Below are 144,179 nucleotides of genomic sequence, written 5' to 3' on the forward strand. Positions count from 1 at the left end.
AGTACACCCCCCCTCATAGTACACACCCCTCCGATCATAGTACACACCCCCTCCCCTCATAGTACACATCCCTTCATAGTACACGCCCCTCCTCTCATAGTACACCCCCCCCTCATAGTACACACCCCTCCGATCATAGTACACACCCCCTCATAGTACACGCCCCTCCCCATCATAGTACACACCCCTCCGATCATAGTACACACCCCCTCATAGTACACGCCCCTCCCCATCATAGTACACACCCCTTCATAGTACACGCCCCTCCCCATCATAGTACACACCCCCTCATAGTACACACCCCTCCCCTCATAGTACACACCCCCTCCCCTCATAGTACACATCCACTCATAGTACACGCCCCTCCCCTCATAGTACACACCCCTTCATAGTACACGCCCCTCCTCTCATAGTACACCCCCCCTCATAGTACACACCCCTCCCCTCATAGTACAAACCCCTCCCCTCATAGTACACGCCCCTCCCCATCATAGTACACACCCCTTCATAGTACACCCCCCTCCCCATCATAGTACACACTCCCTCATAGTACACGCCCCTCCCCTCATAGTACACACTCCCTCATAGTACACCCCCCTCCCCATCATAGTACACACTCCCTCATAGTACACCCCCCTCCCCTCATAGTACACACTCCCTCATAGTACACACCCCCCCTCATAGTACACGCCCCTCCCCTTATAGTACACATCCCTTCATAGTACACGCCCCCTCCTCTCATAGTACACACCCCTCCGATCATAGTACACACCCCCTCATAGTACACGCCCCTCCCCATCATAGTACACACCCCTTCATAGTACACGCCCCTCCCCCTCATAGTACACACCCCTCCCCTCATAGTACACACCCCCTCCCCTCATAGTACACATCCCTTCATAGTACACGCCCCTCCTCTCATAGTACACCCCCCCCTCATAGTACACACCCCTCCGATCATAGTACACACCCCCTCATAGTACACGCCCCTCCCCATCATAGTACACACCCCTCCGATCATAGTACACACCCCCTCATAGTACACGCCCCTCCCCATCATAGTACACACCCCTTCATAGTACACGCCCCTCCCCATCATAGTACACACCCCCTCATAGTACACACCCCTCCCCTCATAGTACACACCCCCTCCCCTCATAGTACACATCCACTCATAGTACACGCCCCTCCCCCATAGTACACACCTCCTCGTAGTACACGCCCCTCCCCCATAGTACACACCCCCTCATAGTACATGCCCCTCCCCTCATAGTACACATCCCTTCATAGTACACGCCCCTCACCCATAGTACACACCCCTCCCCCCTCATAGTACACACCCCTTCATAGTACACGACCCTCCCCCCTCACAGTACACGCCCCTCCCCCATAATAGTACACACCCCTCCCCCCATAATAGTACACACCCCTCCCCCCATAATAATACACACCCCCCCTCACAGTACGCATCCATCCAATCACCTCCCCCCATCTACAGGATAACTCACCGAGCTGCAGGAGGCCAGCAGAGAGAGGGCGCTGTGATCAAAGTGTGTCCTGTGATTGGAGACGTAGATCTTCACCGACCAATCAGAGCGTCCGGACTGAGCCACCACCAACCCCAGTACTGAGCCCATCCCCCGCAGGAGGAACCTACACAGGAGAGAGAGAGAGAGAGAGAGAACACCCCCAATGTGAGAGGACACGTCCCCATTCATCAACCTGAGTACCGAACCCATCCCCCACATCACCCTATTCATCTGACAGATGACTCCGCCCTCACCTGCGTATGAGGGACTCCGGGAGAACACAGCTCACCAAGAAGACATGAGCGCCGATAAAGAGGCGGAGCAAGAAGAGACACAGACCAATGGGAGTGTAGAGTAGGAGGAGAATACACGTCAGAGGGTCAGCCGGGAACCTATGAGACAAATGTGGGCGTTACCACCTGACTCCTCCCCCTTACATTTATCAATGACTAATACTCTCCACATCACACCACACCCCCTTCACATCACACCACACCCCCTCCACATCACACCACACCCCCTCCACACCACACCCCCTCCACACAAGACCACACCCCCTCCACAACCCCTCCAGATTACACCACACCCCCTCCACACAAGACCACACCCCCTCCACAACCCCTTCAGATTACACCACACCCCCTCCACACAAGACCACACCCCCCTCACATTACACCACACAAGACCACACCCCCTCCACATTACCCCACCCCCCCCGCACTCACCTGTGCAGGTCCAGCATGGCATCCAGGTTGGGTTGCTCCATCCTGACAGCGCTCTTCTCAGGACGGGGGATGGGATGATGAGCACAATGACTACAACACACCCGTTATCTGTCCTATAATAGAGAACAATGAGATTTGAGATCAACAAGACCACGCCCACTTCTCAACCTCCGCCCACTATGTCCCCATCTCTTGCCCTCCATACTATGACCCTACCACCACCTATACCTCCAGTCCCCGCCCACTATGACCCCACCATCTCCCATCATGTCCCTCCAGTCCCCGCCCACTATGACCCTACCATCTCCTATCATGTCCTTCCAGTCCCCGCCCACTATGACCCTACCACCACCTATACCTCCAATCATGTCCTTTCAGTCCCCGCCCACTATGACCCCACCACCTCCCATCATGTCCCTCCAGTCCCCGCCCACTATGACCCTACCATCTCCTATCATGTCCTTCCAGTCCCCGCCCACTATGACCCTACCACCACCTATACCTCCAATCATGTCCTTCCAGTCCCCACCCACTATGACCCTACCACCTCCCATCATGTCCCTCCAGTCCCAGCCCACTATGACCCTACCACCTCCCATCATGTCCCTCCAGTCCCCGCCCACTATGACCCTACCACCTCCCATCATGTCCCTCCAGTCCCCGCCCACTATGACCCTACCACCTCCCATCATGTCCCTCCAGTCCCCGCCCACTATGACCCTACCACCTCCCATCATGTCCCTCCAGTCCCCGCCCACTATAACCCTACCACCTCCTATCATGTCCCTCCAGTCACCGCCCACTATGACCCCCCCCCAAAAAAAAAATATGACGAGGAGTGCTTAAAGTGGAACTCCGCTTTAAAACAGCCGATATCAGGAGACCCCAGAATCAGGCTGCTTTGAGCCGATTAACATCTACTTGGAGTATCATAGTCTAAAGCAATCATTGCTGGTTTTGGGCATAGGGGCCCCAAATACGTATATGGAACCTCCAGTTCCTAGAGTCTGTGTGTTTTGGGGTGACATGCACTTGAATCAGAAACAAAACCACTCCAAGGGTCCCCCAGGCACACACCTTCCAAATTGTAGTGTTCCCTTAAAAGCCAGGGCCCATAGACAGAAGGCAAGAGGCCACCCTGCAGTCCTAAAAAGCCCTCCCTCCAAAAGGCCCTGTCCTGGTTGGGTCTATCACATTGCTTCCTCATCCAAAGTAGACTAACAAGGTCCCAGACCTCCACCTAGTCTGGACATGTGTTAGGCAGAGTGAACGTACATAGTCGGTCCACATGATCTCCATTCAGGGAAGAGTTGTCATCGGTAGGTGTGGGATAGAGGTCTTGAACCCTCTTGTCCAGTTGTTGCCGATGCTGGGCAGAGGTTGGTAGCACTCTGCCCTGATGCCAGCGCTTCTGCCGGGGAACCGCTCCGGCAAACTCCTGGGGAGGGAGAACGACCATCTCCTCTCCCTGGTCCTTGGCCTGCCGCTGGGGAGTGAGGGCGGCTTCCTCCTCTCCCTGCATCTCTGCCTGCCTCTGGGGAGATGAGCCAGTTGCCCCATCTCTTGGACTACCGCTGTGGAGCGAGGACAACATCATCCTCTCCCGAGTCCCTACACTACCGTTGGGGAGGGAGGATAACTACCTCTTCTCTCAGCCTGTGGATCTGTCGCTGGGGAGGAAGGATGACATCCCCTCCTCCCTGGTCCTTGAACTGCCACTGGGGAGATGGGCCAGCTGCTCCATCTCCCGTACCCTCATCTGGCTGCTGGGGCGACATTTCTCTGGTACTGTCTCCCAGGTGCATGGATCCTTCCTGGGGAGGGAAGACAGTTTCCTCCACTCTGGCTGACTGTTAGAGAGGGAGGACACCCCCCCCTCCTCTCCTGAACTGTGGATGAAGAACTGCCACCTTCTAACCCTGGGCCTTTGGAACTGCCATGGGTGTGGGGCAGAGCTCAGTGATGTTCTGCCCTGATGCCAGCTCTTCTGCGAAACAAAATGAAATTTCAGTGGCCTCACACAAATCCTTCAGGGCCACCGATTGTTGCAGGCAGGGGTCAACAGCACTCTGCCTTTGATGCCCCCTGCTGGAGGCTCACTGGGTTGTTGCTCCTCTATTAAATTCCCAGTCTCTGGAATTGCTGAAGACCCAGGGCACGGGCTGGCGGCACTTGGGCCCAGTGCCAGCGCTTTGGCAGGTGACTCATAATCCATATCACCCATGGGAGCTGGGCTATACTGTTGAGCTTTGTCGAACAATCTTGTTCCAGGTCCCACTCTTGTGTAACTATAAAGATCAAGTCCCTTCTCAAATCGGAGATCACCGGGAAGTTCCACCTCTCTAAAGTCTCAGATGTCCTCCCATCTCCACTACCGAAATGTGGATCCTCCTGAAGCGTTTCAAATATTAATCCGAGGCCGCCGTAGTCCTAGCCTTCTATGGGATTGCTGTTCTTCATCCATGGAGACACTTGGGTAGCATACAATTGCAGTGCCGATAACCATCATCCAGAACCATTTCCATCTGGACCAGCCTTTCCAGCTCTGTAAGCCATTCCTCCCGGTGATGCTCTCCTAGGAATGGTATACGCAAGTCCAACTGCAGCCAGTACCATTCCATGGACATAGGAAGGACCTTCCTATGATAGTCTTTGCTCCACTTGGAGAGCCTCCATCCAGAGATCCCGGCGCATCGCGTCTTTCCATTCCAGTACGTTCTGGGCAGAACCTGGCTCTCCGTACTGGGTGAACATCTTTTGCATTCACCACTGGAACTCCACTTCCATGGTGACCAAATCCTGGAACACGTCTTCGATATCACCCATCATTGGGTCTTGTTGGTAGTTTGGACTGCTTGTAAAGAGAGGAAGCAGATCCCACCGCTGCCAACCAAATGTGACGGAACCGTCCAGCACCCAGCTTGGGTGCTTCAGTCAAGATATATCTTCCTCCAGTCTGGACCCAGGAACCGGGATTGTAGCTGAATATTGCACCCAAGATCTAGACGACACTCGTTTAGGTGTTCTGGAACTGGGACTTTATTTTAAACTCACACAGAAAATATATATATATATGCCACACAAAGAGCATGAGGACGTTATGCAAACAGTGAGATCATTTTCATAGTGAGGGAACAGACAACATCCCACAATGGTTACATAACAAAGTAACACGATCACAATATGAATCACATCTCCAAGAGGTGATCAAACAGGCAGAATCAATAGAATGGGAATAATTCACACCTAGGAGGCACACAATGGGGGAGACACAACACCTCACCAGACGATATCAGGAGGCCCCGGAATCAGGGGAGGGCCCCGGAATCAGGAGACCCCCCAGAATCAGGAGAGGGCCCCGGAATCAGGAGAGGGCCCCAGAATCAGGAGACCCCCCGGAATCAGGAGAGGGCCCCGGAATCAGGAGAGGGCCCCGGAATCAGGAGAGGGCCCCAGAATCAGGAGAGGGCCCCCACAGAATCAGGAGAGATCCCCCCCAGAATCAGGAGACCCCCCAGAATCAGGTTGGTTTGAGCTGTTGATAGGCTCAGAGCAGATGTTACTCACAGTCTAAAGCAGTCATTGCTGGTTTGGGCCTAGAGACCCCAAATATCCTGGTCCTCCACTTCCCAGACTGTGTTTTGGGGTAACATGGACTTGAATCTGAAGCAAGACCACTCCAAGGGTCCCCCATGCACACACCTCCCAAACAGTAGTGTTCCCAATCCCTTATAAGTCAGGGCCCATACTCAGTAGGCGAGAAGCCACCCTGCAGTTCCCTCCAAAAGCCTCTGTCCTGGTTGGCTCTGTCATTGGTTCTCTCACCCATTCAAGTCCCTCCCACCACCTGCCATTGGTTCTCTGACCCCTCATGTCCCTCCCACCACCTGCCATTGGTTCTCTGACCCCTCATGTCCCTCCCACCTCCTGCCATTGGTTCTCTGACCCCTCATGTCCCTCCCACCTCCTACCATTGGTTCTCTGACCCCTCATGTCCCTCCCACCACCTGCCATTGGTTCTCTGACCCCTCATGTCCCTCCCACCTCCTGCCATTGGTTCTCTGACCCCTCATGTCCCTCCCACCTCCTGCCATTGGTTCTCTGACCCCTCATGTCCCTCCCACCTCCTGCCATTGGTTCTCTGACCCCTCATGTCCCTCCCACCTCCTGCCATTGGTTCTCTGACCCCTCATGTCCCTCCCACCTCCTACCATTGGTTCTCTGACCCCTCATGTCCCTCCCACCACCTGCCATTGGTTCTCTGACCCCTCATGTCCCTCCCACCACCTGCCATTGGTTCTCTGACCCCTCATGTCCCTCCCACCTCCTGCCATTGGTTCTCTGACCCCTCATGTCCCTCCCACCTCCTGCCATTGGTTCTCTGACCCATCATGTCCCTCCCACCTCCTGCCATTGGTTCTCTGACCCCTCATGTCCCTCCCACCTCCTGCCATTGGTTCTCTGACCCCTCATGTCCCTCCCACCTCCTGCCATTGGTTCTCTGACCCCTCGTATTATAATGTTTGGCCATAAGGGGCGGGGTATAGGGATAATTGTGAAATCAGAGCTCCACCCGGCAGTGGGAGGAGTCACGTGATCAGAGGACATCCTCCTACACCCGGCACTGGGAGGAGTCAGGTGATCAGAGGACATCCTCCTACACCCGGCACTGGGAGGAGTCAGGTGATCAGAGGACATCCTCCTACACCCCGGCACTGGGAGGAGTCAGGTGATCAGAGGACGTCCCCCTACACCCGGCACTGGGAGGAGTCAGGTGATCAGAGGACGTCCCCCTACACCCGGCACTGGGAGGAGTCAGGTGATCAGAGGACGTCCTCCTACACCCGGCACTGGGAGGAGAGTCAGGTGATCAGAGGACGTCCTCCTACACCCGGCACTGGGAGGAGTCAGGTGATCAGAGGACGTCCTCCTACACCCGGCACTGGGAGGAGAGTCAGGTGATCAGAGGACATCCTCCTACACCCGGCACTGGGAGGAGTCAGGTGATCAGAGGACGTCCTCCTACACCCGGCACTGGGAGGAGTCAGGTGATCAGAGGACGTCCTCCTACACCCGGCACTGGGAGGAGAGTCAGGTGATCAGAGGACGTCCTCCTACACCCGGCACTGGGAGGAGTCAGGTGATCAGAGGACATCCTCCTACACCCGGCACTGGGAGGAGTCAGGTGATCAGAGGACGTCCTCCTACACCCGGCACTGGGAGGAGTCAGGTGATCAGAGGACGTCCTCCTACACCCGGCACTGGGAGGAGAGTCAGGTGATCAGAGGACGTCCTCCTACACCCGGCACTGGGAGGAGTCAGGTGATCAGAGGACGTCCTCCTACACCCGGCACTGGGAGGAGTCAGGTGATCAGAGGACGTCCTCCTTCACCCGGCACTGGGAGGAGTCAGGTGATCAGAGGACGTCCCCCTACACCCGGCACTGGGAGGAGTCAGGTGATCAGAGGACGTCCTCCTACACCCGGCACTGGGAGGAGTCAGGTGATCAGAGGACGTCCCCCTACACCCGGCACTGGGAGGAGTCAGGAGATCAGAGGACGTCCTCCTACACCCGGCACTGGGAGGAGTCAGGTGATCAGAGGACGTCCTCCTACACCCGGCACTGGGAGGAGTCAGGTGATCAGAGGACGTCCCCCTACACCCGCCACTGGGAGGAGTCAGGTGATCAGAGGACGTCCCCCTACACCCGCCACTGGGAGGAGTCAGGTGATCAGAGGACGTCCTCCTACACCCGGCACTGGGAGGAGTCAGGTGATCAGAGGACGTCCTCCTACACCCGGCACTGGGAGGAGTCAGGTGATCAGAGGACGTCCCCCTACACCCGGCACTGGGAGGAGTCAGGAGATCAGAGGACGTCCCCCTACACCCGGCACTGGGAGGAGTCAGGAGATCAGAGGACGTCCTCCTACACCCGGCACTGGGAGGAGTCAGGAGATCAGAGGACGTCCTCCTACACCCGGCACTGGGAGGAGTCAGGAGATCAGAGGACGTCCCCCTACACCCGGCAGTGGGAGGAGTCGGGTGTTGTATAAGAGATGTGTATCCCCCTCCCTCTTCCATAGACGGGAGATCTCTCCTCTCCCCCGCACTCACCTCTCTCCGCTCCGCCATTCTTCACACTGACGAGCTGGCCGCTGATTGGTTCATACCACACCGCGCACAGCATCATGGAGGCGGAGATCCACTTCTGCCGCTAGAGGCCGAACTCTTCACAACGCCGCCATTTTCCTGGAGACTCACCCAGCTCCGCCTATCACCGTCATCTATGGGGCAAGCTGAGCTCCGCCCACCGCACCCCCTGCCATCTTCCCTGAGACACACCGAGCTCCGCCCACCACACCGCCGCCATTTTCCCGGAGTCTCAGCTGCTGGCAGCCAGGAGGAGGGTGTGAGTGTGTAGGGGGCGGGGCTTACATGCTATAGGAGGCGGTGTTAGTGAATATGAGAGGCGGGGCGTTGTGTTGGCGGGAGAGTGTGTTATGAGGGATGTGATGAGCTGATTGGCTGAGTTGGGTGTGTGATGGGCGTGTCATCCTCTCCTTTATAATCCCCCCTATAGTGAGGGATGCTCCTCCTCCTAGTCGGTGATTGGTGGGTGTGAGGCTGTGTTTTGCTGTCTCCTATTTCAGGTGGAGAGAGGCGGACATCTCTATCAGATGGGCGGTGGGGGGGATGGTAAATCTGGGGGTCTCCTCCTCGTAGTCAGTGATTGGTGGGTGTGAGGGGATCCCCGCCCTCCTCTGATTGTTGTGTTTTGCTGTCTCCTATTTCAGATGGAGGTAGGGAGGTCCTCTGGGGGGATGGGAAACCTGGGTGCCGTGGCAGCGACATTTTTTTGTGGGGGGGGGGGCAAAACTGCCAGCCCCCCTCCCCCATCGCTCGATTGTCATCCCACCTGCCCCGCACTTACCCCATCTAGGTTGTAGGCAGAGCTTCCTCCTCTTCCTCGGCTTCCTCCTCCTCGGCTCCTCCCCCACGGCTTCCTCCTCCTCGGCTTCCTCTTCCTCGGCTCCTCCCCCACAGCTTCCTCCTCCTTGGCTCCTCCCCCACAGCTTCCTCCTCCTTGGCTCCTCCCCCTCGGTTTCCTCCCCATTGGCTCCTTCCCCTTGGCTTCCTCGACTCCTCCCCCTTAGCTTCCTCCTCCTCGGCTCCTCCCCCTCGGCTTCCTCCTCGGCTCCTCCCCCTCGGCTTCCTCCCCCTCAACTTCTCCTCCTCTACTCCTCCTCGGCTTCCTTTTCTTCAGCTCCTCCTCAGCTTCCTTTTCTTCAGCTCTTCCTCCTCGGCTCCTCCCCCTTGGCTTCCTCCCCCTTGGCTCCTCCCCCTCGGCTTCCTCTTTCTCGACTCCTCCCCCTTAGCTTCCTCCCCCTCGGCTTACTCCTCGGCTCCTCCCCCTTGGCTTCCTCTTCGTCGGCTTCCTTTTCTTCAGCTCCTCCTCCTCGGCTCCTCCCCCTTGGCTTCCTCCCCCTTGGCTTCCTCTTTCTCGACTCCTCCCCCTTAGCTTCCTCCCCCTCGGCTTCCTCCTCCACGACTACTCCTCGGCTCCTCCTCCTCGGCTCCTCCTCCTCGGCTTCCTCCTCCTCGGCTTCCTCCTCCTCGGCTGCTCCCCCTCGATTTCCTCCTCCTCGGCTCCTCCTCCTCCACTCCTCGGCTTCCTTTTCTTCAGCTCCTCCTTGGCTTCCTCCTCCTCCGCTCCTCCCCCTCGGCTTCCTCCTCCTCGGCTTCCTTTTCTTCAGCTCCTTTTTCTCGGCTTCTCCCCCTCGGCTTCCTCCTCCTCGGCTCCTCCTTCTCGGCTTCCTCCTCCTCGGCTCCTCCTCCTCTACCTCGGCTTCCTCCTCCTCGGCTTCCTTTTCTTCAGCTCCTCCTCCTCGGCTCCTCCCGATCGGCTTCCTCCTCGGCTCCTCCTCCTCGGCTTCCATCTCCTCCTCCTCGGCTTCCTTTTCTTCAGCTGCCTCCTCCTCGGCTTCCTCCTTGGATTCTTTTTCCTCAGCTCCTCCTCCTCGGCTTCCTCCTCCTTGGCTTCCTTTTCCTCAGCTCCTCCTCCTCGGCTTCCTTTTCCTCAGCTCCTTCTCCTCAGCTTCCTCCTCCTCGGCTTCCTTTTCCTCAGCTCCTCCTCCTCTGTTCCTCCTCAGCTCCTCCTCCTCAGCTTCCTCCTCCTCGGCTCTGCCTGCGTCTTTTCTTCCTCCTCTTCTGCTCCCCCCTGCGTCTTTCCCTCCTCGGCTCCCCCTGCGTCTCCTCCTCCTCGGCTCCCCCTGCGTCTTTTCCTCCTCCTCCTCGGCTCCCCCTGCGTCTTTTCCTCCCCCTTTTCGCCCCCCCCCCCGCATCTTTTCCTCCTCCTTGGCTCCCCCTGTGTCTTTTCCTCCTCCTTGGCTCCCCCTGTGGTAGAAAAGTATCTGGAGGAGTCAATGGTGGAGAAGGATCTGGGGGAGTCAATGCTAGAGAAGGATCTGAGGGGGGGGGAGTCAGTAGTGGAGAAGGATCTGGGGGAGTCAGTAGTGGAGAAGGATCTGGGGAATCAATGGTGAAGGATCAGGGGGAGTCAATGGTAGAGAAAGATCTGAGGGCTAGTCAATGGTAGAGAAGGATCTGGGGGGGGTGTCAGTGGTAGAGAAGGATCTAGGGGGGAGAGTCAGTGGTGGAGAAGGATCTGGGGGAGTCAGTGGTAGAAAACGATCTGGGGGGGTAGCCTGTGGTGGAGAAGGATCTGGGGGAGTCAATGGTGGAGAAGGATCTGGAGAGGGAGTCAATGGTGGAGAAGGATCTGGGGGAGTCAGTGGTGGAGTAGGATCGGGGGGGAGTCAATGGTGGAGTAGGATCTGGGGGGAGTCAATGGTGGAGAAGGATCTGGGGGGAGTCAATGGTGGAGTAGGATCGGGGGGGAGTCAATGGTGGAGTAGGATCTGGGGGGAGTCAATTGTGGAGAAGGATCTGGGGGGAGTCAATGGTGGAGAAGGATCTGGGGGGGAGTCAATGGTGGAGAAGGATCTGGGGAGGAGTCAATGGTGGAGAAGGATCTGGGGGAGTCAATGGTAGCAAGGATCTGGGGGTGAGTCAGTGGTGGAGATGAATTGGGGCGAGTCAATGGTGGAGAAGGATCGGGGGGGAGCCAGTGGTGGAGAAGGTTCTGAGGGTGTCAGTGGTAGAGAAGGATCTGGGGGGGAGTCAATGGTAGAGAAGGATCTAGGGGGGAGAGTCAGTGGTGGAGAAGGATCTGGGGGGCAGTTGTGGAGAAGGATCTGGGGGAGTCAGTGGTAGAAAACGATCTGGGGGGGTAGCCTGTGGTGGAGAAGGATCTGGGGGAGTCAATGGTGGAGAAGGATCTGGAGGGGGAGTCAATGGTGGAGAAGGATCTGGGGGAGTCAATGGTGGAGTAGGATCTGGGGGGGAGTCAATGGTGGAGAAGGATCTGGGGGGGAGTCAATGGTGGAGAAGGATCTGGGGGAGTCAGTGGTAGCAAGGATCTGGGGGTGAGTCATTGGTGGAGATGAATTGGGGGGAGTCAATGGTGGGGAAGGATCTGGGGGGGAGCCAGTGGTGGAGAAGGTTCTGAGGGTGTCAGTGGTAGAGAAGGATCTGGGGGGAGCCAGTGTTAGAGAAGGATCTGGGGGAATCAATGGTGAAGGATCTGGGGGAGTCAGTGGTAGAGAAGGATCTGGGGGGGAATCAATGGTGGAGAAGGATCTGGGGGGAGTCAATGGTAGAGAAGGATCTGGGGGGGATTAATGGTGGAGAAGGATCTGGGGGGCAGTCAATGGTAGAGAAGGATCTGGTGGAGTCATTGGTAGAGAAGGATCTGGGGGGCGGAGTCAGTGGTGGAGAAGGATCTGGGGGTGTCAGTGGTAGAGAAGGATCTGGGGGAGTCAATGGTGGAGAAGGATCTGGGGGGAATCAGTGGTGGAGAAGGATCTGGGGAGGAATAAATGGTGGAGAAGGATCTGGGAGGAGTCAATGGTGGCAAAGGATCTGGGGGGGTCAATGGTAGAGAAGGATCTGGGGGGGAGGGGGAGCCTGTGGTGGAGAATGATCTGGGGGAGTCAATGGTGGAGGAGGATCTGGGGGAATCAATGGTGGAGAAGGATCTGGGGGAGTCAATGGTAGAGAAGGATCTGGGGGAGTCAATCGTAGAGAAGGATCTGGGGGGGAGTCAATGGTGGAGGATCTAAGGGAATCAGTGGTGGAGAAGGATCTGGGGGGGAGTCAATGGTGGAGAGGGATCTGGGGGGAGTTAGCGGTGGAGAAGGATCGGGGGGGAGCCAGTGGTGAAAAAGTATTTAGAGGGGATAGCCAGTGGTGGAGAAGGATCTGGGAGAGTCAGTGGTAGAGAAGGATCTGGGGGGGGGGGAGTCAGTGGTGAAGGATCTGGGGGAGTCAATGGTAGAAAAGAATCTGGGGGGGAATCAATGGTGGTGAAGGATCTGGGGATCTGGGGGGGGAGTAAATGGTGGAGAAGGATCTGGGGGGAGGGAGTCAATGGTGGAGAAGGATCTAAGGGGGGTCAATGGTGGAGAAGGATCTGGGGTGAGTCAATGGTAGAGAAGGATCTGGGGGGCAGAGTCAATGGTAGAGAAGGATCTTGGGGGGTAGTCAGTGGTGAAGGGTCTGGGGGGGAGTCAGTGGTGGAGACGGATCTGGGGGAGTCAGTGGTAGATAAGGGTCCTAGGGCAGTCAATAGTGGAGAAGGATATGGGGGAATCAATGGTGGAGACTGATCTGGGGGGGGAGTCAATGGTGGAGAAGGATCTGGGGGGGTCAATGGTAGAGAAGGATCTGGGGGAGTCAATGGTAGAGAAGGATCTGGGGGGGGAGTCAATGGTGGAGAAGGATCTAGGGGAGTCAATGGTGGAGAAGGATCTGGGATAGTCAATGGTGGATAAGGATCTGGGGGAGTCAATGGTAGAGAAGGATCTGGGGAAGTCAATGGTGAAGGATCTAAGGGAGTCAGTGGTGGAGAAGGATCTGGGGGAGTCAGTGGTAGAGAAGGATCTGGGGGGAATCAATGGTGGAGAAGGATCTCGGGGGGGAGTCAATGGTAGAGAAGGATCTGGTGGAGTCATTGGTAGAGAAGGATTTGGGGGGTGGAGTCAGTGGTGGAGAAGGATCTGGGGGAGTCAGTGGTAGAGAAGGATCTGGGGGAGTCAATGGTAGAGAAGGATCTGGGGAGAATCAATGGTGGAGAAGGATCTGGGGAGGAATCAATGGTGGAGAAGGATCTGGGGGGAGTCAATGGTGGCAAAGAATCTGGGGGGGTCAATGGTGGAGAAGGATCTAGGGGAGTCAATGGTAGAGAAGGATCTGGGGGGGAGGGGGAGCCTGTGGTGGAGAATGATCTGGGGGAGTCAATGGTGGAAAAGGATATGGGGGAATCAATGGTGGAGACGGATCTGGGGGGGGAGTCAATGGTAGAGAAGGATCTGGGGGAGTCAATGGTAGAGAAGGATCTGGGGGGGAGTCAATGGTGGAGAAGGATCTGGGGGAGTCAATGGTGGAGAAGGATCTGGGATAGTCAATGGTGGATAAGGATCTGGGGGAGTCAATGGTAGAGAAGGATCTGGGGAAGTCAATGGTGGAGAAGGATCTGGGGGGAGTTAGTGGTGGAGAAGGATCGGGGGGGAGCCAGTGGTGAAAAAGTATTTAGAGGGGATAGCCAGTGGTGGAGAAGGGTCTGGGAGAGTCAATGGTAGAAAAGGATCTGGGGGGGAATCAATGATGGTGAAGGATCTAGGGGGGGGGAGTAAATGGTGGAGAAGGATCTGGGGGGAGGGAATCAATGGTGGAGAAGGATCTAAGGGGGGTCAATGGTGGAGAAGGATCTGGGGTGAGTCAATGGTAGAGAAGGATCTGGGGGGGCAGAGTCAATGGTAGAGAAGGATCTTGGGGGGTAGTCAGTGGTGAAGGGTCTGGGGGGGAGTCAGTGGTGGAGACGGATCTGGGGGAGTCAGTGGTAGATAAGGGGACGGGGGGAGCCTGTGGTGGAGAAGGATCTAGGGCAGTCAATAGTGGAGAAGGATATGGGGGAATCAATGGTGGAGAAGGATCTGGGGGGGAGTCAATGGTGGAGAAGGATCTGGGGGGGTCAATGGTGAAAAGGATCTGGGGGAATCAATGGTGAAAAGGATCTGGGGGAATCAATGGTGGAGAAGGATCTGGGGGAATCAATGGTGGAGAAGGATCTGGGGGGAGTAAATGGTGGAAAAGGATCTGCGGGGGGGCAATGGTGGAGAAGGATCTGGGGGGGTCAATGGTGGAGAAGGATCTAGGGGAGTCAATGGTAGAAAAGGATCTGGGGGGAGGAGGAGCCTGTGGTCGAGAATGATCTGGGGGGGTCAATGGTGGAGAAGGATCTGGGGGAGTCAATGGTGGAGAAGGATCTGAGGGAATCAATGGTGGAGAAGGATCTGGGGGGAGTCAGAAGGATCTGGGGGAGATGCCAGTGGTAGAAAAGGATCTGGGGGGCTAGTGGTGAAGAAGTATCTGTGGGAGTCAATGGTGGTGCGCTGATTGTTCTGCTGTTTTCTAATGGTGGAGAAGGAAACGGGGGTGTCAATGGTGGAGAAGGATCTGGGGGAATCAATTGTGGAGAAGGATCTGGGGGGAGCCAGGGGTGGAAAAGGATCTGGAGTAGTCAATGGTAGAGAAGGATCTGGGGGGGAATCAATGGTGGAGAAGGATCTGGGGGGAGTAAATGGTGGAGAAGGATCTGCGGGGGGGCAATGGTGGAGAAGGATCTGGGGGGTCAATGGTGGAGAAGGATCTAGGGGAGTCAATAGTAGAGAAGGATCTGGGGGGAGGGGGAGCCTGTGGTCGAGAATGATCTGGGGGGGGTCAATGGTGGAGAAGGATCTGGGGGAGTCAATGGTGGAGAAGGATCTGGGGGAGTCAAGGGTAGAGAAGGATCTGGGGGTTAGTCAATGGTGGAGAAGGATCTGGGGGGAGTCAGTAGTAGAGATGGATCTGGGGGGGAGCCAATGGTGAAGAACCACCGGGGAGGGAGTCCGTGGTGGAGAAGGATCTGGAGGTGAGTCAATGGTGGAGAAGGATCTGGGGGGAGTCAATAGTGGAGAAGGATCTGGGGGGAGTCAGTGGTGGAGAAGGATCTGGGGGGGAGCCAATGGTGAAGAACGATCGGAGGGGGGGAGTCAATGGTGGAGAAGGATCTGGGTGGAGTTAGTGGTGGAGAAGGATCTGGGGGGGAGCCAATGGTGAAGAACGATCGGAGGGGGGGGAGTCAATGGTGGAGAAGGATCTGGGGGTTTTGGTAGATCATAAGCTTAATAATAACATGCAATGCTAAGCTGTGGTTTCCAAAGCGAGCAAAATCCTTTCTTGGATAAGAAAGGAGGGGCTGTACAGGGAAAGGTGAGGAGGCCGTACCAGGAGGAGAGGTCATATACAGGGAGAGGTGGGAGGCTGTACCGGGAGGAGAGGTGATATACAGGAGGGGTGAGGAGGCCATACCGAGAGGAGAGGTCATATATAGGGAGAGGTGGGGATGCCATACCGGGCAGAGAGGTCATATACAGGGAGAGGTGAGGAGGCCGTACCAGGAGGAGAGGTCATATACGGGGAGAGGTGAGGAGGCCATACCAGGAGGAGAGGTCATATACGGGGAGAGATGAGGAGACCATACCAGGAGGAGAGGTCATATACGGGGAGAGATGAGGAGGCCATACCAGGAGGAGAGGCCATATACGGGGAGAGATGAGGAGGCCATACCAGGAGGAGAGGTCATATATGGGGAGAGGTGGGGAGGCCGTACCAGGAGAAGAGGTCATATACGGGGAGAGGTGAGGAGGCCATACCAGGAGGAGAGGTCATATACAGGGAGAGGTGGGAGGCTGTACCGGGAGGAGAGGTCATATATGGGGAGAGGTGGGGAGGCCGTACCAGGAGAAGAGGTCATATACGGGGAGAGGTGAGGAGGCCATACCAGGAGGAGAGGTCATATACAGGGAGATGTGGGAGGCTGTACCGGGAGGAGAGGTCATATACAGGTGAGGGGAGGAGGCGGTACAGGGAGGAGAGGTCTTATACGAGGAGAGGTGGGGAGGCCATACCAGGAGGAGAGGTCCTATACAGGGAGAGGTGAGGAGGCCATACAGGTAGGAGAGGTCATATACAGGGAGAGGTGGGGAGGCCGTACCATAGTGGAGAGGTCGTATACAGGGAGAGGTGAGGAGGCCATACAGGGAGGAGAGGTCATATACAGGTAGAGGTGGGGAGGCCGTACCAGGGAGAAGAGGTCATACACAGGGAGAGGTGAGGAGGCCGTACCAGGAGGAGAGGTCATATACGGGTAGAGGATGAGGAGGCCGTACCGGGAGGAGAGGTCATATACAGGGACAGGTGAGGAGGCCGTAGAGGGAGGAGAGGTCATATACAGGGAGAGGTGGGGAGGCCGTACCAGGGAAAAGAGGTCATACCCAGGGAGAGGTGAGGAGGCCGTACCAGGAGGAGAGGCCATATATGGGGAGAGGTGAGGAGGTCATATACGGGGAGAGGTGGGGAGGCCGTACCAGGAGGAGAGGTCATATACGAGGAGAGGTGGGGAGGCCGTAGAGGGAGGAGAGGTCATATTCAGGGAGAGGTGGGAGGCTGTACCGGGAGGAGAGGTCATATATGGGGAGAGGTGGGGAGGCCGTACCAGGAGAAGAGGTCATATACGGGGAGAGGTGAGGAGGCCATACCAGGAGGAGAGGTCATATACAGGGAGATGTGGGAGGCTGTACCGGGAGGAGAGGTCATATACAGGTGAGGGGAGGAGGCGGTACAGGGAGGAGAGGTCTTATACGAGGAGAGGTGGGGAGGCCATACCAGGAGGAGAGGTCCTATACAGGGAGAGGTGAGGAGGCCATACAGGTAGGAGAGGTCATATATAGGGAGAGGTGGGGAGGCCGTACCATAGAGGAGAGGTCGTATACAGGGAGAGGTGAGGAGGCCATACAGGTAGGAGAGGTCATATACAGGGAGAGGTGGGGAGGCCGTACCATAGAGGAGAGGTCGTATACAGGGAGAGGTGAGGAGGCCATACAGGGAGGAGAGGTCATATACAGGTAGAGGTGGGGAGGCCGTACCAGGGAGAAGAGGTCATACACAGGGAGAAGTGAGGAGGCCATACCAGGAGGAGAGGTCATATACGGGTAGAGGTGGGGAGGCCGTAGAGGGAGGAGAGGTCATATTCAGGGAGAGGTGAGGAGGCTGTACAGGGAGGAGAGGTCATATACAGGGAGATGTGAGGAGGCCGTACAGGGAGGAGAGGTCCTATACGAAGAGAGGTGGGGAGGCCGTACCAGGAGGAGAGGTCATATACAGGGAGAGGTGGTGAGGCTGTACCAGGAGGAGAAGTCATATACGAGGAGGGGTGGGGAGGCCGTAGAGGGAGGAGAGGTCTTATACGAGGAGAGGTGGGGAGGCCGTACCAGGAGGAGAGGTCCTATACAGGGAGAGTTGAGGAGGCCATACAGGGAGGAGAGGTCATATACAGGGAGAGGTGGGGAGGCCGTACCATAGAGGAGAGGTCATATACAGGGAGAGGTGAGGAGGCCATATAGGGAGGAGAGGTCATATACAGGGAGAGGTGGGGAGGCCGTACCAGGAGGAGAGGTCATATATGGGGAGAGGTGGGGAGGCCATACCAGGAAGAGAGGTCATATACGAGGAGGGGTGGGGAGGCCGTAGAGGGAGGAGAGGTCTTATACGAGGAGAGGGTGGGGAGGCCGTACCAGGAGGAGAGGTCCTATACAGGGAGAGTTGAGGAGGCCATACAGGGAGGAGAGGTCATATACAGGGAGAGGTGGGGAGGCCGTAGAGGGAGGAGAGGTCATATACAGGGAGAGGTGAGGAGGCTGTACAGGGAGGAGAGGTCATATACAGGGAGAGGTGGGGAGGCCGTACCAGGAGGAGAGGTCATATATGGGGAGAGGTGAGGAGGTCATATACGGGGAGAGGTGGGGAGGCCGTACCAGGAGGAGAGGTCATATACGAGGAGAGGTGGGGAGGCCGTAGAGGGAGGAGAGGTCATATTCAGGGAGAGGTGAGGAGGCCGTACAATGAGGAGAGGTCATATACAGGGAGAGGTGAGGAGGCCGTACAGGGAGGAGAGGTCGTATACGAGGAGAGGTGGGGAGGCCATACCAGGAAGAGAGGTCATATACGAGGAGGGGTGGGGAGGCCGTAGAGGGAGGAGGGGTCTTATACCAGGAGAGGTGGGGAGGCCGTACCAGGAGGAGAGGTCCTATACAGGGAGAGTTGAGGAGGCCATACAGGGAGGAGAGGTCATATACAGGGAGAGGTGGGGAGGCCGTACCATAGAGGAGAGGTCATATACAGGGAGAGGTGAGGAGGCCATATAGGGAGGAGAGGTCATATACAGGGAGAGGTGGGGAGGCCGTACCAGGAGGAGAGGTCATATATGGGGAGAGGTGGGGAGGCCATACCAGGAAGAGAGGTCATATACGAGGAGGGGTGGGGAGGCCGTAGAGGGAGGAGAGGTCTTATACGAGGAGAGGGTGGGGAGGCCGTACCAGGAGGAGAGGTCCTATACAGGGAGAGTTGAGGAGGCCATACAGGGAGGAGAGGTCATATACAGGGAGAGGTGGGGAGGCCGTAGAGGGAGGAGAGGTCATATACAGGGAGAGGTGAGGAGGCTATACAGGGAGGAGAGGTCATATACAGGGAGAGGTGGGGAGGCCGTACCAGGAGGAGAGGTCATATATGGGGAGAGGTGAGGAGGTCATATACGGGGAGAGGTGGGGAGGCCGTACCAGGAGGAGAGGTCATATACGAGGAGAGGTGGGGAGGCCGTAGAGGGAGGAGAGGTCATATTCAGGGAGAGGTGAGGAGGCCGTACAATGAGGAGAGGTCATATACAGGGAGAGGTGAGGAGGCCGTACAGGGAGGAGAGGTCATATACGAGGAGAGGTGGGGAGGCCATACCAGGAAGAGAGGTCATATACGAGGAGGGGTGGGGAGGCCGTAGAGGGAGGAGGGGTCTTATACCAGGAGAGGTGGGGAGGCCGTACCAGGAGGAGAGGTCCTATACAGGGAGAGTTGAGGAGGCCATACAGGGAGGAGAGGTCATATACAGGGAGAGGTGGGGAGGCCGTACCAGGAGGAGAGGTCATATACGAGGAGAGGTGGGGAGGCCGTACCAGGAGGAGAGGCCATATACGGGGAGGGGTGGGGAGGCCATAGAGGGAGTAGAGGTCATATACAGGTGGGGAGGCCTTACAGGTGGAGAGGTCATATACGAGGAGAGGTGGAGAGGCCTTACCAGGAGGAGAGATCATATACGAGGAGGGGTGGGGAGGCCGTACCAGTAGGAGAGGTCATATACAGGTGGGGAGGCCTTACAGGAGGAGAGGTCATACACGAGGAGAGGTGGAGAGGCAATACCAGGAGGAGAGATCATATACGAGGAGGGGTGGGGAGGCCGTACCAGGAGGAGCGGTCATATACGAGGAGAGGTGAGGAGGCCGTACCAGGAGGAGAGGTCATGCAGGGAGAGGAGGGACCATATCAGGAAGAGGAGGAGAGACCGTACAGGGAGGAGAGGTGGGAAGGCCATACTAGGAGGAGAAGAGAGATGGCTAGAGCACAATTCGGGTGGTAGGGTTTGTTTGCAACCACAGCTGTAGAAGGAAAGCCCCGCCCACCACAATATGATGACTCCTTAGTCCGGGGCACCTGCCGCCATTTCTCTGCCCCCCCAGTTCCTGTGTTTTCCTACATAGTGGAGTGGCTTAGCCTTGTTTCCATGTCCTTTGCAGGAAAACAGGAACTGGAGGGCAGAAAAATGGCAGCAGTTGCTCTGGATTGAGGAGTAAAATTGTGAAATATTTGTCTGTAGCTGGAGGCAGTTTGTTGGGGGAAGGGCTGGAGAGCAATACAATAATGAGTGTCTGCAGCCAACTGTGAAGCATGGTGGAGGTTCCTTGCAAGTTTGGGGGCTGCATTTCTGCCAGTGGAGTTGGAGATTTGGTGTCCTCAATGCTGAGAAATCCAGGCGGATACTTCTCCATCATGCCATACCATCAGGGAGGCGTGTGACTGTCCCAAAATTTATTCTGCAGCAGGACAACCACCCCAAACATCCAGTCAATGTCATTTAGAACCATCTTCAGTGTATATGAGTCGTCTTGGAAGTGATGGCTTGGCCCCCACAGAGCCCTGATCTCACCATCATGGAGTCTGCCTGGGATGAAGGTTTGGAGGCAGCCGACATCCACAGGAGATCTGTACATAGAAACACCTACCTGCCATAGAACCACCTACCTGCCATAGAACAACCTACCCGTCATAGAACAACCTACCTGTCATAGAACCACCTATCTGTTATAGAACCACCTGCCTGTTATAGAATCACCTACCCATTATAGAACCACCTAACCGTTATAGAACCACCTACCTGCCATAGAACAACCTACCCATCATAGAACAACCTACCTGTCATAGAACCACCTATCCGTTATAGAACCACCTACCTGTTATAGAACCACCTAACCGTCATAGAACCACCTACCTGCCATAGAACAACCTACCTATTCTCTTATTTTCTACTCGCATTTCGAAAGATTGTTATATTCTTTATATTTTATTTTATTCTATTCAAATTTATTCTCTTCAAATTTCGGAAGACAGTTCTATTCTTTCTATTTTATTCTATTGTATTCTATTGTTTTTTTCTATTCTATTCTTTTATTTTATATTCTGTTCTGTTCTATTCTTGTTTTCAGATTCGTTTTTGAATTTCATGCGAATTTTGTTTCATTATTTCGGATTAATTAAAATTCGATACTATTGTAATTCGGATACATCCGAATAACGAAAAATTTGTCCGAATTCCGATGTGGACGGAAACGAACCACACATGTCTAGAGAGGCCCAGGCACTGCAAAACTCTGAAGGAGGTCATAGTGGCCCAGCAGGAGGCTACTCAGACCCAATCAGAGGCCTCCGTGGAAGCCCACTGCCGCCATGAGGAAGTTGAGGCACGCCAGGAGCAAACCTTTGAGGAAGCTAACCATGGCCACGAGGAGACCTGGGCTCTGTAGATGCGGTCTCCGCTGTCTCAGGCAGTGCAGCTGGAGGCTGAGCAGACCCAGGTGGCTAACTTAGTAGAATGGCTGAAGGTGGTTATCACCCTTAGCAACCCAGTGGCAGTGAGAGTCAGCCACTACTTGCAGAATCTTGCCCGCCCACCCCCGCATTCGAAAGTGGAAGCCTTCCTGAAAATCTTTCTAACATAGCAATGGCCAGGACCAGTGGGCCAGCCTTATTGCTGACGCAGAAGGTCTATTACGATGTACCAGTGGCTGATGCCAAAGATTAGATAAACTTAAAGAGGAGGTCCTGGCCTGCCTTGGAGTGAGTGTTGCTGTCCAGACAGATCGAATGTATGTTTGCGAGGTCCGAAAGGCATGACCTATTACAACTGGGCCACAGCCAGAAAAGTTAAGAGGACTGCAGATCGTTGAATGGGTTGTCATGGACCATTACTTAAGGGCAATACCCAATGAACGTTCGACTGGTGGAGCATTACAGGGTGGTGGAGGGGGATCTTCAGTACTTGGACTTAGGCTAGTCCAGTTCCAAGTAGGAACTGACTGAGAGGCAGTTTGAATGTCACATCTGGGTGAGCCCCTTCACATCTGGGCTCTGCTGGACTCCGGTAGTATGGAGACGCTTGTCCATACCAGGGTAGCTGGGAAAAGTTGGCCCCATACACAAGACCCTTAAGGTGGTATGCATCCATGGGGACACTAGGAAGTACCCAGTGGTGCCGGTGACAGTAACCACTGCCTGGAAAGGACTATCCTCTGTTTCTGGGCTATGTGAGTAGAGGGTTGCCTGAACAATGTGACATTTTGGTTTCTCTTGAAGGGCGGGGCGGTATGACTTAGAGAATACTGATGATGTTGCACCTCTGGTAGACAGTCTACAGACCAGGGAGACCCCTGTGAGGGATCTCCTACAGGCTGCGATCCAAGGAGGTTTCTCTAGTCCAGCGCATGATGACCTGATGTTGTCAGGGGGGTGAATTCATGGCTGCCCAAATACGGGACCTCACATTAAAAAGAAATACTAGAGAACAAGTCATAGTGGTTGATTCGGGGGTGTCACAGATGCCTGAGGCAGAAAGAAGGCTTTCACAATTTGCAGTTAATAGTGGTTTGCTATACCGAGTCACCAAAGTCCGGGTTAAGGTTACTGGTCTCCCAGACTTTTAGACGCATGGTACGTGACTCGGCTCACAATGACTTATTAGGAGGTCACCAGGGGGCCAGAAAACAGACCGGGGATCACTGCCGCAGTGAAAAGGTATTGTGCTTCCTGTCCCACTTGTCAGGTAACTGCCCCAAATGTCTCATTTTTTGAACCCCCTGGTATCCCCCCCCCCCATGGTACTGTTTGAACATATTGTGATGGATCTGACATTGGCCTGAGGACACCAATATATCCTTGTGGTACTCAGTTATGCAACAAGGTATCCAGAGGCGGTACCCCTGAGGAAGTGTTTATATTATTTAAAGTGTTCAGAACTGTTTTTCTTAATGAGATCCTGATGGACCAAGGCACTCCAATTATGTCAAATTTGATGACAGACCTGTGCAAGCTGTTCTATATTAAACGATTGCATATGTCTGTCTATCACCTGCAGACAGATGGGCTGGTCGAGAGGTCTATTAAAACCCTAAAGTCTATGCTCAACAGGGTGGTAGAAAAGGGTGAAAAGATTGGGGTGATCGACTCCCAGCACCAATGTCATCAGAGAGGTACCTCAAGCATCTACCTGGCTTTCCTTGGTTGGTGTGCGGGCGAAGATTTCAATGGTTGCTGGACCTGGTTAAAGAAACCTGGGAAAGTGAATCTTCTCCATATAGGACAGTGGTAGAGCATACCACCCACATGAGGGAGAGAATCACTAAGTTGTCTTTAAAAAGGGGCATTTACGGAAGGCCCAGGAAGCACACAGAAGGGTGTACAATCGGTCTGTCAGAATTAGTTGCATATTGGGGACTGAGTGGCTGTGCTTAGAGTCACCATAGGGAGCAAGTTCCTGGCCCAGTGGCAGGGGCTGTACGAGGTGGTAGAAAAGGATGGTGAGGTAAACTATAAGGTGCACCAACCTGGAAGGCGGAAAGCTTACTTAATCTACCAGGTGAATCTATGAAAACCTTAAAAATATAGGTAGCTGCCCTGGCTGAAGTAAATTCAGAGTCCCCTGTAAGGGTGGACTCAGTCCCAATTGCCGCCACCACCACCCTGTTCAAGCCTAAGACTCAACCAGACAAAAGAGTTTTTATAACAGAATAAGGGGATCTTTTCAGGACTGCCTGGTCTTACAAGTGTGGTCAAACATGATATTGTCACTGAGCCTAATGTAAAGGTCTAAGTAACACCCTACTTAATTCCAGGGGCACACATGGAAGCTGTGTCCGAGGAAAGTCGTAAAATGCTGGAACTTAATATTGTGGAATCGTAGAGAGAATGGTCAAGCCCAGTTGTGTTACTGAAGCCCAACAGGAATCAGCAGTTTTGGGACGACTTCAAAAAGCTCACTGAGGTTTCAAAAATCAATGCATATCCCCCGAGTAGACAAGTTGATCTAGAGGTTGGGACCAACCCAGTGTATTACCACCTTAGATCCCACCAAGGGGTACCAGCAGACACCTTAACCCAAGGAAGCCAGAGAAAAGATGGCATATTCCACACCATTCTGCCCCAGCTTCTTTCCAGGAGGAATGAATAAAACAGTACGTCCTCACTGGAAATACACATCCGTCTATCTGGATGAAACATCTTTCTATATAGATGGTATTGTTATATTGAGTACAGACTGAGTGAATCATCTTCCCTGAGTTCAGGCTGTGATGGACTCGTTAAAGAAGGAGCGGTTTACAGTCAACACTGAGAAATGTGGCATTGGAATGGAGGAGGCCAAATACCTAGGCTACATTGTGGGTAGGGGGTCTGGTGAAACCTCAGATGAACAAGGTAGAGGCTACTCAGGCCTGGCTCTGCCATATCTCAAACAAACGGGTCTGAGCCCTTCTGGACATTGTTGGGTACTACTACCATCAGGTTGTCCTCAACTTCACCACTATTGCTCCATACACCGTCATTCATAATTATAAATTCAAACAAACAGCATCTTCTGCAAGAGATCAAAAAGAACCAAAGCGTTTATTGTCATTATTATTATTATTGCGTTCATTTCCTGAGAATCAATTGTATGGCAGACAAAACATACTACTACTATCTATGCAATAAAGTGATGTCAGCGTGTCAGGTCTGTGGGTCCTGATCTCGGTGTGTTAGGAGGTTGTTGAGTCCTGATCTCGGTGTGTTAGGAGGTTGTTGAGTCCTGATCTTGGTGTATTAGGAGCAGAGGTTGGTGAGTCCTGATCTCGGTGTATAATGAGGTCGGTGAGTCTTGATCGCGGTGTGTTAGGAGGTCGTTGAGTCCTGATCTCGGTGTATAATGAGGTCGGTGACTCTTAATCTCTGTGTATTATGAAGTCTGTGGGTTCTGATCTCAGTGTATTAGGAGGAGAGGTCAGTGTGTCCTGATCTTGGTGTATTATGAAATACGTGGATGTAAGTATGGGTCACGGTGAGTTGTCTGTTGTCGCAGTTTGTTGTATAGAAATGATTTATTATAGCAGATGATGATGTGAACCGGAGATTGGTGGGTTGCGATTAGTTGGTCACCATCACTTTGCAGTGTTCTGGATCAGCCTGAAATGGAGAAACAGAATGTCAGAGACACCAGAGTACCACATGGTGAGACAGAGAGGCTGAGGGGAGTTTTACTCACATGATGGCAGGACACTTGGTGGAGAATCTAGAGAACAAAATGAGAATATTCAGCCATTGCATTAATCTTCCTGTGTATCGTGTTATTGGGTATATTCTGGGTTATAATGTCATATTATGATGTCACAGAGGCAGTACTGGGATGTATAAGACAGAAGTAGGTCAGACATGAAGATTGTCCTCCTGCGCTACTGTCGCTGGAGGCTTCTGGTAAAGGGTTGAACTGGGACCACCAGTACAACAGCCACATTTACTCAGAAATCGTTTCTGCTTTAGAGAAGCTTCTTTGGAATGATGAAGTGCAATGAGGGTAGTATGAGGGACAGTAATGTACAAGAGACTCTGAAAAGGTCACCACTCACAACCTCTTTGGGTGCCAAACTCCATTAGTGTGAATTTGGCTGTAATGCCTATGCATGGACATGGTATGGCCCTTACCTGATGTTGTACCTTTACAGTTCTTCTGAGCGAAACCGGACACAACTCCCGGTGCAGATTTTATGATCTGGGGTAACGGGATGGACAACAGACTCTTCAGATAGCATGTGTCCCTGCCAGGAAATCAGGACATGAGACATGAGAAGACATTTCCCCAAAGAAGAAGGATCGTTCAGTGTTTATTATAAACCCCTTCTGAGCTGACTAAATATTGAAATATGAAGAAAGATAGATCAAGAAGTCACCTGGGTCACACCTAGGGTCACCAGAGGAGTCAACTGGTTTAATTGGATTACAGAATTGGCATGGAGCTCATCCCCAATAATGCTTCCAAAATGGATCACCAAAGAAGTCACTTGGGTCCCACCCAGAGTCACCAGAGAAGTCACCTGGATTAATCAGATAACAGAACTGGCATTGAGCTCATCCCCAATAAAGTCACCATCATGGGTCACTAGAGAAGTCAACTGGGTCACACATAAGATCACCAGGATTGATTGGCGTGGAGCTCATCCCCAATAAATTCACCATTATGGATCACTAGAGAAGAAACTTGGGTCCCACCCAGGGTCCCCTTGATGAATCAGTAACAGAATTGACATGGCGCTCATCCCAATAAAACAACCATCATGGATCACTAGAGAGGTCACATGGTTCGCACATAAGATCACCAGGATTATTTTGATAACAGAATTCGCATTGAGCTCATATCCAATAAAGTCACCATCATGGATCACTAAGGAAGTCACATGGGTCACATCTAGAGTCACCAGAGAAGTCACCTAGATTAATCAAATAACAGAGTTGACATGGAACTCATCCCTCAGTAATGTTGCCAACATGGATCACCTGGGAAGTCACATGAGTTCCACCCAGTGTCACCAGGGGATCAGCCTGGAATCAGGTAACAGAATTGACGTGGAGCTCAATCCTGATGAAGTCCCTAACATCATAGATCACTAGAGAAGTCACTTAGGTCCCACGCAGGGTCGCCAACAAAGTCACCTGGATTATTCAGGTAACAGAATTTTCTTGGAACTCATTCATTCCCAATAAAGTTACCAGTATGGACCTGTTGCAGATTTGCTCCCTGAAATTCCAGGAGGGTTCATTCAATGAGAAATGCTTCCCTGTGATATTTACTTCCAGGCTGTTCTATGCTGTAAAACTATTATGAGGATGACGTTTTGAATGGATGAAAATTGGTGCGTGGACCTCTGTGGGGGGGGGACACACTGATGTGGTACTTACGTCTGGTCAGGCAGGATGTTTGGCTCGGTGAAAAAAGTAAAGAACTGGCAGAGGGGGTCCTTGGTGCACATTGATTGACAGTCTTTAAAAGAAGTGGCCTTCAGACTGCGTTCATCAGCCCCGGGGAAATTCAGACCATCATACTCATCAAGGATACATTCTGCAAAGAGAAATCACATGGAGTCATCTGCGTCCTGAGAGATTTCACCGTCTGTCTCACTCTGTCATTACAGCCTCTAAAGATACACTCAGGGAGAAGAACCTGTAACAAACCTGTGGAAAGTTCCTCCATCACTTGGATTTATTTATGAAAAATTCTATAGAAACCAAAGACTTTCTCCACCATGAAAATCACCCAAAGCCAACACATTAATACTAGAAGTGGAAGTTATGCCTCCAGCTCCAGGACATGTGCATTGGGTGTGATCCCTAAATTATCATTACATGGGAATTACACTAAGCCAAATTATAAACTCAGCACTTTTGTGTTTGCCCCTGTTTACCATGAGCTGAACGCAAAGATCTATGACTTTTTCTATGTACACGAAAGGTCTATTTCTCTCATATATTATTCACAAATCTATCTAAATCTGTGTTAGTGAGCACTTCTCCTTTGCTGAGATAATCCATCCACCTCACAGGTGTGGCATATCAAGATGCTGATTAGACAGCATGATTATTGCACAGGTGTGCCTTAGGCTGGCCACAATAAAAGGGCTGCTCTAAAATGTGCAGTTCCACTGTAATGGGGGGTCCAAAAACCAGTCAGTATCTGGTGTGACCACCATTTGCCTCACGCAGTGCAGCACATCTCCTTGGCATAGAGTTGATCAGGTTGTTGATTGTGGCCTGTGGAGTTTTGGTCCATTCCTCTTCAATGGCTGTGCCAAGTTGCTGGATATTGGCAGGAACTGGAACAAACTGTCGTATACGCCGATCCAGAGCATCCCAAGCATGCTCTATAGGTGACCTGTCCGGTAAGTATGCTGACCATGCATAAACTGGGATGTTTTCAGCTTCCAGGAATTGTGTACAGATCCTTGCCCCATGGGGTCGTTCATTATCATGCTGCAACATGAGGTGATGGTCATGGATGAATGGCACAACAATGGGCCTCAGGATCTTGTCATGGTATCTCCATCAATAAAATGCACCTGTGTTCATTGCCCATAGCATAGGCCTGCCCATACCATAACCCCGCCGCCACCATGGGCCACTCCATCCACAAAGTTGACATCAGCAAACCGCTCACCCACATGGCGCGTTGTGCCATTCATCCATGACCATCACCTCATGTTGCAGCATGATAATGCATGGCCCCATGGTGCAAGGATCTGTACACAATTCCTGGAAGCTGAAAACATCCCAGTTCTTGCATGGCTAGCATACTTACCGGACATGTCAACCATTGAGCATGTTTGGGATGCTCTGGATCGGCGTATATGACAGTCTGTTCCAGTTCCTTCCAATATCCTCCAACTTGGCACAGCCATTGAAGAGGAATGGACCAACATTCCACAGGCCACAACCAACAACCTGATCAACTCTATGCGAAGGGGATGTGCTGCACTGCGTGAGGCAAATGGTGGTCACACCAGATACTGGCTGGTTTTCAGACCCCCCCAATGCAGTAAAACTGCACATTTTAGAGCGGCCTTTTATTGTGGCCAGCCTAAGGCACACCTGTGCAATAATCATGCTGGATGGATTATCTTGGGAAAGGAGAAGTGCTCACTAACAGATTTACACAGATTTGTGAACAATATTTGAGAAAAATAGGCCTTTTATGTACATAGAAAAAGTCATAGATCTTTGCATTCAGCTCATGATAAATAGGGGCAAACACAAAAAAGTGTTGCGTTTACAATTTTGCTCAGTGTAGATATAGGTAAAGATTTGTACTGACAAAAGGCAGCAAATGACAGTTCTAGAGATTACACTTTATAGGATGTTAATCGGTTGTGATACTACTGAGTGTAGACCAATGTCAGGATAGGGAGAAATCTGAATGTAGACCAACGTTAGGATAGGGAGGAAGCTTGGTGTAGAGTAGACCAATGTCAGGATAAGGAGGATGCTGGGTGTAGACCAGTATTAGCATAGGAAGGATGCTGAGTGTAGACCAATGTCAGGATCAGGAGGAAGATGGGTGTAGGCAATGTCAGGATAAGGAGGAAGCTGGGTGTGGACCAATGTCAGGATCAGGAGGAAGATGGGTGTAGGCAATGTCAGGATAAGGAGGAAGCTGGGTGTGGACCAATGTCAGGATCAGGAGGAAGATGGGTGTAGGCAATGTCAGGATAAGGAGGAAGATGGGTGTGGACCAATGTCAGGATAGGGAGGAAGCTGGGTGTAGGCAATGTCAGGATAAGGAGGAAGATAGGTGTAGGCAATGTCAGGATAAGGAGGAAGATGGGTGTAGGCAATGTCAGGATAAGGAGGAAGATGGGTGTAGGCAATGTCAGGATAAGGAGGAAGCTGGGTGTGGACCAATGTCAGTATAGGGAAGATAGTGGGTGTGGACCATTGTCAGCATAGGGAGGATGCTGAGTGTAGACCAATGTCAGGATTGGGAGGATGCTGAGTGTATGGAAGGTCAGGATAGGAAACATGCTCGGTGTAGACCAATGTCAAGATAAAGAGGATACTGGGTGTAGACCAATGTTAGGATAGTGAGGAAGCTGGGTGTAGGCAATAACAGGATAAAGAGGATTCTGGGTGTGGACCAATGTCAGCATAGGGAGGAAGCTAAGGCAAGACCAACGTCAGGATAGAGAAGATGCTGTGGTGTTGACCAATGTCAGCATAGGGAGGATGCTGAGTGTAGACCAATGTCAGAATAGGGAGAATGCTGAGTGTAGACCAATGTCAGAATAGGGAGAATGCTGAGTGTAGACCAATGTCAGAATAGGGAGGATGCTGAGTGTAGATCAATGTCGGGATAAGGAGGAAGCTGGGTGTAGATCAATGTCAGCATAAGGAGGAAGCTGAAGAAAGACCAATGTCAGAATAGGGAGGATGCTGAGTGTAGACCAATGTCAGAATAGGGAGGATGCTGAGTGTAGATCAATGTCAGAATAGGGAGGATGCTGAGTGTAGACCAATGTTAGGATAGTGAGGAAGCTGGGTGTAGGCAATAACAGGATAAAGAGGATTCTGGGTGTGGACCAATGTCAGCATAGGGAGGAAGCTAAGGGAAGACCAATGTCGGGATAGAGAAGATGCTGTGGTGTTGACCAATGTCAGAAAAAGATGGAAATGTGTAGACAAAGTGTCACATAATTGTGAAGTGGAAGGAAAATGATAAATGATACAAATAAATATGTGAAAAGTGTGGGGGGGTACATTTGTATGGTGCTTCCCTGAGTCAATACTTTGTAGAACCCCCTTTCTCTACAATTACAGCTGCAAGTCTTTTTGGGGATGTCTCTACCAGCTTTGCACATCTAGAGAGAACATTTTTGCCCATTCTTCTTTGTAAAATATCTCAAGCTCTGTCAGATTGGATGGAGAGCGTCTGTGAACAGCAATTTTCAGGTCTTTCCACAGATTCTTAATGGGATTTAGGTCTGGACTGTGACTGGGCCATTCTAACACATGAATATGCTTTGATCTAAACCATTCCATTGTAGCTCTGGCTGTATGTTTAGGGTCGTTGTCCTAATGGAAGGTGAACCTCCGCCCCAGTCTCAAGTCTTTTGCAGACTCTAACAGGTTTTCTTCTAAGATTGTTCTGTATTTGTCTCCATCCATCTTCCCATCAACTCTGACCAGCTTCCCTGCCCCTGCTGAAGAAAAGCATCCCCACCACATGATGCTGCCACCACCATGTTTCACGGTGGGGATGGTGTATTCAGGGTGATGTGCAGTGTTAGTTTTCCCCCATACATAGCGTTTTTCTTTTAGGCCAAAAAGTTGAATTTTGGTCTCATCTGACCAGATCACCTTCTTCAACATGTTTGCTGTGTCCTCCACATGGCTTCTCACAACCTACAAACAGGACTTCTTATGACTTTCTTTCCCCAATGTCTTTCTTCTTGTCACTCTTCCATCAAGGGCAGATTTGTGGAAAGCACGACTAATAGTTGTCCAGTGGACAGATTTTCCCACCTGAGCTGTTAAGAGAAATAAAATCTCTTTTGCATTCAAGAAGTGTCTGGCGCTCAATGAATCTACTTGCATTGCACCCACCATGCCTCACAACCCACCATATACTGAAGGATGTCTTCTATCCCTGGCGCTGAAGGTACCCATTAGACCGAAGGAGGTCTGGGACCTTGCTACAATCATAAGAGATAAGCAGCTAAATTCTCGTGGTCACCTGTGTTCCACTCACAGTAATACATATCTGGAGGGAATATCACATCTGAACATTCAGTGACTGTACACCCCAGCTAACCTCTGTGTACCTCCAGACCACCCTCCTACCTACTAGACATTGCCTCCCATACCTCAATGTAAGACTTCTCACCTTACCTACCTCATGAGCCATCACTCACCTCTGTAAATACCGGAGAGAGGCTTGGAGAAGCCGGAGGTGCTGTTGGGAAGGTGGATAATATTGTTGGGTTGATCACCACTCTGGAGGAAACAGTAGAACCTAGAAGAGATGTAAACATTGTCACCAGCTAGCAGACAACCTCCCCATCAAAGCCTGATGGCTCCATGAAGAGCACGGGATAGTCAAGGAGGTGTAGGCCACAGCTGCTGGAGGACCCCTTGATCTAAACTCAGTAGTGGGTGATATACAGTATATGGGGTGAGGAGGGTAAGGTGGGCAGAAGTTGGTCTCAACCTTATTTTGAATGTGATTTTTTTTGCATTCATTTTTAATGGCAGCAACTGTCAGAGGACCATGAGATGGATTCTAATTGGTTGCTGTGGATTAAGAATTGGAACTCTTCTTTTGAATAAGGCCATTAGATGAGAAACCTAAGGATGGCAACCCAAAATCACATCACTAAAAATCAAGACCAACCATCCGTTCCCCTTATCTGTATTGGGGAAATTGTGGGAAAGGAAGAGGCGGAGTCCTGTACGAATTATTTTTGCTCATAGTTCATTTATCAGGATGAGCTTCAACAGAACGTTCATCGGTTTGAGCACAGGACTGATACACTATAGACAAAAAACTCCTGCCATTGAGATGATGAAATAAGGAGATCTGGGCAGCAGGAAGATGAGAAAGTCAGCACTCCTGCCTTAGAGCTCCGCTATGAAACTCATCTGGGTCCAAGACCTTCATGTCCTCCGCAGAACTCCTCCTAAAGCATAATGTCCCTCAAGTGTCTGCTGCTATCCTTGTAGCTGTGCCATTGATTATTTTTGCCCAGTCGCCTTCCTGGACAGCATATGAGAGATAGAGGCTTCTATCACCAGGACAAAGGCCCCTTCCACTAGGACAGGTCATATGTTAAAAAGAGGTCCTTCCAACAATCGCCTCAATTTTTGTGACTCCTCCATCAAGAGGCAATGCGTTGCGTAGAATGGGAGAGCTCTGTCTTTAGTTGCCAGCCATCCCTTTTACCCACAGTACCGCTATCGGTCTGTAGTCTACCCTACTATCTTGCCCCCAGCACACCTCCTCAGTATGGGTACTAGGAGGTATGGTTCCCCTCCTTCTTGGGTTCATGCTGAGGGCCATATCTGGAGGAGACTCACCCTTGACACGGACATCCATGGGACATGAAAAAAGCAGGAACAGACCATAGATTGTTCTGTGTTTTCTAAAGAGCGATAAGGAACCTCTACTGCCATTCTAACCTCTGCATCCCCCCAATCCTTAACTCGCCATTCATTCCCTGTTTTTCGGACCTTATTTTCAGCAATTTCACTTGACTTAATGTTTTAGGAATTGTAAATTAAACATGTGGGATTTTGTTTAATTACAAATCGATATTTGGATGAAATTTTTGTTATTCAGAAATTCGGATGTATCGGATTACAACAGTAATGAATTTCAACAAATCCAAAATAAATTTTAATGAAGCGAATTATCCGAATTCAAAAATAAATTCAAAATGGAAGCCTATTGCAATAAATACATTATGGTATAAAAGAGAAATAAGGTGATGATTCCTACTTAGGCTGCTTTATAGAATAGAAAAAATAGAAAGAATGAAAAATAAAGGAAAAGAATAAGAAGAATAGAATGGAATAAAACAGAATACAATAGAAGAGGAAGTAAAAGAATAGAATAAATTAGAAAAGAACAGAATAAAATAGAAGAGATATAGCTGTCTTCAAAAATTTTAATTTCGGAAGACGGCTATACTTGTTCTCTTCTATTCTATTCTTGTATTCTATTATTTTATTTTCTACTCTATTATCAAATTCATTTTTTAATTCAAATAATTTCGAATGCATTTGAAAATGACGAACATATGAAACTAATCCGAATATATAAAACCAATTCTGAAAACGTAACGAATATGTTGAAACAAAATGATTAACTAAATGAACGAACCTAAAACAAAATTTCCGTTTTGCACATCTCTATTGTAGATGTCCTGCTGATTGAGCCCCAACCCAACATGAATGTCACCATTTGGCTATGATACTAAAGAGTCACCAGTAGTAAAGGTGGCCCTATCACCCAGAAATACCATTCTAAGACTCTGTAACCGTCCATCATGTCAGTTGGTGGCGGTCACACCCCTCCCAGGAGCTGCACATGTGGGCAGAACCTCCACTGGCCTCACCTGTAAACAGGATTGTCCCACAAACGTTAGCCTCCTCACTGTTTACATGTGAGGAGGCTAAAGTTTGTGGCCTTCCTGGCAGACCACTTCAGGATCCCCTTCTGCTAACTTTGGATTTTATACACGTTCCCATCTATGGCTAGTTAAACATCCGTTCCTTACTGCTTGATCTATGGGATTGTATGGGCCAGTATAACTTCCTGCTGAGCAGCGCCTACTTCCCACTGTTCTCTAAGGAACCCTGCACACAAGAGGCAATCTGTCTTCAACCATCCTATGGATGTGACTTTAAGATCCTATTGATTCCATTCACCTTATCAGGAAATTTTTCCCTTTATCCCTCTCTGCGTGCCACTCCAGGAGACCAGTCTTGAAGGGCATTATGCACTGTGGATATTTTTGACCTTCTAAGTTTTCTCTACAGACCTTTTATGTCTTCACTAGACCGTTGATCAGATGCACACTATATATCTCCTGAAGAAGCTTAAAAAGCGAAACATGTCGAGAAAGTGGTATTAAGCTCTGTATCACATCTGTATAGATTTGTCTTGGAAACACATGATTTTTATCCTAACATTGGTTTACACCCAGTATCTTCCCTATCCTCACATTGGTCCACACCCAGTATCCTCCCTATATTCACATTGGTCTACACCCAGCATATTCCCTATCCTGACATTGGTCCACACCCAGTATCCTCCCGATCCTCACATTGGTCTACACCCAGCATCTTCCCTATCCTCACATTGGTCTACACCCAGCATCTTCCCTATCCTCACATTGGTCTACACCCAGCATCTTCCCTATCCTCACATTGGTCTACATCCAGCATCTTCCCTATCCTCACATTGGTCTACATCCAGCATCTTCCCTATCCTCACATTGGTCACACTCCTCCCAGGAGCGGCACATGTGGGCAGAACCTCCACTGGCCTCACCTGTGTTCATCCATGTCCCAATCTGCACCAAGATGAGTGAAGAACTATCCTGACATTGGTCCACACCCAGCATCTTCCCTATCCTGACATTGGTCCACACCCAGCATCTTCCCTATTCTCACATTGGTCCACACCCAGCATCTTCCCTATCCTGACATTGGTCCACACCTAGTATCCTCCCTATCTTCACATTGGTCTACACCCAGCATCTTCCCTATCCTTACATTGGTCCACACCCAGCATCTTCCCTATCCTCACATTGGTCCACACCCAGCATCTTCCCTATCCTGACATTGGTCCACACCCAGCATCTTCCCTATCCTGACATTGGTCCACACCTAGTATCCTCCCTATCTTCACATTGGTCTACACCCAGCATCTTCCCTATCCTCACATTGGTCCACACCCAGCATCTTCCCTATCCTGACATTGGTCCACACCCAGTATCCTCACTATCTTCACATTGGTCTACACCCAGCATCTTCCCTATCCTGACATTGGTCCACACCCAGTATCCTCCCAATCCTCACATTGATCTACACCCAGCATCTTCCCTATCCTGACATTGGTCTACACCCAGGATCTTCCCTATCCTGACATTGGTCCACACCCAGTACCCTCCCTATCTTCACATTGGTCTACGCCCAGGATCTTCCCTATCCTGACATTGGTCCACACCCAGTATCCTCCCTTTCTTCACATTGGTCTATACCCAGCATCTTCCCCATCCTGACATTGGTCCACACCCAGTATCCTCCCAATCCTCACATTGGTCTACACCCAGCATCTTCCCTATCCTGACATTGGTCCACACCCAGTACCCTCCCTATCTTCACATTGATCTACACCAGCATCTTCCCTATCCTCACATTGGTCACACCCCTCCCAGGAGCGGAACATGTGGGCAGAACCTCCGCTGGCCTAACCTGCATTCATCCATGTCCCAATCTGCACCAAGATGAGTGAAGAACTATCCTGACATTCATCCACACCCAGCATCTTCCCTATCCTGACATTGGTCCACAGCCAGTATCCTCCCTAACCTCACATTGGTCTACACCCAGTATCTTCCCTATCCTCACATTGGTCTACACCCAGTATCTTCCCTATCCTCACATTGGTCCACACCCAGTATCGTCCCTATCCTGACATTGGTCCACACCCAGCATCCTCCCTATCCTCACATTGGTCTACACCCAGCATCTTCCCTATCCTCACATTGGTCTACACCCAGCATCTTCCCTATCCTCACATTGGCCACACCCCTCCCAGGAGCAGCACATGTGGGCAGGACCTCCGCTGGCCTCACCTGTGTTCATCCATGTGCCAGTCTGCACCAAGATGAGTGAAGAACTGACAAGGAGGATTCTGGGTACACAGGCGCTGGCACTGGTATGCATCTGGTGCCATCATGTATCCAATGAGCGACCCGGAAAATGTGGTATTTGGGAGGAGGAGAGATGAGCAGTCCAAGGAACCTGAGGAGACACCAAGAATATGGAGGATAAGTGCTGAGGCTGGAGCCTGGGGTGTAAGAGATTAGGTGCCCTACAAATCAGCCCCCTGATGTCACCAAGTTCCATAGGTGTCCAGGTAAACAAACAACACCATACACACCTTTCTATTCTATAGGACTGTACAGTCATGAGTGGCAGCACAATACAAAGTGATTGGTGGGCCTGGAGTTAAAGCTGATGTTTAATCTGCTTATAGTTTGCCTTCCTTGGTCCACTCCCTACCTCCTTCCTCATCAACATGCCGATAACATTTTTAGAAAAGGCATTCAATAAAAGCAGAAAGGTTTTCTTTAAGGTTCTGGGTTTCTGTACTTCTCTATGCAGTGCAGGCAGATCATGGCTGTTGGGAGGGACCGACAGGGTGCTTTACATAGCTTCCTAAAAACATGACAGCACCCCGCCTCGGTACTCCTCTCTGATGGAAGCAGTGGGCTGGGTCTTTGGAGGAGTTATTTAAATGCCAATATGCCCTGATGGGTGGGTGTCGGGGTGGGGGGGGAGTGGGTGTTCCTAGGCAGGCTGTATTTGCGTGCAGACCTTCCCTGCTGCCCTTCTGGGGGCTGTTAGTGGTTCTCTATGCCGGGATATGCTCTCGGGTTGTAGTTTCTACCCCATATAAGCAGCTTTCTTCTGGATTCTTCTGTGTTCTGTATCCATATTACAAGCCTGTCTAAGGTCTGCCTGCTGTGACCTGCTCCTATATTGTACCACTTCTGTAGTAGGACTTGCCCTTCCCTCTACCTGCACTTAACTCTGCCTGCCCTGGTCACCACATGTTTATGGACCACTCCTGCTGATTGGCTAGATAGTTTGTGTTGGTCATCGGTGGTCAGGATGGGTTGTGTTGGTCATCGGTGGTCAGGATGGGTTGTGTTGGTCATCGGTGGTCAGGATGGGTTGTGTTGGTCATCGGTGGTCAGGATGGGTTGTCGGAGGCAGAAATACACCCACTATTGGAATTCCTCTGGTCTTCAGGGAGTCCCTGTCTACACGTCCCTGTGTGTGTAATGTCCCCAAACTTATCTGCAGTTCAGGAGGGCTCTCTCATACCTCCTACGTCCAGACTGAAGCCCGATGTAACACTTGGTGCTGAATATACGTCAATGGGGTTCCCGGAGGAGGCTGCCTGCATGGTGCAGATGAAGCTGTGAAGAGAAAGAAATGGATGGACATGAAATGTGACAGATGAACATTTCTCAGTTTATGGGTGACGGAAGCTCTGCGTTCCTCCTCTGACCTCCTTGGCTTGGTGAGAACACAGATGATGTTCAATATGAAGCTGTCTGTGTTCTTGTAGTATTCCAAAGCGGCCATTCCTAACCAGGGAGAAGTCAGAGGTTGCTCAGGGCTTCTTGCTGTATGGCAGATTGACCTTCCATCTGATGGAGTCTACATAGTTCTGTTGCTTGGGGTTCAGCTATGGCAGATTGCCCTCCCATCTATTGGGGTCTGCATAGTTTCAGGGGCTGACACCACTTGGCAGAGCCAGCAGTATGGCTCCAATCATTTTTATGGCTACCTTTAAGAGTTGTATCCTACCAACTGACCACCATTGTAAGGAACATATTTCCCATTGAAACCCCAATCTATTGGTTTTAGTAAGCGTTCCCCGAGACCTGAAACAGGTTTAGAGGGTTCCTACCTAGAAGAAAATGGAGGGTTCACCTGTTTTCTGTCCCATCCCAGGAGAAGGAGAAGTGCGAACATTCTGGGTTCTCAGTGCAGGAGGAGCGACAACTCTCGGCGTCCACAGCGGATATCTGTTTGAGGACCACTCCGGAAAATGCCAGATTGGGATAGAGGAGAAAGGTGCAGTTCTGTATGTCTGGAGGGGATAACAGAGCCATCAGTCAATGCTAGAGATCTTCAAATTCATCGTTCAGATACAGTATTCAGTGAGACAACCACCCCTCCCCCTCCATAGGAGTCATGGTAAAACCCTGAGTGAAGTCTGATTTGAAACCTTTCGAATGACTTGTAAGTCTGGAAAGGAGATCACAGATCTACAGAGCCAGGAGATAGCCCACCCTACCTGTATATATACCTGCACCAATGTAATCTATGGGTGGCATTCTGGCCCCCACTATTAGGGTTGTGTTCTTCCCACTGACCACCAATGTAGGAGGCATTTTCCCAGTTCACCCCAATGGATTTGTTTATTAAGGTTCCCTGAGACTTGAAAATGATTTGCGGGATGTTACATGCAGAGCTGGCCATGCAGTAGCCCATGCCGCAAAGCTTAGGGTTGGCAGCTGAAGGAAGGTGGAGAAGCAAAGAGAGGTTCTCATTGTAGATTGGCTTTAACAGACACAGGTGAGTATAAAATAAGTTTATGTTCATACAGGTTCTAGGTGTGTTTTAGAGTGGTCCTCTGGGAGGAGGGGGAGGGGTGGCACTCAGGAAATTCTGTGGACAGATTAATAGGCACCCACTTTTCTGCACGGTGTTATACTGCAGAGCGAATCCGGAGACAACGTCCTTTAGAGGAGTCACTGTGGTGGGAATATTGGCGGCAGCGTTCTTCAAGCGGCAAATGCTTCTGAAAATAGAAAATTGAGAGCCCGTGTCTGAGACCGCACAGCAATATATTTCGTCCGGTGGAGCACTGGAGCTGCATGTTGGTATGGCCCATTTATAGGAATGACGGGAGGAGTCTACACTGAAAACAGTGGTCTTTGGCCACCACAGACAGTCTCCTACCATCAGATGACCAATCCTATTGTACCCCACAGACCTCCCTACGAGGCATATACGGTGCATTGTATAAAGGAATGATGAGACCAGCCTGTGTTACTACAGAGAGAAGTCTACACTGAGGACAATCGTCTTCTTATGGTAGGAGATGGTTTTGGTGGCCAAAGACCATTGTCCTCAGTGTAGAATCTTCAATGAAACAAGAAAAGTCGCTACAGGTGAGTGAGTCTCTGGTTAATCCCCACACACTCTAGTCAGATGCTAACCCATCTCACATGCCGTGTAACAAGGAAATTATTCCGGACGGCGGCACTTCCAAAAATCCTTTTATTGAAGCTTCATATGACAAGTGGTGGACAGATGGAGCAGGGGACAAAGAGGTAGACGGGTTTCACACAAAAGTTCACGATTAGCCATTACCTATTGGAACTGGTCACCACAATCCCCTATATACTGCGCTAAGGTGTCACCATTAGGTGACAGGTGAACCAACCAATTAAAATGAGTACTCAGCTGGTTTTACAAAGAAAACCCGGCTAGGATACACGGAACTTACACTCAAATCTGATGTAAAGAGTTCCGTCCAAATCCACCACCAGAGAAAATCTGATCCACCGATTGGACTCGGACCAAACTCGACACATCAGTCACAATCATTGTATAGTTACAGCAACACACACAAAATATTATATATGTATACACACACACAATGATAGAGAACATGTATATATATGTATACACACAATGATAGAGAACATGTATATATATGTATACACGCAATGATAGAGAACATATATATATATATGTATATGTATACACACAATGATAGAGAACATGATCCAAAGCATACCACCTCATCAGTGAAGCATGGTGGTGGTAGTGTCATGGCGTGGGCATGTATGGCTGCCAATGGAACTGGTTCTCTTGTATTTATTGATGATGTGACTGCTGACAAAAGCAGCAGGATGAATTCTGAAGTGTTTCGGGCAATATTATCTGCTCATATTCAGCAAAATGCTTCAGAACTCATTGGACGGAGCTTCACAGTGCAGATGGACAATGACCCGAAGCATACTGCCAAAGCAACCAAAGAGTTTTTTAAGGGAAAGAAGTGGAATGTTATGCAATGGCCAAGTCAATCACCTGACCTGAATCCGATTGAGCATGCATTTCACTTGCTGAAGACAAAACTGAAGGGAAAATGCCCCAAGAACAAGCAGGAACTGAAGACAGTTGCAGTAGAGGCCTGGCAGAGCATCACCAGGGATGAAACCCAGCGTCTGGTGATGTCTATGTGTTCCAGACTTCAGGCTGTAATTGACTGCAAAGGATTTGCAACCAAGTATTAAAAAGTGAAAGTTTGATGGATGATTGTTAATCTGTCCCATTACTTTTGGTCCCTTAAAAAGTGGGAGGCACATATACAAACTGTTGTAATTCCTACACCATTCACCTGATTTGGATGTAAATACCCTCAAATTAAAGCTGAAAGTCTGCAGTTAAAGCACATTTTGTTCCTTTCATTTCAAATACATTGTGGTGGTGTATAGAGCCAAAAAGATTAGAATTGTGTCCATGTCCCAATATTTATGGACCTAACTGTATATTCATGTTCTCTATCATTGTGTGTATACATATATATACATGTTCTCTATCATTGTGTGTATACATATATATACATGTTCTCTATCATTGTGTGTATACATATATATTATTTTGTGTGTGTTGCTGTAACTATACAATGATTGTGACTGATGTGTCAAGTTTGGTCCGAGTCCAATCGGTGGATCAGATTTTCTCTGGCGGTGGATTTGGACGGAACTCTTTACATCGGATTTGAGTGTAAGTTCCGTGTATCCTATCTGGGTTTTCTTTGTAACACAAGTTGAGTACTCATTTTAATTGGTTGGTTCACCTGTAACCTAATGATGACACTTTAGAGCAGTATATAGGGGATTGTGGTGACCAGTTCCAATAGGCAATGGCTAATCATGAACTTTTGTGTGAAACCCGTCTACCTCTTTGTCCCCTGCTCCATCTGTCCACCACTTGTCATATGAAGCTTTAATAAAAGGATCTTTGGAAGTCCCGCCGTCCGGAATCATTTCCTTGTGTCCTCGGTGTAGACTTCTCTCTGTGATAACACAGGCTGGTCTCATCATTCCTTTATACAATGCACACTAAATTCCTCGTAGGGAGGTCTGTGGGGTACAATACGATTAATCATCTGATGGTAGGAGTTGGTTTGTGGTGGCCAAAGACCAATCTTATCGTACCCGACAGACCTCCCAACGAGGCATTTATTGTGTACTGTATAAAGCAAGGGTCTTCGTTCTCTGCAAAGGGCCAGTTTACTGTCCTTCAGACTTTAGGGGGACCGGACTGTGGCCATCAGGAGTAGAAAATGTCCCAGCTTCAATTGAAGTCCACAATGCCCCATCTTTGGTGTTATTAGGAGGAATTGTGCCAAATCAATGGTGTCATTGAGCCCCATTGTTGGTGTCCCTGGGAGGAACAGTGTCCCATCATTGGTGTCATTGAGCCCCATTGTTGGTGTCATTGGGAGGAATTGTGCCCCATCCTTGGTGTCACTGGGAGGAATAGTGTCCCATCAGTGGTGTCATTGGTAGGAATTGTGAGCCATCATTGGTCTCATTAGGATCCATTGTTGGTGTCACTGGGAGGAATAGTGTCATACACACCGATGCTATAATTCACCCAATGTGTGGCACCTTTATGAAAGGCTGGTATGGACAGGGTATGCCCTCACAGGACATGGGTGACACCAGGGACAGTGTATGCCCTCACAGGACATGGGTGACACCGGGGACACTGTATGCCCTCACAGGACATGGGTGACACCAGGGACAGTGTATGCCCTTACAGGACATGGGTGACACCGGGACAGTGTATGCCCTCACAGGACATGGGTGACACCAGGGACAGTGTATGCCCTTACAGGACATGGGTGACACCGGGACAGTGTATGCCCTCACAGGACATGGGTGACGCCAGGGACTGTGTATGCTCTAACAGGATATGAGTGACACCAGTGACACTGTATGCCCTCACAGGACATGGGTGACACCGGGACAGTGTATGCCCTCACAGGACATGGGTGACACCAGGGACTGTGTATGCCCTAACAGGACATGAGAGACACCAGTGACACTGCATGCCCTCACAGGACATGGGTGACACCAGGGACAGTGTATGCCTTCACAGGACATGGGTGACACCGGGGACAGTGTATACCTTCAAAGGACATGGGTGACACCGGGGGCAGTGTATGCCCTCACAGGACATGGGTGACACCGGGGACACTGTATGCCCTCAGAGGACATGGGTGACACCGGGGACACTGTATGCCCTCACAGGACATGGGTGACACCGGGGACAGTGTATGCCCTCAGAGGACATGGGTGACACCGGGGACACTGTATGCCCTCAGAGGATATGGGTGACACCGGGGACAGTGTATGCCCTCAGAGGAGAGGACATGGGTGACACCAGGGATACTGTATGCCCTCACAGGACATGGGTGACACCAAGGACAGTGTATGCCCTCATAGGACATGGGTGATACCAGGGACACTGTATGCCCTCACAGGACATGGGTGACACCAGGGACACTGTATGCCCTCACAGGACATGGGTGACACGACACCGGGTACAATGTATGCCCTCATAGGACATGGGTGACATCGGGGACACTATGCCCTCAGAGGACATGGGTGACACCGGGGACAGTGTATGCCCTCATAGGACATGGGTGACACGGTGCTGGTAGGTGACTTACATGCCATGGGCCATGCTGGAATCTCCAGGGAGGACCGTGAAGAACTGGCACAGAGCGTCGCTGGTACAAATCTGCTGACATTGCTCCACATTCTCCACCTCCGTGTCCAACACAGTGATGCCCTCATACTCCACATCCTGAGACAGGAGGTCGGCACAGCCGAGGAATCCTGAAAAATAAGAGGTCCATCTACAATTCTGCCACAGTCTGTTAGAGTGCCCCCTATTTATGGCTTACATAATCACACTCTTTTTACAGAGTACCCCCCCCTAATGCAGACCTAACCTGCCACCAACATGGGCAATTCTAATGAAGCCAATGAAAACAAGATACAGGAGCAAACCTTACCTTCATATCTTTAGCTCCATCAGTGCATTCAAAGATATGGGCAGCTGAAGTTATATGTAAATCTTGCTCTACTGCCTCCCACCTCCTCAATCTATTATCTCCTTAATGTGACCAGTATGGAGTCTTGGGAGGAGGAAGGACGAAGCCAATCTCAACATAGTGCCCACCTCCCAGCCTACCTATTATCTCCTTCATGTGACCTGTATGGAGTCTTGGGAGGAGGCAGGGTGGAGCCAATCACAACAGAGTGCCCATCTTCCAGCCTACCTATTTTCTCCTTCATGTGACCAGTATGGAGTCTTGGGAGGAGGAAAGGTGGAGCCAATCACAACATAGTGCCCACCTCCCCAACCTACCTTTTATCTCCTTCATGTGACCAGTACAGAGTCTTGGGAGGAGGAAGGGTGGAGCCAATCACAACATAGTGCCCACCTCCCCAGCCTACCTATTATCTCCTTCATGTGACCAGTATGGAGTCTTGGGAGGAGGAAGGACAGACCCAATCTCAACATAGTGCCCACCAACCCAGCCTACCTATTATCTCCTTCATGTGACCAGTATGGAGTCTTGGGAGAAGGAAGGACTGAGCTAATCTCAACATAGTGCTCATCTCTCAGCCTACCTATTATCTCCTTCATGTGACCAGTATAGAGTCTTGGGAGGAGGAAGGACAGAGACAATCTCAGCATAGTGCCCTCCTCCCAGCTTGCCTATTATCTCCTTCATGTGACCAGTATGGAGTCTTCGGAGGAGGAAAGGTGGAGCCAATCACAACATAGTGCCCACCAACCCAGCCTACCTATTATCTCCTTCATGTGACCAGTATGGAGTCTTGGGAGGAGGAAGGACAGAGCCAATATCAACATAGTGCCCACCAACCCAGCCTACCTATTATCTCCTTCATGTGACCAGTATGGAGTCTTGGGAGGAGGTAGGGTGGAACCAAACACAACATAGTGCCCACCTCCCAGCCTACCTATTATCTCCTTCATGTGATCAGTGTGGAGTCTTTGGAGGAGGAGGGACAGAGCCAATGTCAACATAGTGCCCACCTCCCCAGTCTACCTATTATCTCCTTCATGTGACCAGTATGGAGTCTTGGCAGGAGGAAAGGTGGAGCCAATCACAACATAGTGCCCACCTCCCCAGCCTACCTATTATCTCCTTCATGTGACCAGTATGGAGTCTTGGGAGGAGGAAAGGTGGAGCCAATCACGACATAGTGCCCACCAACCCAGACTACCTATTATCTCCTTCATGTGACCAGTATGGATTTTTGGGAGGAGCAAGGGTGGAACCAATCACAACATAGTGCCCACCTCCCCAGCCTACCTATTATCTCCTTCATGTGACCAGTATGGAGTCTTGGGAGGAGGAAAGGTGGAGCCAATCACAACATAGTGCCCACCAACCCAGATTACCTATTATCTCCTTCATGTGACCAGTATGGATTCTTGGGAGGAGCAAGGGTGGAACCAATCACAACATAGTGCCCACCTCCCCAGTCTAACTATTATCTCCTTCATGTGACCAGTATGGAGTCTTGGGAGGAGGAAAGGTGGAGCCAATCACAACATAGTGCCCACCTCCCCAGCCTACCTATTATCTCCTTCATGTGACCAGTATGGAGTCTTGGGAGGAGGAAAGGTGGAGCCAATCACAACATAGTGCCCACCAACCCAGATTACCTATTATCTCCTTCATGTGACCAGTATGGATTCTTGGGAGGAGCAAGGGTGGAACCAATCACAACATAGTGCCCACCTCCCCAGTCTAACTATTATCTCCTTCATGTGACCAGTATGGAGTCTTGGGAGGAGGAAAGGTGGAGCCAATCACAACATAGTGCCCACCTCCCCAGCCTACCTATTATCTCCTTCATGTGACCAGTATGGAGTCTTGGGAGGAGGAAGGACAGAGCCAATCTCAACATAGTGCCCACCAACCCAGCCTACCTATTATCTCCTTCATGTGACCAGTATGGAGTCTTGGGAGGAGCAAGGGTGGAGCCAATCACAACATAGTGCCCACCTCCCCAGCCTACCTATTATCTCCTTCATTTGACCATTACAGAGTCTTGGGAGGAGGAGGGACAGAGCCAATCACAACATAGTGCCCACCAACCCAGCCTACCTATTATCTCCTTCATGCAACTAGTATGGAGTCTTGGGAGGAGGAAGGATGGAGCCAATCTCAACATAGTGTCCCCTCCCAGCCTACCTATTATCTCCTTCATGTAACCAGGATGGAGTCTTGGGAGGAGGAAGGACAGAGCCAATCTCAACATAGTACCCACCTCCCAGCCTACCTATTATCTCCTTCATGTGACCTGTATGGAGTCTTGGGAGGAGCAAGGGTGGAACCAATCACAACATAGTGCCCAACTCCCTAGCCTACCTATTATCTCCTTCATGTGACCAGTATGGAGTCTTGGGAGGAGGAAAGACAGAGACAATCTCAGCATAGTGCCCTCCTCCCAGCCTACCTATTATCTCCTTCATGTGACCAGTACAGAGTCTTGTGAGGAGGAAGGACGGAGCCAATCTCAACATAGCGGAGATTTACATATAACCTCATCGGCCTGTATTACGGTATATTGGTTGGGTTAGGAGTCATTTTTATGAAGACTCTTCTCATTCATGTTCTCTTTGTGTGCTTCATTACACGTGGACAGGTTTGTGACAGGTTCACTTTAAATGCTGTGTGTATGGTATATGGGGCCCGTTGGTTCTATTCCAATGTCCCTGACCACTGACTGATATTACAGAGATGACACTCTCCAGGAGAACACAAATTCTCATACCTTCCATATCCTCATCTGTACGGAACTTTATGGAACGTTCTAATATGTCTTCTCAATGTACATTTTTCTTTTATCTTTCTGATCTCCATTCACAGAGCCCCTCGTTCTACATCACCCTCCCCGCCATTGGCCCACTCAGTCTGTCTGGTTCGGGTGTTTCCTGGACATTTCTCTATTACCTGGTTCTGTCGCTTGCTTTCCAAAGCCGGAGAAGGCATTATGGATGGATGTGACGTTCTCTGGGAGCCCCGACTCCGTACGTAGCAGATTACAGACACACCTACCAGAAAATGAACGCCAAGTCAGATACCTATAAAACTCTACACCTAATATCAGATCCATATAGAACTCTACACCTAATATCAGATCTGTATAGAACTCTACACCTAATATCAGATCCATATAGAACTTTACACCTAATATCAGATCCATATAGAACTCTACACCCAATATCAGATCCATATAGAACTCTACACCTAATAGCAGATCTGTATAGAACTCTACACCTAATATCAGATCCATATAGAACTCTACACCTAATATCAGATCTGTATAGAACTCTACACCTAATATCAGATCCATATAGAACTTTACACCTAATATCAGATCCATATAGAACTCTACACCCAATATCAGATCCATATAGAACTCTACACCTAATAGCAGATTTCTATAGAACTCTACACCTAATATCAGATCCATATAGAACTCTACACCTAATATCAGATCCATATAGAACTCTACACCTAATATCAGATCTGTATAGAACTCTACACCTAATATCAGATCTGTATAGAACTTTACACCTAATATCAGATCCATATAGAACTCTACACCCAATATCAGATCTGTATAGAACTCTACACCTAATATCAGATCCATATAGAACTCTACACCTAATATCAGATCCATATAGAACTCTACACCTAATATCAGATCCATATAGAACTCTACACCTAATATCAGATCCATATATAACTCTACACCTAATATCAGATCTCTATAGAACTCTACACCTAATATCAGATCCATATAGAACTCTACACCTAATATCAGATCTGTATAGAACTCTACACCTAATATCAGATCCATATAGAACTCTACACCTAATATCAGATCCATATAGAACTCTACACCTAATATCAGATCTGTATAGAACTCTACACCTAATATCAGATCCATATAGAACTCTACACCTAATATCAGATCCATATATAACTCTACACCTAATATCAGATCTCTATAGAACTCTACACCTAATATCAGATCCATATAGAACTCTACACTTAATATCAGATCTGTATAGAACTCTACACCTAATATCAGATCCATATAGAACTCTACACCTAATATCAGATCCATATAGAACTCTACACCTAATATCAGATCCATATAGAACTCTACACCTAATAGCAGATTTCTATAGAACTCTACACCTAATATCAGATCTGTATAGAACGCTACACCTAATATCAGATCCATATAGAACTCTACACTTAATATCAGATCCATATAGAACTCTACACCTAATATCAGATCCATATAGAACTCTACACCTAATATCAGATCTGTATAGAACTCTACACCTAATATCAGATCCATATAGAACTCTACACCTAATATCAGATCCATATAGAACTCTACACCTAATATCAGATTTCTATAGAACTCTACACCTAATATCAGATCCATATAGAACTCTACACCTAATATCAGATCCATATAGAACTCTACACCTAATATCAGATCTGTATAGAACTCTACACCTAATATCAGATCCATATAGAACTCTACACCTAATATCAGATCCATATAGAACTCTACACCTAATATCAGATCTGTATAGAACTCTACACCTAATATCAGATCCATATAGAACTCTACACCTAATATCAGATCCATATAGAACTCTACACCTAATAGCAGATTTCTATAGAACTCTATACCTAATATCAGATCCATATAGAACTCTACACCTAATATCAGATCCATATAGAACTCTACACCTAATATCAGATCCATATAGAACTCTACACCTAATATCAGATCTCTATAGAACTCTACACCTAATATCAGATCCATATAGAACTCTACACCTAATATCAGATCTGTATAGAACTCTACACCTAATATCAGATCCATATAGAACTCTACACCTAATATCAGATCCATATAGAACTCTACACCTAATATCAGATCCATATAGAACTCTACACCTAATAGCAGATTTCTATAGAACTCTACACCTAATATCAGATCTGTATAGAACGCTACACCTAATATCAGATCCATATAGAACTCTACACCTAATATCAGATCTGTATAGAATTCTACACCTAATATCAGATCCATATAGTACTCTACACCTAATATCAGATCTGTATAGAACTCTACACCTAATATCAGATCTGTATAGAATTCTACACCTAAATTCAGATCCGTATAGAACTCTACACCTAATATCAGATCTTTATAGAACTCTACACCTAATATCAGATCCCTATAGAACTCTACATCTAATTTCAGATCCTTATAGAACTCTACACCTAATATCAGATCTGTATAGAACTCTACACCTAATATCAGATCTGTATAGAACTCTACACATAATATCAGATCCGTATAGAACTCTACACCTAATATCAGATACCTATAGAACTCTACACCTAATAACAGATCCTTATAGAACTCTACACCCAATATCAGATCCTTATAGAACTCTACACCTAATATCAGATCTTTATATAACTCTACACCTAATATCAGATCCATATAGAACTTTACACCTAATATCAGATCCATATAGAACTTTACACCTAATATCAGATCCATATAGAACTCTACACCCAATATCAGATCCATATAGAACTCTACACCTAATAGCAGATTTCTATAGAACTCTACACCTAATATCAGATCCATATAGAACTCTACACCTAATATCAGATCCATATAGAACTCTACACCTAATATCAGATCCATATAGAACTCTACACCTAATATCAGATCCATATAGAACTCTACACCTAATATCAGATCTCTATAGAACTCTACACCTAATATCAGATCCATATAGAACTCTACACCTAATATCAGATCTGTATAGAACTCTACACCTAATATCAGATCCATATAGAACTCTACACCTAATATCAGATCCATATAGAACTCTACACCTAATAGCAGATTTCTATAGAACTCTACACCTAATATCAGATCTGTATAGAACGCTACACCTAATATCAGATCCATATAGAACTCTACACTTAATATCAGATCCATATAGAACTCTACACCTAATATCAGATCCATATAGAACTCTACACCTAATAGCAGATTTCTATAGAACTCTACACCTAATATCAGATCTGTATAGAACGCTACACCTAATATCAGATCCATATAGAACTCTACACTTAATATCAGATCCATATAGAACTCTACACCTAATATCAGATCCATATAGAACTCTACACCTAATATCAGATCTGTATAGAACTCTACACCTAATATCAGATCCATATAGAACTCTACACCTAATATCAGATCCATATAGAACTCTACACCTAATATCAGATTTCTATAGAACTCTACACCTAATATCAGATCCATATAGAACTCTACACCTAATATCAGATCCATATAGAACTCTACACCTAATATCAGATCTGTATAGAACTCTACACCTAATATCAGATCCATATAGAACTCTACACCTAATATCAGATCCATATAGAACTCTACACCTAATATCAGATCTGTATAGAACTCTACACCTAATATCAGATCCATATAGAACTCTACACCTAATATCAGATCCATATAGAACTCTACACCTAATAGCAGATTTCTATAGAACTCTATACCTAATATCAGATCCATATAGAACTCTACACCTAATATCAGATCCATATAGAACTCTACACCTAATATCAGATCCATATAGAACTCTACACCTAATATCAGATCTCTATAGAACTCTACACCTAATATCAGATCCATATAGAACTCTACACCTAATATCAGATCTGTATAGAACTCTACACCTAATATCAGATCCATATAGAACTCTACACCTAATATCAGATCCATATAGAACTCTACACCTAATATCAGATCCATATAGAACTCTACACCTAATAGCAGATTTCTATAGAACTCTACACCTAATATCAGATCTGTATAGAACGCTACACCTAATATCAGATCCATATAGAACTCTACACCTAATATCAGATCTGTATAGAATTCTACACCTAATATCAGATCCATATAGTACTCTACACCTAATATCAGATCCATATAGAACTCAACACCTAATATCAGATCTGTATAGAATTCTACACCTAAATTCAGATCCGTATAGAACTCTACACCTAATATCAGATCTTTATAGAACTCTACACCTAATATCAGATCCCTATAGAACTCTACATCTAATTTCAGATCCTTATAGAACTCTACACCTAATATCAGATCTGTATAGAACTCTACACCTAATATCAGATCTGTATAGAACTCTACACATAATATCAGATCCGTATAGAACTCTACACCTAATATCAGATACCTATAGAACTCTACACCTAATAACAGATCCTTATAGAACTCTACACCCAATATCAGATCCTTATAGAACTCTACACCTAATATCAGATCTTTATATAACTCTACACCTAATATCAGATCCATATAGAACTTTACACCTAATATCAGATCCATATAGAACTTTACACCTAATATCAGATCCATATAGAACTCTACACCCAATATCAGATCCATATAGAACTCTACACCTAATAGCAGATTTCTATAGAACTCTACACCTAATATCAGATCCATATAGAACTCTACACCTAATATCAGATCCATATAGAACTCTACACCTAATATCAGATCCATATAGAACTCTACACCTAATATCAGATCTCTATAGAACTCTACACCTAATATCAGATCCATATAGAACTCTACACCTAATATCAGATCTGTATAGAACTCTACACCTAATATCAGATCCATATAGAACTCTACACCTAATATCAGATCCATATAGAACTCTACACCTAATAGCAGATTTCTATAGAACTCTACACCTAATATCAGATCCATATAGAACTCTACACCTAATATCAGATCTGTATAGAACTCTACACCCAATATCAGATCCATATAGAACTCTACACTTAATATCAGATCCATATAGAACTCTACACCTAATATCAGATCCATATAGAACTCTACACCTAATAGCAGATTTCTATAGAACTCTACACCTAATATCAGATCTGTATAGAACGCTACACCTAATATCAGATCCATATAGAACTCTACACTTAATATCAGATTCATATAGAACTCTACACCTAATATCAGATCCATATAGAACTCTACACCTAATATCAGATCTGTATAGAACTCTACACCTAATATCAGATCCATATAGAACTCTACACCTAATATCAGATCCATATAGAACTCTACACCTAATATCAGATCTGTATAGAACTCTACACCTAATATCAGATCCATATAGAACTCTACACCTAATATCAGATCCATATAGAACTCTACACCTAATATCAGATCTGTATAGAACTCTACACCTAATATCAGATCCATATAGAACTCTACACCTAATATCAGATCCATATAGAACTCTACACCTAATAGCAGATTTCTATAGAACTCTATACCTAATATCAGATCCATATAGAACTCTACACCTAATATCAGATCCATATAGAACTCTACACCTAATATCAGATCCATATAGAACTCTACACCTAATATCAGATCTCTATAGAACTCTACACCTAATATCAGATCCATATAGAACTCTACACCTAATATCAGATCTGTATAGAACTCTACACCTAATATCAGATCCATATAGAACTCTACACCTAATATCAGATCCATATAGAACTCTACACCTAATATCAGATCCATATAGAACTCTACACCTAATAGCAGATTTCTATAGAACTCTACACCTAATATCAGATCTGTATAGAATTCTACACCTAATATCAGGTCCATATAGTACTCTACACCTAATATCAGATCTGTATAGAACTCTACACCTAATATCAGATCTGTATAGAATTCTACACCTAAATTCAGATCCGTATAGAACTCTACACCTAATATCAGATCTTTATAGAACTCTACACCTAATATCAGATCCCTATAGAACTCTACATCTAATTTCAGATCTGTATAGAACTCTACACCTAATATCAGATCTGTATAGAACTCTACACCTAATATCAGATCTGTATAGAACTCTACACATAATATCAGATCCGTATAGAACTCTACACCTAATATCAGATACCTATAGAACTCTACACCTAATAACAGATCCTTATAGAACTCTACACCCAATATCAGATCCTTATAGAACTCTACACCTAATATCAGATCTTTATATAACTCTACACCTAATATCAGATCCATATAGAACTTTACACCTAATATCAGATCCATATAGAACTTTACACCTAATATCAGATCCATATAGAACTCTACACCCAATATCAGATCCATATAGAACTCTACACCTAATAGCAGATTTCTATAGAACTCTACACCTAATATCAGATCCATATAGAACTCTACACCTAATATCAGATCCATATAGAACTCTACACCTAATATCAGATCCATATAGAACTCTACACCTAATATCAGATCTCTATAGAACTCTACACCTAATATCAGATCCATATAGAACTCTACACCTAATATCAGATCTGTATAGAACTCTACACCTAATATCAGATCCATATAGAACTCTACACCTAATATCAGATCCATATAGAACTCTACACCTAATAGCAGATTTCTATAGAACTCTACACCTAATATCAGATCTGTATAGAACGCTACACCTAATATCAGATCCATATAGAACTCTACACTTAATATCAGATCCATATAGAACTCTACACCTAATATCAGATCCATATAGAACTCTACACCTAATAGCAGATTTCTATAGAACTCTACACCTAATATCAGATCTGTATAGAACGCTACACCTAATATCAGATCCATATAGAACTCTACACTTAATATCAGATCCATATAGAACTCTACACCTAATATCAGATCCATATAGAACTCTACACCTAATATCAGATCTGTATAGAACTCTACACCTAATATCAGATCCATATAGAACTCTACACCTAATATCAGATCCATATAGAACTCTACACCTAATATCAGATTTCTATAGAACTCTACACCTAATATCAGATCCATATAGAACTCTACACCTAATATCAGATCCATATAGAACTCTACACCTAATATCAGATCTGTATAGAACTCTACACCTAATATCAGATCCATATAGAACTCTACACCTAATATCAGATCCGTATAGAACTCTACACCTAATATCAGATCTGTATAGAACTCTACACCTAATATCAGATCCATATAGAACTCTACACCTAATATCAGATCCATATAGAACTCTACACCTAATATCAGATCCATATAGAACTCTACACCTAATATCAGATCTCTATAGAACTCTACACCTAATATCAGATCCATATAGAACTCTACACCTAATATCAGATCTGTATAGAACTCTACACCTAATATCAGATCCATATAGAACTCTACACCTAATATCAGATCCATATAGAACTCTACACCTAATATCAGATCCATATAGAACTCTACACCTAATATCAGATCTCTATAGAACTCTACACCTAATATCAGATCCATATAGAACTCTACACCTAATATCAGATCTGTATAGAACTCTACACCTAATATCAGATCCATATAGAACTCTACACCTAATATCAGATCCATATAGAACTCTACACCTAATATCAGATCCATATAGAACTCTACACCTAATAGCAGATTTCTATAGAACTCTACACCTAATATCAGATCTGTATAGAACGCTACACCTAATATCAGATCCATATAGAACTCTACACCTAATATCAGATCTGTATAGAATTCTACACCTAATATCAGATCCATATAGTACTCTACACCTAATATCAGATCTGTATAGAACTCTACACCTAATATCAGATCTGTATAGAATTCTACACCTAATATCAGATCCATATAGAACTCTACACCTAATATCAGATCTTTATAGAACTCTACACCTAATATCAGATCTGTATAGAATTCTACACCTAATATCAGATCCATATAGAACTCTACACCTAATATCAGATCTTTATAGAACTCTACACCTAATATCAGATCCATATAGAACTCTACACCTAATATCAGATCTGTATAGAACTCTACACCTAATATCAGATCCATATAGAACTCTACACCTAATATCAGATCCATATAGAACTCTACACCTAATAGCAGATTTCTATAGAACTCTATACCTAATATCAGATCCATATAGAACTCTACACCTAATATCAGATCCATATAGAACTCTACACCTAATATCAGATCCATATAGAACTCTACACCTAATATCAGATCTCTATAGAACTCTACACCTAATATCAGATCCATATAGAACTCTACACCTAATATCAGATCTGTATAGAACTCTACACCTAATATCAGATCCATATAGAACTCTACACCTAATATCAGATCCATATAGAACTCTACACCTAATATCAGATCCATATAGAACTCTACACCTAATAGCAGATTTCTATAGAACTCTACACCTAATATCAGATCTGTATAGAACGCTACACCTAATATCAGATCCATATAGAACTCTACACCTAATATCAGATCTGTATAGAATTCTACACCTAATATCAGATCCATATAGTACTCTACACCTAATATCAGATCTGTATAGAACTCTACACCTAATATCAGATCTGTATAGAATTCTACACCTAAATTCAGATCCGTATAGAACTCTACACCTAATATCAGATCTTTATAGAACTCTACACCTAATATCAGATCCCTATAGAACTCTACATCTAATTTCAGATCCTTATAGAACTCTACACCTAATATCAGATCTGTATAGAACTCTACACCTAATATCAGATCTGTATAGAACTCTACACATAATATCAGATCCGTATAGAACTCTACACCTAATATCAGATACCTATAGAACTCTACACCTAATAACAGATCCTTATAGAACTCTACACCCAATATCAGATCCTTATAGAACTCTACACCTAATATCAGATCTTTATATAACTCTACACCTAATATCAGATCCTTATAGAACTCTACACCTAATATCAGATCTGTATAGAACTCTACACCTAATATCAGATATGTATAGAACTCTACATCTAATATCAGATACCTATAGAACTCTACACCTAATATCAGATCCTTATAGAACTCTACACCTAATATCAGATCTTTATAGAACTCTACACCTAATATCAGATCCTTATAGAACTCTACACCTAATATCAGATACCCATAGAAATCTACACCTAATATCAGATACCTATAGAACTCTACACCTAATATCAGATCCATATAGAACTCTACACCTAATATCAGATCTGTATAGAACTCTACACCTAATATCAGATCCATATAGAACTCTACACCTAATATCAGATCCATATAGAACTCTACACCTAATATCAGATCCATATAGAACTCTACACCTAATAGCAGATTTCTATAGAACTCTACACCTAATATCAGATCCATATAGAACTCTACACCTAATATCAGATCCTTATAGAACGCTACACCTAATATCAGATCCATATAGAACTCTACACCTAATATCAGATCCATATAGAATTCTACACCTAATATCAGATCCATATAGAACTCTACACCTAATATCAGATCCATATAGAACTCTACACCTAATAGCAGATTTCTATAGAACTCTACACCTAATATCAGATCTGTATAGAACGCTACACCTAATATCAGATCTGTATAGAACTCTACACCTAATATCAGATCTGTATAGAATTCTACACCTAAATTCAGATCCGTATAGAACTCTACACCTAATATCAGATCTTTATAGAACTCTACACCTAATATCAGATCCCTATAGAACTCTACATCTAATTTCAGATCCTTATAGAACTCTACACCTAATATCAGATCTGTATAGAACTCTACACCTAAATTCAGATCCGTATAGAACTCTACACCTAATATCAGATCTTTATAGAACTCTACACCTAATATCAGATCCCTATAGAACTCTACATCTAATTTCAGATCCTTATAGAACTCTACACCTAATATCAGATCTGTATAGAATTCTACACCTAAATTCAGATCCGTATAGAACTCTACACCTAATATCAGATCTTTATAGAACTCTACACCTAATATCAGATCCCTATAGAACTCTACATCTAATTTCAGATCCTTATAGAACTCTACACCTAATATCAGATCTGTATAGAACTCTACACCTAATATCAGATCTGTATAGAACTCTACACATAATATCAGATCCATATAGAACTCTACACCTAATAACAGATCCTTATAGAACTCTACACCCAATATCAGATCCTTATAGAACTCTACACCTAATATCAGATCTTTATATAACTCTACACCTAATATCAGATCCTTATAGAACTCTACACCTAATATCAGATCTGTATAGAACTCTACACCTAATATCAGATATGTATAGAACTCTACATCTAATATCAGATACCTATAGAACTCTACACCTAATATCAGATCCTTATAGAACTCTACACCTAATATCAGATCTGTATAGAACTCTACACCTAATATCAGATCCTTATAGAACTCTACACCTAATATCAGATACCCATAGAAATCTACACCTAATATCAGATACCTATAGAACTCTACACCTAATATCAGATCTGTATAGAACTCTACACCTAATATCAGATCCATATAGAACTCTACACCTAATATCAGATCCATATAGAACTCTACACCTAATATCAGATCCATATAGAACTTTACACCTAATAGCAGATTTCTATAGAACTCTACACCTAATATCAGATCCATATAGAACTCTACACCTAATATCAGATCCTTATAGAACGCTACACCTAATATCAGATCCATATAGAACTCTACACCTAATATCAGATCTGTATAGAATTCTACACCTAATATCAGATCCATATAGTACTCTACACCTAATATCAGATCTGTATAGAACTCTACACCTGATATCAGATATGTATAGAACTCTACACCTAATATCAGATCTGTATAGAATTCTACACCTAAATTCAGATCCGTATAGAACTCTACACCTAATATCAGATCTTTATAGAACTCTACACCTAATATCAGATCCCTATAGAACTCTACATCTAATTTCAGATCCTTATATAACTCTACACATAATATCAGATCCATATAGAACTCTACACCTAATATCAGATCCATATAGAACTCTACACCTAATAGCAGATTTCTATAGAACTCTACACCTAATATCAGATCCATATAGAACTCTACACCTAATATCAGATCCATATAGAACTCTACACCTAATATCAGATCTGTATAGAACTCTACACCTAATATCAGATCCATATAGAACTCTACACCTAATATCAGATCCATATAGAACTCTACACCTAATATCAGATCTGTATAGAACTCTACACCTAATATCAGATCCATATAGAACTCTACACCTAATATCAGATCCATATAGAACTCTACACCTAATAGCAGATTTCTATAGAACTCTACACCTAATATCAGATCCATATAGAACTCTACACCTAATATCAGATCCATATAGAACTCTACACCTAATATCAGATCCATATAGAACTCTACACCTAATATCAGATCTCTATAGAACTCTACACCTAATATCAGATCCATATAGAACTCTACACCTAATATCAGATCTCTATAGAACTCTACACCTAATATCAGATCCATATAGAACTCTACACCTAATATCAGATCCATATAGAACTCTACACCTAATATCAGATCCATATAGAACTCTACACCTAATAGCAGATTTCTATAGAACTCTACACCTAATATCAGATCTGTATAGAATGCTACACCTAATATCAGATCCATATAGAACTCTACACCTAATATCAGATCTGTATAGAATTCTACACCTAATATCAGATCCATATAGTACTCTACACCTAATATCAGATCTGTATAGAACTCTACACCTAATATCAGATCCATATAGAACTCTACACCTAATATCAGATCCATATAGAACTCTACACCTAATATCAGATCTGTATAGAACTCTACACCTAATATCAGATCCATATAGAACTCTACACCTAATATCAGATCCATATAGAACTCTACACCTAATATCAGATCTGTATAGAACTCTACACCTAATATCAGATCCATATAGAACTCTACACCTAATATCAGATCCATATAGAACTCTACACCTAATAGCAGATTTCTATAGAACTCTATACCTAATATCAGATCCATATAGAACTCTACACCTAATATCAGATCCATATAGAACTCTACACCTAATATCAGATCCATATAGAACTCTACACCTAATATCAGATCTCTATAGAACTCTACACCTAATATCAGATCCATATAGAACTCTACACCTAATATCAGATCTGTATAGAACTCTACACCTAATATCAGATCCATATAGAACTCTACACCTAATATCAGATCCATATAGAACTCTACACCTAATATCAGATCCATATAGAACTCTACACCTAATAGCAGATTTCTATAGAACTCTACACCTAATATCAGATCTGTATAGAACGCTACACCTAATATCAGATCCATATAGAACTCTACACCTAATATCAGATCTGTATAGAATTCTACACCTAATATCAGGTCCATATAGTACTCTACACCTAATATCAGATCTGTATAGAACTCTACACCTAATATCAGATCTGTATAGAATTCTACACCTAAATTCAGATCCGTATAGAACTCTACACCTAATATCAGATCTTTATAGAACTCTACACCTAATATCAGATCCCTATAGAACTCTACATCTAATTTCAGATCTGTATAGAACTCTACACCTAATATCAGATCTGTATAGAACTCTACACCTAATATCAGATCTGTATAGAACTCTACACATAATATCAGATCCGTATAGAACTCTACACCTAATATCAGATACCTATAGAACTCTACACCTAATAACAGATCCTTATAGAACTCTACACCCAATATCAGATCCTTATAGAACTCTACACCTAATATCAGATCTTTATATAACTCTACACCTAATATCAGATCCATATAGAACTTTACACCTAATATCAGATCCATATAGAACTTTACACCTAATATCAGATCCATATAGAACTCTACACCCAATATCAGATCCATATAGAACTCTACACCTAATAGCAGATTTCTATAGAACTCTACACCTAATATCAGATCCATATAGAACTCTACACCTAATATCAGATCCATATAGAACCCTACACCTAATATCAGATCCATATAGAACTCTACACCTAATATCAGATCTCTATAGAACTCTACACCTAATATCAGATCCATATAGAACTCTACACCTAATATCAGATCTGTATAGAACTCTACACCTAATATCAGATCCATATAGAACTCTACACCTAATATCAGATCCATATAGAACTCTACACCTAATAGCAGATTTCTATAGAACTCTACACCTAATATCAGATCTGTATAGAACGCTACACCTAATATCAGATCCATATAGAACTCTACACTTAATATCAGATCCATATAGAACTCTACACCTAATATCAGATCCATATAGAACTCTACACCTAATAGCAGATTTCTATAGAACTCTACACCTAATATCAGATCTGTATAGAACGCTACACCTAATATCAGATCCATATAGAACTCTACACTTAATATCAGATCCATATAGAACTCTACACCTAATATCAGATCCATATAGAACTCTACACCTAATATCAGATCTGTATAGAACTCTACACCTAATATCAGATCCATATAGAACTCTACACCTAATATCAGATCCATATAGAACTCTACACCTAATATCAGATTTCTATAGAACTCTACACCTAATATCAGATCCATATAGAACTCTACACCTAATATCAGATCCATATAGAACTCTACACCTAATATCAGATCTGTATAGAACTCTACACCTAATATCAGATCCATATAGAACTCTACACCTAATATCAGATCCATATAGAACTCTACACCTAATATCAGATCTGTATAGAACTCTACACCTAATATCAGATCCATATAGAACTCTACACCTAATATCAGATCCATATAGAACTCTACACCTAATATCAGATCCATATAGAACTCTACACCTAATATCAGATCTCTATAGAACTCTACACCTAATATCAGATCCATATAGAACTCTACACCTAATATCAGATCTGTATAGAACTCTACACCTAATATCAGATCCATATAGAACTCTACACCTAATATCAGATCCATATAGAACTCTACACCTAATATCAGATCCATATAGAACTCTACACCTAATATCAGATCTCTATAGAACTCTACACCTAATATCAGATCCATATAGAACTCTACACCTAATATCAGATCTGTATAGAACTCTACACCTAATATCAGATCCATATAGAACTCTACACCTAATATCAGATCCATATAGAACTCTACACCTAATATCAGATCCATATAGAACTCTACACCTAATAGCAGATTTCTATAGAACTCTACACCTAATATCAGATCTGTATAGAACGCTACACCTAATATCAGATCCATATAGAACTCTACACCTAATATCAGATCTGTATAGAATTCTACACCTAATATCAGATCCATATAGTACTCTACACCTAATATCAGATCTGTATAGAACTCTACACCTAATATCAGATCTGTATAGAATTCTACACCTAATATCAGATCCATATAGAACTCTACACCTAATATCAGATCTTTATAGAACTCTACACCTAATATCAGATCTGTATAGAATTCTACACCTAATATCAGATCCATATAGAACTCTACACCTAATATCAGATCTTTATAGAACTCTACACCTAATATCAGATCCCTATAGAACTCTACATCTAATTTCAGATCCTTATAGAACTCTACACCTAATATCAGATCTGTATAGAACTCTACACATAATATCAGATCCGTATAGAACTCTACACCTAATATTAGATACCTATAGAACTCTACACCTAATATCAGATCCTTATAGAACTCTACACCTAATATCAGATCTGTATAGAACTCTACACCTAATATCAGATATGTATAGAACTCTACATCTAATATCAGATACCTATAGAACTCTACACCTAATATCAGATCCTTATAGAACTCTACACCTAATATCAGATCTTTATAGCACTCTACACCTAATATCAGATCCTTATAGAACTCTACACCTAATATCAGATACCTATAGAAATCTACACCTAATATCAGATACCTATAGAACTCTACACCTAATATCAGATCCATATAGAACTCTACACCTAATATCAGATCTGTATAGAACTCTACACCTAATATCAGATCCATATAGAACTCTACACCTAATATCAGATCCATATAGAACTCTACACCTAATAGCAGATTTCTATAGAACTCTACACCTAATATCAGATCCGTATAGAACGCTACACCTAATATCAGATCCATATAGAACTCTACACCTAATATCAGATCTGTATAGAATTCTACACCTAATATCAGATCCATATAGTACTCTACACCTAATATCAGATCTGTATAGAACTCTACACCTGATATCAGATATGTATAGAACTCTACACCTAATATCAGATCTGTATAGAATTCTACACCTAAATTCAGATCCGTATAGAACTCTACACCTAATATCAGATCTTTATATAACTCTACACCTAATATCAGATCCTTATAGAACTCTACACCTAATATCAGATCTGTATAGAACTCTACACCTAATATCAGATACGTATAGAACTCTACATCTAATATCAGATACCTATAGAACTCTACACCTAATATCAGATCTTTATATAACTCTACACCTAATATCAGATCCTTATAGAACTCTACACCTAATATCAGATCTGTATAGAACTCTACACCTAATATCAGATACGTATAGAACTCTACATCTAATATCAGATACCTATAGAACTCTACACCTAATATCAGATCTTTATAGAACTCTACACCTAATATCAGATCTTTATAGAACTCTACACCTAATATCAGATCCTTATAGAACTCTACACCTAATATCAGATACCTATAGAAATCTACACCTAATATCAGATACCTATAGAAATCTACACCTAATATCAGATACCTATAGAATTCTCTATACCTAATATCAGATCTTAATAGAACTCTACACCTAATATCAGATCCTTATAGAACTGTACACCTAATATTAGATCCGTATAGAACTCTACACCTAATATCAGATCCATATAGAACTCTACACCTAATATCAGATCTCTACAGAACTCTACACCTAATATCAGATCTTTATAGAACTCTACACCTAATATCAGATACCCATAGAAATCTACACCTAATATCAGATACCTATAGAACTCTACACCTAATATCAGATCCATATAGAACTCTACACCTAATATCAGATCTGTATAGAACTCTACACCTAATATCAGATCCATATAGAACTCTACACCTAATATCAGATCCATACAGAACTCTACACCTAATAGCAGATTTCTATAGAACTCTACACCTAATATCATATCCTTATAGAACGCTACACCTAATATCAGATCCATATAGAACTCTACACCTAATATCAGATCTGTATAGAATTCTACACCTAATATCAGATCCATATAGTACTCTACACCTAATATCAGATCTGTATAGAACTCTACACCTGATATCAGATATGTATAGAACTCTACACCTAATATCAGATCTGTATAGAATTCTACACCTAAATTCAGATCCGTATAGAACTCTACACCTAATATCAGATCTTTATAGAACTCTACACCTAATATCAGATCCCTATAGAACTCTACATCTAATTTCAGATCCTTATAGAACTCTACACCTAATATCAGATCTGTATAGAACTCTACACATAATATCAGATCCGTATAGAACTCTACACCTAATATTAGATACCTATAGAACTCTACACCTAATATCAGATCCTTATAGAACTCTACACCTAATATCAGATCTGTATAGAACTCTACACCTAATATCAGATATGTATAGAACTCTACATCTAATATCAGATACCTATAGAACTCTACACCTAATATCAGATCCTTATAGAACTCTACACCTAATATCAGATCTTTATAGAACTCTACACCTAATATCAGATCCTTATAGAACTCTACACCTAATATCAGATACCTATAGAAATCTACACCTAATATCAGATACCTATAGAACTCTACACCTAATATCAGATCCATATAGAACTCTACACCTAATATCAGATCTGTATAGAACTCTACACCTAATATCAGATCCATATAGAACTCTACACCTAATATCAGATCCATATAGAACTCTACACCTAATAGCAGATTTCTATAGAACTCTACACCTAATATCAGATCCGTATAGAACGCTACACCTAATATCAGATCCATATAGAACTCTACACCTAATATCAGATCTGTATAGAATTCTACACCTAATATCAGATCCATATAGTACTCTACACCTAATATCAGATCTGTATAGAACTCTACACCTGATATCAGATATGTATAGAACTCTACACCTAATATCAGATCTGTATAGAATTCTACACCTAAATTCAGATCCGTATAGAACTCTACACCTAATATCAGATCTTTATATAACTCTACACCTAATATCAGATCCTTATAGAACTCTACACCTAATATCAGATCTGTATAGAACTCTACACCTAATATCAGATACGTATAGAACTCTACATCTAATATCAGATACCTATAGAACTCTACACCTAATATCAGATCTTTATATAACTCTACACCTAATATCAGATCCTTATAGAACTCTACACCTAATATCAGATCTGTATAGAACTCTACACCTAATATCAGATACGTATAGAACTCTACATCTAATATCAGATACCTATAGAACTCTACACCTAATATCAGATCTTTATAGAACTCTACACCTAATATCAGATCTTTATAGAACTCTACACCTAATATCAGATCCTTATAGAACTCTACACCTAATATCAGATACCTATAGAAATCTACACCTAATATCAGATACCTATAGAAATCTACACCTAATATCAGATACCTATAGAATTCTCTATACCTAATATCAGATCTTAATAGAACTCTACACCTAATATCAGATCCTTATAGAACTGTACACCTAATATTAGATCCGTATAGAACTCTACACCTAATATCAGATCCATATAGAACTCTACACCTAATATCAGATCTCTACAGAACTCTACACCTAATATCAGATCTTTATAGAACTCTACACCTAATATCAGATACCCATAGAAATCTACACCTAATATCAGATACCTATAGAACTCTACACCTAATATCAGATCCATATAGAACTCTACACCTAATATCAGATCTGTATAGAACTCTACACCTAATATCAGATCCATATAGAACTCTACACCTAATATCAGATCCATATAGAACTCTACACCTAATAGCAGATTTCTATAGAACTCTACACCTAATATCATATCCTTATAGAACGCTACACCTAATATCAGATCCATATAGAACTCTACACCTAATATCAGATCTGTATAGAATTCTACACCTAATATCAGATCCATATAGTACTCTACACCTAATATCAGATCTGTATAGAACTCTACACCTGATATCAGATATGTATAGAACTCTACACCTAATATCAGATCTGTATAGAATTCTACACCTAAATTCAGATCCGTATAGAACTCTACACCTAATATCAGATCTTTATAGAACTCTACACCTAATATCAGATCCCTATAGAACTCTACATCTAATTTCAGATCCTTATAGAACTCTACACCTAATATCAGATCTGTATAGAACTCTACACATAATATCAGATCCGTATAGAACTCTACACCTAATATTAGATACCTATAGAACTCTACACCTAATATCAGATCCTTATAGAACTCTACACCTAATATCAGATCTGTATAGAACTCTACACCTAATATCAGATATGTATAGAACTCTACATCTAATATCAGATACCTATAGAACTCTACACCTAATATCAGATCCTTATAGAACTCTACACCTAATATCAGATCTTTATAGAACTCTACACCTAATATCAGATCCTTATAGAACTCTACACCTAATATCAGATACCTATAGAAATCTACACCTAATATCAGATACCTATAGAACTCTACACCTAATATCAGATCCATATAGAACTCTACACCTAATATCAGATCTGTATAGAACTCTACACCTAATATCAGATCCATATAGAACTCTACACCTAATATCAGATCCATATAGAACTCTACACCTAATAGCAGATTTCTATAGAACTCTACACCTAATATCAGATCCGTATAGAACGCTACACCTAATATCAGATCCATATAGAACTCTACACCTAATATCAGATCTGTATAGAACTCTACACCTAATATCAGATCTGTATAGAATTCTACACCTAATATCAGATCCATATAGTACTCTACACCTAATATCAGATCTGTATAGAACTCTACACCTGATATCAGATATGTATAGAACTCTACACCTAATATCAGATCTGTATAGAATTCTACACCTAAATTCAGATCCGTATAGAACTCTACACCTAATATCAGATCTTTATATAACTCTACACCTAATATCAGATCCTTATAGAACTCTACACCTAATATCAGATCTGTATAGAACTCTACACCTAATATCAGATACGTATAGAACTCTACATCTAATATCAGATACCTATAGAACTCTACACCTAATATCAGATCTTTATATAACTCTACACCTAATATCAGATCCTTATAGAACTCTACACCTAATATCAGATCTGTATAGAACTCTACACCTAATATCAGATACGTATAGAACTCTACATCTAATATCAGATACCTATAGAACTCTACACCTAATATCAGATCTTTATAGAACTCTACACCTAATATCAGATCTTTATAGAACTCTACACCTAATATCAGATCCTTATAGAACTCTACACCTAATATCAGATACCTATAGAAATCTACACCTAATATCAGATACCTATAGAAATCTACACCTAATATCAGATACCTATAGAATTCTCTATACCTAATATCAGATCTTAATAGAACTCTACACCTAATATCAGATCCTTATAGAACTGTACACCTAATATTAGATCCGTATAGAACTCTACACCTAATATCAGATCTTTATAGAACCCTACACCTAATATCAGATCCTTATAGAACTCTACACCTATATACACAGAGAGATACAAAGGCATCTGGTAACCTTTACATGATGGCCCAATGGAAGAAGATGTAGAAGAGGTCTAAACACCAGAAGGATGAGAAGATACAGAAAGTTTGTGTCCTCTGGGTGATGAAACGGACGGGGACAATGGAAGGAGGATAGAGTTCATGAAGCCAGAGCACTGGGACAGTGAGCCGTGAAAGCCATTCCATTGGGGAATGACCCCATCGCCATTATTCTCCAGCTGTTATCAATGAAGCGTTACAAACACTCTCTACCTATAAATGTACTTTCAGCGGAAAAAGCTTGTATTCAACTTCACCACCAACAAACCCCCCCCCCACCTGTAACCCTTACCCCAACCATAATTCTAAGCCTAACCCCAACCCCAACCCTAATTCTAAGCCTAACCCCAACCCCAACCCTAATTCTAAGCCTAACCCCAACCCCAACCCTAATTCTAAGCCTCAAGGCTAAACAAAGCAAACCATAATTATGGAGGATCTTATCACGGCTTCAAGCCAAAAAGAACAATTCCATAAAACTCTCTCCCTGGCACAGACCATCACCCACCAACACAACTCTCCCCCAGTACAGATCTCCCCCCTCTTTACCAATACACTTCCCCCAGCCCAGACCACCCCCCCAATACAACTACCACAGTACAGATCTCACCACTACAGCTCCCCCCATCACAGACCATCCCCCCACCAACACAAATCCCCCCAGTACATATCTCCCCCTCTTTACGACTACACCTTCCCCAGCCCAGATCACCCCCCCCATACAACTCCCCCAGTACAGATCTCACCACTACAGCTCCCCCCATCACAGACCATCCCCCCACCAATACACCTCCCCCAGTACAGATCTCCCCCCTCACCACTACACCTCCTCCCAGCACAGACCACCCCCCCATAAAATACAACTCCCCCCAGTGCAGATCTCCCCCTTACCACTACAGCTTCCCCAGCACAGACCATCCACCCACCAATACAACTCCCCCCAGTACAGATCTCCCCATCCTCACCACTACACCTCCCTGCAGTACAGACCCCCCCACACCAATACAACTCCCCCAGTACAGATCACCCCCCCATACAACTCCCTCAGTACAGATCTCCCCCCTCACCACTACATCTCCCTCCATTACAGACCCTCCCACAACCCCTACATCTCCCTCCAGTACAGACCCTCCCCCCCACCACTACTGATCCCCCCAGTACAACCCCCCCCCACCAAAATAACTACAGGTGAGGTGACAAATGAAGATACAGGTGAGGTGACAAATGAAGATACAGGTGAGGTGACAAATGGAGATACAGATGAGGTGACACATGAAGATACAGATGAGGTGACACATGAAGATACAGGTGAGGTGACACATGAAGATACAGATGAGGTGACACATGAAGATACAGATGAGGTGACACATGAAGATACAGGTGAGGTGACACATGAAGATACAGATGAGGTGACACATGAAGATACAGATGAGGTGACACATGAAGATACAGGTGAGGTGACAAATGAAGATACAGATGAGGTGACACATGAAGATACAGGTGAGGTGACACATGAAGATACAGATGAGGTGACACATGAAGATACAGATGAGGTGACACATGAAGATACAGATGAGGTGACACATGAAGATACAGGTGAGGTGACACATGAAGATACAGATGAGGTGACACCTGAAGATACAGGTGAGGTGACACATGAAGATACAGGTGAGGTGACACATGAAGATACAGATGAGGTGACACATGAAGATACAGATGAGGTGACACATGAAGATACAGATGAGGTGACACATGAAGATACAGATGAGGTGACACATGAAGATACAGATGAGGTGACACATGAAGATACAGGTGAGGTGACACATGAAGATACAGGTGAGGTGACACATGAAAATACAGCTGAGGTGACACATGAAGATACAGATGAGGTGACACATGAAGATACAGATGAGGTGACACATGAAGATACAGATGAGGTGACACATGAAGATACAGATGAGGTGACACATGAAGATACAGATGAGGTGACACATGAAGATACAGATGAGGTGACACATGAAGATACAGGTGAGGTGACACATGAAGATACAGGTGAGGTGACACATGAAGATACAGATGAGGTGACACATGAAGATACAGATGAGGTGACACATGAAGATACAGATGAGGTGACACATGAAGATACAGATGAGGTGACACATGAAGATACAGATGAGGTGACACATGAAGATACAGGTGAGGTGACACATGAAGATACAGGTGAGGTGACACATGAAAATACAGCTGAGGTGACACATGAAGATACAGATGAGGTGACACATGAAGATACAGATGAGGTGACACATGAAGATACAGATGAGGTGACACATGAAGATACAGATGAGGTGACACATGAAGATACAGGTGAGGTGACACATGAAGATACAGGTGAGGTGACACATGAAGATACAGATGAGGTGACAAATGAAGATACAGGTGAGGTGACACATGAAGATACAGGTGAGGTGACACATGAAGATACAGATGAGGTGACACATGAAGATACAGGTGAGGTGACACATGAAGATACAGATGAGGTGACACATGAAGATACAGATGAGGTGACACATGAAGATACAGATGAGGTGACACATGAAGATACAGGTGAGGTGACACATGAAGATACAGATGAGGTGACACCTGAAGATACAGGTGAGGTGACACATGAAGATACAGATGAGGTGACACATGAAGATACAGGTGAGGTGACACATGAAGATACAGATGAGGTGACACATGAAGATACAGATGAGGTGACACATGAAGATACAGGTGAGGTGACACATGAAGATACAGGTGAGGTGACACATGAAGATACAGATGAGGTGACACATGAAGATACAGATGAGGTGACACATGAAGATACAGATGAGGTGACACATGAAGATACAGATGAGGTGACACATGAAGATACAGATGAGGTGACACATGAAGATACAGGTGAGGTGACACATGAAGATACAGGTGAGGTGACACATGAAAATACAGCTGAGGTGACACATGAAGATACAGGTGAGGTGACACATGAAGATACAGATGAGGTGACACATGAAGATACAGATGAGGTGACACATGAAGATACAGATGAGGTGACACATGAAGATACAGATGAGGTGACACATGAAGATACAGGTGAGGTGACACATGAAGATACAGATGAGGTGACACATGAAGATACAGATGAGGTGACACATGAAGATACAGGTGAGGTGACACATGAAGATACAGATGAGGTGACACATGAAGATACAGATGAGGTGACAAATGAAGATACAGATGAGGTGACACATGAAGATACAGATGAGGTGACACATGAAGATACAGATGAGGTGACACATGAAGATACAGATGAGGTGACACATGAAGATACAGATGAGGTGACAAATGAAGATACAGATGAGGTGACACATGAAGATACAGATGAGGTGACACATGAAGATACAGATGAGGTGACACATGAAGATACAGATGAGGTGACACATGAAGATACAGATGAGGTGACACATGAAGATACAGATGAGGTGACAAATGAAGATACAGATGAGGTGACAAATGAAGATACAGGTGAGGTGACACATGAAGATACAGATGAGGTGAAGATATAGTTTAGAGGAGAGAGACATGAAGGTTGGAGATGAATATACCAATTAGTTTGGAAGGATGAAGATATGAAGACTTGGATGGGGTGAGGAGGATAAATATGATGTTGATGAGGGCAGGTTTGGAGGTATGGAGAAGGTCAGGTTTAGTAAGGTAAAGCAAGTTCCCACTGAATGGATGAGAGGAAGAGAATGAGGTTTGAGGTGGATATTGAAGAGAAAGACAACCTGGAAGGAGGGAAGGAGACGCTTTTCCTATATAATCCAGAACATCTTACCAGAGGTCTTCATGGAGGTAGTAGGTAAAGAACTGGCAAAGAGGATTCAGGGTACACTGCTCCTGACACTTGATCACATCGAAGGACCTCTCCTGTGCGATGATGGTCCCGGAGAAGGACGTGTCAGGGAAAATCAGATCTGCACAGCCATTCAAACCTGAAGACGGAAGTTTCCAGAATTATTTCTACTCCATGGGGAAGAATTATTTTACAGGAATAAACATTTCAGGTTTATCAGAAGACTGGATTATACTTTCCAAGAGGTTTACCCCAATCACATCCACCATAACCACCAATCACATCCCCCATAACCACCAATCATATCCCCCATAACCACCAATCATATCCCCCATAACCACCAATCACATCCCCCATAACCACCAATCACATCCCCCATAACTACCAATCATATCCCCCATAACCACCAATCATATCCCCAATAACTACCAATCATATCCCCCATAACCACCAATCATATCCCCCATAACTACCAATCACATCCCCCATAATCACCAATCACATGTCCCATAACTACCAATCACATCCCCCATAACTACCAATCATATCCCCAATAATCACCAATCATATCCCCCATAACCACCAATCATATCCCCCATAACCATCAATCATATCCCCCATAACAACCAATCACATCCCCCATAACCACCAATCATATCCCCCATAATCACCAATCATATCCCCCATAACTACCAATCACATCCCCCAGAACTACAAATAATATCCCCCATAACCACCAATTACATGTCCTATAACCACCAATCACATCCCCCATAACTACCAATCACATCCCCCATAACCACCAATCACATCCCAAATAACTACCAATCATATCCACCATAACCACCAATCATATCCCCCATAACCACCAATCACATCCCCCATAACCACCAATCATATCCCCCATAACCACCAATCACATCCCCCATAACAACCAATCACATCCCCCATAACCACCAATCATATCCCCCATAACCACCAATCACATCCCCCATAACAACCAATCATATCCCCCATAACCACCAATCATATCCCCCATAACTACCAATCATATCCACCATAACCACCAATCACATCCCCCATAACCACCAATCACATCCCCCATAACCACCAATCATATCCCCCATAACCACCAATCACATCCCCCATAACCACCAATCATATCCCCCATAACCACCAATCACATCCCCCATACCCACCAATCACATCCCCCATAACCACCAATCATATCCCTCATAACTACCAATCACATCCCCCAGAACTACAAATAATATCCCCCATAACCACCAATTACATTGTCCTATAACCACCAATCACATCCCCCATAACTACCAATCACATCCCCCATAACTACCAATCACATCCCCCATAACCACCAATCACATCCCAAATAACTACCAATCATATCCACCATAACCACCAATCATATCCCCCATAACCACCAATCACATCCCCCATAACCACCAATCACATCCCCCATAACCACCAATCACATCCCCCATAACCACCAATCATATCCCCAATAACTACCAATCACATCCCCAATAATCACCAATCATATCCCCCATAACCACCAATCACATCCCCCATAACCACCTATCATATCCCCCATAACAACCAATCATATCCCCCATAACCACCAATCATATCCCCCATAACTACCAATCATATCCACCATAACCACCAATCATATCCCCCATAACCACCAATCATATCCCCGATAACCACCTATCATATCCCCCATAACTACCAATCACATCCCCAATAATCACCAATCATATCCCCCATAACCACCAATCATATCCCCCATAACCACCAATCATATCCCTCATAACAACCAATCATATCCCCCATAACCACCAATCATATCCCCCATAACTACCAATCACATCCCCCATAACCACCAATCATATCCCCCATAACCACCAATCACAACCCCCATAACCACCAATCATATCCCCCATAACCATCAATCATATCCCCCATAACCACCAATCATATCCCCCATAACAACCAATCATATCCCCCATAACAACCAATCACATCCCCCATAACTACCAATCACATCCCCCATAACCACCAATCACATCCCCCATAACCACCAATCATATCCCCCATAACCACCAATCATATCCCTCATAACTACCAATCACATCCCCCATAACAACCAATCATATCCCCCATAACCACCAATCACAACCCCATAACCACCAATCACAACCCCCATAACCACCAATCATGTCTCCCATAACTACCAATCACATATCCCATAACTACCAATTGCAGGCCCTATAACTACCAATCACATCCCCCATAACTACCAATCACATCCCCCATAACCACCAATCACATCCCCCATAACCACCAATCATATCCCCCATAACAACTAATGACATCCCCCATAACTAACAATCACAGGCCCCATAAATACCAATCACATGTCCCATAACTACCAATCACAGGCCCCATGGTAGGATGTTTACATGGCCTCCAGTTGGGTCATCATCTGCCACTTTTCCTCTGACGTCTCCACAGAAGAAGGCATATGTTATTGAAATGATAAACCCCCTTAACAATGGTGGCTGGCAGCCCATATTATACCCATATTTTACCCGCCAGCACTGGTGGTCTAAGGCAGCCAATGCATCCTTCCTATGGTAACCCACCCCCATAGAGCTCAGTGGGTAGATCTGGAATTAGAACTCCTCTTACATCAGTGGTCAGTAGAATGGACCTCTGCGTATAAACTGAGACCTGTCTTCAACAATGATGATTGGAGAACTCCCCTTCATACTGGTGGTCTATGGGGTGCCCTTATATTGGTCAGGGGAGAAACTTCCTCCCTTACATTGGTGGTCAATGGGGATGTCCTTATATTGGTCAGGGGAGAAACTTCCTCCCTTACATCCCACAGGGTTCTGTGCTGGGACCAATCCTATTTAATTTGTTCATAAACGATCTGGAGGATGGGATAAACAGTTCAATCTCTGTATTTGCAGATGATACTAAGCTAAGCAGGACAATAACTTCTCCGCAGGATGTGGAAACCTTGCAAGAAGATCTGAACAAATTAATGGGGGAGGGGCGACTACATGGCAAATGAGGTTCAATGTAGAAAAATGTAAAATAATGCATTTGGGTGGCAAAAATATGAATGCAATCTATAGACTGGGGGGAGAACCTCTGGGGGGATCTAAGATGGAAAAGGACCTGGGGGTCCTAGTAGATGATAGGCTCAGCAATGACATGCAATGGCAAGCTGCTGCTAACAAAGCAAACAGAATATTGGCATTAAAAAGAGGATCAACTCCAGAGATAAAACGATAATTCTCCCGCTCTACAAGACTCTGGTCCGGCTGCACCTGGAGTATGCTGTCCAGTTCTGGGCACCAGTCCTCAGGAAGGATGTACTGGAAATGGAGCGAGTACAAAGAAGGGCAACAAAGCTAATAAAGGGTCTGGAGGATATTAGTTATGAGGAAAGGTTGTGAGCTCTGAACTTATTCTTTCTGGAGAAGAGACGCTTGAGAGGGGATATAGTTACATAGTTAGTAAGGTTGAATAAAGACATCAGTCCATCCAGTTTAACCTGAGTAAGTGTGCGTGTCTACAATTATCCCTATCCCTGTACATTGCATCTCAAGATGCATCTTAATCTCATCTTATGATGCTCATCTATTATATTATTATTTTATTTAGGGTACCCATATAGCGCCATCAATTTACACATACATCGCATACTCACATTGGTCCCTACCCTCAAGGAGCCCACAATCCAAGGTCCCCAACCCACATTCATACACTAAGGCCAATTTTAGACAGAAGCCAATTAACCTACCAGCAGAGATAGCCCCTATTACAATGGTGGTAACTAGATAGCCCCTATTACAATGGTGGTCAGTAGATAGCCCCTATTACAATGGTGGTCAGTAGATAGCCCTCATTACAATGGTGGTCAGTAGATAGCCCTCATTACAGTGGTGGTCAGTAGATAGCCCCTATTACAATGGTGGTCATTAGGTAGCCCATATTACAGTGGTGGTTAGTCAATAGCCCCAAATTCCAATGGTGGTCAGTAGGTAGCCCCTATTACAATAGGGGACAGTAGGTAGCCCCTAGGAAAGACAACCAGCCCTGATGCTAACCAAATCCATATACAGGGGGTGCCCAGCTGTTGGGAATGAGAATGGTGGTCTACCTTGACAGACATCTACTGACATTAGATGGTCCTGTACGTAGCTGGAAGTAGATTTGTGGTATATCACGCTCACATGTTGTTTATACCTGAAACTCTTCCTGAACTCTAACAGTACAATGTGCAGAGATTTGTGACTCACACTCAGTGCCGGTGCAGCAATCCTTCTGGCTGAACCCCGACTGCGCTCCATCTGTGAGAGTGATATTGGGGGGTGACGGGAGAGACGTGGAGTACTGAAGATAGCAGCGCTGCCTGTGGGGAGAAAGAATGAATGGAAGAGGTCACCAGCCATCTACCCCCCAGACCCACCTCCCACACTGTACACCTTCTGACCTCAGACATCCTTCACAGAAACCCCATAGAGGGCGCTTCCATGCTACCCCTCTATCCACACTGTACACCTCCCAACTCCATGACAATAAAGTATATCTTTATCTTTATCTCCAGCCATCCTTCACATAAACCCTACAGAGGGGCTCTACTATTCTTTACCTTCCCCAAACCCAACACCCCCCCACACACTGTATATGTTCAACCCCAGCTATCCTTCATAAAAACCCTACAGGGAGGCTCTACTATTCCATACCTTCCCCCAACCCCCACCATCCCTCTCACCCACACACTGTACATGTTCAACCCAAGCTATCCTTCATAAAAACCCTGTTGAAGGCACTCTTCTATCCCCCATCTTCCTCCTTCCTTCTCACATTGTACACCTCTGACCTTGGCCATCCTTCATAGAAACCCTGTTTAGGGCACTCTTCCACCCCCCCATCTTCCCCCTTCCTTCTCACATTGTACACCTCTGACTTTGGCCATCCTTCATGGAAACTGTTGAGGGCACTCTTCTATACCCCATCTAGCCCCTTCCTGCTCACATTGTACATCTCTGACCTTGGCCATCCTTTATAGAAACCCTGTTGAGGGCGTTCTTCCATCCCCCATCTTCCCCCCTTCCTGCTCACATTGTACACCTCTGACCTTGGCTATCCTTCAATGAACCCAGATGGATCCTAATACAGCTCCTCCCTGACAATGCCTCAAGGTCTCAGTAATAAGAACTGTCTCTATTTCTCCACAACCACCAATCAGATCCAGATATGCCCTGGCAGATGACAGGGAAGTCTGAAATGTTTAATCTGATTGGTGGACAGTTCTTAGTAATGACACCGATAGGTGAAGCCCAGTGAAGGTGTCAGACATGGTCCAGTGGAGGATGCTGATGACACTTGGATACATCAGCATGCCCATTGGGTATCCAGGAACTGTAGCGAAGGGAAGCAGAAGCAGCCATTGTTGGGGTACTTACTGTGAGCCGAGGTCCGATGGGGCCGTCGGAGGGTAGTAGGTGTAGAACTGACATCCTGGGTTGCGGGTACAAGAGGCCTCACAATCCTCCCGGCTGCTGACATTGCCAAAGGACAAGACATTTCCTATAAACTCCACATCATTGTAATACTGACTCAGACACCCTGCGGAGAGACAGACAGGAATGAAAGATTGATACCCATAATCCCCCACCCTTCCCAAACGGAACAATCCTGGAGCCGTTTCCAACTGCACAAACATGGAGGTTCCATGCGGAGAGGTTTGATCCCCTTTGTTGTTGATTAAGTTACAGCTGGGAGGATTTCCTCTCACTTCCTGTCCTGCTGACCACTATCATTGGGACACATCCTGTCATCAATTCAATTGAAGAAGTAGATGGAATCTTCCTCCTGGTGAGACAGACAAGAACCTGGGAGAGGGTCCTGTAAGAGATACTAGCTGGGATATATGATGGTGAACTATGAAGGCAAGAAGACCTGGAGGAAGGGATTGAAGGTGAGGGACCTGTGAGAGATCCTAGCTGAAGTAAATGATGGTGAACTATGGAGGTCTGAAGACCTTGAGGAAAGGATTTAAGGTGAGGGACCTGTGAGATATCCTAGCTGGAATAAATGATGGTGAACTATGGAGGTCTGAAGACCTGGAGGAAAAGATTTTAGGTGAGGGACCTGTGAGAGATCCTAGCTGGCATAAATGATGGTGAATTATGGAGGCCAGAAGGCCTTGAGGAAAGGATTGAAGGTGAAGGACCTATGGTAGATCCTATCTGGAGTAAATGATGGTGAACAATGTAGGTCTGAAGACCTGGAGGAAAGGATTGAAGCTGAGGAACTGTGAGAGATCCAGCTGGAGTAAATTATGGTGAACTATGGAGGCCAGAAGACCTGGAGGAAAGGATTGAAGGCGAGGTACCTATGAGAGATTCTAGCTGGGATAAATGATGGTGAACTATGGAGGTCTGAGGACCTGGAGGAAAGGATTGACGGTGAGGGACCTTTGAGGGATACAACCTAATAGTAAATTATGGTAAACTATGGAGGCCAGAAGACCTGGAAGAAAGGACTGAAGGTGAGGGACCTGTAAGAGATCCTAGCTGGGATAAATGATGGTGAACTAGACCTGGAGGACTCTGCAGGACACAGATCTATCCTTATCTCACATGGAATTAGTGAGGGGTTTAGCAGATGGTGGAGATACAGGAAAGGGCTTTCTTACGGTTCACATTCTCCGGAGTCTTCGGCAGAGTATAACCTGAAGTCACCCCTGGAACGGGCTCCGAGCTTGGTGGAGTATCGGTGGTTGAGTTCTTTAGGTGGCAATCAAAGCTGCAGGAAAAACAGAAAGGAGGTAAGTATCAGGAGATTGGTACTAATGTTATTGGGGCTGCCTTCTGGCCAACGTACCCCATGAGATACTGAAGTAGGGTATTTACCCAGAAAGGAGGGGGTAAACTACATGGGAGAACTGCTGAGCTGGACCGATTAAGATGTCTCATATATAAGCTACAGGGGAATAAAGGAACTCACTAAATCTCATAATTTCAGGTAATAAGAGCGTGCCGCCACTGTCCTTCTTTTGAAGCCGCCTGAATGTCATGCTGGTCCTCTGGTTTTAGTTCTGTCAAATTCCCAAAACAGAGCTACAGCGACAAATTCAATACATCTGACTTATGTGTTTGTCTTGGTCAGGACTGAAGACAGAGGATCAACATGACAGCCAGGCAGATAACATTAGAAGTCACGGCAACCTACATACTGTATGTATCTTATACCAGGTTTCCTTTACACGGCACAGCAATCTTGGGAATGAAATTGAGAAGAATAGGGAGCTTTTCCTGTTGAGTGCCCATCTGGAGCCCCTTTCTCCTTCCAGTTCCGGGGTCTCACCTCCGCTCTCCAGTGCTGGGGTCAATAGAGTGATAGGAGAAGAAGCTGCAATGTGGGTGGTTGGTGCACGCCAGCTGACAGGAGGTCTCATCTGGAGTCGGGATCTTGTCAATATCTCCTCCTGGGAAATCCACCGATGGCTGGAGTGGAGGATCTCCACCTGGGGGTCACAAAGACACGTTAGCCTCATCTACCTCCAACACACCGCAACAGGTCCCATGTTCCCTCATACACCAGAGGATGAATATGGCATAACCAGCTGGAATCAAATTTTTACATATTCAATTGGTTTTACGTCTAATTGGAGTTTTTGCCCTTTAAAGTCCCACCAGAGGGTCTCTTTTTGTTTTGTGAACCGAACCAGCTGGAATAAGCCCAATGTCATCCAGTCCACTCCTGGACATGCCACAGCTATGCTGGGCGCCATATTGTATGACCCCCCCACCCCCCCACCCCTTCTGGTGGAAGGAGAACCTTTCAGAATCCACCTAACCCTGAAATAGCAGTTTTTGGCAAGCAAAGAATTGTTCTTCTCCCACGAGTCTCAGAATTATTAGCACTTTGCACGCTCTGTGCACTCATCAATCAGCTGGAACTCTTTGTTCTGAAGGTGAACATTGAAGTCTATAGATTGCAGTGACAGATGTTCATGTATCGGCTCTATTTATAGCAATTTCTAGAAGACTGACGATATAGAAAATGAGAGAGCGTGACGGCGTGTGACGGCGTGTGACGGCGTGTGACCGAGCGTGACTGAGCACACAGGACACATGGAGGGTGAAAAGGCACTTGGCTACATCTCAACGATCTTCCATCATCCCTTCTGAGAAAACACAACTTCCATCTGGTGATGACCATGAAACATCTCTGATGTTCATACAACGGTAGCTGCCCTCACCCAGATTGTTCCAGAAGTTTATCACAAAGTCTGTCTATGGGGCCTTATTTTCCAATGTTCCCTCTATGTATGTGCCCTATCCAAACCCAGTCCTCTATGTCCCAGTATGTGGCATACTGTATGTATGTCCCAGTATGTCCCTCTATGTCCCTCTGCCTTCTGGTCTACATCCAGCAGCCTCGTGTCCTCCACGTCACCACCTTAGTGACCCATCCAGCAGCCTCGTGTCCTCCACGTCACCACCCTAGTGACCCATCCAGCAGCCTCGTGTCCTCCACGTCACCACCCTAGTGACCCATCCAGCAGCCTCGTGTCCTCCATGTCAACCCCTAGTGACCCATCCAGCAGCCTCGGGTCCTCCACGTCACCCCCCTAGTGACCCATCCAGCAGCCTCTTGTCCTCCACGTCACCACCTTAGTGACCCATCCAGCAGCCTCGTGTCCTCCGTGTCATCCCCCTAGTGACCCATCCAGCAGCCTCGTGTCCTCCATGTCACCCCCCTAGTGACCCATTCAGCAGCCTTGTGTTATCCATGTCACCCCCCTAGTGACCCATCCAGCAGCCTCGTGTCTTCCATGTCATCCCCCTAGTGACCCATCCAGCAGCCTCGTGACCTCCATGTCATCCCCCTAGTGACCCATCCAGCAGCCTCGTGTCCTCCATGTCATCCCCCTAGTGACCCATCCAGCAGCCTCATGTCTTCCATGTCATCCCCCTAGCGACCCATCCAGCAGCCTTGTGTTATCCATGTCATCCCCCTAGTGACCCATCCAGCAGTCTTGTGTCATCCCCTAGTGACCCATCCAGCAGCCTCGTGTCTTCCATGTCATCCCCCTAGTGAACCATCCAGCAGCCTCGTGTCCTCCATGTCACCCCCCTAGTGACCCATCCAGCAGCCTCGTGTCCTCCACGTCACCCCCCTAGTGACCCATCCAGCAGCCTCGTGTCCTCCATGTCACCCCCCTTGTGACCCATCCAGCAGCCTTGTGTCCTCCACGTCACCCCCCTAGTGACCCATCCAGCAGCCTCGTGTCCGCCACGTCACCCCCCTAGTGACCCATCCAGCAGCCTCGTGTCCACCACATCACCCCCCTAGCGACCCATCCAGCAGCCTCGTGTCCGCCACGTCACCCCCCTAGTGACCCATCCAGCAGCCTCGTGTCCACCACATCACCCCCCTAGCGACCCATCCAGCAGCCTCGTGTCCACCACATCACCCCCCTAGCGACCCATCCAGCAGCCTCGTGTCCACCACATCACCCCCCTAGCGACCCATCCAGCAGCCTCGTGTCCGCCACGTCACCCCCCTAGTAACCCATCCAGCAGCCTCATGTCCTCCATGTCATGCCCCTAGTGACCCATCCAGCAGCCTCGTGTCTTCCATGTCATCCCCCTAGTGATCCATCCAGCAGCCTCGTGTCCACCACATCACCCCCCTAGCGACCCATCCAGCAGCCTCGTGTCCGCCACGTCACCCCCCTAGTAACCCATCCAGCAGCCTCGTGTCCTCCATGTCATGCCCCTAGTGACCCATCCAGCAGCCTCGTGTCTTCCATGTCATCCCCCTAGTGATCCATCCAGCAGCCTCGTGTCCGCCACGTCACCCCCCTAGTGACCCATCCAGCAGCCTCGTGTCCTCCAGGTCATGCCCTAGTGACCCATCCAGCAGCCTCGTGTCCTTCATGTCATCCGCTTAATGGCCGTCTTTTGTGACCCATCTTTACAAAAACCCCTCTATTTCCCAGCATTTGACCTCTGTCTTCTGGTCCTGGTCTACCTGTTATCCCCCTAGCGACCGGTCTTCTGTGTCTATTTTCAGTGCTCCATCTATGCCCAGTCCCCTATGTCCTGGTATCAGGTCTCCATCTCCTGGTCTCTTATCTCCTGTCACATAGCCTACATGCAATGTCCTGTATATCACCCCCCCCCCCAGTGACCTGTCTTCTTCTAAGTACTGGGACTCTGGCTGTCCCTTTAAAGCCAAGAAACACTTACCTGAGAGAGCTGCCTGCTGTCCATGTTTAACGTGTTCCTGATAGAGGACATTGCCTTGAGTGCTCCTGCTTCATCCAGATTGTCCTGACTACTCTTCTCCTGACCCCCCGGTGTCCTGACTACTCTTCTCCTGACCCCTGGTGTCCTGAATACTCTTCTCCTGACCCCCCCGGTGTCCTGACTACTCTTCTCCTGACCCCCCGGTGTCCTGCCTACTCTTCTCCTGACCCCCCGGTGTCCTGACTACTCTTCTCCTGACCCCTGGTGTCCTGACTACTCTTCTCCTGACTCCCCGGTGTCCTGACTACTCTTCTCCTGACCCCCCGGTGTCCTGACTACTCTTCTCCTGACTCCCCGGTGTCCTGACTACTCTTCTCCTGACCCCCCGGTGTCCTGACTACTCTTCTCCTGACCCCCCGGTGTCCTGACTACTCTTCTCCTGACCCCCCGGTGTCCTGACTACTCTTCTCCTGACCCCTGGTGTCCTGACTACTCTTCTCCTGACCCCCCGGTGTCCTGACTACTCTTCTCCTGACCCCCCGGTGTCCTGACTACTCTTCTCCTGACCCCCCGGTGCCCTGACTACTCTTCTCCTGACCCCCCAGTGTCCTGATTACTCTTCTCCTGACCCCCTGGTGTCCTGACTACTCTTCTCCTGACCCCCCGGTGTCCTGACTACTCTTCTCCTGACCCCCCGGTGTCCTGACTACTCTTCTCCTGACCCCCCGGTGTCCTGACTACTCTTCTCCTGACCCCCCGGTGTCCTGACTACTCTTCTCCTGACCCCCCGGTGTCCTGACTACTCTTCTCCTGACCCCCCGGTGTCCTGACTACTCTTCTCCTGACCCCCCGGTGTCCTGACTACTCTTCTCCTGACCCCCCGGTGTCCTGACTATTCTTCTCCTGACCCCCCGGTGTCCTGACTACTCTTCTCCTGACCCCCCGGTGTCCTGACTACTCTTCTCCTGACCCCCCGGTGTCCTGACTACTCTTCTCCTGACCCCCCGTGTCCTGACTACTCTACTCCTGACCCCCTGATGTCCTGACTACTCTTCTCCTGACCCCCCCGGTATCCTGACTACTCTTCTCCTAACCCCCCGGTGTCCTGACTACTCTTCTCCTGACCCCCCCGGTATCCTGACTACTCTTCTCCTGACCCCCCGGTGTCCTGACTACTCTTCTCTGACCCCCCGGTGTCCTGACTACTCTTCTCCTGACACCCCGGTGTCCTGACTACTCTTCTCCTGACCCCCCGGTGTCCTGACTACTCTTCTCCTGACCCCCCGGTGTCCTGACTACTCTTCTCCTGACCCCCCGGTGTCCTGACTACTCTTCTCCTGACCCCCCGGTGTCCTGACTACTCTTCTCCTGACCCCCCGGTGTCCTGACTATTCTTCTCCTGACCCCCCGGTGTCCTGACTACTCTTCTCCTGACCCCCCGGTGTCCTGACTACTCTTCTCCTGACCCCCCGGTGTCCTGACTACTCTTCTCCTGACCCCCCCGTGTCCTGACTACTCTACTCCTGACCCCCTGATGTCCTGACTACTCTTCTCCTGACCCCCCCGGTATCCTGACTACTCTTCTCCTAACCCCCCGGTGTCCTGACTACTCTTCTCCTGACCCCCCCGGTATCCTGACTACTCTTCTCCTGACCCCCCGGTGTCCTGACTACTCTTCTCTGACCCCCCGGTGTCCTGACTACTCTTCTCCTGACACCCCGGTGTCCTGACTACTCTTCTCCTGACACCCCGGTGATATCAGACTCTCTGCTACTACCTGGACTGCTCTGATCTGCTCCACCTACCCACAAGGCTTTGTATGTGCCCTTTATTATGTAACTGTCTTTGTATGTAGCACTTCCAAACTGTTTTACCTGCTAACCCCTGGCCTGACACTTCTGTGACCCCTTTGTACCCAGATCCCTATGTCCAACCTATACCCATTCCCCTATGTCCCCTCTATACCCAGTCCCCTATGTCCCCTCTATACCCAGTCCCCTATGTCCCACCTATACCCAGTCCCCTATGTCCCCTCTATACCCAGTCCCCTATGTCCCACCTATACCCAGTCCCCTATGTCCCCCCTATACCCAGTCCCCTATGTCCCCCCCTATACCCAGTCCCCTATGTCCCACCTATACCCAGTCCCCTATGTCCCCCCTATACCCAGTCCCCTATGTCCCCTCTATACCCAGTCCCCTATGTTCCACCTATACCCAGTCCCCTATGTCCCCCCTATACCCAGTCCCCTATGTCCCCTCTATAACCAGTCCCCTATGTCCCTTCTATACCCAGTTCCCTATGTCCCCTCTATACCCAGTCCCTTATGTCCTCTATACCCAGTCCCCTATGTCCCCCCTATACCCAGTCCCCTATGTCCCCCCTATACCCAGTCCCCTATGTCCCCTCTATACCCAGTCCCCTATGTCCCCCCTATACCCAGTCCCCTATGTCCCCTCTATACCCAGTCCCCTATGTCCCCCCTATACAAAGTCCCCTATGTCCCCTCTATACCCAGTCCCCTATGTCCCCCTATACCCAGTCCCCTATGTCCCCTCTATACCCAGTCCCCTATGTCCCCCCTATACCCAGTCCCCTATGTCCCCTATATAACCAGTCCCCTATGTCCCTTCTATACCCAGTTCCCTATGTCACCTCTATACCCAGTCCCTTATGTCCTCTATACCCAGTCCCCTATGTCCCCCCTATACCCAGTCCCCTATGTCCCTGCTATACCCAGTCCCCTATGTCCCCTCTATACACAGTCCCTTATGTCCCCCCTATACCCAGTCCCCTGTGTCCCACCTATACCCAGTCCCCTATGTCCCTTCTATACCCAGTCCCCTATGTCCCCTCTATACACAGTCCCTTATGTCCCCTCTATACCCAGTCCCCTATGTCCCACCTATACCCAGTCCCCTATGTCCCCTCTATACCCAGTCCCCTATGTCCCACCTATACCCAGTCCCCTATGTCCCCCCTATACCCAGTCCCCTATGTCCCCCCCTATACCCAGTCCCCTATGTCCCCCCTATACCCAGTCCCCTATGTCCCCTCTATACCCAGTCCCCTATGTCCCACCTATACCCAGTCCCCTATGTCCCCCCTATACCCAGTCCCCTATGTCCCCCCCTATACCCAGTCCCCTCTATAACCAGTCCCCTATGTCCCTTCTATACCCAGTTCCCTATGTCCCCTCTATACCCAGTCCCTTATGTCCTCTATACCCAGTCCCCTATGTCCCCCCTATACCCAGTCCCCTATGTCCCCTCTACACCCAGTCCCCTATGTCCCACCTATACCCAGTCCCCTATGTCCCCCCTATACCCAGTCCCCTATGTCCCCCCCTATACCCAGTCCCCTATGTCCCCCCTATACCCAGTCCCCTATGTCCCCTCTATACCCAGTCCCCTATGTCCCACCTATACCCAGTCCCCTATGTCCCCCCTATACCCAGTCCCCTATGTCCCCCCCTATACCCAGTCCCCTATGTCCCCTCTATAACCAGTCCCCTATGTCCCTTCTATACCCAGTTCCCTATGTCCCCTCTATACCCAGTCCCTTATGTCCTCTATACCCAGTCCCCTATGTCCCCCCTATACCCAGTCCCCTATGTCCCCCCTATACCCAGTCCCCTATGTCCCCTCTATACCCAGTCCCCTATGTCCCCCCTATACCCAGTCCCCTATGTCCCCTCTATACCCAGTCCCCTATGTCCCCCCTATACCTAGTCCAGTCCCCTATGTCCCCTCTATACCCAGTCCCCTATGTCCCCCCTATACCTAGTCCCCTATGTCCCCTCTATACCCAGTCCCCTATGTCCCCCCTATACCCAGTCCCCTATGTCCCCTCTATAACCAGTCCCCTATGTCCCTTCTATACCCAGTTCCCTATGTCCCCTCTATACCCAGTCCCCTATGTCCCCCTCTATACCCAGTCCCCTATTCCCCCTCTATACCCAGTCCCCTATGTCCCCCTCTATACCCAGTCCCCTATGTCCCCCCTATACCCAGTCCCCTATGTCCCCTCTATAACCAGTCCCCTATGTCCCTTCTATACCCAGTCCCCTATGTCCCCTCTATACCCAGTCCCTTATGTCCCCCCTATACCCAGTCCCCTATGTCCCCCCTATACCCAGTCCCCTATGCCCCCTCTATAGCCAGTCCCCTATGTCCCCTCTATACCCAGTCCCCTATGTCCCCTCTATAGCCAGTTCCCTATGTCCCCTCTATATCCAGTCCCTTATGTCCTCTATACCCAGTCCCCTATGTCCCCCCTATACCTAGTCCCCAATGTCCCCTCTATACCCAGTCCCCTATGTCCCCCCTATACCCAGTCCCCTATGTCCCCTCTATACTCAGTCCCCTATGTCCCCTCTATACCCAGTCCCTTATGTCCCCCTCTATACTCAGTCCCCTATGTCCCCTCTATACCCAGTCCCCTATGTCCCCTCTATACCCAGTCCCCTATGTCCCCCCTATACCCAGTCCCCTATGTCCCCTCTACACCCAGTCCCCTATGTCCCCCCTATACCCAGTCCCCTATGTCCCCTCTATACCCAGTCCCTTATGTCCCCCTCTATACCCAGTTCCCTATGTCCCCCCTATACCCAGTCCCCTATGTCCCCTCTATACCCAGTCCCCTATGTCCCCCCTATACCCAGTCCCCTATGTCCCCTCTATAACCAGTCCCCTATGTCCCTTCTATACCCAGTCCCTTATGTCCTCTATACCCAGTCCCCTATGTCCCGCCTATACCCAGTCCCCTATGTCCCCTCTATACCCAGTCCCCTATGTCCCCCCTATACCCAGTCCCCTATGTCCCCTCTATACCCAGTCCCCTATGTCCCCTCTATACGCAGTCCCCTATGTCCCCTCTATACCCAGTCCCCTATGTCCCCCCTATACCCAGTCCCCTATGTCCCCTCTATACCCAGTCCCTTATGTCCCCCTCTATACCCAGTCCCCTATGTCCCCCCTATACCCAGTCCCCTATGTCCCCTCTATACCCAGTCCCCTATGTCCCCCCTATACCCAGTCCCCTATGTCCCCTCTATACCCAGTCCCCTATGTCCCGCCTATACCCAGTCCCCTATGTCCCCTCTATACCCAGTCCCCTATGTCCCCCCTATACCCAGTCCCCTATGTCCCCTCTATACCCAGTCCCCTATGTCCCCTCTATACCCAGTCCTCTATGTCCCCCCTAAACCCAGTCCCCTATGTCCCCTCTATACCCAGTCCTTTATGTCCCCCTCTATACCCAGTCCCCTATGTCCCCCCTATACCCAGTCCCCTATGTCCTCTCTATACCCAGTCCCCTATGTCCCCTCTATACCCAGTCCCCTATGTCCCCCTCTATACCCATTCCTCTATGTCCCCTCTATACCCAGTCCCCTAGGTCCCCTCTATACCCAGTCCCCTATGTCTCCCCTATACCCAGTCCCCTATGCCCCCCCTATACCCAGTCCCCTATGTCCCCTCTATAAACAATCCCCTATGCCCTCTCTATACCCAGTCACTTTTGTCCCCTCTATACCCAGTCCCCTATGTCCCCCCTATACCCAGTCACCTATGTCCCCTCTATACCCAGTCCCCTATGTCCCCCCTATACCCAGTTACCTATGTCCCCTCTATACCCAGTCCCCTATGTCCCCTCTATACCCAGTCCCCTATGTCCCCCCTATACCCAGTCCCCTATGTCCCCTCTATAACCAGTCCCCTATGTCCCTTCTATACCCAGTCCCTTATGTCCTCTATACCCATTCCCCTATGTCCCGCCTATATCCAGTCCACTATGTCCCCTCTATACCCAGTCCCCTATGTCCCCCTCTATACCCAGTCCCCTATGTCCCCTCTATACCCAGTCCCCTATGTCCCCCTCTATACCCATTCCTCTATGTCCCCCTCTATACCCATTCCTCTATGTCCCCTCTATACCCAGTCCCCTAGGTCCCCTCTATACCCAGTCCCCTATGTCTCCCCTATACCCAGTCCCCTATGCCCCCCCTATACCCAGTCCCCTATGTCCCCTCTATAAACAGTCCCCTATGTCCCTTCTATACCCAGTCACTTTTGTCCCCTCTATACCCAGTCCCCTATGTCCCCCCTATACCCAGTCCCCTATGTCCCCTCTATACCCAGTCCCTTATGTCCCCCTCTATACCCAGTCCCCTATGTCCCCTCTATACCCAGTCCCCTATGTCCCCCCTATACCCAGTCCCCTATGTCCCCTCTATACCCAGTCCCCTATGTCCCACCTATACCCAGTCCCCTATGTCCCCTCTATACCCAGTCCCCTATGTCCCCCCTATACCCAGTCCCCTATGTCCCCTCTATACCCAGTCCCCTATGTCCCCTCTATACCCAGTCCTCTATGTCCCCCCTAAACCCAGTCCCCTATGTCCCCTCTATACCCAGTCCTTTATGTCCCCCTCTATACCCAGTCCCCTATGTCCCCCCTATACCCAGTCCCCTATGTCCTCTCTATACCCAGTTCCCTATGTCCCCTCTATACCCAGTCCCCTATGTCCCCCTCTATACCCATTCCTCTATGTCCCCTCTATACCCAGTCCCCTAGGTCCCCTCTATACCCAGTCCCCTATGTCTCCCCTATACCCAGTCCCCTATGCCCCCCCTATACCCAGTCCCCTATGTCCCCTCTATAAACAATCCCCTATGTCCCCTCTATACCCAGTCACTTTTGTCCCCTCTATACCCAGTCCCCTATGTCCCCCCTATACCCAGTCACCTATGTCCCCTCTATACCCAGTCCCCTATGTCCCCCCTATACCCAGTTACCTATGTCCCCTCTATACCCAGTCCCCTATGTCCCCTCTATACCCAGTCCCCTATGTCCCCCCTATACCCAGTCCCCTATGTCCCCTCTATAACCAGTCCCCTATGTCCCTTCTATACCCAGTCCCTTATGTCCTCTATACCCATTCCCCTATGTCCCGCCTATATCCAGTCCCCTATGTCCCCTCTATACCCAGTCCCCTATGTCCCCCTCTATACCCAGTCCCCTATGTCCCCTCTATACCCAGTCCCCTATGTCCCCCTCTATACCCATTCCTCTATGTCCCCTCTATACCCAGTCCCCTAGGTCCCCTCTATACCCAGTCCCCTATGTCTCCCCTATACCCAGTCCCCTATGCCCCCCCTATACCCAGTCCCCTATGTCCCCTCTATAAACAGTCCCCTATGTCCCTTCTATACCCAGTCACTTTTGTCCCCTCTATACCCAGTCCCCTATGTCCCCCCTATACCCAGTCCCCTATGTCCCCTCTAACCCAGTCCCCTATGTTCCCCCTATACCCAGTCCCCTATGTCCCCTCTTAACCAGTCCCCTATGTCCCCCTCTATACCCAGTCCTCTATGTCCTCTCCATACCCAGTCCCCTATATCCCCTCTATACCCAGTCCCCTATGTCCCCTCTATACCCAGTCCCCTATGTCCCCTCTATACCCAGTCCCCTATGTCCCCTCTATACCCAGTCCCCTATGTCCCCTCTATACCCAGTCCCCTATGTCCCCCCTATACCCAGTCCCCTATGTCCCCTCTATAACCAGTCCCCTATGTCCTCTCTATACCCAGGAAGTCCCCTATGAAGCAATCCATTTCTAGAGAGTTCCTGTTTTTTTGGGGTATACTTTATATTGAAGATTCACAGAATCCCATTTACTTTTGTGCCCTGCCCCTGCTTACACATAGCCAGGGGTTCTAACCCATCCCTCCTCCAAAATGACCCCAAAATGTGACTTACCAGATGGGTTCTGTGGTGGGCAGCTCCAGACGATGATGAACTGGAGGAGGAGGATCAGGAGGACCATGTTTCTGGAATAGAGAGAGAACCAATGAGAAGGCACAAAGGGGGTCACCAGTTCAACAGAGCCCCGTTCTCTGTCCCCAGGTATTGGATGGCTTAAACATCACATGATCTAGCCACATCCACCAAGATGGGCCAGACCCCCTCAGCTGGGGCTATGAAGTAACAAGACCTCCGTCCTTCACTTGGGCACCTTTAAGAATTTACTGGATCTAAAGCCCCCCCAGTGTAAAATGTAATAATTGTAATTAATGTGAATGTTCAATTAATGGAAACCTGAGAATGGGCTGAGGCATCAAACCAGCTTCGTGATATAACCTTCATCACATCGGAGGTCCCCCCATCACATCGGAGGTCCACCTACACATCAATGTCCCTCAACACATAAAAGTACATGAGAGGCCCCCATTATATAAGAAGTCCCCAATCACATAAGTGTCCCCATCACATAGAAGTACATGAGAGGTCCCCCCATCATATAAGAAGTCCCCGATCACATAAGTGTCCCCATCACATAGAAGTACATGAGAGGTCCCCCCATCATATAAGAAGTCCCCGATCACATCACTGTCCCCATCACATAGAAGTACATGAGAGGTCCCCCCATCATATAAGAAGTCCCCGATCACATAAGTGTCCCCATCACATAGAAGTACATGAGAGGTCCCCCCATCATATAAGAAGTCCCCGATCACATAAGTGTCCCCATCATATAGAAGTACATGAGAGGTACCCCCATCATATAAGAAGTCCCCGATCACATAAGTGTCCCCATCACATAGAAGTACATGAGAGGTCCCCCCATCATATAAGAAGTCCCCGATCACATAAGTGTCCCCATCATATAGAAGTACATGAGAGGTACCCCCATCATATAAGAAGTCCCCGATCACATAAGTGTCCCCATCACATAGAAGTACATGAGAGGTCCCCCCATCATATAAGAAGTCCCCGATCACATCACTGTCCCCATCACATAGAAGTACATGAGAGGTACCCCCATCATATAAGAAGTCCCCAATCACATCACTGTCCCCATCACATAAAAGAACATTGGAGGTCCCTCCATCATGTCAGAAGTCCCCGATCACATAAGTGTCCCCATCACATAGAAGTACATGAGAGGTCCCCCCATCATATAAGAAGTCCCCGATCACATCACTGTCCCCATCACATAGAAGTACATGAGAGGTACCCCCATCATATAAGAAGTCCCCAATCACATCACTGTCCCCATCACATAAAAGAACATTGGAGGTCCCTCCATCATGTCAGAAGTCCCCGATCACATAAGTGTCCCCATCACATAGAAGTACATGAGAGGTCCCCCCATCATATAAGAAGTCCCCGATCACATCACTGTCCCCATCACATAGAAGTACATGAGAGGTACCCCCATCATATAAGAAGTCCCCAATCACATCACTGTCCCCATCACATAAAAGAACATTGGAGGTCCCTCCATCATGTCAGAAGTCCCCGATCACATAAGTGTCCCCATCACATAGAAGTACATGAGAGGTCCCCCCATCATATAAGAAGTCCCCGATCACATCACTGTCCCCATCACATAAAAGAACACCGGAAACCCCCCCCATCGCGTCAGAGGTCACCCCATCACATAAAAGATGTCGGGTGATCTGGGGAGGTCTCCAGCAGTCTCTGGTAGGACAATGTTGGGTGATCTGGGGAGGTCTCCAGCAGTCTCTGGTGGGACAATGTTGTGTGATCTGGGGAGGTCTATAGCAGTTTCTGGTGGGAGAATGTCGAGGGATCTGGGGAGGTCTCTAGCAATCTCTGGTGGAAGAATGTCGGGTGATCTGGGGAGGTCTCTAGCAGTCTCTGGTGGGAGAATGTTGGGTGGTCTGAGAAGGTGTCTAGCAGTCTCTGATGGGACAATGTTGGGTGATCTGGGGAGGTCTCTAGCAGTCTCTGGTGGGACAATGTCAGGTGATCTGGAGAGGTCTCCAGCAGTCTCTGGTGGGACAATGTTGGGTGACCTGAGGAGGTCTCTAGCAGTCTCTAGTGGGACAATGTTGTGTGATCTGGGGAGGTCTTTAGCAGTCTATGATGGAAGAATGTTGGGTGATCTGGGGATGTCTCTAGCAGTCTCTGATGGGAGAATGTTGGGTGATTTTGGGAGGTCTCTAGCAGTCTATGGTGGGAGAATGTTGGGTGATCTGGGGAGGTCTCTAGCAGTCTCTGGTGGGACAATGTCAGGTGATTTGGGGGGGGGGCTCTAGCAGTCTCTGGTGGGACAATGTCAGGTGATCTGGGGAGGACTCTAGCAGTCTCTGGTGGGACAATGTTGGGGGATCTGGGGAGGTCTCTAGCAGTCTCTGGTGGGAGAATGTTGGGTGATCTGAGGAGGTCTCTAGCAGTCTATGGTGGGAGAATGTTGGGTGATGTGGGGAGGTCTTTAGCAGTCTCTGGCAGGGCTGGACTGGGACAAAAATTTGGCCCTGGACTTCATCATGACCGGCCCACTTTAATTTTGAGTGTCCCCAACAGCATCCCCCTTACACCAGTGTGTCCCCAACAGCGTCCCCCTTACATCAGAGTGTCCCCAACAGTGTGCCCCTTACATCAGAGTGTCCCCAACAGCGTCCCCCTTCACAACAGAGTGTCCCCACCAGCAGCCCCCTTCACATCAGAGTCCCCACCAGCAGTCCCCTTCACACCAGAGTCCCCACCAGCAGCCCCCTTCACATCAGAGTCCCCACCAGCAGCCCCCTTCACATCAGAGTGTCCCCCATCACCTCCCCCTCCCACATGTACTCACACTTTTGAAGGCAGCTTCTCGTTCCTCTCTCCAGTCATGTGATAACAAGAGATAAGGGGAGAGAGGAAGGAAAGTGTGCTGGCTGTCTATCTCCCCCTGCAGGCTGGAGGGAGCAGAAAGCCTAATGCTCTCTCCAGCAAGTGACGGAAGCTGCTCCTCCTTACAGGAGTGAAATCGCGATCACTCACTGTCAGAGAGAAGCGGCTGCAGGACTGCACATGACTGGCCCACTGAGCCATCGGCCCACCGGGAAACTCCCGGTAGTCCCGATGGCCAGTACATGCCTGGTCTCTGGTGGGAGAATGTTGCATGATCTTGGGAGGTCTCTAGCAGTCTCTGGTGGAGAATGTTGGGAGATCTGGGGAGGTCTCTAGCAGTCTCTGGTGGGACAATGTCAGGTGATCTGGGTTGGGCTCTAGCAGTCTCTGGTGGGACAATGTTGGGTGATCTGGGAGGTCTCTAGCAGTCTCTGGTGGGAGACTGTCGGGTGATCTGGGGAGGTCTCTAGCAGTCTCTAGTGGGAGAATGTTGGGTGATCTGGGGAGGTCTCTAGCAGTCTATGGTGGGAGAATGTTGGGTGATCTGGGGAGGTCTTTAGCAGTCTCTGGTGGGAGAATGTTGCGTGATCTTGGGAGGTCTCTAGCAGTTCATGGTGAGAGAATGTTGGGAGATCTGGGGAGGTCTCTAGCAGTCTCTGGTGGGACAATGTCAGGTGATCTGGGTTGGGCTCTAGCAGTCTCTGGTGGGACAATGTTGGGTGATCTGGGAGGTCTCTAGCAGTCTCTGGTGGGAGACTGTCGGGTGATCTGGGGAGGACTCTAGCAGTCTCTGGTGGAGAATGTTGGGTGATCTGGAGAGGTCTCTAGCAGTCTCTGGTGGGATAATGTCAGGTGATCTGGGTTGGGCTCCAGCAGTCTCTGGTGGGACAATGTTGGGTGATCTTGGGAGGTCTCTAGCAGTCTCTAGTGTGAGAATGTTGGGTGATCTGGGGAGGTCTCTAGCAGTCTCTAGTGGGAGAATGTTGGGTGATCTTGGGAGGTCTCTAGCAGTCTATGGTGGGAGAATGTTGGGTGATCTTGGGAGGTCTCTAGCAGTCTATGGTGGGAGAATGTTGAGTGATCTGGGGAGGGCTCCAGCAGTCTTTGGTGGGACAATGTTGGGTGATCTGCGGTGGTCTCTAGCAGTCTCTGGTAGGAGAATGTTGTGTGATCTTGGGAGGTCTCTAGCAGTCTTTGGTGGGAGAATGTTGGGTGATCTTGGGGAGGTCTCTAGCAGTCTTTGGTGGGAGAATGTTGGGTGATCTTGGGGAGGTCTCTAGCAGTCTCTGGTGGGACAATGTTGGGTGATCTGGGGAGGTCTCTAGCAGTCTCTGGTAGGACAATGTTGGGTGATCTGGGGAGGTCTCTAGCAGTCTCTGGTGGGAGAATGTCAGGTGATCTTGGGGGTCTCTAGTAGTCTCTGGTGGGAGAATGTTGAGTGGTCTTGGGAGGTCTCTAGCAGTCTTTGGTGGGAGAATGTTGGGTGATCTTGGGGAGGTCTCTAGCAGTCTTTGGTGGGACAATGTTGGGTGATCTGGGGAGGTCTCTAGCAGTCTCTGGTGGGAGAATGTCAGGTGATCTTGGGGGTCTCTAGTAGTCTCTGGTGGGAGAATGTTGAGTGGTCTTGGAAGGTCTCTAGCAGTCTTTGGTGGGAGAATGTTGGGTGATTTTGGGAGGTCTCTAGCAGTCTCTGGTGGGAGAATGTTGGGTGATCTTGGGAGGTCTCTAGCAGTCTCTGGTGGGACAATGTCAGGTGATCTGGGGAGGTCTCTAGCAGTCTCTGGTGATCGGTTACCTGGGTGATGTGGTGGAAAGATGTTCACAGACAGGAATACCTGGAAATAGAATATAAATTATTACCGATGATCGATCAGTATGATTTATACATAAAAAAAATAAAATCTGACCTGACAATAATGTACAGCCAGGATCTGTCTAATAATAATAGTATATGTGGCAGTTTGCAGAGCACTTTACAACATGAGGGCAGATAGTACAGATACCATGTAATATAGGAGGAATCAGGGAGCCCTGATCCCCGGAGCTTACAATCTATAAATCTATATTATAGAATGGGACCCCCTGTATTAGCATGCGGTCCCTGCCCATCCTCTATGCAGTCCCTGCCCATCCTCCATGCGGTCCCTGCCCATCCCCCATGCGGTCAGCACTCACCTCTGGAGTCTCCTGCTGTACGGGGCAGAATTCGGTGAAGTTCTTTATATTGGGAGGGGGAGGGGAATTGTCATTTCTGTGTCAATATTTTTCCATCCATATTAACCATCTCTCTCCTCTCATAGCTGATCTGTTCTTCTCTCCATTATCCGGGATGAGGGAATGTAGCACCAACATATACCATGGGGCTAGAAACCCCATAGGAGCTTACACACTAAATAGGGGAGAGCTGTACTAAGGGGGGTTGTGATGGGGGAGCTGTATTGGGGTGGGGGGAGGGGATTGTATGGTAGGGGGTAGCTGTATGGGGGGAGGAAATTTTACAGTGGAGTGGAACTGTACTGGGGAGGAGCCTGCTGTACTGAGGGGGAACTGCTGGGGGGGGATTGTACTGAGGAGGGGTTGTGATTTGTGGGGGGGGGGTATTGTACTGGAGGGGTAGTTCTGAGCTGAGGGGGGCAGCACAGGAAGGGGAGGAAGGGCTGTACTGAGGGGGAACTGCTGGGGGGGGATTGTACTGAGGAGGGGTTGTGATTTGTGGGGGGGGTATTGTACTGTACTGGAGGGGTAGTTCTGAGCTGAGGGGGGCAGCACAGGAAGGGGAGGAAGGGCTGTACTGAGGGGGAACTGCTGGGGGGGGTAATGTAATGAGGAGGGGTTGTGATTTGTGGGGGGGGGGTATTGTACTGTACTGGAGGCGTAGTTCTGAGCTGAGGGGGGCAGCACAGGAAGGGGAGGAAGGGCTGTACTGAGGGGGAACTGCTGGGGGGGAGATTGTACTGAGGAGGGGTTGTGATTTGTGGAGGGGGGAGTAATGTACTGGAGGCGTAGTTCTGAGCTGAGGGGGGCAGCACAGGAAGGGGAGGAAGGGCTGTACTGGGGAGGAGCCTGCTGTACTGAGGGGGTATTGTACTGAGGAGGGGTTGTGATTTGTGGGGGGGGGGTACTGTACTGGAGGGGTAGTTCTGAGCTGAGGGGGGCAGCACAGGAAGGGGAGGAAGGGCTGTACTGAGGGGGAACTTCTGGGGGGGTATTGTACTGAGGAGGGGTTGTGATTTGTGGGGGGGTATTGTACTGTACTGGAGGGGTAGTTCTGAGCTGAGGGGGGCAGCACAGGAAGGGGAGGAAGGGCTGTACTGAGGGGGAACTTCTGGGGGGGTATTGTACTGAGGAGGGGTTGTGATTTGTGGGGGGGTATTGTACTAAGGAGGGGTTGTGATTTGTGGGGGGGGTATTGTACTAAGGAGGGGTTGTGATTTGTGGGGGGGGTATTGTACTGAGGAGGGGTTGTGATTTGTGGGGGGGGGAGTAATGTACTGGAGGCGTAGTTCTGAGCTGAGGGGGGCAGCACAGGAAGGGGAGGAAGGGCTGTACTGAGGGGGAACTGCTGGGGGGATTGTACTGAGGAAGGGTTGTGATTTGTGGGGGGGGTATTGTACTGAACTGGAGGGGTAGTTCTGAGCTGAGGGGGGCAGCACAGGAAGGGGAGGAAGGGCTGTACTGAGGGGGAACTGCTGGGGGGGTATTGTACTGAGGAGGGGTTGTGATTTGTGGGGGGGGGGAGTACTGTACTGGAGGGGTAGTTCTGAGCTGAGGGGGGCTGCACAGGAAGGGGAGGAAGGGCTGTACTGAGGGGGAACTGCTGGGGGGGGGTTGTACTGAGGAGGGGTTGTGATTTGTGGGGGGGGGGTATTGTACTGTACTGGAGGGGTAGCTCTGAGCTGAGGGGGGCAGCACAGGAAGGGGAGGAAGGGCTGTACTGGGGAGGAACCTGCTGTACTGAGGGGGTATTGTACTGAGGAGGGGTTGTGATTTGTGGGGGGGGGGGTACTGTACTGGAGGGGTAGTTCTGAGCTGAGGGGGGCAGCACAGGAAGGGGAGGAAGGGCTGTACTGAGGGGGAACTTCTGGGGGGGTATTGTACTGAGGAGGGGTTGTGATTTGTGGGGGGGTATTGTACTAAGGAGGGGTTGTGATTTGTGGGGGGGTATTGTACTGAGGAGGGGTTGTGATTTGTGGGGGGGTATTGTACTGAGGAGGGGTTGTGATTTGTGGGGGGGGAGTAATGTACTGGAGGCGTAGTTCTGAGCTGAGGGGGGCAGCACAGGAAGGGGAGGAAGGGCTGTACTGAGGGGAAACTGCTGGGGGGGGATTGTACTGAGGAGGGGTTGTGATTTGTGGGGGGGTATTGTACTGAACTGGAGGGGTAGTTCTGAGCTGAGGGGGGCAGCACAGGAAGGGGAGGAAGGGCTGTACTGAGGGGAAACTGCTGGGGGGGTATTGTCATAGGGGGGTAGCTGTGCTTGGGGGGGGCGCTGTACGGGGGGAGGAAATTTACAGTGGAGGGGTGTGTTTGCTTAGTGTTAGAGGACGATGGCTGAGTGTTTGGGTAGAGGACGATGGCTGAGTGGGTAGAGGATGTATAAGCCTTGTGTCTGTTCAGTCTGGTGTATCTCCTGAGGTCTCTGTGAGCACCTCGTGTCTTTTCCCCCCTGGGGGGGATATCCTGAGGTCTCTGTGGGCACCTTGTGTCTGTTCACCCCAGGGTATCTCCTGAGGTCTCTGTGGGCACCTTGTGTCTGTTCACCCTCATGTATCTCTTGAGGTCTCTGTGGGCATCTTGTGTCTGTTCACCCCAGGGTATCCCTTGAGGTCTCTGTGGGCACCTTGTGTCTGTTCACCTCGGGGTATCCCTTGAGGTCTCTGTGGGCACCTTGTGTCTGTTCACCCCAGGGTATCTCCTGAGGTCTCTGTGGGCACCTTGTGCCTGTTCACCCCAGGGTATCTCCTGAGGTCTCTGTGGGCACCTTGTGTCTGTTCACCCCAGGGTATCTCCTGAGGTCTCTGTGGGCACCTTGTGTCTGTTCACCCCGGTGTATCTCCTGAGGTCTCTGTGGGCACCTTGTGTCTGTTCACCCCAGGGTATCTCCTGAGGTCTCTGTGGGCACCTTGTGTCTGTTCACCCCGGTGTATCTCCTGAGGTCTCTGTGGGCACCTTGTGTCTGTTCACCCCGGTGTATCTCCTGAGGTCTCTGTGGGCACCTTGTGTCTGTTCACCCCAGGGTATCTCCTGAGGTCTCTGTGGGCACCTTGTGTCTGTTCACCCCAGGGTATCCCTTGAGGTCTCTGTGGGCACCTTGTGTCTGTTCACCTCGGGGTATTCCTTGAGGTCTCTGTGGGCACCTTGTGTCTGTTCACTCCGGAGTATCTCCTGAGGTCTCTGTGGGCACCTTGTGTCTGTTCACCCCGGGATATCCCTTGAGGTCTCTGTGGGCACCTTGTGTCTGTTCACCTCGGGGTATCTCTTGAGGTCTCTGTGGGCACTTTGTGTCTGTTCACCTCGGGGTATCTCTTGAGGTCTCTGTGGGCACTTTGTGTCTGTTCACCCTGGTGTATCTCCTGAGGTCTCTGTGGGCACCTTGTGTCTGTTCACCCTGGTGTATCTCCTGAGGTCTCTGTGGGCACCTTGTGTCTGTTCACCCCAGGGTATCTCCTGAGGTCTCTGTGGGCACCTTGTGTCTGTTCACCCCAGGGTATCTCCTGAGGTCTCTGTGGGCACCTTGTGTCTGTTCACCCCGGTGTATCTCCTGAGGTCTCTGTGGGCACCTTGTGTCTGTTCACCCCAGGGTATCTCCTGAGGTCTCTGTGGGCACCTTGTGTCTGTTCACCCCGGGGTATCTCCTGAGGTCTCTGTGGGCACCTTGTGTCTGTTCACCCCGTTGTATCTCCTGAGGTCTCTGTGGGCACCTTGTGTCTGTTCACCCCGGTGTATCTCCTGAGGTCTCTGTGGGCACCTTGTGTCTGTTCACCCCGGGGTATCTCCTGAAGTCTCTGTGGGCACCTTGTGTCTGTTCACCCCGGTGTATCTCCTGAGGTCTCTGTGGGCACCTTGTGTCTGTTCACCCCAGGGTATCTCCTGAGGTCTCTGTGGGCACCTTGTGCCTGTTCACCCCAGGGTATCTCCTGAGGTCTCTGTGGGCACCTTGTGTCTGTTCACCCCAGGGTATCTCCTGAGGTCTCTGTGGGCACCTTGTGTCTGTTCACCCCGGTGTATCTCCTGAGGTCTCTGTGGGCACCTTGTGTCTGTTCACCCCGGTGTATCTCCTGAGGTCTCTGTGGGCACCTTGTGTCTGTTCACCCCAGGGTATCTCCTGAGGTCTCTGTGGGCACCTTGTGTCTGTTCACCCCGGTGTATCTCCTGAGGTCTCTGTGGGCACCTTGTGTCTGTTCACCCCAGGGTATCTCCTGAGGTCTCTGTGGGCACCTTGTGTCTGTTCACCCCGGTGTATCTCCTGAGGTCTCTGTGGGCACCTTGTGTCTGTTCACCCCGGTGTATCTCCTGAGGTCTCTGTGGGCACCTTGTGTCTGTTCACCCCAGGGTATCTCCTGAGGTCTCTGTGGGCACCTTGTGTCTGTTCACCCCGGTGTATCTCCTGAGGTCTCTGTGGGCACCTTGTGTCTGTTCACCCCGGTGTATCTCCTGAGGTCTCTGTGGGCACCTTGTGTCTGTTCACCCCAGGGTATCTCCTGAGGTCTCTGTGGGCACCTTGTGTCTGTTCACCCCGGTGTATCTCCTGAGGTCTCTGTGGGCACCTTGTGTCTGTTCACCCCAGGGTATCTCCTGAGGTCTCTGTGGGCACCTTGTGTCTGTTCACCCCGGGGTATCTCCTGAGGTCTCTGTGGGCACCTTGTGTCTGTTCACCCCAGGGTATCTCCTGAGGTCTCTGTGGGCACCTTGTGTCTGTTCACCCCAGGGTATCTCCTGAGGTCTCTGTGGGCACCTTGTGTCTGTTCACCCCAGGGTATCTCCTGAGGTCTCTGTGGGCACCTTGTGTCTGTTCACCCCAGGGTATCTCCTGAGGTCTCTGTGGGCACCTTGTGCCTGTTCACCCCAGGGTATCTCCTGAGGTCTCTGTGGGCACCTTGTGTCTGTTCACCCCAGGGTATCTCCTGAGGTCTCTGTGGGCACCTTGTGTCTGTTCACCCCGGTGTATCTCCTGAGGTCTCTGTGGGCACCTTGTGTCTGTTCACCCCAGGGTATCTCCTGAGGTCTCTGTGGGCACCTTGTGCCTGTTCACCCCAGGGTATCTCCTGAGGTCTCTGTGGGCACCTTGTGTCTGTTCACCCCAGGGTATCTCCTGAGGTCTCTGTGGGCACCTTGTGTCTGTTCACCCCGGTGTATCTCCTGAGGTCTCTGTGGGCACCTTGTGTCTGTTCACCCCGGTGTATCTCCTGAGGTCTCTGTGGGCACCTTGTGTCTGTTCACCCCGGTGTATCTCCTGAGGTCTCTGTGGGCACCTTGTGTCTGTTCACCCCAGGGTATCTCCTGAGGTCTCTGTGGGCACCTTGTGTCTGTTCACCCCGGTGTATCTCCTGAGGTCTCTGTGGGAACCTTGTGTCTGTTCACCCCGGTGTATCTCCTGAGGTCTCTGTGGGCACCTTGTGTCTGTTCACCCCAGGGTATCTCCTGAGGTCTCTGTGGGCACCTTGTGTCTGTTCACCCCGGTGTATCTCCTGAGGTCTCTGTGGGCACCTTGTGTCTGTTCACCCCGGGGTATCTCCTGAGGTCTCTGTGGGCACCTTGTGTCTGTTCACCCCGGGGTATCTCCTGAGGTCTCTGTGGGCACCTTGTGTCTGTTCACCCCGGTGTATCTCCTGAGGTCTCTGTGGGCACCTTGTGTCTGTTCACCCCAGGGTATCTCCTGAGGTCTCTGTGGGCACCTTGTGTCTGTTCACCCCGGTGTATCTCCTGAGGTCTCTGTGGGCACCTTGTGTCTGTTCACCCCGGGGTATCTCCTGAGGTCTCTGTGGGCACCTTGTGTCTGTTCACCCCGGTGTATCTCCTGAGGTCTCTGTGGGCACCTTGTGTCTGTTCACCCCAGGGTATCTCCTGAGGTCTCTGTGGGCACCTTGTGTCTGTTCACCCCGGTGTATCTCCTGAGGTCTCTGTGGGCACCTTGTGTCTGTTCACCCCGGGGTATCTCCTGAGGTCTCTGTGGGCACCTTGTGTCTGTTCACCCCGGTGTATCTCCTGAGGTCTCTGTGGGCACCTTGTGTCTGTTCACCCCAGGGTATCTCCTGAGGTCTCTGTGGGCACCTTGTGTCTGTTCACCCCGGGGTATCTCCTGAGGTCTCTGTGGGCACCTTGTGTCTGTTCACCCCGGTGTATCTCCTGAGGTCTCTGTGGGCACCTTGTGTCTGTTCACCCCGGTGTATCTCCTGAGGTCTCTGTGGGCACCTTGTGCCTGTTCACCCCGGTGTATCTCCTGAGGTCTCTGTGGGCACCTTGTGCCTGTTCACCCCAGGGTATCTCCTGAGGTCTCTGTGGGCACCTTTTGTCGGTTCACCCCGGTGTATCTCCTGAGGTCTCTGTGGGCACCTTGTGTCTGTTCACCCCGGTGTATCTCCTGAGGTCTCTGTGGGAACCTTGTGTCTGTTCACCCCGGTGTATCTCCTGAGGTCTCTGTGGGCACCTTGTGTCTGTTCACCCCAGGGTATCTCCTGAGGTCTCTGTGGGCACCTTGTGTCTGTTCACCCCGGTGTATCTCCTGAGGTCTCTGTGGGCACCTTGTGTCTGTTCACCCCGGGGTATCTCCTGAGGTCTCTGTGGGCACCTTGTGTCTGTTCACCCCGGGGTATCTCCTGAGGTCTCTGTGGGCACCTTGTGTCTGTTCACCCCGGTGTATCTCCTGAGGTCTCTGTGGGCACCTTGTGTCTGTTCACCCCAGGGTATCTCCTGAGGTCTCTGTGGGCACCTTGTGTCTGTTCACCCCGGTGTATCTCCTGAGGTCTCTGTGGGCACCTTGTGTCTGTTCACCCCGGGGTATCTCCTGAGGTCTCTGTGGGCACCTTGTGTCTGTTCACCCCGGTGTATCTCCTGAGGTCTCTGTGGGCACCTTGTGTCTGTTCACCCCAGGGTATCTCCTGAGGTCTCTGTGGGCACCTTGTGTCTGTTCACCCCGGTGTATCTCCTGAGGTCTCTGTGGGCACCTTGTGTCTGTTCACCCCGGGGTATCTCCTGAGGTCTCTGTGGGCACCTTGTGTCTGTTCACCCCGGTGTATCTCCTGAGGTCTCTGTGGGCACCTTGTGTCTGTTCACCCCAGGGTATCTCCTGAGGTCTCTGTGGGCACCTTGTGTCTGTTCACCCCGGGGTATCTCCTGAGGTCTCTGTGGGCACCTTGTGTCTGTTCACCCCGGTGTATCTCCTGAGGTCTCTGTGGGCACCTTGTGTCTGTTCACCCCGGTGTATCTCCTGAGGTCTCTGTGGGCACCTTGTGCCTGTTCACCCCGGTGTATCTCCTGAGGTCTCTGTGGGCACCTTGTGCCTGTTCACCCCAGGGTATCTCCTGAGGTCTCTGTGGGCACCTTTTGTCGGTTCACCCCGGTGTATCTCCTGAGGTCTCTGTGGGCACCTTGTGCCTGTTCACCCCAGGGTATCTCCTGAGGTCTCTGTGGGCACCTTGTGTCTGTTCACCCCAGGGTATCTCCTGAGGTCTCTGTGGGCACCTTGTGTCTGTTCACCCCAGGGTATCTCCTGAGGTCTCTGTGGGCACCTTTTGTCGGTTCACCCCGGTGTATCTCCTGAGGTCTCTGTGGGCACCTTTTGTCGGTTCACCCCAGGGTATCATCTCCTTGGAATCCACTGAAGGATATGTTTCCCCTCCCCCCCGTTTGCCCTTAGTATTGATCTATTACATAACAGAGGCATGCTGGGTGGAGGAGGGGTTACAAAGGTATGGGTGTATGAATGTTCTGTTTGCCTGTGCCCAGTCTTCTAGGGGGTGGCAGTATCTGACTTCCCGTGTCCCTCAATAGACTTCAAGAATTAGAAGAATTTTCCGAGACACTACAAACACCTGATTTTTTTCAGGTGTTTTTTCCTTCATTTTCACCCGGTGATCCTGTCAGTAACACACTTCCTGTCCCGGGGTGACAACGCCCATTGTACTGTATCTATGGAGGAGCAGAGTTGTCACCCTGGGACGGGACTACAGAGCACCTCCCTCTCTCCTCTTCCCCATAACACAGAAGGGAGGTGTTCTGTATAATGAAATCCTATAACTTGATAAGAGTGCTGCACAGGAAGTTTTCTGGCTCACAAGATTTCTGGCAGGATCACCAGACACAAATCCAACAGAAATATTACTAAAGAGCTTTCAATGGGAAATCCAGAATTGTTTAATACAGGACAGACAGGAGTGACATCTCCAGATATAGGATATATTATACAGAGTGACATCACGGCTCTATAGATATAGGATATATTATACAGAGTGATATCACGGCTCTCTAGATATAGGATATGTTATACGGAGTGACATCACGGCTCTCTAGATATAGGATATGTTATACGGAGTGACATCACGGCTCTCTAGATATAGGATATATGGTAGAGCAGTGACATCACGGCTCTCTAGATATAGGATGTATTATACAGAGTGACATCACGGCTCTCCAGATATAGGATATATTATACAGCAGTGACATCACAGCTCTCTAGATATAGGATATATGGTACGGCAGTGACATCACGGCTCTCCAGATATAGGATGTATTATACAGCAGTGACATCACGGCTCTCCAGATATAGGATATATTATACAGCAGTGACATCACGGCTCTCCAGATATAGGATGTATTATACAGCAGTGACATCACGGCTCTCTAGATATAGGATGTATTATACAGAGTGACATCACGGCTCTCCAGATATAGGATATATTATACAGAGTGACATCACGGCTCTCCAGATATAGGATATATTATACAGAGTGACATCACGGCTCTCCAGATATAGGATATATTATACAGCAGTGACATCACGGCTCTCTAGATATAGGATATATTATACAGCAGTGACATCACAGCTCTCTAGATATAGGATATATGATACGGCAGTGACATCACGGCTCTCTAGATATAGGATATATTATACAGCAGTGACATCACGGCTCTCTAGATATAGGATATATGGTACGGCAGTGACATCACGGCTCTCTAGATATAGGATGTATTATACAGCAGTGACATCACGGCTCTCCAGATATAGGATATATTATACAGCAGTGACATCACGGCTCTCCAGATATAGGATATATTATACAGCAGTGACATCACGGCTCTCCAGATATAGGATATATTATACAGCAGTGACATCACGGCTCTCCAGATATAGGATATATTATACAGAGTGACATCACGGCTCTCCAGATATAGGATATATTATACAGCAGTGACATCACGGCTCTCTAGATATAGGATATATTATACAGAGTGACATCACAGCTCTCTAGATATAGGATATATGGTACGGCAGTGACATCACGGCTCTCCAGATATAGGATATATTATACAGCAGTGACATCACGGCTCTCCAGATATAGGATATATTATACAGCAGTGACATCACGGCTCTCCAGATATAGGATATATTATACAGCAGTGACATCACGGCTCTCCAGATATAGGATATATTATACAGCAGTGACATCACGGCTCTCCAGATATAGGATATATTATACAGCAGTGACATCACAGCTCTCTAGATATAGGATGTATTATACAGCAGTGACATCACGGCTCTCCAGATATAGGATATATTATACAGCAGTGACATCACGGCTCTCTAGATATAGGATGTATTATACAGCAGTGACATCACGGCTCTCCAGATATAGGATATATTATACAGCAGTGACATCACGGCTCTCCAGATATAGGATATATTATACAGCAGTGACATCACGGCTCTCCAGATATAGGATATATTATACAGCAGTGACATCACGGCTCTCCAGATATAGGATATATTATACAGAGTGACATCACGGCTCTCCAGATATAGGATATATTATACAGAGTGACATCACGGCTCTCCAGATATAGGATATATTATACAGAGTGACATCACGGCTCTCCAGATATAGGATATATTATACAGCAGTGACATCACGGCTCTCTAGATATAGGATATATTATACAGAGTGACATCACAGCTCTCTAGATATAGGATATATGGTACGGCAGTGACATCACGGCTCTCCAGATATAGGATATATTATACAGCAGTGACATCACGGCTCTCCAGATATAGGATATATTATACAGCAGTGACATCACGGCTCTCCAGATATAGGATATATTATACAGCAGTGACATCACGGCTCTCCAGATATAGGATATATTATACAGCAGTGACATCACGGCTCTCTAGATATAGGATATATTATACAGCAGTGACATCACGGCTCTCCAGATATAGGATATATTATACAGCAGTGACATCACGGCTCTCTAGATATAGGATGTATTATACAGCAGTGACATCACGGCTCTCTAGATATAGGATATATTATACAGAGTGACATCACGGCTCTCCAGATATAGGATGTATTATACAGCAGTGACATCACGGCTCTCTAGATATAGGATGTATTATACAGAGTGACATCACGGCTCTCCAGATATAGGATATATTATACAGAGTGACATCACGGCTCTCCAGATATAGGATATATTATACGGCAGTGACATCACGGCTCTCCAGATATAGGATGTATTATACAGCAGTGACATCACGGCTCTCCAGATATAGGATGTATTATACAGCAGTGACATCACGGCTCTCCAGATATAGGATGTATTATACAGCAGTGACATCACGGCTCTCTAGATATAGGATATATTATACAGCAGTGACATCACGGCTCTCTAGATATAGGAGATATGGTAGAGCAGTGACATCGCGGCTCTCTAGATATAGGATATATTATACAGCAGTGACATCACGGCTCTCCAGATATAGGATGTATTATACAGCAGTGACATCACGGCTCTCCAGATATAGGATGTATTATACAGCAGTGACATCACGGCTCTCTAGATATAGGATGTATTATACAGCAGTGACATCACGGCTCTCCAGATATAGGATGTATTATACAGCAGTGACATCACGGCTCTCCAGATATAGGATGTATTATACAGCAGTGACATCACAGCTCTCTAGATATAGGATATATTATACAGCAGTGACATCACGGCTCTCTAGATATAGGAGATATGGTAGAGCAGTGACATCGCGGCTCTCTAGATATAGGATATATTATACAGCAGTGACATCACGGCTCTCTAGATATAGGAGATATGGTAGAGCAGTGACATCGCGGCTCTCTAGATATAGGATATATTATACAGCAGTGACATCACGGCTCTCTAGATATAGGAGATATGGTAGAGCAGTGACATCACGGCTCTCTAGATATAGGAGATATGGTAGAGCAGTGACATCACGGCTCTCTAGATATAGGATATATTATACAGCAGTGACATCACGGCTCTCTAGCTATAGGAGATATGGTAGAGCAGTGACATCGCGGCTCTCTAGATATAGGATGTATTATACAGCAGTGACATCACGGCTCTCTAGATATAGGATATATTATACAGCAGTGACATCACGGCTCTCTAGATATAGGATATATTATACAGCAGTGACATCGCGGCTCTCTAGATATAGGATATATTATACAGCAGTGACATCACGGCTCTCTAGATATAGGAGATATGGTAGAGCAGTGACATCGCGGCTCTCTAGATATAGGATATATTATACAGCAGTGACATGATATATGAGGAGTTGGACATTGGGAGATGTAGACGTTCGGTGGAACACTCGGCGTGGTGTTTACGTTCCAGTCTGCTGAGTAGTTCTGCAGATCTCAGTGTTTGCTTTTCCTCTTGGTATCTCATCGGTGAGTTCTTCTAATCACATGTTGGATGGGGTCTGGGGTCAGCGGTGGTGACCCCGGGGATGAGTGACACTCTTCATGTTAGCAGTGACCACGCTATGTCTTCTCTGCAGGTGTTCAGCGATGTCAGCTGAGGGCTCTTCATATGAGTAAAGAAAATCATACTTAGGGGGGGTCACACCCTAAAATGCGTTTACATTCAAGATGGTGCTGCTATAAGACCAACAAACAGTACAAAACAGATTCCAGCACATACAAGAATGACATTTATCCTGCAAGGCTATTTATAAAACACCTGAACATATTCAAAAAAATACGGGGGGGGGGAGGTTCTGGTCACACTATACGGTCATATAGTGCTAAGCCCACTTACTGCGACAAACTACCCCAAATTATTGGGTCCTACTCTAGTAATAGAATGAAAGATCCCTTCTCTCAACCATGGGAGACAAACTCCTCTATGGAGGAGGAAGTACAGGGTACGGCGAAGGTCCTATGGATAGAGGGGGGAGAATCCTGGAGGAAGTACACGGTACGGCGAAGGTCCTATGGATAGAGGGGGGAGATTCCTGGAGGAAGTACAGGGTACGGTGAAGGTCCTATGGATAGAGGGGGGAGATTCCTGGAGGAAGTACAGGGTACGGTGATGGTCCTATGGATAGAGGGGGAGATTCCTGGAGGAAGTACAGGGTACGGCGAAGGTCCTATGGATAGAGGGGGGAGATTCCTGGAGGAAGTACAGGGTACGGCGAAGGTCCTATGGATAGAGGGGGGAGATTCCTGGAGGAAGTACAGGGTACGGTGATGGTCCTATGGATAGAGGGGGGAGAATCCTGGAGGAAGTACAGGGTATGGCGAAGGTCCTATGGATAGAGGGGGGAGATTCCTGGAGGAAGTACAGGGTACAGCGAAGGTCCTATGGATAGAGGGGGGAAGATTCCTGGAGGAAGTACAGGGTACGGTGATGGTCCTATGGATAGAGGGGGAGATTCCTGGAGGAAGTACAGGGTACGGCGATGGTCCTATGGATAGAGGGGGGAGATTCCTGGAGGAAGTACAGGGTACGGCGAAGGTCCTATGGATAGAGGGGGGAGATTCCTGGAGGAAGTACAGGGTACAGCGAAGGTCCTATGGATAGAGGGGGGAAGATTCCTGGAGGAAGTACAGGGTACGGTGATGGTCCTATGGATAGAGGGGGAGATTCCTGGAGGAAGTACAGGGTACGGCGATGGTCCTATGGATAGAGGGGGGAGATTCCTGGAGGAAGTACAGGGTACGGTGATGGTCCTATGGATAGCGAGGGAAGATTCCTGGAGGAAGTACAGGGTACGGCGATGGTCCTATGGATAGAGGGGGGAGATTCCTGGAGGAAGTACAGGGTACGGCGATGGTCCTATGGATAGCGGGGGAAGATTCCTGGAGGAAGTACAGGGTACGGTGATGGTCCTATGGATAGCGGGGGGAGATTCCTGGAGGAAGTACAGGGTACGGCGAAGGTCCTATGGATAGAGGGGGGAGATCCCTGGAGGCAGTACAGGGTACGGTGATGGTCCTATGGATAGAGGGGGGAGATTCCTGGAGGAAGTACAGGGTACGGCGATGGTCCTATGGATAGAGGGGGAAGATTCCTGGAGGAAGTACAGGGTACGGCGATGGTCCTATGGATAGCGAGGGAAGATTCCTGGAGGAAGTACAGGGTACGGCGATGGTCCTATGGATAGAGGGGGGAAGATTCCTGGAGGAAGTACAGGGTACGGCGATGGTCCTATGGATAGCGAGGGAAGATTCCTGGAGGAAGTACAGGGTACGGTGAAGGTCCTATGGATAGAGAGGGGAGAATCCTGGAGGAAGTACAGGGTATGGCGAAGGTCCTATGGATAGAGGGGGGAGATTCCTGGAGCAAGTACAGGGTACGGTGAAGGTCCTATGGATAGAGGGGGGAGATTCCTGGAGGAAGTACAGGGTACGGTGATGGTCCTATGGATAGAGGGGGGAGAATCCTGGAGGAAGTACAGGGTATGGCGAAGGTCCTATGGATAGAGGGGGGAGATTCCTGGAGGAAGTACAGGGTACGGCGAAGGTCCTATGGATAGAGGGGGGAAGATTCCTGGAGGAAGTACAGGGTACGGCGAAGGTCCTATGGATAGAGGGGGGAAGATTCCTGGAGGAAGTACAGGGTACGGTGAAGGTCCTATGGATAGAGGGGGGAAGATTCCTGGAGGAAGTACAGGGTACAGCGAAGGTCCTATGGATAGAGGGGGGAGATTCCTGGAGGAAGTACAGGGTACAGCGAAGGTCCTATGGATAGAGGGGGGAAGATTCCTGGAGGAAGTACAGGGTACGGTGATGGTCCTATGGATAGAGGGGGGAGATTCCTGGAGGAAGTACAGGGTACGGCGATGGTCCTATGGATAGAGGGGGGAGATTCCTGGAGGAAGTACAGGGTACGGCGAAGGTCCTATGGATAGAGGGGGGAAGATTCCTGGAGGAAGTACAGGGTATGGCGAAGCTCCTATGGATAGAGGGGGGAGATTCCTGGAGGAAGTACAGGGTACGGCGAAGGTCCTATGGATAGAGGGGGGAAGATTCCTGGAGGAAGTACAGGGTACGGCGAAGCTCCTATGGATAGCGTGGGAAGATTCCTGGAGGAAGTACAGGGTATGGCGATGGTCCTATGGATAGCGAGGGAAGATTCCTGGAGGAAGTACAGGGTACGGCGATGGTCCTATGGATAGAGGGGGGAGATTCCTGGAGGAAGTACAGGGTACGGTGATGGTCCTATGGATAGAGGGGGGAGATTCCTGGAGGAAGTACAGGGTACGGCGATGGTCCTATGGATAGCGGGGGGAGATTCCTGGAGGAAGTACAGGGTACGGCGAAGGTCCTATGGATAGAGGGGGGAGGTCCCTGGAGGCAGTACAGGGTACGGTGATGGTCCTATGGATAGAGGGGGGAGATTCCTGGAGGAAGTACAGGGTACGGCGATGGTCCTATGGATAGAGGGGGAAGATTCCTGGAGGAAGTACAGGGTACGGCGATGGTCCTATGGATAGCGAGGGAAGATTCCTGGAGGAAGTACAGGGTACGGCGATGGTCCTATGGATAGAGGGGGGAAGATTCCTGGAGGAAGTACAGGGTACGGCGATGGTCCTATGGATAGCGAGGGAAGATTCCTGGAGGAAGTACAGGGTACGGCGATGGTCCTATGGATAGAGGGGGGAGATTCCTGGAGGAAGTACAGGGTACGGTGATGGTCCTATGGATAGAGGGGGGAGATTCCTGGAGCAAGTACAGGGTACGGTGAAGGTCCTATGGATAGAGGGGGGAGATCCCTGGAGGCAGTACAGGGTACGGTGATGGTCCTATGGATAGAGGGGGAAGATTCCTGGAGGAAGTACAGGGTACGGCGATGGTCCTATGGATAGAGGGGGAAGATTCCTGGAGGAAGTACAGGGTATGGCGATGGTCCTATGGATAGCGAGGGAAGATTCCTGGAGGAAGTACAGGGTACGGCGATGGTCCTATGGATAGAGGGGGGAAGATTCCTGGAGGAAGTACAGGGTACGGCGATGGTCCTATGGATAGAGGGGGGAAGATTCCTGGAGGAAGTACAGGGTACGGTGAAGGTCCTATGGATAGAGGGGGGAAGATTCCTGGAGGAAGTACAGGGTACAGCGAAGGTCCTATGGATAGAGGGGGGAGATTCCTGGAGGAAGTACAGCGAAGGTCCTATGGATAGAGGGGGGAAGATTCCTGGAGGAAGTACAGGGTACGGTGATGGTCCTATAGATAGAGGGGGGAGATTCCTGGAGGAAGTACAGGGTACGGCGATGGTCCTATGGATAGCGGGGGAAGATTCCTGGAGGAAGTACAGGGTACGGCGATGGTCCTATGGATAGAGGGGGGAGATTCCTGGAGGAAGTACAGGGTACGGCGAAGGTCCTATGGATAGAGGGGGGAAGATTCCTGGAGGAAGTACAGGGTACGGCGAAGCTCCTATGGATAGCGTGGGAAGATTCCTGGAGGAAGTACAGGGTACGGCGATGGTCCTATGGATAGCGAGGGAAGATTCCTGGAGGAAGTACAGGGTACGGCGATGGTCCTATGGATAGAGGGGGGAGATTCCTGGAGGAAGTACAGGGTACGGTGATGGTCCTATGGATAGAGGGGGGAGATTCCTGGAGGAAGTACAGGGTACGGCGATGGTCCTATGGATAGCAGGGGGAGATTCCTGGAGGAAGTACAGGGTACGGCGAAGGTCCTATGGATAGAGGGGGGAGATCCCTGGAGGCAGTACAGGGTACGGTGATGGTCCTATGGATAGAGGGGGGAGATTCCTGGAGGAAGTACAGGGTACGGCGATGGTCCTATGGATAGAGGGGGAAGATTCCTGGAGGAAGTACAGGGTACGGCGATGGTCCTATGGATAGCGAGGGAAGATTCCTGGAGGAAGTACAGGGTACGGCGATGGTCCTATGGATAGAGGGGGGAAGATTCCTGGAGGAAGTACAGGGTACGGCGATGGTCCTATGGATAGCGAGGGAAGATTCCTGGAGGAAGTACAGGGTACGGCGATGGTCCTATGGATAGAGGGGGGAGATTCCTGGAGGAAGTACAGGGTACGGTGATGGTCCTATGGATAGAGGGGGGAGATTCCTGGAGCAAGTACAGGGTACGGTGAAGGTCCTATGGATAGAGGGGGGAGATCCCTGGAGGCAGTAAAGGGTACGGTGATGGTCCTATGGATAGAGGGGGGAGATTCCTGGAGGAAGTACAGGGTACGGCGATGGTCCTATGGATAGAGGGGGAAGATTCCTGGAGGAAGTACAGGGTACGGCGATGGTCCTATGGATAGCGAGGGAAGATTCCTGGAGGAAGTACAGGGTACGGCGATGGTCCTATGGATAGAGGGGGGAAGATTCCTGGAGGAAGTACAGGGTACGGCGATGGTCCTATGGATAGCGAGGGAAGATTCCTGGAGGAAGTACAGGGTACGGCGATGGTCCTATGGATAGAGGGGGAAGATTCCTGGAGGAAGTACAGGGTACGGCGATGGTCCTATGGATAGCGAGGGAAGATTCCTGGAGGAAGTACAGGGTACGGCGATGGTCCTATGGATAGCGAGGGAAGATTCCTGGAGGAAGTACAGGGTACGGCGATGGTCCTATGGATAGCGAGGGAAGATTCCTGGAGGAAGTACAGGGTACGGCGAAGGTCCTATGGATAGAGGGGGGAAGATTCCTGGAGGAAGTACAGGGTACGGCGATGGTCCTATGGATAATGTGGGAAGATTCCTGGAGGAAGTACAGGGTACGGCGATGGTCCTATGGATAATGTGGGAAGATTCCTGGAGGAAGTACAGGGTACGGCAATGGTCCCATGGATAGCGGGGGAAGATTCCTGGAGGAAGTACAGGGTACGGTGATGGTCCCATGGATAGCGGGGGGGGGATTCCTGGAGGGAGTACAGGGTACGGCGATGGTCCTATGGATAGCGGGGGGAGATTCCTGGAGGAAGTACAGGGTATAGCGATGGTCCTATGGATAGCGGGGGGGAGATTCCTGGAGGAAGTACAAGGTATGGCGATGGTCCTATTTATAGAGGGGGGAGATTCTCAGAGGAAGTACAGGGAATGGCGATGGTCCTATGGATAGCGGGGGGGAGATTCCTGGAGGAAGTACAAGGTATGGCGATGGTCCTATTTATAGAGGGGGGAGATTCCCAGAGGAAGTACAGGGAATGGCGATGGTCCCATGGATAGCGGGGGAAGATTCCTGGAGGGAGTACAGGGTACGGTGATGGTCTCATGGATAGCGGGGGAAGATTCCTGGAGGAAGTACAGGGTACGGCGACGGTCTATTGATAGAGGGGGGGAGATTCCTGGAGGGAGTACAGGGTACGGTGATGGTCTCATGGATAGCGGGGGAAGATTCCTGGAGGAAGTACAGGGTACGGCGACGGTCTATTGATAGAGGGGGGGAGATTCCTGGAGGGAGTACAGGGTACGGTGATGGTCTCATGGATAGCGGGGGAAGATTCCTGGAGGAAGTACAGGGTACGGCGACGGTCTATTGATAGAGGGGGGGAGATTCCTGGAGGAAGTACAGGGTACGGCGACGGTCTATTGATAGAGGGGGGAGATTCCTGGAGGAAGTACAGGGTACGGCGACGGTCTATTGATAGAGGGGGGAGATTCCTGGAGGAAGTACAGGGTACGGCGATGGTCCCATTTATGGCAGAGGTAAGACAATTTTTGGGGGAAGGGGAGTACTGTGGGGACATCTTATAGGAGAGGAGAAATACTACAGGGAAAGGGAGGGGAGAGGAAGAAATGTTTTATCAGCATAAAGCAAGTAACATAAAACACACAATAAATATAATCCCCCCAGTCTACGTTCTCTTATACCCCCCAGTCTACGTTCTCTTATACCCCCCAGTCTACGTTTTCTTAAACCACCCCCAGTCTACGTCATCTTATACCCCTCCAGTCTACGTTTTTTTAAACCACCCCCAGTCTACATTATCTTATACCCCCCCTGTCTACATTATCTTATACCCCCCCAGTCTACATTATCTTATACCCCCCCAGTCTACATTATCTTATACCCCTCCAGTCTTCGTTTTTTTAAACAACCCCCAGTCTACGTTATCTTATACCTCCCAGTCTATGTTATCTTATACCCCCCCAGTCTATGTTATCTTATACCCCCCCAGTCTATGTTATCTTATACCCCCCAGTCTACGTCATCTTATACCCCCCGTCTATGTTTTCTTACACCCCCCCAGCCTATGTTATCTTATCCCCCCCAGTCTATGTTATCTTATCCCCCCCAGTCTATGTTATCTTTTACCCCCCAGTCTATGTTATCTTATCCCCCCCAGTCTATGTTATCTTATACCCCCCAGTCTATGTTATCTTATACCCCCCAGTCTACATTATTTTATACCCCCCCAGTCTATGTTATCTTATACCCCCAGTCTACGTAATCTTATACCCCACCCTTTCCTTCAAATTCAAAAGCTCAATAAGCCGGTGGAGGAAAGAACTGTGAAGCCTGGTGGTGTGGGGATAATACTCCTGAACTGCCAGCCAGAGAGGGGAACAATTTAATCATTAAACAAAGGTAGGTATACTGGGGGCTCTGTGAAGAAATTCGGGGAGGGGAAGATCTCCTGGCTCATAACGTGGGGGTGGGGTAGCTGGGGGGAGGTTAGTGTAGTAGGGCAGTGGGGGATGGAGGAGCAGAGTAGTAGGGTGGTTGGAGTAAGGTGGGGTTCTGAACGCACATTCAGTGCTGCTGGAGGGTTTGTAACGGATCAAAGAGTGCGCCTGTCCACAGACTCCGTTGATAGGCTCACATTCATAAAAAAGAATCAGTCCTGGATCAGCAGCTATCAAGCAGCTAATGCTGATGTAACTGAATTAAATTTTCCATGGATGTGGGATCCCTTGAAGACTGGCTATGCTGCCTATCCTATTCCTCCTCAATCTTGATGATGCTAGCTTTCAACAATATTATTGGTTGAGAGCACCACCACCACCCAAGGCCCAATTTTTCTGCCCCTATTTAACAGGGGCATGTAATTACAATTTAATATCTAATATTTAACAGCAGGGCCCGTTCCTGCACCCAACAAGAGTATCTGTTAGGGGTTACTGTGTTCTGGTACCACCAAAACCAAAGGCCCAATTTTCTGCAGAGTAAATAGTGCAGGCCGTATAGTATATATACTGCAGTTCAGAGTATATAGTGCCTGTGGGCCATTTTTTTGTTTAATTTTGGTGCGGGGTTCCCCTTACATAGTAGATGAGGTTGAAAAAAGACACAAGTCCATCAAGTCCAGCTTTTGTGTGATTATATGTCAGTATTACATTGTATATCCCTGTATGTTGTGGTCATTCAGGTGATTATCTAATAGTTTCTTGAAGCTATCAATGCTCCCCGCTGAGACCACCGCCTGTGAAAGGGAATTCCACATCTTTGCCGCTCTTACAGTAAAGAACCCTCTACGTAGTTTAAGGTTAAACCTCTTTTCTTCTAATTTTAATGAGTGGCCACGAGTCTTATTAAACTCTCTTCTGCGAAAAAGTTTTATCCCTATTGTGGGGTCACCAGTACAGTATTTGTAAATTGAAATCATATCCCCTCTCAAGCGTCTCTTCTCCAGAGAGAATAAGTTCAGTGCTCACAACCTTTCCTCATAACTAAGATCCTCCAGACCCTTTATTAGCTTTGTTGCCCGTCTTTGTACTCGCTCCATTTCCAGTACATCCCTCCTGAGGACTGGTGCCCAGAACTGGACAGCATACTCCAGGTGCGGCCGGACCAGAGTCTTGTAGAGCGGGAGAATTATCGTTTTATCTCTGGAGTTGATCCGCTTTTTAATGCCAATATTCTGTTTGCTTTATTAGCAGCAGCTTGGCATTGCATGTCATTGCTGAGCCTATCATCTACTAGGACCCCCAGGTCCTTTTCCATCCTAGATTCCCCCAGAGGTTCTCCCCCCAGTGTATAGATTGCATTCAGATTTTTACCACCCAAATACATTATTTTACATTTTTCTACATTGAACCTCATTTGCCATGTAGTCGCCCACCCCATTAATTTGTTCAGGTCTTCTTGCAAGATTTCCACATCCTGCGGAGAAGTTATTGCCCTGCTTAGCTTAGTATCATCTGCAAATACAGAGATTGAACTGTTTATCCCATCCTCCAGATCGTTTATGAACAAATTAAATAGGATTGGTCCCAGCACAGAACCCTGGGGAACCCCACTACCCACCCCTGACCATTCTGAGTACTCCCCATTTATCACCACCCTCTGAACTCGCCCTTGTAGCCAGTTTTCAGTCCATGTACTCACCCTATGGTCCATGCCAACGCACCTTATTTTGTACAGTAAACGTTTATGGGGAACTGTGTCAAATCCAGATACACCACGTCTACGGGCCTTCCTTTATCTAGATGGCAACTCACCTCCTCATAGAAGGTTAATAGATTGGTTTGGCAAGAACGATTCTTCATGAATCCATGCTGATTACTGCTAATGATATCGTTCTCATTACAAAAATCTGGTATATAGTCCCTTATCATCCCCTCCAAGAGTTTACATACTATTGATGTTAGGCTAACTGGTCTGTAATTCCCAGGGATGTATTTTGGGCCCTTTTTAAATATTGGTGCTACATTGGCTTTTCTCCAATCAGCTGGTACCATTCCAGTCAATAGACTGTCTGTAAAAATTAGGAACAACGGTTTGGCAATCACCTGACTGAGTTCCCTAAGTACCCTCGGATGCAAGCCATCTGGTCCCGGTGATTTATTAATGTTAAGTTTCTCAAGTCTAATTTTAATTCTGTCCTCTGTTAACCATGTAGGTGCTTCCTGTGTTGTGTCATGAGGATAAACACTGCAGTTTTGGTTACTGAAGCCCCCCGATTCACTCGTGAAGACTGAGGAGAATAATAAATTCAATACCTTTGCCATCTCACCATCCTTTGTAACCAGATGTCCTTCCTCATTCTTTATGGTCTGTCCTCCCTTTTTTACTGTTTACATACTTAAAGAATTTCTTGGGATTTTTTTTGCTCTCCTCCGCTATGTGTCTTTCATGTTCTATCTTAGCCGTCCTAATTGCACCCTTACATTTCTTACTGCATTCTTTATAAAGTCTGAATGCTGAGGATGATCCCTCAACCTTGTATTTTTTGAAGGCCTTCTCCTTTGTTTTATATGCATTTTTACATTGGAGTTAAGCCATCCAGGATGTTTGTTCGCTCTTTTAAATTTATTACCCAATGGGATACATTGGCTAATGCCCTTATTTAATATGCTCTTAAAGCAAACCCATCTCTCCTCTGTATTCTTTGTTCCTAATATTTTATCCCAGTTTATGCCTTTTAGCAAGGTTTGTAGTTTAGGGAAGTTGGCTCTTTTGAATTTCAGTGTCTTAATATCAATGTAGAAAAACATGAATAGCCACAGCGAACAAAAGCAGATTAAGTCAGTTGACGCGTTTCAGCCTATAAAGCCTTAGTCATAACCGGAGTGCGGATCATTTTTTTCTACATTACTCTACTCAGCCAGCGACTGTGGATAGAGCACCCGGGAGCTCTGCTATCTATGTGGTGTATGGGGAGTAGAACTGACTTTTCTGTTTATACACTTAATATCCATACTAGACACGAAGGGCCTGGTAATGGACTGGGGGGGATACGCCAGTTTTTTTCAATGATTTTTATCTATATTGCCGGGATCTGGCAATACATAATAGCCGCCAGCAGTTTAACCACTTAACAACCGGCCCATAGCCAAATGACGGCTACAGGGCGGTTGTTTAACTTTGGGAGGGCGTCCAGGGACGTCCTCCCAGAATTCGGCTCTCGCGCGCCCCCTAGGGCGCGCACTCGAGAGAATCCGTGACCAGATCCCGGTAAATGGCCGCTAATCGCGGCTGTTTACCATGTGATCGCTCCATCAAATGACAGCGCGATCACATGTAAACAAACCGGCTTCATCTGATGACGCCGGTTCCTCTCCTCCCCTCCTGTGTACCGATCGGTACACAGTGAGCGGGGAGGGGGATGGATGGATGGCTGCAGCGTTGTGGGCCGGATGTGTAGTGCCAACAGCGCTGCACAGAGACATCCAGCCATCCATCCATCCATGCTCAGCCATCCCCACTACTCTGCAATGCCCCACAATACTCTGCCATACCCTGCAATGCCCCGAAATACCCCGCAATACTCTGCCATACCCTGCAATACCCCGCAATACTCTGCCATACCCTGAAATACCCCGCAATACTCTGCCATACCCTGAAATACCCCGCAATACTCTGCCATACCCTGCAATGCCCCGAAATACCCCGCAATACTCTGCCATACCCTGAAATACCCCGCAATACTCTGCCATACCCTGAAATACCCAGCAATACTCTGCCATACCCTGCAATGCCCCGAAATACTCTGCCATACCCTGCAATACCCCGCAATACTCTGCAATACCCCACAATACTCTGCCATACCCTGCAATGCCCCGAAATACCCCGCAATACTCTGCAATACCCCACAATACTCTGCCATACCCTGCAATACCCTGCAATACCCCACAATACCCTGCAATACCCCGCAATACCCCGCAATACTCTGCAATACCCCGAAATACCCCGCAATACTCTGCCATACCCTGCAATACCCCGAAATACTCTGCAATACCCCGCAATACTCTGCCATACCCTTCAATACCCCAAAATATCCCGCAATACTCTGCAATACCCCGCAATGCCCAGCCATACTCTGCAATACTCAGTGATACCCAGCCATACTCTGCAATACTCTGCCATACCCAGCCATGCTCTGCAATACCCCGCAAAAATCTGCAATACTCTGCCATAACCCGCAATACTCTGCCATACCCAGCCATACTCTGCAATACCCTGCAATACCCAGCCATACTCTGCAATACTCAGTGATATCCAGCCATATTCTGCCATACCCAGTCATACTCGGCGATACTCTGCAATACCCAGCCATGCTCAGCCATACTCTGCCATGCTCAGCCATACCCTGCCATGCTCAGCCATACCCTGCCATGCTCAGCCATACCCTGCCATGCTCAGCCATACCCTGCCATGCTCAGCCATACTCTGCCATGCTCAGCCATACCCAGCCATGCTCAGCCATACCCTGCCATGCTCAGCCATACTCTGCCATGCTCAGCCATACCCAGCCATGCTCAGCCATACCCTGCCATGCTCAGCCATACCCTGCCATGCTCAGCCATACCCAGCCATGCTCAGCCATACCCTGCCATGCTCAGCCATACTCTGCCATGCTCAGCCATACCCAGCCATGCTCAGCCATACCCTGCCATGCTCAGCCATACCCTGCCATGCTCAGCCATACCCTGCCATGCTCGGCCATACCCAGCCATGCTCGGCCATACCCTGCCATGCTCGGCCATACCCTGCCATGCTCAGCCATACCCTGCCATGCTCAGCCATACCCAGCCATGCTCGGCCATTCCCTGCCATGCTCGGCCATACCCTGCCATGCTCAGCCATACCCTGCCATGCTCAGCCATACTCTGCCATGCTCGGCCATACCCTGCCATGCTCAGCCATACCCAGCCATGCTCGGCCATACCCTGCCATGCTCAGCCATACCCAGCCATGCTCAGCCATACCCTGCCATGCTCAGCCATACCCTGCCATGCTCAGCCATACCCAGCCATGCTCGGCCATACCCTGCCATGCTCGGCCATACCCTGCCATGCTCAGCCATACCCTGCCACGCTCAGCCATACTCTGCCATGCTCAGCCATACCCTGCCATGCTCAGCCATACCCTGCCATGCTCAGCCATACCCAGCCATGCTCAGCCATACCCTGCCATGCTCGGCCATACTCTGCCATGCTCAGCCATACTCTGCCATGCTCAGCCATACTCTGCCATGCTCAGCCATACTTGGCTGTACTCGGCCTCTGTATGTGGCCAGGCTGTGGAAGTCTCACACATGTGGTATCGCCGTACTCAGGAGGAGGAGGAGAATCTATTTTGGGGGGGGGGGGTAATTTTTGGTATGTATATGCTATGTGTTAGAAATATTGTATAAATGGACAACTTTGTGTTAAAAAAAAATGCGTTTTAACCACTTCCCGCCCGCCGGCCATCATACAAGGTCCTTGACTTTGTGCGGGGATATCTGAATGATGGGTGCAGCTACAGGCATCATTCAGATATCAGCTTTTTCAGCCGGCGATTCCGTACACCATGAGAATGATCATAGCAGCTGTTCCACTGCTCGATCGTTCTTATGGGAGGCGAGAGGGGACGTCCCCCCCTCCCGCTGCCCTCCGGTACTTCTACCGACTCACAGCTACGATCGAAGCCAGGATCGTTTTTTTTTTTTTTATTTCAGGCTTCCCAGCCTAGAGGTGAGATGTGGGGTCTTATTGATCCCCCATATCTCACTGTAAAGAGGACCTGTCATGCCATATTCCTATTACAAGGGATGTTTACATTCCTTGTAATAGGAATAAAAGTGATCCAAAAAAATTTTTTGGGGAAAAAAGTGTCAAACTAAAATAAATAAAGTAAAATGAACAATAAAAAAAAAAAAAAAAAATTAAAGCGCCCCTGTCCCTGTGTTTGCATGCAAAAGGGAACACATACCTAAGTCCCGCCCACATATAAAAACGGTCTTAAAACCACACATGTGAGGTATCGCTGCGATCGGTAGAGTGAGAGCAACAATTTTGGCCCTAGACCTCCTCTGTAACTCAAAATTTGTTACCAGTAAAAAATTTTAAAGCGTCGCCTATCCTCAAACACTCCCCTGGGGCAGGACTCGGGTCCCCAAACACTCCCCTAGGGCAGGACCCGGGTCCCCAAACACTCCCCTAGGGCAGGACTCGGGTCCCCAAACACTCCCTTGGGGCAGGACTCGGGTCCCAAAACACTTCCCTGGGGCAGGACTCGGGTCCCCAAACACTCTCCTGGGGCAGGATTCGGGTCCCCAAACCCTCTTCTAGGGCAGGACTCGGGTCCCCAGACACTCCCCTGGGGCAGGACTCGGGTCCTCAAACACTCCCTTGGGGCCGGACTTGGGTCCCCAAACCCTCTTCTAGGGCAGGACTCAGGTCCCCAAACACTCCCCTGGGGCAGGACTCGGGTCCTCAAACACTCCCTTGGGGCCGGACTTGGGTCCCCAAACCCTCTTCTAGGGCAGGACTCGGGTCCCCAGACACTCCCCTGGGGCAGGACTCGGGTCCTCAAACACTCCCTTGGGGCCGGACTTGGGTCCCCAAACCCTCTTCTAGGGCAGGACTCGGGTCCCCAAACACTCCCTTGGGGCAGGACTCGGGTCCCAAAACACTTCCCTGGGGCAGGACTCGGGTCCCCAAACACTCTCCTGGGGCAGGATTCGGGTCCCCAAACCCTCTTCTAGGGCAGGACTCGGGTCCCCAGACACTCCCCTGGGGCAGGACTCGGGTCCTCAAACACTCCCTTGGGGCCGGACTTGGGTCCCCAAACCCTCTTCTAGGGCAGGACTCGGGTCCCCAGACACTCCCCTGGGGCAGGACTCGGGTCCTCAAACACTCCCTTGGGGCCGGACTTGGGTCCCCAAACCCTCTTCTAGGGCAGGACTCGGGTCCCCAAACACTCCCTTGGGGCAGGACTTGGGTCCCCAAACACTCCCCTGGGGCAGGAATCGGGTCCCCAAACAGTCCCCTAGGGCAGGACCCGGGTCCCCAAACACTCCCCTGGGGCAGGACCCGGGTCCCCAAACACTCCCCTGGGGCAGGAATCGGGTCCCCAAACACTCCCCTGGGGCAGGACCCGGGTCCTCAAACACTCCCCTGGGGCAGGACTCGGGTAGCCAAACACTCCCTTGGGGCAGGAATCGGGTCCCAAAACACTTCCCTGGGGCAGGACCCGGGTCCCCAAACAGTCCCCTAGGTCAGGACCCGGGTCCCCAAACACTCCCCTGGGGCAGGATTCGGGTCCCCAAACACTCCCTTGGAGCAGGACTCGGGTCCCCAAACACTCCCTTGGGGCAGGACTCGGGTCCCCAAACACTCCCTTGGGGCAGGACCCGGGTCCCCAGACACTCCCCTGTGGCAGGACCCGGGTCCGTTAAACGCTCCTCTGGGGCAGGACTCGGGTCCCCAAACACTCCCTTGGGGCCGGACTTGGGTCCCCAAACCCTCTTCTAGGGCAGGACTCAGGTCCCCAAACACTCCCTTGGGGCAGGACTTGGGTCCCCAAACACTCCCCTGGGGCAGGAATCGGGTCCCCAAACACTCCCCTGGGGCAGGACCCGGGTCCCCAAAAACTCCAATGGGGCAGGACTCGGGTCCCCAGACACTCCCCTGGGGCAGGAATCGGGTCCCCAAACACTCCCCTAGGGCAGGACCCGGGTCCCCAAACACTCCCATGGGGAAGGACCCGGGTCCCCAAACACTCCCCTGGGGCAGGAATCGGGTCCCCAAACACTCCCCTAGGGTAGGACCTGGGTCCCCAAACACTCCTCTGGGGCAGGACTCGGGTTCCCAAACACTCCCCTGGGGCAGGAATCGGGTACCCAAACACTCCCCTAGGGCAGGACCCGGGTCCCCAAACACTCCCATGGGGCAGGACCTGGGTCCCCAAACAGTCCCCTAGGGCAGGACCCGGGTCCGTTAAACGCTCCTCTGGGGCAGGACCCGGGTCCGTTAAACGCTCCTCTGGGGCAGGACTCGGGTCCCCAAACACTCCCTTGGGGCAGGACCCGGGTCCCCAAACACTCCCTTGGGGCAGGACCCGGGTCCCCAAACACTCCCCTGGGGCAGGACCCGGGTCCCCAAACACTCCCCTGGGGCAGGACTTGGGTCCCCAAACCCTCTTCTAGGGCAGGACTCGGGTCCCCAAACACTCCCTTGGGGCAGGACCCGGGTCCCCAAACACTCCCCTGGGGCAGGACCCGGGTCCCCAAACACTCCCCTGGGGCAGGACTTGGGTCCCCAAACCCTCTTCTAGGGCAGGACTCGGGTCTCCAAACACTCCCTTGGGGCAGGACCCGGGTCCCCAAACACTCCCCTGGGGCAGGACCCGGGTCCCCAAACACTCCCCTGGGGCAGGACTTGGGTCCCCAAACCCTCTTCTAGGGCAGGACTCGGGTCCCCAAACACTCCCTTGGGGCAGGACTTGGGTCCCCAAACAGTCGCCTAGGGCAGGACCCGGGTCCCCAAACACTCCCCTAGGGCAGGACCCGGGTCCGTTAAACGCTCCCCTGGGGCAGGACCCGGGTCCCCAAACAGTCGCCTAGGGCAGGACCCGGGTCCCCAAACACTCCCTTGGGGCAGGACTTGGGTCCCCAAACACTCCCCTGGGGCAGGAATCGGGTCCCCAAACACTCCCCTGGGGCAGGAATCGGGTCCCCAAACACTCCCCTGTGGCAGGACCCGGGTCCCCAAACACTTCCCTGGGGCAGGACTCGGGTCCCCAAACACTCCCCTGTGGCAGGACCCGGGTCCCCAAACACTTCCCTGGGGCAGGACTCGGGTCCCCAAACACTCCTCTGGGGCAGGACCCAGGTCCCCAAACACTCCCCTGGGGCAGGAATCGGGTGCCCAAACACTCCCCTAGGGCAGGAATCGGGTCCCCAAACACTCCCCTGGGGCAGGAATCGGGTCCCTAAACACTCCCCTGGGGCAGGACCCGGGTCCCCAAACACTCCCCTGGGGCAGGAATCGGGTCCCTAAACAGTCCCCTGGGGCAGGACCCGGGTCCCCAAACACTCCCCTGGGGCAGGAATCGGGTCCCCAAACAGTCCCCTGGGGCAGGACCCGGGTCCCCAAACACTCCCCTGGGGCAGGACCCGGGTCCCCAAACACTCCCCTGGGGCAGGACCCGGGTCCCCAAACACTCCCCTGGGGCAGGACCCGGGTCCCCAAACACTCCCCTGGGGCAGGACCCGAGTCCCCAAACACTCCCCTGGCGCAGGAATCGGGTCCCCAAACAGTCCCCTGGGGCAGGAATCGGGTCCCCAAACAGTCCCCTGGGGCAGGACCTGGGTCCCCAAACACTCCCCTGGGGCAGGACCCGGGTCCCCAAACACTCCCCTGGGGCAGGAATCGGGTCCCTAAACAGTCCCCTGGGGCAGGACCCGGGTCCCCAAACACTCCCCTGGGGCAGGACCCGGGTCCCCAAACACTCCCCTGGGGCAGGACCCGGGTCCCCAAACACTCCCCTGGGGCAGGAATCGGGTCCACAAACACTCCCCTGGGGCAGGACCCGGGTCCGTTAAACGCTTCTCTGGGGCAGGACCCGGGTCCCCAAACACTCCCCTGGGGCAGGACCCGGGTCCCCAAACGCTCTTCTAGGGCAGGACTCGGGTCCCCAAACAGTCCCCTAGGGCAGGACCCGGGTCCCCAAAAACTCCCCTGGGGCAAGACCCGGGTCCTCAAACACTCCCTTGGGGCAGGAATCGGGTCCCCAAACAGTCCCCTGGGGCAGGACCCGGGTCCCCAAACACTCCCCTGGGGCAGGAATCGGGTCCCCAAACACTCCCCTAGGGCAGGACCCGGGTCCCCAAACACTCCCCTGGGGCAGGACCCGGGTCCGTTAAACGCTCCCCTGGGGCAGGACCCGGGTCCCCAAACACTCCCCTGGGGCAGGAATCGAGTCCCCAAACACTCCCCTGTGGCAGGACCCGGGTCCCCAAACACTCCCCTGGGGCAGGACCCGGGTCCCCAAACGCTCTTCTAGGGCAGGACTCGGGTCCCCAAACGCTCTTCTAGGGCAGGACTCGGGTCCCCAAACACTCCCCTGTGGCAGGACCCGGGTCCCCAAACACTTCCCTGGGGCAGGACTCGGGTCCCCAAACCCTCTTCTAGGGCAGGACTCGGGTCCCCAGACACTCCCCTGTGGCAGGACCCGGGTCCCCAAACACTTCCCTGGGGAAGGACCCGGGTCCCCAAACACTCCCTTGGGGCAGGACCCGGGTCCCCAAACACTCCCCTGGGGCAGGACCCGGGTCCTCAAACACTCCCTTGGGGCAGGACTTGGGTTCCCAAACACTCCCCTGGGGCAGGAATCGGGTCCCCAAACAGTCCCCTAGGGCAGGACCCGGGTCCCCAAACACTCCCCTGGGGCAGGAATCGGGTCCCCAAACACTCCCCTAGGGCAGGACCCGGGTCCTCAAACACTCCCTTGGGGCAGGACCCGGGTCCCCAAACACTCCCCTGGGGCAGGACCCGGGTCCTCAAACACTCCCTTGGGGAAGGACTTGGGTCCCCAAACACTCCCCTGGGGCAGGAATCGGGTCCCCAAACACTCCCCTGGGGCAGGAATCGGGTCCCCAAACACTCCCCTAGGGCAGGACCCGGGTCCCCAAAAACTCCTCTGGGGCAGGACCCAGGTCCCCAAACACTCCCCTGGGGCAGGAATCGGGTGCCCAAACACTCCCCTAGGGCAGGACCCGGGTCCCCAAAAACTCCTCTGGGGCAGGACCCAGGTCCCCAAACACTCCCCTGGGGCAGGAATCGGGTGCCCAAACACTCCCCTAGGGCAGGACCCGGGTCCCCAAACACTCCCCTGGGGCAAGACCCGGGTCCTCAAACACTCCCTTGGGGCAGGACCCGGGTCCCCAAACACTCCCCTGGGGCAAGACCCGGGTCCCCAAACCCTCTTCTAGGGCAGGACCCGGGTCCCCAAAAACTCCAATGGGGCAGGACCCGGGTCCCCAAATGCTCCTCTGGGGAAGGACCCGGGTCCCCAAACACTCCCCTGGGGCAGGACCCGGGTCCCCAAAAACTCCAATGGGGCAGGACCCGGGTCCCCAAATGCTCCTCTGGGGAAGGACCCGGGTCCCCAAACACTTCCCTGGGGCAGGACCCGGGTCCCCAGACACTCCCCTGTGGCAGGACCCGGGTCCATTAAACGGTCCTCTGGGGCAGGACCCGGGTCCCCAAACACTCCCCTGGGGCAGGAATCGGGTCCCCAAACACTCCCCTAGGGCAGGACCCGGGTCCCCAAACACTCCCCTGGGGCAGGAATCGGGTCCCCAAACACTCCCCTAGGGCAGGACCCGGGTCCCCAAACACTCCTCTGGGGCAGGACCCGGGTCCCCAAACACTCCCCTGGGGCAGGAATCGGGTCCCCAAACACTCCCCTAGGGCAGGACCCAGGTCCCCAAACACTCCCATGGGGCAGGATTTGGGTCCCCAAACACTCCCCTGGGGCAAGACCCGGGTCCCCAAACACTCCCTTGGGGCAGGACTCGGGTCCCCAAACACTCCCCTGTGGCAGGACCCGGGTCCCCAAACACTCCCCTGGGGCAGGACCCGGGTCCCCAAACACTCCCCTGGGGCAGGACCCGGGTCCCCAAACACTCCCCTGGGGCAGGACTTGGGTCCCCAAACCCTCTTCTAGGGCAGGACTCGGGTCCCCAAACACTCCCCTGGGGCAGGAATCGGGTCCCCGAACAGTCCGCTAGGGCAGGAATCGGGTCCCCAAACACTCCCCTGGGGCAGGACCCGGGTCCCCAAACACTCCCCTGGGGCAGGAATCGGGTATCCAAACACTCCCCTGGGGCAGGACCCGGGTCCCCAAACACTCCCCTGGGGCAGGAATCGGGTATCCAAACACTCCCCTGGGGCAGGAATCGGGTCCCCAAACACTCCCCTGGGGCAGGACCCGGGTCCCCAAACACTCCCCTGGGGCAGGAATCGGGTCCCCAAACACTCCCCTGGGGCAGGACTCGGGTCCCCAAACACTCCCCTGGGGCAGGACCCGGGTCCGTTAAACGCTCCTCTGGGGCAGGACCCGGGTCCCCAAACACTCCCCTAGGGCAGGACCCGGGTCCCCAAACACTCCCCTGGGGCAGGACCCGGGTCCCCAAACACTCCCCTGGGGCAGGACCCGGGTCCCCAAACACTCCCCTAGGGCAGGACCCGGGTCCCCAAACACTCCCCTGGGGCAGGAATCGGGTCCCCAAACACTCCCCTGTGGCAGGACGCGGGTCCCCAAACACTTCCCTGGGGAAGGACCCGGGTCCCCAAACAGTCCCCTAGGGCAGGACCCGGGTCCTCAAACACTCCCTTGGGGCAGGACCCGGGTCCCCAAACACTCCCCTGGGGCAGGACCCGGGTCCTCAAACACTCCCTTGGGGCAGGACTTGGGTCCCCAAACACTCCCCTGGGGCAGGAATCGGGTCCCCAAACACTCCCCTGGGGCAGGACCCGGGTCCTCAAACACTCCCTTGGGGCAGGACTTGGGTCCCCAAACACTCCCCTGGGGCAGGAATCGGGTGCCCAAACACTCCCCTAGGGCAGGACCCGGGTCCCCAAACACTCCTCTGGGGCAGGACCCGGGTCCCCAAACACTCCCCAGGGGCAGGACCCGGGTCCCCAAACACTCCCCTGGGGCAAGACCCGGGTCCTCAAACACTCCCTTGGGGCAGGACTTGGGTCCCCAAACACTCCCCTGGGGCAGGAATCGGGTCCCCAAACACTCCCCTGGGGCAGGACCCGGGTCCCCAAAAACTACAATGGGGCAGGACCCGGGTCCCCAAATGCTCCTCTGGGGCAGGACCCGGGTCCCCAAACACTCCCCTGGGGCAGGAATCGGGTCCCCAAACACTCCCCTGGGGCAGGAATCGGGTCCCCAAACACTCCCCTAGGGCAGGACCCGGGTCCCCAAACCCTTCCCTGGGGCAGGACTCGGGTCCCCAGACACTCCCCTGTGGCATGACCCGGGTCCATTAAACGGTCCTCTGGGGCAGGACCCGGGTCCCCAAACACTCCCCTGGGGCAGGAATCGGGTCCCCAAACACTCCCCTAGGGCAGGACCCGGGTCCCCAAACACTCCTCTGGGGCAGGACCCGGGTCCCCAAACACTCCCCTGGGGCAGGAATCGGGTCCCCAAACACTCCCCTGGGGCAGGACTCGGGTCCCCAAACACTCCCCTGGGGCAGGACCCGGGTCCCCAAACACTCCCCTGGGGCAGGACTTGGGTCCCCAAACCCTCTTCTAGGGCAGGACCCGGGTCCCCAAACACTCCCCTGGGGCAGGACCCGGGTCCCAAAACACTCCCCTGTGGCAGGAATCGGGTATCCAAACACTCCCCTGGGGCAGGACCCGGGTCCGTTAAACGCTCCTCTGGGGCAGGACCCGGGTCCCCAAACACTCCCCTGGGGCAGGAATCGGGTCCCCAAACACTCCCCTAGGGCAGGACCCGGGTCCCCAAACACTCCCCTGGGGCAGGACCCGGGTCCTCAAACACTCCCCTGGGGCAGGACCCGGGTCCGTTAAACGCTCCTCTGGGGCAGGAATCGGGTCCCCAAACACTCCCCTGGGGCAGGAATCGGGTCCCCAAACACTCCCCTGTGGAAGGACCCGGGTCCCCAAACACTTCCCTGGGGCAGGACTCGGGTCCCCAAACCCTCTTCTAGGGCAGGACCCGGGTCCCCAGACACTCCCCTGTGGCAGGACGCGGGTCCCCAAACACTTCCCTGGGGAAGGACCCGGGTCCCCAAACAGTCCCCTAGGGCAGGACCCGGGTCCTCAAACACTCCCTTGGGGCAGGACCCGGGTCCCCAAACACTCCCCTGGGGCAGGACCCGGGTCCCCAAACACTCCCCTGGGGCAGGACCCGGGTCCCCAAACACTCCCCTGGGGCAGGACCCGGGTCCCCAAACAGTCCCCTGGGGCAGGAATCGGGTCCCCAAACAATCCCCTGGGGCAGGACCCGGGTCCCCAAACACTCCCCTGGGGCATGACCCGGGTCCCCAAACACTCCCCTGGGGCAGGACCCGGGTCCCCAAACACTCCCCTGGGGCAGGAATCGGGTCCCCAAACAGTCCCCTGGGGCAGGACCCGGGTCCCCAAACACTCCCCTGGGGCAGGACCCGGGTCCGTTAAACGCTCCCCTGGGGCAGGACCCGGGTCCCGAAACAGTCCCCTAGGGCAGGACCCGGGTCCCCAAACACTCCCCTGGGGAAGGACTCGGGTTCCCAAACACTCCCTGGGGGCAGGACTTGGGTCCCCAAACACTCCCCTAGGGCAGGACCCGGGTCCCCAAACGCTCTTCTAGGGCAGGACTCGGGTCCCCAAACACTTCCCTGGGGCAGGACTCGGGTCCCCAAACGCTCTTCTAGGGCAGGACTCGGGTCCCCAAAAACTTCCCTGGGGCAGGACTCGGGTCCCCAGACACTCCCCTGTGGAAGGACGCGGGTCCCCAGACACTCCCCTGTGGCAGGACGCGGGTCCCCAAACACTCTCCTGGGGCAGGATTCGGGTCCCCAAACCCTCTTCTAGGGCAGGACTCGGGTCCCCAAACACTCCCTTGGGGCAGGACTTGGGTCCCCAAACACTCCCCTGGGGCAGGAATCGGGTCCTCAAACACTCCCCTGGGGCAGGAATCGGGTCCCCAAACACTGCCCTGGGGCAGGACCCGGGTCCCGAAACACTCCCCTGGGGCAGGAATCGGGTCTCCAAACACTCCCCTGGGGCAGGACCCGGGTCCTCAAACACTTCCCTGGGGCAGGACTCGGGTCCCCAAACCCTCTTCTAGGGCAGGACCCGGGTCCCCAAACACTCCCCTGGGGCAGGACTCGGATCCCCAAACACTCCCCTGGGGCAGGAATCGGGTCCCCAAACACTCCCCTGGGGCAGGAATCGGATCCCCAAACACTCCCCTGGGGCAGGACCCGTGTCCCCAAACACTCCCCTGGGGCAGGACCCGGGTCCCCAAACACTCCCCTGGGGCAGGAATCGGGTCCCCAAACAGTCCCCTAGGGCAGGACCCGGGTCCCCAAACACTCCCCTGGGGCAGCAATCGGGTCCCCAAACAGTCCCCTAGGGCAGGACCCGGGTCCCCAAACACTCCCCTGGGGCAGGACCCGGGTCCCCAAACACTCCCCTGGGGCAGGACCCTCGTCCTCAAACACTCCCCTGGGGCAGGACCCGGGTCCCCAAACGCTCTTCTAGGGCAGGACTCGGGTCCCCAAACACTCTCCTGGGGCAGGACTCGGGTCCCCAAACCCTCTTCTAGGGCAGGACTCGGGTCCTCAAACACTTCCCTGGGGCAGGACCCGGGTCCCCAAACACTCCCCTAGGGCAGGACCCGGGTCCCCAAACACTCCCCTAGGGCAGGACCCGGGTCCTCAAACACTTCCCTGGGGCAGGACCCGGGTCCCCAAACACTCCCCTAGGGCAGGACCCGGGTCCCCAAACACTCCCCTGGGGCAGGAATCGGGTCCCCAAACACTCCCCTGGGGCAGGACCCGGGTCCCCAAACACTCCCCTGGGGCAGGACCCGGGTCCCCAAACACTCCCCTGGGGCAGGACCCGGGTCCCCAAACACTCCCCTGGGGCAGGACCCGGGTCCCCAAACACTCCCCTGGGGCAGGACACGGGTCCCCAAACACTCCCCTGGGGCAGGACCCGGGTCCCCAAACACTCCCCTGGGGCAGGAACCGGGTCCCCAAACACTCCCCTGGGGCAGGAATCGGGTCCCCAAACAGTCCCCTGGGGCAGGACCCGAGTCCCCAAACACTCCCCTGGAGCAGGACCCGGGTCCGTTAAACGCTCCTCTGGGGCAGGACCCGGGTCCCCAAACACTCCCCTGGGGCAGGAATCGGGTCCCCAAACACTCCCCTAGGGCAGGACCCGGGTCCCCAAACACTCCCCTGGGGCAGGACCCGGGTCCTCAAACACTCCCCTGGGGCAGGACCCGGGTCCGTTAAACGCTCCTCTGGGGCAGGACCCGGGTCCCCAAACACTCCCCTGGGGCAGGAATCGGGTCCCCAAACACTCCCCTAGGGCAGGACCCGGGTCCCCAAACACTCCCCTGGGGCAGGAATCGGGTCCCCAAACACTCCCCTGTGGCAGGACCCGGGTCCCCAAATACTTCCCTGGGGCAGGACTCGGGTCCCCAAACCCTCTTCTAGGGCAGGACCCGGGTCCCCAGACACTCCCCTGTGGCAGGACGCGGGTCCCCAAACACTTCCCTGGGGAAGGACCCGGGTCCCCAAACAGTCCCCTAGGGCAGGACCCGGGTCCTCAAACACTCCCTTGGGGCAGGACCCGGGTCCCCAAACACTCCCCTGGGGCAGGACCCGGGTCCCCAAACACTCCCCTGGGGCAGGACCCGGGTCCCCAAACACTCCCCTGGGGCAGGACCCGGGTCCCCAAACAGTCCCCTGGGGCAGGAATCGGGTCCCCAAACACTCCCCTGGGGCAGGACCCGGGTCCCCAAACACTCCCCTGGGGCAGGACCCGGGTCTGTTAAACGCTCCTCTGGGGCAGGACCCAGGTCCCCAAACACTCCCCTGGGGCAGGAATCGGGTCCCCAAACAGTCCCCTGGGGCAGGACCCGGGTCCCCAAACACTCCCCTGGGGCAGGACCCGGGTCCGTTAAACGCTCCCCTGGGGCAGGACCCGGGTCCCCAAACAGTCCCCTAGGGCAGGACCCGGGTCCCCAAACACTCCCCTGGGGAAGGACTCGGGTCCCCAAACACTCCCTGGGGGCAGGACTTGGGTCCCCAAACACTCCCCTGGGGCAGGACCCGGGTCCCCAAACAGTCCCCTAGGGCAGGACCCGGGTCCCCAAACACTCCCCTGGGGCAGGACTCGGGTCCCCAAACGCTCTTCTAGGGCAGGACTCGGGTCCCCAAAAACTTCCCTGGGGCAGGACCCGGGTCCCCAAACACTCCCCTGTGGCAGGACGCGGGTCCCCATACACTCCCCTGGGGCAAGATCTGGGTCCTCAAACACTCCCCTGGGGCAGGACCCGGGTCCCCAAACACTCCCCTGGGGCAGGACCCGGGTCCCCAAACACTCCCCTGGGGCAGGAATCGGGTCCCCAAACAGTCCCCTGGGGCAGGACCTGGGTCCCCAAACACTCCCCTGGGGCAGGACCCGGGTCCCCAAACACTCCCCTGGGGCAGGACCCGGGTCCCCAAACACTCCCCTGGGGCAGGACCCGGGTCCCCAAACACTCCCCTGGGGCAGGAACCGGGTCCCCAAACACTCCCCTGGGGCAGGACCCGGGTCCCCAAACACTCCCCTGGGGCAGGAACCGGGTCCCCAAACACTCCCCTGGGGCAGGAATCGGGTCCCCAAACAGTCCCCTGGGGCAGGACCCGAGTCCCCAAACACTCCCCTGGGGCAGGACCCGGGTCCCCAAACACTCCCCTGGAGCAGGACCCGGGTCCGTTAAACGCTCCTCTGGGGCAGGACCCGGGTCCCCAAACACTCCCCTGGGGCAGGAATCGGGTCCCCAAACAGTCCCCTGGGGCAGGACCCGGGTCCCCAAACACTCCCCTGGGGCAAGACCCGGGTCCCCAAACACTCCCCTGGGGCAGGACCTGGGTCCCCAAACAGTCCCCTGGGGCAGGAATCGGGTCCCCAAACAGTCCCCTGGGGCAGGAATCGGGTCCGTTAAACACTCCCCTGGGGCAGGAATCGGGTCCCCAAACAGTCCCCTGGGGCAGGACCTGGGTCCCCAAACCCTCCCCTGGGGCAGGACCCGGGTCCCCAAACACTCCCCTGGGGCAGGACTCGGGTCCCCAAACACTCCCCTGGGGCAGGACCCGGGTCCCCAAACACTCCCCTGGGGCAGGAACCGGGTCCCCAAACACTCCCCTGGGGCAGGACCCGGGTCCCCAAACACTCCCCTGGGGCAGGAACCGGGTCCCCAAACACTCCCCTGGGGCAGGAATCGGGTCCCCAAACAGTCCCCTGGGGCAGGACCCGAGTCCCCAAACACTCCCCTGGGGCAGGACCCGGGTCCCCAAACACTCCCCTGGAGCAGGACCCGGGTCCGTTAAACGCTCCTCTGGGGCAGGACCCGGGTCCCCAAACACTCCCCTGGGGCAGGACCCGGGTCCCCAAACACTCCCCTGGGGCAAGACCCGGGTCCCCAAACACTCCCCTGGGGCAGGACCTGGGTCCCCAAACAGTCCCCTGGGGCAGGAATCGGGTCCCCAAACAGTCCCCTGGGGCAGGACCTGGGTCCCCAAACACTCCCCTGGGGCTGGACCCGGGTCCCCAAACACTCCCCTGGGGCTGGACCCGGGTCCCCAAACACTCCCCTGGGGCTGGACCCGGGTCCCCAAACACTCCCCTGGGGCAGGACCCGGGTCCCCAAACACTCCCCTGGGGCAGGACCCGGGTCCCCAAACGCTCTTCTAGGGCAGGACTCGGGTCCGTTAAACGCTCCCCTGGGGCAGGACCCGGGTCCCCAAACACTCCCCTGGGGCAGGAATCGAGTCCCCAAACACTCCCCTGTGGCAGGACCCGGGTCCCCAAACACTCCCCTGGGGCAGGACCCGGGTCCCCAAACGCTCTTCTAGGGCAGGACTCGGGTCCCCAAACGCTCTTCTAGGGCAGGACTCGGGTCCCCAAACACTCCCCTGTGGCAGGACCCGGGTCCCCAAACACTTCCCTGGGGCAGGACTCGGGTCCCCAAACCCTCTTCTAGGGCAGGACTCGGGTCCCCAGACACTCCCCTGTGGCAGGACCCGGGTCCCCAAACACTTCCCTGGGGAAGGACCCGGGTCCCCAAACACTCCCTTGGGGCAGGACCCGGGTCCCCAAACACTCCCCTGGGGCAGGACCCGGGTCCTCAAACACTCCCTTGGGGCAGGACTTGGGTTCCCAAACACTCCCCTGGGGCAGGAATCGGGTCCCCAAACAGTCCCCTAGGGCAGGACCCGGGTCCCCAAACACTCCCCTGGGGCAGGAATCGGGTCCCCAAACACTCCCCTGGGGCAGGACCCGGGTCCTCAAACACTCCCTTGGGGAAGGACTTGGGTCCCCAAACACTCCCCTGGGGCAGGAATCGGGTCCCCAAACACTCCCCTGGGGCAGGAATCGGGTCCCCAAACACTCCCCTAGGGCAGGACCCGGGTCCCCAAAAACTCCTCTGGGGCAGGAATCGGGTGCCCAAACACTCCCCTAGGGCAGGACCCAGGTCCCCAAACACTCCCCTGGGGCAGGAATCGGGTGCCCAAACACTCCCCTAGGGCAGGACCCGGGTCCCCAAAAACTCCTCTGGGGCAGGACCCAGGTCCCCAAACACTCCCCTGGGGCAGGAATCGGGTGCCCAAACACTCCCCTAGGGCAGGACCCGGGTCCCCAAACACTCCCCTGGGGCAAGACCCGGGTCCTCAAACACTCCCTTGGGGCAGGACCCGGGTCCCCAAACACTCCCCTGGGGCAAGACCCGGGTCCCCAAACCCTCTTCTAGGGCAGGACCCGGGTCCCCAAAAACTCCAATGGGGCAGGACCCTGGTCCCCAAATGCTCCTCTGGGGAAGGACCCGGGTCCCCAAACACTCCCCTGGGGCAGGACCCGGGTCCCCAAAAACTCCAATGGGGCAGGACCCGGGTCCCCAAATGCTCCTCTGGGGAAGGACCCGGGTCCCCAAACACTTCCCTGGGGCAGGACCCGGGTCCCCAGACACTCCCCTGTGGCAGGACCCGGGTCCATTAAACGGTCCTCTGGGGCAGGACCCGGGTCCCCAAACACTCCCCTGGGGCAGGAATCGGGTCCCCAAACACTCCCCTAGGGCAGGACCCGGGTCCCCAAACACTCCTCTGGGGCAGGAATCGGGTCCCCAAACACTCCCCTAGGGCAGGACCCGGGTCCCCAAACACTCCCCTGGGGCAGGAATCGGGTCCCCAAACACTCCCCTAGGGCAGGACCCGGGTCCCCAAACACTCCCCTGGGGCAGGAATCGGGTCCCCAAACACTCCCCTAGGGCAGGACCCGGGTCCCCAAACACTCCTCTGGGGCAGGACCCGGGTCCCCAAACACTCCCCTGGGGCAGGAATCGGGTCCCCAAACACTCCCCTGGGGCAAGACCCGGGTCCCCAAACACTCCCTTGGGGCAGGACTCGGGTCCCCAAACACTCCCCTGTGGCAGGACCCGGGTCCCCAAACACTCCCCTGGGGCAGGACCCGGGTCCCCAAACACTCCCCTGGGGCAGGACCCGGGTCCCCAAACACTCCCCTGGGGCAGGACTTGGGTCCCCAAACCCTCTTCTAGGGCAGGACTCGGGTCCCCAAACACTCCCCTGGGGCAGGAATCGGGTCCCCGAACAGTCCGCTAGGGCAGGAATCGGGTCCCCAAACACTCCCCTGGGGCAGGACCCGGGTCCCCAAACACTCCCCTGGGGCAGGAATCGGGTATCCAAACACTCCCCTGGGGCAGGACTCGGGTCCCCAAACACTCCCCTGGGGCAGGACCCGGGTCCCCAAACACTCCCCTGGGGCAGGAATCGGGTATCCAAACACTCCCCTGGGGCAGGAATCGGGTCCCCAAACACTCCCCTGGGGCAGGACCCGGGTCCCCAAACACTCCCCTGGGGCAGGAATCGGGTATCCAAACACTCCCCTGGGGCAGGACTCGGGTCCCCAAACACTCCCCTGGGGCAGGACCCGGGTCCGTTAAACGCTCCTCTGGGGCAGGACCCGGGTCCCCAAACACTCCCCTAGGGCAGGACCCGGGTCCCCAAACACTCCCCTGGGGCAGGACCCGGGTCCCCAAACACTCCCCTGGGGCAGGACCCGGGTCCCCAAACACTCCCCTAGGGCAGGACCCGGGTCCCCAAACACTCCCCTGGGGCAGGAATCGGGTCCCCAAACACTCCCCTGTGGCAGGACCCGGGTCCCCAAACGCTCTTCTAGGGCAGGACCCGGGTCCCCAGACACTCCCCTGTGGCAGGACGCGGGTCCCCAAACACTTCCCTGGGGAAGGACCCGGGTCCCCAAACAGTCCCCTAGGGCAGGACCCGGGTCCTCAAACACTCCCTTGGGGCAGGACCCGGGTCCCCAAACACTCCCCTGGGGCAGGACCCGGGTCCTCAAACACTCCCTTGGGGCAGGACTTGGGTCCCCAAACACTCCCCTGGGGCAGGAATCGGGTCCCCAAACACTCCCCTGGGGCAGGACCCGGGTCCTCAAACACTCCCTTGGGGCAGGACTTGGGTCCCCAAACACTCCCCTGGGGCAGGAATCGGGTGCCCAAACACTCCCCTAGGGCAGGACCCGGGTCCCCAAACACTCCTCTGGGGCAGGACCCGGGTCCCCAAACACTCCCCAGGGGCAGGACCCGGGTCCCCAAACACTCCCCTGGGGCAAGACCCGGGTCCTCAAACACTCCCTTGGGGCAGGACTTGGGTCCCCAAACACTCCCCTGGGGCAGGAATCGGGTCCCCAAACACTCCCCTGGGGCAGGACCCGGGTCCCCAAAAACTACAATGGGGCAGGACCCGGGTCCCCAAATGCTCCTCTGGGGCAGGACCCGGGTCCCCAAACACTCCCCTGGGGCAGGAATCGGGTCCCCAAACACTCCCCTGGGGCAGGAATCGGGTCCCCAAACACTCCCCTAGGGCAGGACCCGGGTCCCCAAACCCTTCCCTGGGGCAGGACTCGGGTCCCCAGACACTCCCCTGTGGCATGACCCGGGTCCATTAAACGGTCCTCTGGGGCAGGACCCGGGTCCCCAAACACTCCCCTGGGGCAGGAATCGGGTCCCCAAACACTCCCCTAGGGCAGGACCCGGGTCCCCAAACACTCCCCTGGGGCAGGAATCGGGTCCCCAAACACTCCCCTGGGGCAGGACTCGGGTCCCCAAACACTCCCCTGGGGCAGGACCCGGGTCCCCAAACACTCCCCTGTGGCAGGAATCGGGTATCCAAACACTCCCCTGGGGCAGGACCCGGGTCCGTTAAACGCTCCTCTGGGGCAGGACCCGGGTCCCCAAACACTCCCCTGGGGCAGGAATCGGGTCCCCAAACACTCCCCTAGGGCAGGACCCGGGTCCCCAAACACTCCCCTGGGGCAGGACCCGGGTCCTCAAACACTCCCCTGGGGCAGGACCCGGGTCCGTTAAACGCTCCTCTGGGGCAGGAATCGGGTCCCCAAACACTCCCCTGGGGCAGGAATCGGGTCCCCAAACACTCCCCTGTGGAAGGACCCGGGTCCCCAAACACTTCCCTGGGGCAGGACTCGGGTCCCCAAACCCTCTTCTAGGGCAGGACCCGGGTCCCCAGACACTCCCCTGTGGCAGGACGCGGGTCCCCAAACACTTCCCTGGGGAAGGACCCGGGTCCCCAAACAGTCCCCTAGGGCAGGACCCGGGTCCTCAAACACTCCCTTGGGGCAGGACCCGGGTCCCCAAACACTCCCCTGGGGCAGGACCCGGGTCCCCAAACACTCCCCTGGGGCAGGACCCGGGTCCCCAAACACTCCCCTGGGGCAGGACCCGGGTCCCCAAACAGTCCCCTGGGGCAGGAATCGGGTCCCCAAACACTCCCCTGGGGCAGGACCCGGGTCCCCAAACACTCCCCTGGGGCATGACCCGGGTCCCCAAACACTCCCCTGGGGCAGGACCCGGGTCCCCAAACACTCCCCTGGGGCAGGAATCGGGTCCCCAAACAGTCCCCTGGGGCAGGACCCGGGTCCCCAAACACTCCCCTGGGGCAGGACCCGGGTCCGTTAAACGCTCCCCTGGGGCAGGACCCGGGTCCCGAAACAGTCCCCTAGGGCAGGACCCGGGTCCCCAAACACTCCCCTGGGGAAGGACTCGGGTCCCCAAACACTCCCTGGGGGCAGGACTTGGGTCCCCAAACACTCCCCTAGGGCAGGACCCGGGTCCCCAAACGCTCTTCTAGGGCAGGACTCGGGTCCCCAAACACTTCCCTGGGGCAGGACTCGGGTCCCCAAACGCTCTTCTAGGGCAGGACTCGGGTCCCCAAAAACTTCCCTGGGGCAGGACTCGGGTCCCCAGACACTCCCCTGTGGCAGGACGCGGGTCCCCAAACACTCTCCTGGGGCAGGATTCGGGTCCCCAAACCCTCTTCTAGGGCAGGACTCGGGTCCCCAAACACTCCCTTGGGGCAGGACTTGGGTCCCCAAACACTCCCCTGGGGCAGGAATCGGGTCCTCAAACACTCCCCTGGGGCAGGAATCGGGTCCCCAAACACTGCCCTGGGGCAGGACCCGGGTCCCGAAACACTCCCCTGGGGCAGGAATCGGGTCTCCAAACACTCCCCTGGGGCAGGACCCGGGTCCTCAAACACTTCCCTGGGGCAGGACTCGGGTCCCCAAACCCTCTTCTAGGGCAGGACCCGGGTCCCCAAACACTCCCCTGGGGCAGGACTCGGATCCCCAAACACTCCCCTGGGGCAGGAATCGGGTCCCCAAACACTCCCCTGGGGCAGGAATCGGATCCCCAAACACTCCCCTGGGGCAGGACCCGTGTCCCCAAACACTCCCCTGGGGCAGGACCCGGGTCCCCAAACACTCCCCTGGGGCAGGAATCGGGTCCCCAAACAGTCCCCTAGGGCAGGACCCGGGTCCCCAAACACTCCCCTGGGGCAGCAATCGGGTCCCCAAACAGTCCCCTAGGGCAGGACCCGGGTCCCCAAACACTCCCCTGGGGCAGGACCCGGGTCCCCAAACGCTCTTCTAGGGCAGGACTCGGGTCCCCAAACACTTCCCTGGGGCAGGACTCGGGTCCCCAAACCCTCTTCTAGGGCAGGACTCGGGTCCTCAAACACTTCCCTGGGGCAGGACCCGGGTCCCCAAACACTCCCCTAGGGCAGGACCCGGGTCCTCAAACACTCCCTTGGGGCAGGACTCGGGTCCCCAAACACTCCCTGGGGGCAGGACTTGGGTCCCCAAACACTCCCCTGGGGCAGGAATCGGGTCCCCAAACACTCCCCTGGGGCAGGACCCGGGTCCCCAAACACTCCCCTGGGGCAGGACCCGGGTCCCCAAACACTCCCCTGGGGCAGGACCCGGGTCCCCAAACACTCCCCTGGGGCAGGACCCGGGTCCCCAAACACTCCCCTGGGGCAGGACCCGGGTCCCCAAACACTCCCCTGGGGCAGGACCCGGGTCCCCAAACACTCCCCTGGGGCAGGAACCGGGTCCCCAAACACTCCCCTGGGGCAGGAATCGGGTCCCCAAACAGTCCCCTGGGGCAGGACCCGAGTCCCCAAACACTCCCCTGGAGCAGGACCCGGGTCCGTTAAACGCTCCTCTGGGGCAGGACCCGGGTCCCCAAACACTCCCCTGGGGCAGGAATCGGGTCCCCAAACACTCCCCTAGGGCAGGACCCGGGTCCCCAAACACTCCCCTGGGGCAGGACCCGGGTCCTCAAACACTCCCCTGGGGCAGGACCCGGGTCCGTTAAACGCTCCTCTGGGGCAGGACCCGGGTCCCCAAACACTCCCCTGGGGCAGGAATCGGGTCCCCAAACACTCCCCTAGGGCAGGACCCGGGTCCCCAAACACTCCCCTGGGGCAGGAATCGGGTCCCCAAACACTCCCCTGTGGCAGGACCCGGGTCCCCAAATACTTCCCTGGGGCAGGACTCGGGTCCCCAAACCCTCTTCTAGGGCAGGACCCGGGTCCCCAGACACTCCCCTGTGGCAGGACGCGGGTCCCCAAACACTTCCCTGGGGAAGGACCCGGGTCCCCAAACAGTCCCCTAGGGCAGGACCCGGGTCCTCAAACACTCCCTTGGGGCAGGACCCGGGTCCCCAAACACTCCCCTGGGGCAGGACCCGGGTCCCCAAACACTCCCCTGGGGCAGGACCCGGGTCCCCAAACACTCCCCTGGGGCAGGACCCGGGTCCCCAAACACTCCCCTGGGGCAGGACCCGGGTCCCCAAACACTCCCCTGGGGCAGGACCCGGGTCCGTTAAACGCTCCTCTGGGGCAGGACCCAGGTCCCCAAACACTCCCCTGGGGCAGGAATCGGGTCCCCAAACAGTCCCCTGGGGCAGGACCCGGGTCCCCAAACACTCCCCTGGGGCAGGACCCGGGTCCGTTAAACGCTCCCCTGGGGCAGGACCCGGGTCCCCAAACAGTCCCCTAGGGCAGGACCCGGGTCCCCAAACACTCCCCTGGGGAAGGACTCGGGTCCCCAAACACTCCCTGGGGGCAGGACTTGGGTCCCCAAACACTCCCCTGGGGCAGGACCCGGGTCCCCAAACAGTCCCCTAGGGCAGGACCCGGGTCCCCAAACACTCCCCTGGGGCAGGACTCGGGTCCCCAAACGCTCTTCTAGGGCAGGACTCGGGTCCCCAAAAACTTCCCTGGGGCAGGACTCGGGTCCCCAGACACTCCCCTGTGGCAGGACGCGGGTCCCCATACACTCCCCTGGGGCAGGACCCGGGTCCCCAAACACTCCCCTGGGGCAGGACCCGGGTCCCCAAACACTCCCATGGGGCAGGACCCGGGTCCCCAAACACTCCCCTGGGGCAGGACCCGGGTCCCCAAACACTCCCCTGGGGCAGGAATCGGGTCCCCAAACACTCCCCTGGGGCAGGAATCGGATCCCCAAACACTCCCCTGGGGCAGGACCCGTGTCCCCAAACACTCCCCTGGGGCAGGTCCCGGGTCCCCAAACACTCCCCTGGGGCAGGACCCGGGTCCCCAAACACTCCCCTGGGGCAGGAATCGGGTCCCCAAACAGTCCCCTAGGGCAGGACCCGGGTCCCCAAACACTCCCCTGGGGCAGCAATCGGGTCCCCAAACAGTCCCCTAGGGCAGGACCCGGGTCCCCAAACACTCCCCTGGGGCAGGACCCGGGTCCCCAAACACTTCCCTGGGGCAGGACTCGGGTCCCCAAACACTCTCCTGGGGCAGGACTCGGGTCCCCAAACCCTCTTCTAGGGCAGGACTCGGGTCCCCAAACACTCCCCTGGGGCAGGACCCGGGTCCCCAAACACTCCCCTGGGGCAGGACTCGGGTCCCCAAACACTCCCTGGGGGCAGGACTTGGGTCCCCAAACACTCCCCTGGGGCAGGAATCGGGTCCCCAAACAGTCCCCTGGGGCAGGACCTGGGTCCCCAAACACTCCCCTGGGGCAGGACCCGGGTCCCCAAACACTCCCCTGGGGCAGGACCCGGGTCCCCAAACACTCCCCTGGGGCAGGACCCGGGTCCCCAAACACTCCCCTGGGGCAGGACCCGGGTCCCCAAACACTCCCCTGGGGCAGGAACCGGGTCCCCAAACACTCCCCTGGGGCAGGACCCGGGTCCCCAAACACTCCCCTGGGGCAGGAACCGGGTCCCCAAACACTCCCCTGGGGCAGGAATCGGGTCCCCAAACAGTCCCCTGGGGCAGGACCCGAGTCCCCAAACACTCCCCTGGGGCAGGACCCGGGTCCCCAAACACTCCCCTGGAGCAGGACCCGGGTCCGTTAAACGCTCCTCTGGGGCAGGACCCGGGTCCCCAAACACTCCCCTGGGGCAGGAATCGGGTCCCCAAACAGTCCCCTGGGGCAGGACCCGGGTCCCCAAACACTCCCCTGGGGCAGGACCTGGGTCCCCAAACAGTCCCCTGGGGCAGGAATCGGGTCCCCAAACAGTCCCCTGGGGCAGGAATCGGGTCCGTTAAACACTCCCCTGGGGCAGGAATCGGGTCCCCAAACAGTCCCCTGGGGCAGGACCTGGGTCCCCAAACCCTCCCCTGGGGCAGGACCCGGGTCCCCAAACACTCCCCTGGGGCAGGACCCGGGTCCCCAAACACTCCCCTGGGGCAGGAACCGGGTCCCCAAACACTCCCCTGGGGCAGGACCCGGGTCCCCAAACACTCCCCTGGGGCAGGAACCGGGTCCCCAAACACTCCCCTGGGGCAGGAATCGGGTCCCCAAACAGTCCCCTGGGGCAGGACCCGAGTCCCCAAACACTCCCCTGGGGCAGGACCCGGGTCCCCAAACACTCCCCTGGAGCAGGACCCGGGTCCGTTAAACGCTCCTCTGGGGCAGGACCCGGGTCCCCAAACACTCCCCTGGGGCAGGAATCGGGTCCCCAAACAGTCCCCTGGGGCAGGACCCGGGTCCCCAAACACTCCCCTGGGGCAAGACCCGGGTCCCCAAACACTCCCCTGGGGCAGGACCTGGGTCCCCAAACAGTCCCCTGGGGCAGGAATCGGGTCCCCAAACAGTCCCCTGGGGCAGGACCTGGGTCCCCAAACACTCCCCTGGGGCTGGACCCGGGTCCCCAAACACTCCCCTGGGGCTGGACCCGGGTCCCCAAACACTCCCCTGGGGCAGGACCCGGGTCCCCAAACACTCCCCTGGGGCAGGACCCGGGTCCCCAAACACTCCCCTGGGGCAGGACCCGGGTCCCCAAACACTCCCCTGGGGCAGGACCCGGGTCCCCAAACGCTCTTCTAGGGCAGGACTCGGGTCCCCAAACACTTCCCTGGGGCAGGACTCGGGTCCCCAAACACTCTCCTGGGGCAGGACTCGGGTCCCCAAACCCTCTTCTAGGGCAGGACTCGGGTCCTCAAACACTTCCCTGGGGCAGGACCCGGGTCCCCAAACACTCCCCTAGGGCAGGACCCGGGTCCTCAAACACTCCCTTGGGGCAGGACTCGGGTCCCCAAACACTCCCTGGGGGCAGGACTTGGGTCCCCAAACACTCCCCTGGGGCAGGAATCGGGTCCCCAAACACTCCCCTGGGGCAGGACCCGGGTCCCCAAACACTCCCCTGGGGCAGGACCCGGGTCCCCAAACACTCCCCTGGGGCAGGACCCGGGTCCCCAAACACTCCCCTGGGGCAGGACCCGGGTCCCCAAACACTCCCCTGGGGCAGGACCCGGGTCCCCAAACACTCCCCTGGGGCAGGACCCGGGTCCCCAAACACTCCCCTGGGGCAGGAACCGGGTCCCCAAACACTCCCCTGGGGCAGGAATCGGGTCCCCAAACAGTCCCCTGGGGCAGGACCCGAGTCCCCAAACACTCCCCTGGAGCAGGACCCGGGTCCGTTAAACGCTCCTCTGGGGCAGGAATCGGGTCCCCAAACACTCCCCTAGGGCAGGACCCGGGTCCCCAAACACTCCCCTGGGGCAGGACCCGGGTCCTCAGACACTCCCCTGGGGCAGGACCCGGGTCCTCAAACACTCCCCTGGGGCAGGACCCGGGTCCTCAAACACTCCCCTAGGGCAGGACCCGGGTCCCCAAACACTCCCCTGGGGCAGGAATCGGGTCCCCAAACACTCCCCTAGGGCAGGACCCGGGTCCCCAAACACTCCCCTGGGGCAGGAATCGGGTCCCCAAACACTCCCCTGTGGCAGGACCCGGGTCCCCAAATACTTCCCTGGGGCAGGACTCGGGTCCCCAAACCCTCTTCTAGGGCAGGACCCGGGTCCCCAGACACTCCCCTGTGGCAGGACGCGGGTCCCCAAACACTTCCCTGGGGAAGGACCCGGGTCCCCAAACAGTCCCCTAGGGCAGGACCCGGGTCCTCAAACACTCCCTTGGGGCAGGACCCGGGTCCCCAAACACTCCCCTGGGGCAGGACCCGGGTCCCCAAACACTCCCCTGGGGCAGGACCCGGGTCCCCAAACACTCCCCTGGGGCAGGACCCGGGTCCCCAAACAGTCCCCTGGGGCAGGAATCGGGTCCCCAAACACTCCCCTGGGGCAGGACCCGGGTCCCCAAACACTCCCCTGGGGCAGGACCCGGGTCCGTTAAACGCTCCTCTGGGGCAGGACCCAGGTCCCCAAACACTCCCCTGGGGCAGGAATCGGGTCCCCAAACAGTCCCCTGGGGCAGGACCCGGGTCCCCAAACACTCCCCTGGGGCAGGACCCGGGTCCGTTAAACGCTCCCCTGGGGCAGGACCCGGGTCCCCAAACAGTCCCCTAGGGCAGGACCCGGGTCCCCAAACACTCCCCTGGGGAAGGACTCGGGTCCCCAAACACTCCCTGGGGGCAGGACTTGGGTCCCCAAACACTCCCCTGGGGCAGGACCCGGGTCCCCAAACAGTCCCCTAGGGCAGGACCCGGGTCCCCAAACACTCCCCTGGGGCAGGACTCGGGTCCCCAAACGCTCTTCTAGGGCAGGACTCGGGTCCCCAAAAACTTCCCTGGGGCAGGACTCGGGTCCCCAGACACTCCCCTGTGGCAGGACGCGGGTCCCCATACACTCCCCTGGGGCAAGATCTGGGTCCTCAAACACTCCCCTGGGGCAGGACCCGGGTCCCCAAACACTCCCCTGGGGCAGGACCCGGGTCCCCAAACACTCCCATGGGGCAGGACCCGGGTCCCCAAACACTCCCCTGGGGCAGGACCCGGGTCCCCAAACACTCCCCTGGGGCAGGAATCGGGTCCCCAAACACTCCCCTGGGGCAGGAATCGGATCCCCAAACACTCCCCTGGGGCAGGACCCGTGTCCCCAAACACTCCCCTGGGGCAGGTCCCGGGTCCCCAAACACTCCCCTGGGGCAGGACCCGGGTCCCCAAACACTCCCCTGGGGCAGGAATCGGGTCCCCAAACAGTCCCCTAGGGCAGGACCCGGGTCCCCAAACACTCCCCTGGGGCAGCAATCGGGTCCCCAAACAGTCCCCTAGGGCAGGACCCGGGTCCCCAAACACTCCCCTGGGGCAGGACCCGGGTCCCCAAACACTCCCCTGGGGCAGGACCCTCGTCCTCAAACACTCCCCTGGGGCAGGACCCGGGTCCCCAAACGCTCTTCTAGGGCAGGACTCGGGTCCCCAAACACTTCCCTGGGGCAGGACTCGGGTCCCCAAACACTCTCCTGGGGCAGGACCCTCGTCCTCAAACACTCCCCTGGGGCAGGACCCGGGTCCCCAAACGCTCTTCTAGGGCAGGACTCGGGTCCCCAAACACTTCCCTGGGGCAGGACTCGGGTCCCCAAACACTTCCCTGGGGCAGGACTCGGGTCCCCAAACACTCCCCTGGGGCAGGACTCGGGTCCCCAAACACTCCCCTGGGGCAGGACTCGGGTCCCCAAACACTCCCCTGGGGCAGGAATCGGGTCCCCAAACAGTCCCCTGGGGCAGGACCTGGGTCCCCAAACACTCCCCTGGGGCAGGACCCGGGTCCCCAAACACTCCCCTGGGGCAGGACCCGGGTCCCCAAACACTCCCCTGGGGCAGGACCCGGGTCCCCAAACACTCCCCTGGGGCAGGACCCGGGTCCCCAAACACTCCCCTGGGGCAGGAACCGGGTCCCCAAACACTCCCCTGGGGCAGGACCCGGGTCCCCAAACACTCCCCTGGGGCAGGAACCGGGTCCCCAAACACTCCCCTGGGGCAGGAATCGGGTCCCCAAACAGTCCCCTGGGGCAGGACCCGAGTCCCCAAACACTCCCCTGGGGCAGGACCCGGGTCCCCAAACACTCCCCTGGAGCAGGACCCGGGTCCGTTAAACGCTCCTCTGGGGCAGGACCCGGGTCCCCAAACACTCCCCTGGGGCAGGAATCGGGTCCCCAAACAGTCCCCTGGGGCAGGACCCGGGTCCCCAAACACTCCCCTGGGGCAAGACCCGGGTCCCCAAACACTCCCCTGGGGCAGGACCTGGGTCCCCAAACAGTCCCCTGGGGCAGGAATCGGGTCCCCAAACAGTCCCCTGGGGCAGGAATCGGGTCCGTTAAACACTCCCCTGGGGCAGGAATCGGGTCCCCAAACAGTCCCCTGGGGCAGGACCTGGGTCCCCAAACCCTCCCCTGGGGCAGGACCCGGGTCCCCAAACACTCCCCTGGGGCAGGACCCGGGTCCCCAAACACTCCCCTGGGGCAGGAACCGGGTCCCCAAACACTCCCCTGGGGCAGGACCCGGGTCCCCAAACACTCCCCTGGGGCAGGAACCGGGTCCCCAAACACTCCCCTGGGGCAGGAATCGGGTCCCCAAACAGTCCCCTGGGGCAGGACCCGAGTCCCCAAACACTCCCCTGGGGCAGGACCCGGGTCCCCAAACACTCCCCTGGAGCAGGACCCGGGTCCGTTAAACGCTCCTCTGGGGCAGGACCCGGGTCCCCAAACACTCCCCTGGGGCAGGAATCGGGTCCCCAAACAGTCCCCTGGGGCAGGACCCGGGTCCCCAAACACTCCCCTGGGGCAAGACCCGGGTCCCCAAACACTCCCCTGGGGCAGGACCTGGGTCCCCAAACAGTCCCCTGGGGCAGGAATCGGGTCCCCAAACAGTCCCCTGGGGCAGGACCTGGGTCCCCAAACACTCCCCTGGGGCTGGACCCGGGTCCCCAAACACTCCCCTGGGGCAGGACCCGGGTCCCCAAACACTCCCCTGGGGCTGGACCCGGGTCCCCAAACACTCCCCTGGGGCAGGACCCGGGTCCCCAAACACTCCCCTGGGGCAGGACCCGGGTCCCCAAACAGTCCCCTGGGGCAGGAATCGGGTCCCCAAACAGTCCCCTGGGGCAGGACCCGGGTCCCCAAACACTCCCCTGGGGCAGGAATCGGGTCCCTAAACAGTCCCCTGAGGCAGGACCCGGGTCCCCAAACACTCCCCTGGGGCAGGACCCGGGTCCCCAAACACTCCCCTGGGGCAGGAATCGGGTCCCCAAACAGTCCCCTGGGGCAGGACCCGGGTCCCCAAACACTCCCCTGGGGCAGGAACCGGGTCCCCAAACACTCCCCTGGGGCAGGACCCGGGTCCCCAAACACTCCCCTGGGGCAGGACCCGGGTCCCCAAACACTCCCCTGGGGCAGGAACCGGGTCCCCAAACGCTCCCCTGGGGCAGGACCCGGGTCCCCAAACACTCCCCTGTGGCAGGACCCGGGTCCCCAAACTCTCCCCTGGGGCAGGACCCGGGTCCCCAAACACTCCCCTGGGGCAGGACCCGGGTCCCCAAACACTCCCCTGGGGCAGGACCCGGGTCCCCAAACACTCCCCTGGGGCAGGACCCGGGTCCCCAAACACTCCCCTGGGGCAGGACCCGGGTCCCCAAACACTCCCCTGGGGCAGGAATCGGGTCCCCAAACAGTCCCCTGTGGCAGGACCCGGGTCCCCAAACACTCCCCTGGGGCAGGACCCGGGTCCCCAAACACTCCCCTGGGGCAGGACCCGGGTCCCCAAACACTCCCCTGGGGC

The 144,179-nt window shown here is 51.4% G+C and overlaps 2 protein-coding genes across 2 annotated transcripts in view; both read right to left on the minus strand.

The window, feature by feature from the left end:
- Positions 1-8,427, minus strand: part of AUP1 (AUP1 lipid droplet regulating VLDL assembly factor) — a gene marked incomplete at its 3' end in the record, with an annotated part of 15,628 nt that extends 7,201 nt beyond the window's left edge. Inside the window, 4 exon segments of the mRNA XM_073617769.1 lie at positions 1,509-1,653; positions 1,784-1,921; positions 2,255-2,367; positions 8,369-8,427. Of these exon segments, the coding sequence (XP_073473870.1) occupies positions 1,509-1,653; positions 1,784-1,921; positions 2,255-2,295 (324 nt within the window).
- A 15,996-nt stretch (positions 8,428-24,423) lies between these two features.
- LOC141124140 (coagulation factor XI-like) lies at positions 24,424-93,077 on the minus strand. Its single transcript, XM_073612216.1, has 19 exons — positions 93,062-93,077; positions 92,682-92,721; positions 88,004-88,074; positions 77,349-77,508; positions 76,678-76,787; positions 75,443-75,605; positions 74,273-74,385; positions 69,918-70,074; positions 45,756-45,856; positions 42,426-42,594; positions 38,365-38,471; positions 37,598-37,757; positions 36,983-37,077; positions 35,725-35,893; positions 31,276-31,376; positions 26,777-26,936; positions 25,526-25,638; positions 25,089-25,115; positions 24,424-25,009 (listed from the first exon to the last, which is right to left on the minus strand). The coding sequence occupies exons 3-19, from the start codon at positions 88,068-88,070 to the stop codon at positions 25,005-25,007; spliced, it is 1,977 nt and encodes a 658-aa protein (XP_073468317.1). The 5' UTR covers positions 88,071-88,074; positions 92,682-92,721; positions 93,062-93,077; the 3' UTR covers positions 24,424-25,004.
- Positions 93,078-144,179: the final 51,102 nt, after the last annotated feature.

This window comes from Aquarana catesbeiana, linkage group LG01 (assembly GCF_042186555.1).
Source record: "Aquarana catesbeiana isolate 2022-GZ linkage group LG01, ASM4218655v1, whole genome shotgun sequence".
Taxonomy (NCBI): domain Eukaryota; kingdom Metazoa; phylum Chordata; class Amphibia; order Anura; family Ranidae; genus Aquarana; species Aquarana catesbeiana.

Coding starts and splice junctions, on each gene's coding strand:
- LOC141124140 (XM_073612216.1), bottom strand. CDS start 88,070: ATGGTCCTCCTGATCCTCCTCCTCCAGTTCATCATCGTCTGGAGCTGC. Junction 70,075..74,272: donor TTGCTGCACCGGCACTGAGT/GTGAGTCACAAA, acceptor TTCCGTCTTCAG/GTTTGAATGGCTGTGCAGAT. Junction 37,078..37,597: donor TGGGATGGGACAGAAAACAG/GTGAACCCTCCA, acceptor TTCTCTTCACAG/CTTCATCTGCACCATGCAGG.